Genomic DNA, 143,889 nt, shown 5'->3' with positions numbered 1-143,889 from the left:
CTGCGGAGCACCACCGGCACCACCACCACACTGCTACTGCTGCTCGCAACAGCCGGGGTCGGAATTCCCGCTCTGGCAGCAAATTAGGACCTAAAATCCGCCCGCATATGATGAAAACAAAACAGAACACACACACACAAGCACTGCAACCGCTAACTTAAAGCCAAACCACTACCACAGAACAGGGAGGATTTTAGAGAAGCAAAGGTCTAGCTTTGCCTGTAGTGCCAGAAAAAGCGTAGTGGCGGCGTCGTGAACTACCCAGTACGCCCGCTTGATGGCGCTGTAAACACGGCTTTGTAAACATGGCGGATGCTTTTTGCACAGGCCGCTTGAGCTCCTTAATAACATGGCTGCCCTCGCACGGCGGTCGCCGGCTCGCTGCTCCACGGCCGGACTCGACTCTCCTCCTCCCGCGCGCGAAAGGGGCGTCGAGTCCGGCCGTGGCTGCTCCTGCTGGCTCCTGGCTGGAACGCTGGTCGCGTGTTTACTTGCGCCGCGCTAGTGAAGTGATGTTACGCCAGGTGACCAGATGGCCTCGACTGGCACAGACCACAGTGAGCAGCAAGTGAGAACAAATCGTTTATTGACATCCGCAAGTTTACAGAGGCCAGGACATCATTTCATTTCGATCGCTGCAATTGTACGTCGCTTTCGTGACAACATTTTTTTTTTTTTTTTGCCATAACAACTCGTTCACTTGCGCTAAGATTTCGAACGAAGGGCACAAATGAAGTATTGACGGCGACAACGGTTTCCTTTGCACCGTCTTTCTAGCGGAGTGCATAACACTCACCTTCTGTTGGAAGAATCGAATATTCTGGCCTCGACAGCTGCCTTCCGATGCGGAATTTCCCACATTTGTCATTCCACAAGCACTCAATTCCCGTGTTTTGCCAGTCCTCTCAACAACTGATGGACGCAAAAGCACATAACAGCAATAACAGTCACGAAACCGGTGCTCCGCGCACATTGAAACGGTCGGCCGTTGCAGCGGTTTCAATTTGAATTGGCGGCTTTGTGGTTGCGAATTCAGAAACGAGGTGGTGCACCAGTCGGCTGTTCATAAAAAGTTGCGTACATTTTTGCTCAACGGATGTTTGATGCGGAACTTGTTAATAGTATTTTTAAATAACACATTGTAAGCGAACTGTGTGGGCTCTTTGAGTCACGGAATGAATGTTTTGTATTCTATACCAAAAGTAACATTTTGCCTGCGCCGTCTGGTGGGCTTGATGGTCGAAAACAGCGCTTTAGGTTGGTCCAGGTTGGTCACGTGGGGCGTCGATTTTTACGCCGCCTATAGGGAAGACAGGGAACGTCCAAGCTTGAGAGGCCTGCCACTACGGTTCACTTGGTAATGCACGGGTACCGAGCAGACGCACGGAAAGAACGGAGCACTTAACAGCCCAGCGCGGAAGTTTCGGCGGGCGCTTCATAGACGGCGCTGGCGTCCGGTCAGAAAAAGCAAATGGCGGCGCCCATCTCTAGCAAGGAAAATGGTGTATAGGTACTACACTCTTCCGTCACTTGTAATGTATTGTACGGATGTTATGGTATTGTCACGCTCTTGTACCTCGGTGAAGGACCTCAACGATGGAGCCAAGATTAGCAAAATTCTCCCCTACGGGCGCCCCGCTGCTAATCAAAAACCAAACAAATAGCTTTGGAGAGGAAGAGAGAACGAAGTGTACTGGCGCGTGCGCTGTGCCTCGGACTTTGGAGCTTCCTTAGCTGCCGGTGCTTTCTTGAACATATACCCATGAATCCATTTTATTCAAGCGAAGCTTGTACTGGCTGACTTGTGCCATCAGTTGTGGCGTACGCCGAAACGCCTTGCGGCAAAGCAAACTTTATCCACGTGCTAAAACTAGACACCATACTAAACGACGACGACGACGACGATGATGATGATGATGTACTTGAAGTGTTTGGTGCGTACTCACTCGGGGGGACTGGCCAGTGATAAAGTGCTGACTGTGCCCCTGTTGTGATTATAGAGTGAATTCACTCTCAGGGATTCCCCTACTCGGGCGCAGCTCTCGCTCGCCGTTCGCAGCCGCGCGAGCGCGCGCACACAAGTGTCACGCTATATCACGCCACAATGGAAGCCAATCAGCGGCGTCGTCGCTCGCATCACGCCACATCGCAGGTGCGGTGGCTCGCTCGCGTCGGGCAGTTCACCTTCTAGCGCGGCGTGGGTAGGCCGCGCATGGTTCGCTCCACGGAAGAGCGGCCAGCCATTGAAGAACGTAAGCATTCCCGATAATCGCAGAAGAATGATCTGCAATAACGTATACCAAACATTTGCGTTCGGGTAAAGCCTCAGCGAAATGAAAGGGTTTCGTTTTGGTCGAGCTATGGTTTTGCGTTTTCATTTCGGTCACTGCCTTTTCCGGTCATTGCGTTTCGATTTTGGTCGCTTTCGTTTTCACTGAGGTCAAGCTTCGCATGCAGCCCTGTTTCTGGAGGGAGACGGTTATAAATGGAAGGGTTTATTGTACTGTCTGTAAATACTTCCTCCGCTGCCACATCACAGTATGTTAAAAATTACTGTGTTGCGTTTATGCAACTCCATGCAAACAATGGGCTATAAGGGCTATAACATTCTGTAGCCATTGACAGCAATCAGGTTCCTACAAGCGAATATTATTCGTTTTTGGGCTTTCAACTCGATTGTATATTTATAACAATTGGATGCTTATCAAGAAAATAGCGTATATATGTGTTCGCATTCTCATTATAGAGTTTGGGCATGCAAGAACGGCGACTCGCAAAGCCGCTGTAACCACTAGAGACTTTGTTGGTGGTAGTTCTGTATTACCTTGCTCTCGGTTCTGACATTAGCACCACGTGAAAAGTCAGGAAGTGATGTTAAGGAAACGAGTACTTCTTGTATTTTACTGATTGATTGAAGGGTTTAACGCGCCAACCACGCAGGCGATGAGGCGCGCTGTAGTGGAGGGCTCCGGATTAGTTTTGACCACCTGGGGATCTTTAACGTGCGTCGAAATCTCATACAAACGGATATTTTTTCTTTTCGCCTCCACCAGAAAAGCGGCCGCCACGGACGGGAATCTAACCCGCATCCTCGTGCTCAGCAGCGTCTCTTTTATTTCCAGTTGCAAACAAATGAGGCATTTTTTCACTGCAAAAGAAATGCATAGAGGGATACATCTATGTGCCTGAAGGAAGCGAATGCAGCTATATTAGAAGTAATAAATACACTTACTGATTGGACATAGAAAAATAACACCCTTTCGTCTAACGACAACGATGGCTGAAACGCTCAGCTTTCTCGTGACGGATTTTTTTCACTTTCGTTGGGGCAATGATGATGATGATTTTGATAATTTATTTAACGGGCCCAGGAACAACCGAAAAGTCTTTATGTTGGCGCACGAAAAAAATATAACAATAAAATAAAATTACAGTATTCAGAAGAAAACTACAAATAAAAAGAGACAGAGTGAATAAAGAAATATTAGGACAACAAGGCAATAGAACATTAACACATAACGAGAAATAGCTGACAATGACGGAAAGTCACATTAATATACAACAATGTGCATATATACAACATATATATACAAAAAAGGATGGAACAAATTCTACACTGTGATGTTACGTTATAACGGTATAAAGCTCGGAGGAAACGATAACTGTGACGTATCAAAAGCATCGAGATCAAGAAAATAAGAATTAGAAAGACTATCAAGACTAATAATAATAATAATAATAATAATAATAATAATAATAATAATAATAATAATAATAATAATCAATCAATCATGTTTATTTACGTGCCCAGGAACAGCCAGAGGCCTGAGTGCTGGCGCACGGGTAGTTACATGAAAACAAAATACACAAAATACAAGAAACATATAGCAAGAAACAAACAAGCGACAAGACACACACAAATTGAAGTAGTGAAAAGGACAGAAATAAAGCGCAGGCGGAGTCTGGGTACAGGTAAAAAATAAAAAAAGAAGATGCCTATGTTGCTCTGCCTGTCGTAAAGACCACACGACAGGCAGAGTAACAAAGTTTGACAGTAATACAACAAAAACAACGGCAAGAGTGTAGAGACAAATGATAAGACGAACAAATGACAGTAAACAGTTTCAAAAATAGGGAGCTATGAGTTGGATAGACACAACCGCAGAGAAGCCAAATTCCCAAAAAAAAAAAAAGAACGACAGACACATCATAGATGTTTAACATACTGTATTCAACAGCGCTGTACGGTAAATTGTAAAGGATTTCTGAAAGATGTCAAGGCGTTCAAAGAAGCGGTTGTAACAATTCTGTATTCTGCGCACAGGAGAATGATTGGAGTTGCGCGCAGCGGTCAAGAACGGGCGATGCGACCTGGTGGCGTATTTCCAAACGCTTCGCTGCACAGAGCACCCACGTGACATGTCTGTTCTCGCGATGGAAAAGGGTAATCCAACGTGGTCATTGGCTGCGTGCAAGCCTAAAGAGACCTAAAACATACCGAATCACCATTATTAACAAAAACGAAGCGTAGATTTGAGTTTTAAAAAAAGTAATAGTTAGAAAAATATACGCAATTCAAAAAAAATAACCCTCGAGATACTGCTGCTAGGGCTCGAACCCAAGCCGTCAGCGCCAGCACTCAGTGCTCTACCTCAAGGCTACAGAGCCAGAACGGTGGGTTTGTTTTAGCAGGAGCCTAAAAGAATAGCGCGCGCAGTGACATCACCCATGTCACGTGCGTGCTCTGTGCAGCGAAGCGTTTGGAAACACGCGACCTGGTGGGCCTTTGTGGTACACTAAACTCTAAACAGTTAAGCAGGTCTGCGCAAGAAAGGTCACCATGAACAATTTTGTGAATAAATGTAAGGTCTGCACGCATACGTCTGCAGTTCAAGGAAGGGATGGAAGGGACTATGGGTAAGTCAGAATCAGGATGAAAACTGTGATTGTGATGACGGTGCTTAAATATGGATAAAAACTACTTCTGCACAAATTTTATTAATTCACTACTAGATTTGGAGATGCCGTTCCAGGCAACAGAAGCATATTCTAACTGTGGTATACATATTGCATTGTATAGCATTAAAAATGGATCTGGAGAAGAGAATTCCTTTGTAATCCGACACACATTTCCAAGACTTCGGAGCGCTCGCTGGGTGATGAGCCTAATATGAGGAGAAAAAGAGAGGGTACTGTCGAAAAGCACCCCTAGGTCCCTAATCTCCTCAACCCTTTGCAGAGGAGCTCCCTCAATACTGTAGGAAAACAGCAGACGGTGGGTTTTCCGGCTGTAGGTGACAACCTTTGTTTTGTCACCTACAACAACAACAACAATAATAATAATAATAATAATAATAATAATAATAATAGTAATAATATTAATAATAATAATAATAATAATAATAATCATCATCATCAATCATGTTTATTTATTGTGCCCAGGAACAGCCTTGAGGCCTTAGTACTGGCGCACAGAGGGAAACAAGTTCAAAAGATTGCAGGGTGCAGGGCAAAAGAAGACAAGACACGTTAAGATAAAGTGCAGCAGATAAAAAGGGGATAACAAGTAAAGCAGAACCTTGACAAGTATATGGTGCGACATGAGAAAAAAATAAAGAAGTAAAGCAACCTTTACACTGTATATTATGAACAACGTATATGTAGAAGACACTACAACACATTTGATAATATACACTGTACACACGATGAACACAAGCAACGTTAACATGACACGATTAAAATAACAAATAAACAGCCAAAAAATTAGACCGAAAATCTCTACAACGCAAACAGACATGTAAACTTGTAACATCAATCCTTAACATGAGCAAAATAATATTCCGTGGGTGGTATACTTTGCAGAGAGCACGACAACGTAAGAAGCAGGCAGCCTAACAAGCGTCAAACTAGCGTAAAAAGATGAATTGATTTCTACGGAACAGAGTAATATACAGTAAATATACGTTTCTATTAAGGGAAATATGTGCGAGTGTCTAAATGAGTGATAGTTCTGCTAATGTCTGAACTGAATTAATGGAGTGAGTCGTTAAAAATATCTGTCAGCAGAATAGAGGTTACATGTGCTCTGGACGCGGAAAGTATACGGAAAGGATGACATTTTATCGTTGTTTTTAGAGGAACTGTTAGATGTAGCTCAGAAAGAAGATCAGCACTGTTAATTTGCACTTGTATTAGCTTAAAGAGGAATAACAAGTCAGCTGTAACGCGCCCAGCCTTTAGATCGGGCGGCACTCCCCACTACAGTCAAACCCGGCTATAACGAACCCGGATAGAGCGAATTACGCTATATATCGAACAAAAATAATTCAGTTACGGAAATACATAGAAAACATATTCCTTATAACGAAGTCACATCCGATATATCGAACTCTGGGCGCCTAGAACGGCCGCCGAAATGCATGATCTCGGAGCGGCGATTGAGATGCTGACTGGCCGCGACCACGGAGCAAGAGCAGCGAGTCCGGACCAAGACAGCAGCATCGGTGAACTGTGGGAAGAGCTCGCCAGCGTTCCCGATGATGTCGCGAGTAAAATCCGTCCGACGCTTATAATGAAGCGCTTTAGGCAGTCGATGTGCTACGCCAATGCTTCTTAGATTTTTGAGGACGTGGGCTCGAACTGGCGCAAACAATGTCTCGTGTAGAGAATGCTATGCTAGGTGAAGCCGCCAAAACGAAAGTGAAAACAAAAATCGCCGCTTTTTTTTTTTTTTGCAACGTGGGCAGTTAAGGCGGAAAGTAGCTTTATTACTTGCAATAAATGGATTATTTTGCTATGGTAATGGCTACAGTACTGTGTTCGTTTCGGCATACGCGGATGGCGGAGTTGGTGAGGGGGGGGTTCGCGGATTGCGAACTCGTAACAATAGGCTCGTTATATGCGGGCTCGGCTATATCGAACTATTGGATATATCGAACTAATCGCGGTGCATATTGCAGTTCGCTATAAATGGGTTTGACTGACCGTGGTCCTGAGTCTAGATGGTGATGCTCGCGAGAGAAGCGACATGAACTTATTTTGGACTGTATCAATAGCCATGCTGTTAGATCTGCACGTGCCGTTCCAAACAACCGATGCATATTCCAGCAAGGGACGGCACACAGCGGAGTACAGTTTCAGGAAGGGTGTTGGACAGCGAAGCTCTTTAGACATCCTACACACTATGCCCGCGGCGGAATCTAACGTGCGGTGTAAATGTCAGCGGGCTGTCACAGAGCACACCAAGATCAGTCATAGTTGAAATGCGAGGCAAAGTAACATCATTAACAGATTATTGTAAAGGCAGGTAATCGGTTTTACGCGTGTAAGATAACACTTTGCTTTTCGCTGCGTTCACTATCAGTTTGTTCTCTTTGCACCAGTGACCAAATGCATCGAGATCTCTTTGCAAATTCTGGCAGTCGCTGATACACGAGACTAATAATAATAATAATAATAATAATAATAATAATAATAATAATAATAATAATAATAATAATAATAATAATGTTTATTTGCAGAAAGGTTGCCCCCTAGCTGGATGGCGCGCACGGCTAGACAGGCTTGTTAATTAAGAAACCGTTGGGTTCCGGCGGCCCAAAATTGGAACCTGGTACGTACTCCCGCTGACGATACGAGCGTTTTACCACTCGCCCATCGCCGTCCGTAGGGGTTCACAGAGGGGCTCACAGAGTTTTGGCGACGGGACGGTCGCCATCCTTGAGACCAAGAAAGCTTCGCTTTAAATCCAAACTGCCTCGACAGTGTCGGGATGGCGCAATCGGGTAGACATCAGTTTCATAACGCAAGGGACCCATGTTCAATTCAGACCACGGGAATTTTTTTTTTTTTTAACAAATTTTCACAGTCGGCCCCTGGCGGCGGCGGGACGAACCGCTCCTAGTGTGGCACCTCTTTACCGAGAGCGGAAAGGGAGTCGAGTCCGGCCGTGAGTGTGGATGGCGCGCTCGCGTCGTCTGCTCGTTCACGTTGCGCGCGGCGCAAGACGCGCGCTGCACGCGATAAATAACGAATATGTGCCCTTGTTTGGCACTAAGCAGTGGCATATAGTTACCTCTGCTTGCGGATTTTATCTGGAAACGCAATAATCAGCGGCTGCGGGATAATGCGCTAGTTTAGTTTCACGAAACATCGTCGCCGTTGTCACCGCTTGAGCGTGAAACGTGTTATAAACATTGTTTCGACACATTGCACTTTTCTTATTGATGAGTGCAGTCGCCTACCGTTTCGGGAACGTCAAAGGGCGCTTTTTGAAAGTGGAGTGGTGGTTATTTAAAGGATGAAAGTTTACACGAAACGGGTAAGAAGCGACAAGTCCCGTTCATACTCGTACATTTGCCACACCCTTGTAAAATTGCGCTGTGTCCTTTTAGAAAGAAATACAAACAAAAACGATTACACCGCATACGACCCGTGCGCTATTGCCCATACATTAACGGGGACGTATTTTACACACGCAAGCGCCTGTGCATCGAATTCTTCCCGCACCTTTTCGGAAATAAATACCATTTTTGGACAGTCGTTGCTTATACTGTGTTGCTGATTTTATTATTATTTAAAATACGTTTCTCTGGATTCCCAAGAGTATTTCAAGCGTATTTCTCGGTAAAATTAAGCAGTTGTGAGTTTGCCTCTGTCCTGTGGCATTTCGTGCACATGTGTCATTTTTGTATATCCAATTTTCAAATCACGACATTAATCACCTTGTCCAAAAATGCGTTTCACTCAGCATAACCAAATGTCTAATATGGTCAGGTCTTAACCCCTTAAGGTTGACCTAAGTTTAAAGAAGAAGTAAAAATCGTGTAATATAATACACATGTGTGGAAGGTGTGTGCCGCAACTCGCTGGATTTTTTTTATTTTCCCCACAATGCTGGCTTTAAATACCATTTTGAGTAAGGCGAGCCATAATTTATGGAAAATCTCGGGCAAAAAGCGTTTGGAACGTTAAAAGACACCCCCCCCCCCTCAGGCCCCCCCTCCTTCCCCAAAAAAACGACACAAAAAAAACGAAAAGCGCACAAAACTTTTACCCGTGCCTTTTTTAACCAATCATCAAGAATTAAATGCCAAGACAAAAGCGAGGTTGTTTATGACACAAAGTAGTTACCGCGGTAACTGCTTTGTGCAATAGCGCAACGGGTTCCCGCGGGAACCCGTTGCGCTATTTCTACCAAGAAATAAAGAGTAACTTATTACTACATCTGCAACAGGGCAACTTCATTTGCCATCTTTATGGATCGTAGGCAACATTACGCAAGAATTCAAACACATCTCGCTGTTCTATAGGCACCTGACAGATTTTAAAGGAGCGCGAATGGTCAACAGTGCAGCCGTAGTCGGTGCTCACAGTGCAGTCGGTGCTCACTGTGAGGTCCCAGAAGCTTGGTTTACACACTGTAAACCTGGTTGTCACTTTGCAATAATCTAGCTAAACTTGAGATGTTGATTGTACTGCGCGCGTTAGCAATTGAATTCGCAAGTTCCGTTGCGATGAAAGCCTTGGATAAGTGACCCGACACCGTAATTCATCAAACCTGCCTTCACAGTCGCTAAAATTTCATTTAACTAATGCTGAGCGCAAAAGACCCGTGTGAACGGTTACATTTATATATCTGCGCTGGTTCAGTAATTTTATGTTGCCCTTGGAACACACAAAAATATTGTAAGCTCTTAGAAAAAATGTCGGGGAAGTTACCTGGTGTTACCATTTCAGGGCATCCCACAAATGCAAGAATGTGTCATGCTACCAATAAAAGCAATTCAAACTGCTGTTGTAAACTAAATTCCAGAGGTCGAGGCTTCATGATTTGTTTCTATTGTTTTTATTGAAGGCTCAAAGCCATACTCCTGAAAGATCGAGCTTGCTACGAGCCACGGCGTACAAGTTCAATTGTCATTATTTCGGCCGTTCTGAGATCCGATGGGTCGCCGCTTTTCCGGCGTAGTAAGTAAAACTTATTGCCGCTGAATTCCATGCAATTCATTGAACGTTGAGAAACCGAACTATAACATACTACTCTTGTCTGCGCCTTTCATGCTCACATACGGCGCGAAAAAGGCGCGAAGCGGATAGAGAGAGAGAGAGAGACGTGCTTTTTATTGAGCCAAGTTAGGTGGGGTGGTGGTTCCTCATTTCAGGTAACCATGTGCCGTCCCGGCTCGATTGGCCCTCTCGACCAGCAGAAGTTGATCTTGAGGGAGGGAGCTGGATAGCAGTATCTCCCACTGCTCAGGGGTATGGGAAAGAAAAAGGGGTGGCAGGTCTGGGTTCTTGACGCACTCCATATTTTCAATGATGAGAGTGCCTGGTTGAGCACAGAATTTACATTGTGCGTCGAATTGTGTTGGAAATAACAGATGCATCCTGACTGGATGGGGAAACGTATTTGTCTGTATTAGTCTGAGTGTGGTTTCTTGGTTTCTTTAGAGCTCTGGGTGTGGTGCCGGGAACGTTCTTCTGCTGAGCCTGTAGTGTTGGGTAATTTCGGTGAAGGTTGTGAGTGGCGTGGGTTCCGGTGTCTCCTCCGTGGCCTGGTGGGCGAGATCTTGGGCCATGAGATTGGCGTGTTCGTTGCCTCTCATGAAGGAGTGGGCCGGTGTCCACACAATTGCGACCTTCCTGTCCGGCTTCTTGCTTTCCAGGATGCGTAGCGTCACGGGTGACACCCATCCCGACATGAAGCTGCGGCATCCCTCTTGTGAATCTGTGACAACGGTCGTGGTGTTGGTTTGTGTGAGGGCGAAAGCGATGGCAAGTTCTTCAGTTTCTTTGGCCGTGGCTCTTGGAATGGAGGCACTGGTCAAATGCTTGCACCCGTCCGTCACCACGGCCACCATGGCTCTTTTACCGTTGTAGTGGGCTGCGTCGGGACTCGGGAGTAAATCTGATTCAGCGTTTTGGCGCGTGCTTCTCTGCGACCTTGATGGTAGTTCGGGTGCATATTTCTGGGTATCGGGTGGACTATTATAGATTTACGCTACGATTCCGGGATCACCTGCGGCTGGGGCTGGTCTCGCGGAACCCACTGAAGTTTGGTCAGTACACTAGGGCCAGTTCGTGTACGAGCGAGCCATGCCCTTTGATTTGACAAGTGGCCCTCAATAAGTTCCGATACTGTATTGTGCAGCCCCATACGCAACAACTTGTCTGTGGATGCGCTCATGGGTAATCCAAGGGCTTGCTTTAGGGACTTGCGTATGAGCACGTCGATCTTATCCTGTTCCGTTTGACGCAGGATGACGTATGGAGTCACGTATACATATATGTTATCCGTGAGAGGATGAACGCTTGGATAAGCCTGACCATGTCGCACTCTTTCGTGCCTCTGTGTCGGTTAGGGACCCTGCGTACCATATGCGTGACCTGATCGATGGTCTTGGTGAGTTGCTCTACCAATGCAGTGTTCTTGCCGTCCGCCTGGATAAGCAGACCCAGAATCCTGATGGATTTTCTTGGCTTGATGTCGTGCCCATCGAGGGTGATTTGGATGTTGTCGACATCCTTATTTGTTCGGTGTCTCCTCACCACGAGACGATCAGACTTCTGTGGCGAGCACGACAGCCTACATCTATTTGCGTACGCATTCACAGTGTCGGCGGCGAGCTGGAGTGTGTCCTGCAACCCTCCCAGGGAGTCGGGGCCCGTCCACAGGGTCACGTCGTCCGCGTACAGGGCATGGCTTATAAGTTTGGTATTCTTCTCAGCTACTCTGTGAGATTCAGGAGCGCGATGTTGAAGAGTAATGGGGAAAGGACTGAGCCTTGGGGAGTCCCTCTACTCCCGAGAGTGATGGGATTAGATGTGACGCCCCCGATCTTGAGTATGGCTCTGCGGTTGGAAAGAAAATCAACGATGTAGTTGTAGGTCCTCTCCCCGCATCCTGTGTTGGCCAAGTTTCGAAGGATCGTCTCGTGTGCCACGTTATCGAAGGCTCCTTTCAAGTCAGGAGCGAGGATAGCCCTCAGGGAGTGACGCGTGGCAGGGACGAGAACCTCCTCCTTCAGTTGAATGAGCACGTCTTGTGTCACGGGATGTTTTCTGAAGCCAAACATTGTGTCCGGCATTTGTTGTGTTGTGTCAAGGTGGTTTTGCAGCCTTTTCAATATTATGCTTTCCATGACTTCGCCAATACAGGATGTAAGCGATATCGGTCGCAGGTTCTCAATGTGTGGCGATTTGCCCAGCTTCGGGATGAAGCGAACTTCAGCCATCTTCCATTGTTCCGGGAGTTTTCCTTTCATCCAGAAGGAGTTAAAATGTCTGAGTAGGATTTCCATGGTGGGGTCATCTAGGTTGGCAATAAGCTTGTTTGTAATTTGGTCTGGGCCCGGGGCACTGTTCCGCTTGCTGTCTGCTATTTCCTCTCGTAGCTCGTACAGTTGGATCTCCTTGTCTAGCTCGGGGTCAGGATTTCCTTTGTACGGAGGGGGAGAAAAGCCTCCATGTGTCTGGAGGTGCTTCTTCTCCAGCTCCTTCCGAAGTTCTGCGTTGGTTCCCGAATAGGCGTTGAGTGTGCGCACCAGGTCCCTGTTAGACGCTCCTTTACTTTTCAGAGGGTCGATTAAGTGCCTAATTAGTTGCCATGTTTTCTTTGTGGTCAATGTTCCTTGTAGGCCATCGCAAACTTGTAACCAATTCTCTTTGCATAGTGCTGCCGCATATTCTGCAGCCTGCTTGTTTATGAGGGATATACGCTTCCGGAGCGCTTTGTTGTGTCTTTGCCGCTTCCACCTTCTTGTGAGGCTGTGTCGCGCTTCCTATATGTGGAGGAGTTTTGGGTTCACATAAGGTATCCTATGAGAGGTAGCTACAGTCTGAGTGTGTGCTTGGGCATCTCTAAGAGCCGCCTGCGTCAGTTCTTCATAGGATAGTTCACAATCGAGGTTCTGTGAGACCCTGTCCTGGCGGAAACCATCCCAGTTCCAAGATTTTCCTGCGTATTAGTCCAGGTAATATCTAGAGGTCCCGCTAACAAAGTAAGTTCGGGACTAGTATCTCTGGATACGCTGGTGCCCGTTCGAGTAGGTGTGTCGGGGTCGTTGAGCAGCGTAAGATGATCTTGCTCGATAATTTCTACTATAGCTTTCCCCTATTAGGAGTTGTGTGTGTGCCCCCATAATTGGTGTGGGGCGTTAAAATCTCCCATGATTATGAGGGGTGAGCTTCTTGCTAATAATAGGGCTTCCTGGATAACTTCTCGTATTCCAGGTTGTGTCCGAGATGGCCGGCAATACATGAACAGATTGGATTTCTTCTTTGTTGACGGAGATAGAATTTCGACGAGCGGATGCGTGCAGTCTTTCTGTGGCGTGAGGTGTTGAGTCGCCGCAACGCAACCTTTGACGAGAATCACCGTAGACTTTCCTGTAGGACCGGCATACGTGATGTATCCTGGCAGGCGAGGGGTACTATTAGTTTCCTGAAAGGCAATTATTTCTGGTTGAGGGTCAAGGGAGGCGATGTATTGTTGAAGTTCGCCCTTCTTGTTTTTTATACCACGGCAGTTCCGTTGGAGAACCATTGTGGCTTTTGTTCTATTTGGTGTGGCCGTCATGGTGAATGGTTGGGTCCTTATTTTCTACTGGAGATTCTCGTAAGTATGGGGAAAGCCTGCGACTGCTGCGTGGGTTCGCGGTTTCGAGGCGGTCTATGCGGATGCTGTGACGCTCTCCTTCTTGCTTAAGGGCCTGCATCCTACTTCAATACTTGTACGTCTTAGTGTAATCTCTGTAGGCCCTGTCGTAGGGCATTATACTGCGCATCTATATTTTTCGTCAATGTCTCCATTACGGTTGTTATGACCGCCTGAAACCACTGGGGTTGGGCGACTTGAAAGGCATCTGGTGTCTGGACTTGATTCGCTGCGGGACGCTCGAGTGTCGTGGTTTGTGGATCATTCGTTGTTGGTGGTGGTGGGGGAGCTGTGTCCATTTGCGTTGATTGTACTGGGTCAGGGCGATTGGGTTTCTTGCGTTTGTCTGGAACGTTTCCCGTTTGGGAGTTCTCAATTTTTTCAAGTTTGGCTTGGAGTGCTGCTAGTTGTGCTCGGAGCTGTGTGCATTCTTGGCACAGAGTAGGTGATGGTTCGTGTGATGGGGGGTGGTTCGGGTTACCGGGAGCAGTGAGAGATACAACATGTGCCCAGCTCACCTGCTTGTTAGTGATCACGTCTGGCTTGAGCGCACTGTTCCGGGAGGTAGACTTTGACCTGGAGCCCGTGCTGCTGCGCCTCCACCGGGTAGGGGTACTAGAGCGGTCCCTGGGCCGTCCACGTTGCAGTGTAGAGCCCCTACTCGTGGCTTGCTCCTCCGCCTGGCGCCTGGCTTGCTCTCTCCGTCGAAGGATGTAAGGCTCACGGAAGCGCTTCGGGCAGCCCTGAGCCGCCATCAGGTGGGAGCCGCCGCAGAGGGTGCACAGAGGCTCACAGGTGTGGTTCTGTTTAGGTTCTCGGAGGCCGCACTGGTGGCACACGTTGAGGTTTGGCTGTGGGCATGCTGTGGATCGATGTCCGGTTTCGTGGCATAGGGTACACACGGGGACTGTCAGCGGATGCTCCGCTGAGCGGTATACCGCTCAGCGGAGCATTCACACTAGCAGCGCGACGCTGTCGCCACCCATATGTCGATCTTGCGGCGAATAGTTTGGACACTCTAAATAAATTAGCCCAGCTTCACTGGCTTAAAGTCCCGGACATTTATGTTAACAGCGAAGCTGCCTGGCGTTCCCTATTTGCAAGGCTAAGCTTCACCCGCCGCGGTGGCTCAGTGATGCTAAGGCGTTGTGCTGCTGAGCACGAGCACGCGGGTTCGATTCCCGGCCGCGGCGGCCGCTTTTCTGATGGAGGCGAAATGCAAAAACGCCCGTGTGTACTGCATTTCGGCGCACGTTAAAGTTAAAGATCCCCAAGTGGTCAAAATTAATCCGGAGCCCTCCTCTACGGCGCACCCCATCACCTGCGTTGCGTCGGTGCGTTAAACCCTACAATTAATCAAGGCTAAGCTTCGAAGAACTTCTTAAAGCCAGCAGATCGATTCCGGTTCGCGTCAATCCAGTTTTGCCGCGTTACAATGCTCGCACCACCTACTAGAACCTTTTGTTACTTTTGAACTTGGAACACTCTTACTACGGGGTGCTGCCAGCGCTGTTTGTATTTTGAGGTGAAACATTTTTGCAAGACATATTTTTGCTGTTTTCTATAACGAAAATCAAGCAGACATGTATTTTCAATTCAAGGAATAATGCAAATATCACTTATGTATTCATGTCTTACCTCAAATATGTCTAATGTAAAGTTCCGAGAGAACGCCCTCCCCCGAAACATGGGCCACCCCCTTCACGGCCGAAATGTTCAATTTACTAAAATACCCCAAAGACCGCACACCCCCTAAACCGATGGCTTTAGCGCCAATGAGTGAACAAAATAAACGCGAATCATCTATACATGTGTTGGCGCGCAAACTTATTTGTCCTTTCCGCGATTGACCCAAAAGTTTGCCAATCTCGGATTTTTTCTTGATATCTCCGCAGTTTTGGGTTGTTGGTGTGGCCACTTTTTTGTAGTTTTTAGTTCCTGGCTGGATAGTTCGCCCATCCTGTATTTTTCACCTGATATCACTGTACTTTAATGTGTTCTTTTTGTTTGCTAAACAATGTTGACAAGTATAAACATCGCCTCCAGATTTAATAGTTTAGAAATGCTTTGCCTATGTAAACGTTTGCTGCAAGCATCATTTGGACTTGCTGCACGTGTGGTTGGCGCTTGGTCTCCCCCTCGCTAGGCTATGCCCTCTCTACATAGCTGCGCCTGCGTGCTTCAGAAAGAAAAAAACAGCAGCCTTGCAAAATACGCAACACACAGCAAGAAAAAAATGACTGATACAAAGAGCAAGCAAGGCAAGCAAGGCCTCAGCACTCGAAGCAACCGCAGCAGCAGGTTAGAAAACTACAATATAACAAGTAGGCTCATGGCCCATAAAGCACAACAAAACTGACTGAAGCTGAAAAAAAGTAGGACAAAAAAAATCCGAATGTTATGCAAATATTGTAGGCCGCTATGTTGCGTTGAGCACCACCAGCCAAAATTCAAATCACTTGCTCAAAAGGAAAACAAGAAACTGGGCACAGCATTCAAGCAAAAATAGCGGCGGCTTAGCTTAGCTAACCTTGGATATGCAAAGCAAAAGCTTGGCTTAGTCTGGTTGAGTCTTGGTTTCGCTTGGTTAACCTTTGATGTAGCTGTATTGCCGACCACGCCTCAAAGCCATTCGGTCTCGTGCAACGCTCACAGAAGGAGGCCCAGCGGCGTTCGCCCGGGCGAACGCGGCGTTCATTCACGGCGAACGCGCCGTTCCTCTTCGCCGGGCGCGAGATGAGTCACGAAGCCCGAGACGACCTAGCGGCGCATGCATGGGAGACTGCGGGGGTGGTCGGCTGCCGATCAGCTGATTCGCCGCTACCGCGGCGGCGGCCGCCGCTAGTACGAGCAGAACGACTGAAAACGAGGCCTTGCGCGCAGCGTCGAACGCGAGCCCGGCGAATCACGCGATGCGCATAGAGGGGTGTGTCGCCGGAGGTGTGTCTCCGGTCAAAAGGTTAACTTGCGCATCCTCGAATCCGTGAAACCGCTGGACGAAAGTACTGAAGCGTTGCTTGAAAAAGCCGCCTAAACCCAAGAAACATGGTCACAACAAAAATTTTGCCGCGGTTGAACAGTTTGTCGAGCGAAAGCTCCGTTTTCGCGCCGAGAGCGCTGAGTGAACGCGCACACAATTTCACCGCAAGCTAAAACACCGACGCTGCTCAGCGCGGTCGGCGCTGTAGGCGTGAATGACCACTGAACTTGGATGACCTCCTTGTATCATTTTCTGATGTCGCTCTTCCTCTCATCTCCCTCTCCGTTGAACGAACGAGCGATTAACGCTTTCGCTGCACAACCGAGCTTGCCAGAGAGGAACGAAGTGGGTTTGTACTTGGAGTGATAGAGCTTGCGCTCTAAAAATAGCGAACAAGGGTTTTCGAAACAGGGTGTAGTCCGACATAAACGCGATATCTGCGGGAAGGTAATTATAATCATTGACATGTAGTCAAGAGTTCGACGAAAGTTCGTCTGGTCAGGTATCATGATGAGAACGAAATGCGGTCACTGACCAAGTCAAGGTGAAAAACACAGAGACGTTTCGGAACCCGTACGGGTTCCTTGATCACACTAAGCAGGCAAGAGCCGTAAGTCGCTTCTTATTCTAAAATGTGACGTAATGAACGGGTGTAGCTTGCCGGCAGATTGCCATCTGTCCTATTGATAGTGTCCTTGGTCTTTTGAATGAACACGGATTCCAAAAGTAATCTCATGGCTGGGTTCTTTTCCTTTGCTATTATAGCGGCGTTATCCCAGTCGATAGAATGACCGTGATCATCGGCATGCTCGGCCAGGGCATTCGACGCTTTCTTTTTGCTGCCCACGTCCCTTTGGTGTTCCTTTAATCTCCTTCTGAAGTTGCCAGTTTCGCCGATGTAACTGCAGCTACAGTCTGCAGTTACATCGACGAGAGTGGTTTGTGCCGTGGAGCGAGCCATCACACAGCTTCCTCACGAAGTAAGAGACGAGGCTCGCACCCGTGCAATCGGTGTTTTATCGAAGTGGAGGACGCGCGGCCCTCAATCCAGGTCCTCACCGTCTGAGAAAGAAGCCATCAAGGGCCTCCGGAATAATGCCTCCATTGCCATACTTCCTGCGGACAAGGGAAACGCCGTTGTGATACTCAACAGAAGTGAGTACGACCAGAAGATGATGGATTTGCTCTCGGACGGGGATACTTACGCAGCAACGAAGAAAGATCCCACGAGAGAGAGAGAGAGAGAGAGAAGGAACTTTATTTGAGCCCAAACTGGTAGAAGGAAGGGGGTGACAGGGAGGAAGTCACCTAGCCTTCCCCGTTAGATGGCGGCCATGAGCCCGTGGGCCCTAGCGGCATCTTCCGCCAGCTGGACGAGTAGTTGTTGTACGTCGGGGTGAGAGCTGAGCAAGGCGGCCTCCCATTGCTCCTGAGTCCTGATGTTTAATGCTCTATTAGGGGAACGAGGTTTCTGTGGGCATGCCCATATGATGTGTTGTAGGGTGGCTTTGTCTGCACACCACTTGCATCTGTCGGAATACGTGTCTGGGTAATATCGGTTGTAGAGAACAGGGTTGGGGAAGGTGTTCGACTGTATTCGTCTCCACGCAACCGACTGCCATCTGTTGAGGGAAGAGTGTGGTGCAGGGTACTTGAGGCGACTCAACCTGTAGTGGTGTGTGATCTCCCTGTACGTGGCCAGAATGTCTCTGCTCCCCGTGAACGTAGGCCCGATGTCTCCGTCGAGGTCAGCCTGGTTGCCGAAATCTCGGGCTGCCTCGTGAGCCAGTTCATTCCCCGGCAGGGACGAGTGCGCTGGTGTCCATACAAGGCGAACATGCCTGCATCTGTCGCCAATAAACGTAGAAAGAATTTTGGCCGCTGGCCGGGATATTCGTCCCGCCAGGAAGTTTCTTATTGCTGTCTTGGAATCAGACACAATAATTTTGGCTTCTGTGCTAGCTATTGCGAGCGCAATAGCCGCTTCTTCTGCCACCTCAGGGTGCGTCGTCATGATTGTGCCCGAGGTCACTGAGTTTCCTTGCTGGTCTACTACGGCTACGGCCGCAGCCGGTCGGTCGTGATAATCGGCAGCATCCACATAGAGGACATGTGGGTTCCCGCACAGCTGCCGGTGAAGTGCAGTAGCTCTGGCGGTTCTTCTGTCTTGATGATGATCCGGGTGCATATTTCGTGGTATGGGAGAACAATGGATGTATGATCGAGTGCTGTCATCCAGAGAGCATTTGATACCGTGTTGAGAAGCGAAGGGGATGCGCAGGGACCTTAGAATTGCGCGGCCAGTCTCGCTGCACGAGAGCCTGTGCAGCTGTGCCATCCTTTGTGCTTCTACTAGCTCTTCCAGGGTATTGTGCACCCCCATTGCTTGGAAGCGCTCCGTGGATGCCATGACGGGTATTCCTACAGCTTGCTTGTAGGCTTTCCGGATGATGCAAGATCCACGACAAGCCTTCAAGCGAAACTGCAGAAGCTGCTCTCAAAGATTTTTCAGTTCGTACCGCCGCAGCAGAAGCACCTTTACTATCGCCTCCTGTGTACCAATGGGTCTGCACCTGCAATTTACGGTTTACCGAAGGTACATAAGCCAGGCGTTCCGCTACGGCCCATCGTCGACTTCACAAGGTCGCCGCTGCACCGACTACACCAAGTGTTGGCCAAGCTCGCCGGAAAGACAGCAACTCACATTGCCAATTCTTCAGCTTTCGTGGAGAAAGTCCGCGACATTTCCCTGGATGAAGACGACGTATTGGTGTCCTTCGACGTCAAGTCGCTCTTCACTTCGGTTCCTGTCGACTTGGCCGTAGCGACATGCAAGGAGGTCCTGCTGGCGGACGAAACGCTCGCGGAACGCACACCTTTGGAGGTTGAACACGTGTGTGAGTTGCTGGAATTTTGTTTAAGCAACACATACTTCACCTACCACGAGCAGGTTTACCAGCAGATCCACGGAACTGCCATGGGAGCTTCCATATCCGTTACTACGGCAAATTTGGTCATGGAAGTCATTGAACAGAAGGCCCTCGCTGGTTTTGATCCCAAGCCCAAGATATTCGTCCGCTACGTGGACGACTGCTTCTGCATCATCAATAGGAACGATGCCCCACGGCTCCTGCTTCTTCTTAACTCGATAGAAGCCTCCATACAGTTCACTGCAGAATATGAGTGTGACAGCAGCCTTCCTTTCCTCGATGTCCAGCTGAGGCGTACCGGAACTAGTCTTTCGTTTGCTGTGCACAGGAAGGCGACGCATACCGGACATTACCTGAATTTTAATTCGCGCCACCCTGCCTGTCACAAGCAATCCGTCGTTTCTTCTCTTGTGACGCGGGCAACACGTATTTGCTCAAGTGACGACGAAAGGAAGAAAGAACTCGAAACCATACATCAAGAATTACTGACGAACGGGTACCCGGAGAAATTTATTAAGAATGCCGAAGACCGTGTTCTCAATCCCAGGCCATCCCAGGGCAAGTCATATCGAAGACGCGCCGGCATCCCATACGTTCCTGGGGTGCACGAGCGAAGCTTTAAGCCGTATCTTTTCAACGTATGACCTTCGCGTTGCGCACATGCCGTCCAACAAGCTGAGGAATCAGCTCGTGAACGTGAAAGATCGCTTGGACAGCAAGAGATACCCCGGTGTTGTCTACAAGATACCATGCGCAGACTGTAGCTGCAGTTACATCGGCGAAACTGGCAACTTCAGAAGGAGATTAAAGGAACACCAAAGGGACGTGGGCAGCAAAAAGAAAGCGTCGAATGCCCTGGCCGAGCATGCCGATGATCACGGTCATTCTATCGACTGGGATAACGCCGCTATAATAGCAAAGGAAAAGAACCCAGCCATGAGATTACTTTTGGAATCCGTGTTCATTCAAAAGACCAAGGACACTATCAATAGGACAGATGGCAATCTGCCGGCAAGCTACACCCGTTCATTACGTCACATTTTAGAATAAGAAGCGACTTACGGCTCTTGCCTGCTTAGTGTGATCAAGGAACCCGTACGGGTTCCGAAACGTCTCTGTGTTTTTCACCTTGACTTGGTCAGTGACCGCATTTCGTTCTCAATCATTGGACATGTGCGGAATAAAGGAATAAAAATGTTCGTAAGGCAGTGCGTTCACGCGACCACCACCTGGAAGTCCTTAGACAGCCACCTTCGGCCAAGAAGGTTCAGGATGACGCAAAGGCAACTTGGCAGCACAACTTCTGAGCTGTATACGCCACAGAGCGGGTGAGAAGACGCACGTCCATATAACATGACAGTAATTCACCTCTCGTACGTAGCCGACGCGTTCATCTTCTTACATCTAAATACTTTTGTAACACTTGGGCAGGCTTGGCTCCCGAGCTCCCGTAATTCAGTCCAATCGGCATGCAACCGAACAACCTTCCTGCATCCTTGTTCTTGTGATCTGTATGTTTTCGCCGTGTTCTGCATCGGGAAGGTCTTGGGCACTGTGTTCATCAGCCATCCATGTACTGTGCAGCTCAACACGTTTGGGCTATCATTTTTAGCAGGCCCGCATCATTGATTGATTGATTGATTGATTGATTGATTGATTGATTGATTGATTGATTGATTGATTGATTGATTGATTGATTGATTGATTGATTGATTGATTGATTGATTGATTGATTGATTGATTGATTGATTGATTGATTGATTGATTGATTGATTGATTGATTGATTGATTGATTGATTGATTGATTGATTGATTGATTGATTGATTGATTGATTGATTGATTGATTGATTGATTGATTGATTGATTGATTGATTGATTGATTGATTGATTGATTGATTGATTGATTGATTGATTGATTGATTGATTGATTGATTGATTGATTGATTGATTGATTGATTGATTGATTGATTGATTGATTGATTGATTGATTGATTGATTGATTGATTGATTGATTGATTGATTGATTGATTGATTGATTGATTGATTGATTGATTGATTGATTGATTGATTGATTGATTGATTGATTGATTGATTGATTGATTGATTGATTGATTGATTGATTGATTGATTGATTGATTGATTGATTGATTGATTGATTGATTGATTGATTGATTGATTGATTGATTGATTGATTGATTGATTGATTGATTGATTGATTGATTGATTGATTGATTGATTGATTGATTGATTGATTGATTGATTGATTGATTGATTGATTGACGTCCTATATCCGAAACTATATGCACATCAATGCAGGGCAATCGACAACAGCTATCCTGACGAGATCTGTGGACTGCACGGGTCTCACTCAATGCAAGACGCGAACATCAAGGATCAATGCTGGCATTGCACAAAAGAATCATGTACTCTTCCGCAGCGCCACCGCACTGCGCTAGCAAATTTGGCTTATATTGTTAGACTAGCAGTTGTACCGGCGATGCCCGTGTGTGTTCATATACGCAGCGGGTCTAACACGTATACTGAAGAACCCGTGAAAACGGGTTATTTCGCCTCTATAGGCGCCCCACTAGGTGGTGTTTGGGACAAACCCTCAAAATACTTTGTAGGCATGTAAGCGTTACATTTATGAGCACCAACCAGTTTGATGTCTGAATGGGCCAGCGAGATAATCAAACATCTCCGAAAGAACCATTTTAGCCTTTCTCACTCCGTTAAGGGTATAATTAAAAAAAAAAAAAGAGCAGTTGAGCTCCTACGCCATGATACCAATGTATACAAACAAAATTTCAAGTCTCCATAGGTCCAGCACATTGGGCTGGCTGGAAGTTGTTAGCACATCTTAGCCATTTTAGATTCGTTAGGGGTGTAATTTCAAAAATTCCGCTCTCCACTTGACAGGTTTGTTAAAAAATCCTGAAACTGTTTTTTCGAAATATATATATATATCGGAGTGGTACATTGAGTGGCTTCTTGAATGAAGACAGAAACAAAGGTAAGCAGTGAAGAACGCCAAAGAAGGCAAAGGGGAAAATGTGGTAGGTCATTTATTCTTTTTGAAACAGATATAGTTCTTGAAGTGTTTGAAAGATGGAAAGAAAGTGGAGAAGAACATGCCTGTAGGGTGTGATCCGAACCCACGACCTCCAAAATACCGGTCTGGTGCGTTAACCACTACGCTACCTGCGGCGCAGTGCTCCCGTCCACTTTGTTGGGTATTTTTGTTAGCAAGGTAATTGTTTTCTGTGCTTGGGGGTGGTAGCCAGCGCCACTCCGACCATTCGGGATGAAGGGTACCTTCTTTTTAACCGCCGGGCCGTGACTCGAGCGTCTACGACACGACGGGAGCGGTCGACTAGCGTTGAGCCATCTTAAAGGGACACTGAAGGCCAATAACAAGTTGGGCTCAGACAAGAGTTCAATTTCAACAATTCAACGATATTCAACAATTTCAACAATACAAGTTAAACAATATTAGTAATTTCTATTCTACTTCTAGTATCCTAATTTTAATTTTAATATTCTAATTCTAGTACTATTCCAATTAGCAATTGGAAAGTTCATTAATATTAGTAGAAATTAAGAAGAAGAAATGGGCATGGGCAGTGCATGCAATACGAAGGCAAGATAAGGCAAGATAACAGAGTGGATCCCTATAGAAGCAAGCGTTGCAGGGGGCGGCAGAAAGTTAGGTGGGTAGATGAGATCAAGAAGTTTGCGGGGATCAACTGGTCGCAGCTAGCACAGGACCAGGCTAATGGGAGATCTGTGGGAGAGGCCTTTGCCCTGCAGTGGGCGTAGACAGTCTGATTCTGATGATGATGATGATAACGACGACGACGACGACGATGACGACGATGACGACGATGATGATGATGATGATGACGATGACGACGAAGACGATGATGAACGTTCAATTGCCCCGAAGCCCTCTCAGCGTTTATTCGGCGGTGAAAGATGCTTTAATTGCCGACAAATTAGCAATAGAAAAAACGCATTTCATTCCTCGCGCCATTTCATGATGTTTCGCTAGACGCAAATGGTTGCCAGAAGAGAGTGAGACAGCGGTGTGGTCTATCAGGAAAACTAAAACCTACCGAGCCAATTATCGCGCCGCAGGAGCCACTACCGCCACTACTCGCGCACTCGGCGCATACGACAAAACAACTTGCCCGCACCACACTCCCGTTACCTGCCACTCTCTGTGCGTCAATCTTGGGGCCGCACGGGATTGATTGATTGATTGATTGATTGATTGATTGATTGATTGATTGATTGATTGATTGATTGATTGATTGATTGATTGATTGATTGATTGATTGGCTTTAATGAGAAAGAGGCAAGAAGCCCTGGTGGGGAAAAGGGAATAAGGGGTGGGGGTGGGGAGAGGGCTTACAGATTATTGAAAGGTGATAGTATTCAGTTCTTGTGTAGTGCTCTTGAGTTTAAAAAAAAACACACATTGAAGGGCAGTACAGTTAATGTGCACAAACTGGGCAACAGTTGCAGATCTTCCAGAGGATGCACTGAAGGAGGGAGCAGCGTTCACGTAGACTATTGAGTTTGGAAGAAAAAAAAACACACTGAAGGGCACTATAGTGCGAATGTGCACAAACTGGACAACAGTTGGAGTTCTTTCAAAGGGCACACTGAAGAAGGGATCGTCGCTCACGTATCAGACAACCTTATAGAGACCATTGTGTAGTGAAAACCGCACAATTCCTTCACGTGAGATGGTAATTAAACAACTTCTGCCGCGCGGCCTTTTAGTTTACCTAAAAAACGTCTAGCGGACAGCGCAACCGCCGCGAGAACGGCGACTTGCATTTGATTTGCATTATCGTTATGGTTAGTCGCGTTTTAGTCGATTCGATGGACTCGACTTAACAACGTGGCGCTATCTGTTAGTTTAACTTGTAACAGCGTCCAACGCAGGTTTTTTTTTCTGTAGCGATATGGTAACGCTTATTGCTCCATCTGTTGAATGTTTTGCGAAGCGAGTTGCCTAGTAGCCCACCTGCCAGAAGTGTGCCTAGAGCTTTAACGAGCGCCCAAACCACTACTGCCACTACTAGCAAACGCCTTGGCGCCAGTATGAAATGAAAAACATGCATAACATATAAATATCATTTTAAGTACGCACCTTAGTGGAAGCATAGCAACACACAACGCCCTGAATGAAAAGACCCGGTTTGACGCACACATTTTATTAAACTTCAAGACAATCAAGAAATGGTTTAGAACAAACACATGATCATGGCATGCGCGTTGAGGCCGAAGCGCGAAATTAACAGGCGATATATAGATTGGCTCCTGTTCGTCGTAAGGGTAGCACTTGCTTCTTGCGATTTACGGGGGCGAACAAGTCACTTCACTCCGGCGCAAGCCGATAAGGTTTTTTATTAAAAAAACTCTCGCACACTCTACATACCCGGTGCGGGGTTTAATCGTCGCTAGTGATAATTCCAACATAGTAAGCACAGTTCCATCCGCAGGAGCACGCAGTTGAATTTCATCGCGAAGCGAAAGCGACCACAACACACACGTCTGCCGCCGACCTCGATGCAAAACTTCGTTCGGGCAGACAGCGCAACGTGAGGGAGCAAAAAACTTGTTCTATCAGACGGAAATTACTGTCGATTTTTAATTAATGTCGGAAACATAAGGCCGACGCGCTTCTTGCTGCCATGATGTAAATAACAGACATGTGACTTCGCCAAACCTGGAATAACCATCACAAACGCCACCGGCGCCACGGCTTGGCAGCTTGCGAACGTTGGCACGGCTTGAATTATACCTGCACATTTATGATTGTTTACGACTCATGAAAGTGAACGTGTAGAGAAAGATTTTATGTGTTTGTTTGAAAGGTTGTGTGCGCGGTTCTCATTCTGTTGTTCGTCACGTGACTCTAGGCACATCCGCTCAGGCGCGCTGTTGACGTCATCTCTGCTGGGCGGCTGATAGCTTCATTTTTTTTATTATTTACGCGATCATTTGCAAGGTCTAGATGACCCAGAGACTGGTATATTCGTTTTCTGCGGATGCCAATCTATCTATTTAGACCAGATTAGGTTTTGTTTTCGGTGTCCCTTTAAGCTACCTATGGCACCAAGACTGCCAGAACAGAGACCCTCGCTTGCATGTAGCGAATCATAATGGGAAACGAGGGGCTCGTTGAATGGAGACAGAAATAAGGGTAGGCAGTCAAGAACACCAATTGCAAAGGGCAAAATGGGGTCGGTCATTTATTCTTCTTGAAACAGATATAGTTTTTGAAACGTTTGATAGAAAGAAAGTAGAGAAAAACATGCCCGCCGGGTGGGATAAGAAGCCCACGACCTCCAGAATACCGGTCTGATGCGTAACCACTACGCTACCGGCAAGGATTTGCTCCCCTCCATCGCTCCCGATATATATATATATAAATATTTATATATATATATATATATATATATATATATATATATATATATATATATATATATATAGTTCGGAAATGAGGGGGTCGTTGAGAAAATACCGAAAGATAGACTGCCCACCTATTTTTCGGTATAAATATATATATATATATATATATATATATATATGAGGAAAGCAAGTTCTCTTTGCTGAAACGTAGGCCACAATCGTGCTTTTACCTTGTTCGAAGTTTTTCTTCTCTTATATATATATATATATATATATATATATATATATATATATATATATATATATATATATATATATATATATATATATATATATATTGTAGTGGGGTTTATTTAGACAGCCAAGGAACCGAGGGGCTCAAGCGACGGAGGCCGAAGGAGCTCGAGCAGCCGAAGAAGCAGGGGCAGCCAGAGCTGAACTCGATCACGCTGCGCATGCTGCGCACCTGATGCGTGGGGATTGTCCGTGGGGATTGCCCTGCTTCAGCTTGAATTTCGGCCTGAGCTTTAATCCCTTGACCCGGACCTCTCTTCTTCGTTACAATATATATATATATACATATGTGTGTGTGTGTGTGTGTGCGTATGCAGTAATCCCTCGTTATAACGAACTCGCTTTACTCAAAATATCGCTTTATTCGAAATTTCTCCTGGTCCCAACCCAAACGCATGCATTTCAGGGGCCGCATTGCTCGAAGCGCACGAAGAGTTGAACCTGCTTAGAGCGAAGTGGCGAGCGGAGGCGTCGCCGAGAGGTGGGGAACCAGTGGCGAGTCGTGCGGTCAATATGGCGAGTTGACAAGCTGGTGTTTGCCCGGCGATTTTCTCGAGCCGGTCATGCTCGGTTTGCGCCATCTGATTTAAGACAAACGGTCGATATGCGTACTAGGGTGACTGAATTTTGTTCCTATAGACATTCGTCAATGGTGTCGACGTGACGGTGCGCGAACACTGACACACTCGGAAGCGTAGAATTAGAAGTGTCGTCGAGAGCGGGGCGGCCAAAAACTCGTTTTGGAAACTTCACGGCTGCACAACGCAGGAAAAAAATTGCCCGGTAATCATGCAAAGCCCCTATTGCAAAACCGGTAAGTTTTCATGATTGTGCTGTGTACCCACACTGAGCGGGTAATCGTTTTTTGAGCTCAACAAACACAACCTCAGATTCGAGCTGTGGAATTTGCGGCGCTTTCCAGCGCGAAACTCTCGTAGTGTTCCGTGACGCCCTCACCCCCCTATAAAAGTGGTACTGCCTTCTCTTCCTCATTCGCTCTGCAGTGTGCGAGGCGTTCGGACGCCAGTCACTGCTTGGTCAAATTGAAGCGGGGTTGCTTGCGCCCGGCAAGAACATGAAACAGCCAAAGCTCACTGCCTTTTTTGCACCTGAATAAAGTTTTGCGTCACCGAATACTTTTTTGCCTTGATTGCTTGCAGTTGTGGCGGAAATAAGGCTTAACTACTTTAGTTTTCTCGAGTGGTCGCTTATATCAAAATACCGCTTATATTTTTCGCCGTCCCGCTGACTTCCGTTATAACAAGGGATTACTGTATATATATATATATATATATATATATATATATATATATATATATATATATATATATATATATATATATATATATATATATAGCGAATCAGAAAATGGGAAATGAGGGGCTCCGTGAAATAACACAGAAAATAAGGGTTGGCAGTCAAGAAAACCTCGGAAAGCAAAGGGGAGGTTGTGGTGGGTCATAGAAAGAGATGAAGAATTTTTTGAGTCGAATAGAAAGTGGTGAAAAAATGCCCGCCGGGTGGGATCCGAACCCACGACCTCCAGAATACCGGTCTGGTGCGATAACCACTACGCTACCGGCGGGGCTCTTTCCCCAGCACTTTCTCCGGTATTTATGTTAAGTAATTTTTTTGTTTCCTGCACTTCGGGGTGGTAGCCAGCGCCACTCGGACTTCTCGGGGTGAAGGGGACCTTCTTTTTAACCCCCGGGCCGTGACTCGATTGTCTACGACATGTCGAGAGTGGTTGACCAGCGTTGAACCCTCTTAAGCTCCCTTTGGCACCAAGACTGCCAGAACAGAGGCCCTCGCTAAGCATGTAGCGAATCAGAAAATGGGAAATGAGGGGCTCCGTGAAATAACACAGAAAATAAGGGTTGGCAGTCAAGAAAACCTCGGAAAGCAAAGGGGAGGTTGTGGTGGGTCATAGAAAGAGATGAAGAATTTTTTGAGTCGAATAGAAAGTGGTGAAAAAATGCCCGCCGGGTGGGATCCGAACCCATGACCTCCAGAATACCGGTCTGGTGCGATAACCACTACGCTACCGGCGGGGCTCTTTCCCCAGCACTTTCTCCGGTATTTATGTTAAGTAATTTTTTTGTTTCCTGCACTTCGGGGTGGTAGCCAGCGCCACTCGGACTTCTCGGGGTGAAGGGGACCTTCTTTTTAACCCCCGGGCCGTGACTCGATTGTCTACGACATGTCGAGAGTGGTTGACCAGCGTTGAACCCTCTTAAGCTCCCTTTGGCACCAAGACTGCCAGAACAGAGGCCCTCGCTAAGCATGTAGCGAGGGCCTCTTCACCCCGAGAAGTCCGAGTGGCGCTGGCTACCACCCCGAAGTGCAGGAAACAAAAAAATTACTTAACATAAATACCGGAGAAAGTGCTGGGGAAAGAGCCCCGCCGGTAGCGTAGTGGTTATCGCACCAGACCGGTATTCTGGAGGTCGTGGGTTCGGATCCCACCCGGCGGGCATTTTTTCACCACTTTCTATTCGACTCAAAAAATTCTTCATCTCTTTCTATGACCCACCACAACCTCCCCTTTGCTTTCCGAGGTTTTCTTGACTGCCAACCCTTATTTTCTATATATATATATATATGTATATAAGGCTAGGCAGTCAAGAACGCCAATGGGAGAATGCGGTAGGTCATTTTATTATCCTTGAAACAGATACAGATTTTTGAAAGAATTGGGTGGAGTCCATACGGCAGGCATTCTCGGATAATGAATGGCAGCCTACCATTGTCCCTGAAGAAGAAAGTGTATGACAGCTGCATCTTACCGGTACTCACCTACGAGGCAGAAACTTAATTGGAGGCTCACTAAGAGGGTTCAACTTAAATTGAGGACGACTCAGCGAGCAATGGAACGGAAGATGATAGGTGTAACATTAAGGGACAAGAAGAGAGCGGAGTGGGTCAGAGAACAAACGCGTGTTAAGGACATATTAGTAGAAATTAAGAAGAAGAAATGGACGTGGGCAGGGCATGTAATGCGAAGGCAAGATAACCGTTGGTCATTAAGGGTAACAGAGTGGATCCCTAGAGAAGGCAAGCGTTGCAGGGGACGGCAGAAAGTTAGATGGGCAGATGAGATCAAGAAGTTTGCGGGGATAAATTGGTCGCAGTTAGCACAGGACCGGGGTAATTGGAGAATAATGGGAGAGGCCTTTGCCCTGCAGTGTGCGTAGATAGGCTGGTGATGATGATGATGACCTGAATGGGCCTGCGAGATATTAAGGAATTTCTGACACGCGCAAATTTTAGACCCTTCCCCTCACTTAAGTGGATAACTTGGATAACTTGGAAGGTGGATAACACTTAGTGGAGAACTCCGTTAGGAGTGTGATTGCGAAAATTCCCGCTAGCCTCTTGATGGTCTACTTAGGGCGAAATCATTAAATTTGTATTTGTGCACTTGTATGCGTAACATTTGTCAGCAAAAGCGAATGGAAATATCAACGGGCTGAACACATGAGGAATCTATAAAACACGCATTAGGTAAGTTGCGTGTAAGCTGGCCCTTTGCGTGTAAATAAGCTGACCCTTTGACAACATCATTGGATTTATGCGTGTACTGTATATGTATCTTTTCTTTGGTTTAAATGAAGACTACTACAACTTCAACTTCAAACAAATATATATACTCGCAATTTACCCTCAAATTCTGGTTTGTAAGAAACCAGGTGAAACGATTTTTTAGACATTTGTATGCGTGGGTTATTAGCAAAAACCACTTTGATATCTCAACGAGCCTGCGAGATATATGAGAATTTACAGAAAAAAAAACATAATAATACCCCCCCACCTGTCACTTCTCCCTCTCCTCAAATCCCAACACTTCCCCCCAGCAGCGGAAGGGCCTGTTGGCCAGCTCCCACCACGCTGACCAGATTTTTCTGGTGACCCGTGCTAGGGCTGCAGCCAAAATTAAGGCCCAACCGGGGTACCTAGACTAAAGCGAATCCACCTCACCGAGGGACGGCTTACTGACCACCATTTCTCGGTTAAATATTTATTTTCTCTCTCTTACCCCTTCTACTCGTTTACGAATGTTTCCAAAAATCTGTCCCTGGTGAGCCCGTATGGCATGAGAGGAATGGACTCCCGAAATATCAGTTCCTATAGACCCAGCAGTTTCGACTGGGAGTTGATGAAACGGCCGGTTGGTCGGTTACACGGTCGGTCGGTCGGTCGGTCGGTCGGTTACACATTACAGAGTCTTGAATAAGTGCACCGCTGATGGCATCAACAGTTTGATCCCGCTGGACATTCAAAGAGCGGGAAAAGTGGGCGTCGCCACTAAATAAATTTTCCGTGCATGGTTGATGGCGTCACAAGTTTATGAATGGTGAAAACAGGTTGGCGGAGCCTGAGTAGGAGCTTTTGTGTGCAAGAAAAAAATTAGGCAGAATCGATACGCCGGACGTCTATGAAATTCGAGTGCATCTTCTGTAAATAAGCACTACCGGTTATACTTAAATGGTACGGGTAGGCGGCTGCGCCTCTTTATTCACCGTAGACGACCACTAAGACTGCAGCCCCTTCATCACGTCCACGGCGGAGGAGAGCAGCACGGAGGGGCTTTAAAGGCCAACTGCACTCAAAATTTTTTTTTGTCCAAATAAGTAGTCTATGCTGTTAAAATCACCATGGCGAAATCCTTAGCTTCGTAATCACAAAGAGCGCTAGGTACCGCCGTTCAAAGTACTTCCGAGCAGACGACGTTTGCACCTGGCGGAGAGTCGCCGTAACAAGTTCCGAGCGGCCTGTGACGGAGGTTGGGGAACCTGTCCCGTGAAGCTCGCGCTTCTCCGGCGACTTTCACGGCGCTCAGCCGGTCGCAATGATGCGTTCGCCCGGGGTTTCTCTGCTACACCAGCGCGCTGTACCGGCGTCGCCATCAAATGTTGAAACTTTTTCCTCCATTTTTTCTCAATGCAAAAAAAAAAAAAATGATTAGAAGCCTAAACCTATTCAGGCGCTTGCGAACGTGTTGGAGTTAGCAAAACTCTTTTTACTTGAAAATAATATTTTTACTCAAAGAAAAAAATAGCGCGAAAGGAGCACTCGCCTTACATTTGTCATTCCTATTGCATTTACCACAGAAAAAAAAAGATATATTATAAATTATTGACCACTTGCACTTTCGCGTCCAATATTGGCCTCATTTGGGCTGGCCCAACGCCACCTCTATCCTTTAGACATTTCCAAAAGTTTTACGACCCAAATAGAGTTCTTGTACACGCGGCTATAAACATTTGTGCGACTTTTGTCTCGCTAGCTAAGTGAACCAAAATCAGCCTTTCTCGTAGTAACAAATACACCTGCACAAATATTGGCCATCGTATTTGGGAAGTGCGAAAACTAAACTGCTCCTCTCCTAAACAATAGATTATATTTTTGTTCGATTCCCAAGTGAAGTATTTACTTTGAGCGTTAGATTTAGTTTATTTGAAAGTAAAACGTTTTCAACAGTACCTGTCTCTGGTTAAAGTAGAAAACAGCGGTAGATAGGAAGTGTTTTCGTGTTTTAGTGCGTCATTTAGCTCTGGAGGCGGGCTTATAGTTTCAGATCCCTTTATAATTCGATTCTCGATGTGCACACAGGGGAAAAAATACTGGGCCGATATTCACGAAGCTGTTTGTATGTAATGTATAGTAGAAATAGTGATTTATGTCCGCCCGCGTGCGATTTGTTCCCTTCAGAGAGGGCGACGTGATAGCCGAGGGGTCGGCTATAATAAAAGCTGCTTTTCGATATCGTATACGAGCAAATAGCTTTGTAAATCAGGGTCCGTTTTTTACTTGCAATGCCAAAAATTGCCATTCCGGCAGCTATTATGATGGAAAAAATTACTGTCGGGTGGTCTACTTCATCTCGATTGATAGCAACGGGATGCCGGAATTGCGCCCAACTCCATTATCACGGGCAAACGTTAGTGGAAGTTCTTCTGTGGAAATAAAAAAGCGAAACGCGGCGCTATCACGCGCATTTGAAGGCGGCTCTGAGCGGCCGCCGGCTCTGGCGCGGTCGCTTCCGTTCCCTCACGTACGTCACGTCCGGCCGCCGCTATGGCCGCCTTTTCTATTCAGTTTCGGTTCCGAAAACGCGAATGTCGCGAGCCGTTTTCGTCGCGCGCGTTGATGTTTGAAGCGCAATATTTTGCATTTCGCACCCTTTTTATATGAACTGTTAGGTGACATTATTTTTACGTTGTCGAAAATTTGAGTGCAGTTGGCCTTTAACTAAGGCGAGATGCATGGGGCAGCTACTCGACACGTGCAGACGGGGCTGCTGGGGAAGCTGCACGACACCCTTGCCTCTCCAGCAACTCCTCTTCTGTAGGTGGTGGTTGCAGAGAGCTGCAGCTGTGCGGTTGTAGCAGACCGTTTTTATGAGGTCAGAACACCATGAAAACCGATGGAAGTAGTAGATAAATAATGGTGTCGCATTAAAACAGCAACGTAGGGAAATGTTAACTCAAAACAAATGTATGTGGTAACTTTTGTTGGGCGCATGTTTTGAAAAGAAAAATTGGCCGCGTATCAGCTCCTTTCGTTGCAAATGTCGTCAAAAGGCGATAGTCTTTGTAGACATTTGCCAAGGAAATGCCCCCCTTTGCTTTCCCGCTCACCTCTCATGCTGTTCCAGTACCGTCGCGCTCATCCCAAGGAAAACACATTAAAGGTTTCTGCCAGGGGATTTGAATTTACCGCGTTCCACTGCTACAGGCCAGGTTCCTCGATGCCAGCGCTGCAGTACGGCGGAGACGCGCGTGAATCGAGGCGGCCGACTTCAAGGTTTATAGAACCGCGTTGCCGGGCTCCACGTGCGTTCCAAGCAGAACGTGGAACCGAGCTAGTGGAACCTTTCGTTGCTGTTGCCGCGTGACTTCTCATATGCCGCCAGGAGGTGGCGCGGGCAACAGCAGGCGGCGGTTTTCTGCAGTAGATGCAGATTATCATTTGCTATCAAAAAACCATGCATCCATGAATTTTTTAAATAAAGGAACACTGTAAATATCCCTTTTGTATTAATTTTCGCTCCTATATTTGCGTAATGTCTTGTTCATGTTCAGCAAAGTTGACAAGTATAAACATGTAAACCGGGCTTAGACGCTCACATTTGGCTTATTGCGCAGTATACATTTTACTTTGGCCGGGTGGCTGAATCGAGTCACAGACAGACAGACAGATGGACGGACGGACGGACAGACAGACAGACAGACCAAATTTCTGGGTTTAAAGGGGCACTGACACAAAAATTTTGCATCTTGCTTTTTTTGTTGCGATAAGTAGCTAGTGACCTACTTATAACCTGTAGAAACCTCATTTGCTTCAGCGTGCGACGGTTGTTTAATTAGAGGCATTTTCAATGAGGCCAGTCTCAGTTTCGGTTTCAGCGAGTGCCGCGAAACGATGGATTCTGTGGATTTTGTGTGAACAAAGCTGACCACGTGACCGTCGGAGGGATATCACAGAGCAGAGCCGCTGTAGCACTGTCGAATCGGCATCGACGGCAGTTTCTGCGAATGCCCCCTCGTACTGATCTCGTGAGGCGCTTAATTAAAAAGCGACCGTGGATGTGACGCAGGCGCTGCGAGTGCAAATGCTACCGCGGCTAAAGAACGACGCGCGACGCTCGAGACGGTGGGTGGCAAGACGCGCGCTGGGAGCAGCCGGCCGGTCTGCCTACAGGTCCGCCTACAGATGTGTTCGGCTTAGCACTGCGGCGGATATTCGAGTGCCGCTCTCGTAAGCGGTGCAGATGACAATTTTTAATGCAACCCGCCATCGCATCATTAACTCCTTTCTCATGTAAGCCACCATGATCGGGACTTGGGGACAATTTCGTGCAGCGGTAACAAGCTATCACTCGAGCTACCTGCGCCGGCCTAGGCCCCTTCGCGGCCGTGGCCGCCGCCTGCACAGCGACCGTACGGCTAGCTCAGTGGGCTTTTCGTGCCTCCGGCGCGCTGTCGCATCCAATGGTAATAAACAGTAATAGAAACAGAGTGCCTGGAATCGCTGTAGAACTTTGGTCGCGGCCAGCTGCCCGATTAGCTGACGAAATCACGGCGCCTCTGCCGCCGACGATCGGGTCGTTCGTTCTCGAGAGCAGAAGCTCCGCCCTCCGGCCCTCCGATTGGAGCGGCGAGCCGGGCGAGCCGGCAAAAAACGCCGGCAGTGCGTAAGCGGCCAACACAAACTCGTGACGTGTTGGATGTTGTTTATTTACACAATATCCTCGGGATGTCGATTGCGCGTGGTCCTCTGCTGGCTGCTCGGTTGCGTTTCGCACACTTTAAAATTGATTTTAAATATGTTCTAGGCTGTATTCGCCGCTGATATTTTGCAGATGATGTATATGTGTTCCCACCAATCTATCTCCGAAGTTATCTCGCCTTCAAAATTTTGTGTCAGTGCCCCTTTAAGTAGCCCAAGAAAGACTATCATCTTTAAAAACGCAAACTACAGCCAGCCAGCGAGGCCTAACCGGCTGTCTCTTTACCGTGCACGGACGGTGAGCTTTGTTCCAGTTTCGCTGTTTCGGCATGTTTCACTGTGTTGTACAATTGTCAATATATTTGGCAGTTAACACGAAAGGTGTCGTCGACCTTCTTACCTCCAGTGCCCATATACGACAGACGGAGGCAAAATTCAGAAATTATTGGCGCAATCGACTGTGTTAACAAGTCTGCCGTCAGTTTTACCAGAGTCCTTCGATGCGTTAGCATTAGATTCGGACTATGGTTTTACTGATAATCACGCTGGCTCTCTCTGGCTCCACGCTGCCACCTCGGGTAACCCAAGGTTGCTGCCTCCAAACTGCCACGGAGTGCGAGGTCACTTCCTGCACCCGAGCTCAATGCTTTGGATACTGGGTCATTCCATGCCAAACGTTCCAGCCGTAGAGAGAGAAATAATTATTTATTGGAGAGTTTAGCTCCAACCCAAACAGGAGCTGGCTACTCCAGGCATTGGAGTATACAAAAGGTACAATACTTGCCCTAAGGAACCACAAGGGGTTAGATTAAGTACATTGAGACAGCAGCGGTCCTTACAGCAGTGGAATAAAGTTTAAAAAAACAAAAAACAAAAAAAACAAGAGAACTATACACATCTATATACAGACGACATCCACGACGTGACACAGATAGTTTCGCCAATATACATAACACCCTTGTGTGTTTCCACACCCATTTCAGAGCGTTTCAGAGGAAAGTGCACTTATTTAATAGTGTTCACACATCTTCGTCATTTGAAAAAAATCCCTTAAGGCAAGGAAGGCTTTCGTTTGGTTGCGTACATTGTCCCACGGACCCAACAGTTTCGGCAAGGATAGGGGTGTCCGAGATAGCAGGTTAAGCTTATCACTTAGTTTTTTTCCGATCGGTCGCATATAGAGGGCACTCAAGCAGGACATGATGTACATCTTCAGTTTGGTGTCCACAAGCACAGCAGGTGTCATCAGCGAATTGAATACGGTAAAGAAATTTCTTGGTGTAGGCCACGTCAAGGCGAAGGCGATGTATTAACGTGTCGACGGAACGACCCAGGTGAGACGCACACGGGTATGTAAGGTACGGGTCCACTTGGTATAACAGCGATGAACGATATTTATCGGTCAACCTGGTTTCCAAAGTAATGTGTGTCCTTAGTTTTTTCAAATAATTTTTAACCTCACCTCTGGTAAAAGGCACGGCGCTACACGTGGAATTTGAATGAGCGGTTGCTGCTAATCGGTCAGCTCATGCATTTCCTCTTATTCCAATGTGCCCGGGAATCCACTGAAATGTTATTTTCTGAGTTTTTCCTATTTCAGTTGCAATCACATCACAGATGTGTCTTGCCAAGATATTGTGATGACTGTAAGCCGCAATTGGATTTAGGGCTTGAAAAGCCGCTTTTGAATCTGTGAGAACTGCCCATTTAGTCGGTGAAGTCATTGTAGCGATAAATTTGACTGCAAGATATATTGCGTAAAGCTCTGCAGCCGTCGACGATGTAGGGTGCGAGAGCTTGACCCCCTGATCGATGTGAAGACTCGGTATTTTGAAAGCTGACGACGACGAGGTGGTTGTCGACGATCCATCGGTATATATGTATATATATGCACATAATCAGCATAACGGTCATGCATGTAATTGAGCGTCATCTGCCGTGCTGCCACTGTAGATATAGATTGTTTTTTGGGCATCCCGGGGATATCAGCATTGGTGTCAATGCAGGGAACAGTCCATGGAGGCGACCCAGTGCTGTGTTGCCATTGAGATACAGCGGGCGGGGCCATGACATCACCAAAGATGGCCTGATGAATCTTTGACGCTGAACGCTGTTGAAGACGGGAAACCAAAGGGTGCGAGTCATGCTGCGTAGTCAGGCGCAGGTAATGGCGGCGCACCTCCTGCACGCGCAAAGCATTTACGGGTGGCTCTCTTGCTTCCGCGAGAACCATGGTTCCCGACGTTGGCCTGGGCACCCCGAGGCAGAGACGGAGGCCTCTGGTAACCAATGCTTGCAGTCGCTGCTCTTGACGATTTGACAGGCCATGCAGAACAGGTATAGAATAGGAAACGGCCTGACGGACAAGTGCAGCATGCAGTCGAAGCATAGCATCGGACGAACAACCCCATCGGGTGCCTGTCAGGTAACGCAAAACGTGGACTACACGTGATGCCCTTTCCTGCAGATAATCCATATGTCGGCACCATGTGAGCGATGTGTCAGTGTATATCCCAAGAAACTTGTGACATTTTTCTCGAGGTATTTCCTGACCACCCATGGTGAGCCGTAATCCACGCAACTTCTTTCGCGTGAAAGCAAGCACGCCGGATTTCGTTGCAGAGACATCCATTCCTCGCGCCCGTAGAAACTTCTCAATGCTATCAATGCCAGCTTGGAGGTCAGCTTGAATCGACAAGTAACAAGCACCGCTGCACCAAATGCAAATGTCATCAGCGTAGATGCTTACGTGCAGCTACGGGGAAAGCAACGCTGGTAACTTCGCCATTACAACATTAAACAACAGCGGACTTGGCACGCTTCCCTGAGGAACCCCTTGTTCCACTGCATGCTGTTGGCTGTCTCCTTGACTGGTGCACATGTACACTCTTCTGTTCTTCAAGAAGTTCTCAATCCAACGAAGTATTTTGCCACGAATTCCCATTTCGACAAGGCCTTCAAGAATGTGGTAATGACTTGCGGTGTCGAAAGCTCGACTAATATCCAGAAAAGCAGCTATTGTCATGTTTCCTTGAGAGCGCTCTTGTTGAATGGACGTCACCAGGTCTAGGACACTGTCCATAGTGCACCGACGTGGCCGGAATCCTGACATGCATGATGGAAAAGACCCAGATGTTTCTAAAAACCAATTTAATCTATAAAAGATTAGCCTCTCATATAGCTTGGCTACGCAACTGGCCAAGCTGACAGGCCGAAACGAGTCGATCGCTCGTGGTGATTTTCCTGGCTTAAGGAGAGGTACAATCTTCGATAACTTCCAAGACTCGGGGATCTCCTCAGAATTCCATAATTCATTGAATAAATGTAGCAGATGGATGGTCATGCGGGTACCAAGATTGCAAAGGAGAGCGTAGGTGACATTGGCTGGTCCAGCGGCGGCATTGCGGCGACTCCTTCGCAGTGCTTCTTCGAGCTCAGTCAGCGAGAACGCGACATCAAGCTCTGCGTGACATGATGTCCTGTACTTCTGGAATAATGACCTAGCGGCATTGCGAGATGTGATAAACTCATCACAGGCCATTGCCTCTGAAGGCCTCGTAATCCATGCACAAAATTCATCTGCAACAGCTGTTTCGGACAATCCTCTGTATAGCGCTAATCCTTGAAAAGGCATTCTTGCTGCCACAGGTGATCGAAGAGCGCGAATCGTATCCCACACTTTGCTTGTTGACGTCATCGGACATAAAGTGGCACAGAATGACATCCACCTACGTTGGCCTAAAGACTGCAGTTCCTTACGCATTTTGATTAACGTTCTCTGTGCGGTGCGGTAATCTTCTAGCTTTCCTGAGCGGCGAAAACGCCGCTCAGCACGACGTCTAATTGCGCGCAGCCGTGCATATTCTCCGTTTACACCAGCACTGGCGTTTGGAACAGGAATCCACTTGGTAACCTTTGCCATAGTGGATTTCACCACTTGTACGAAGGTGTCAATATTGCCCGCGGCATCTTCGGAACAATCGTTATGAAAGCGGAAAGCCCCCCAGTTTGTAATGCATGCCATCCTTGGCTTCTGCGCCAGGCAAATTCGTTGGTGTTGAATTAGGACAGGAAGATGATCGCTGCCGTGAGTGTCAGCATCGACACACCATGACGCCTCTGATGCAATGTCTGAAGAGCATAACGTCAAATCAAGCACACTACTGTAACCTACTCCTCTAAGGTACGTTGGTGTGCCGTCATTCAAAACACATAAGTTGTTACGCTCAATAATTTACTCGAGTAATCGGCCCCGACTGCATATCCGCTGGGATCCCCATGATGGACTATGGGCGTTGAAATCACCGCATACAACAAATGGAGCTGACAGGTTTCTAAATAAAGTATTAAGCACTGATGAACTCACCGTGGTTTGTGGCTCTAGGTAGACACTAACGACAGTGAAAATGAAGGATGCCCACCGCACTTTCACTGCAACGTACTCCGGTGATGAAGAGGTCGATGAGGACACGAGGGAAGAGGGTAAGTCTTTGCGCACACAAAGCATGACACGGCTGAGTCCATTTGGTCTCTTAGCACGATACTGCACATAGTTAGCCAAGCGAAACTGGTCAGTTACTCGTGTTTCACACAAAGCTAGAACAGGAAAGTTATAATAGTGCACAAATTGACGAAATGCACTTGTCTTGTTGGCGAGTCCATTAGTATTCCATTGAAAAATGGGAGCACCACCGCGAGCTCCACGTTGTACTTTTCCCACTAACACGCGAATTATTCCTTTTTCCTGTACTGACGCTACAAATACCATTGCGGCGAAAGGTATTCTTCTAGCGCAAACCCGCTGGCTCGCGCCTCTTTCGTGCAGGCAGGTGCATGCCGTGCAGAGAAGCCGCTCTGTGGAACAACGGGGTGAAGTAGTGTCGCTGTACAAATTGAAAAATTTTTTTCTCTGCTAAAACAAAAACTGTTCTGATTAAACTTTCTTAAATAAACTGCGATCATTTGTACTAGTGAATGGCTTGTATTTCATATTTTTACTACGAGCACAACAATGCGCAATTTCAAGGTGAATATGGGCCAAAAAGGAGATTTTTCCAAGTTTGACAAACATTTTCTCGCACATTTCACCTTTTTTCAGTGTAAATATAGTTTTTACAAATTTTACACAATGCTGAGATACAGATGCAAATGCTTCATTGGCTGAGATAATGTGCTTGTATTTGCTAAAAATATTTGAAAATGCTCGACATCGTGTATTTTCTGAATGAATTAATCACAGCAAAGAAAAAGAAAAATATTTAAAAAATGCGGCCTAGAGCAGCCCAGGGCCTCAACATGATGTCCACAAAAAATGGTGACCATTGTAAGATAAGTTACTTTTTCATGATTTTTTTCCCAGACATAAGTTTGATTTAAACACAGGAGGTAAAAGGGCCGCTAGAAAAAGAACAATTTTTTTTTGAGAAAAACACTTTCAGGGAGCACTGTGGGCCATGCGAGGATGACCCACAATTTTTACTGAGCAAATCCGTGATGGTCGATTTTACGGCTGGGACATTTGGCATGGACCTACTGACCGCTGGGAGCGTATATGTGTCTCCTGCAGGTGCCCGGTCTCCGTGAACGTATACGCGTACCACGTGTAGCTCAGGCGCACAGCCCGCGTCCATCTTCGCCCGCAGCCTTGCCACCCCTGGATCTTAAAAACGTCCCACACGGAGTGCGTCGGTGTCACGAGCTACCCGTGGGCGCCCTCATCCACCCTAAGATTATATGAGCCGCGTTTCGAATGACGTGCTTGCAAGTGAGTCGGACCAGGAGTTTCTTACCTGCGGAGATCATTGTGGTGATTTAAACACCGAACATGGGCGTCTCCTGCTTCCAGGTCTCCATAATCATATATACGCACCACAGCTGGCTCAGGCGTACATCCGCAGCTCCAAAGTCTTGCTACCCCTAGACCTCAATTACGTACGTCACAGAGGCCGCGTGGAGTGCGTCAACAGCGTCTAAACCCGCCATAAAGTCACCTGGGGCACGTTTCGCCTGCTGCTGCTGTCGGTGAGTCGGGCTCGGACGCCTTCGCGCAGGGTACGCCGGTTCAGAGCTGGACACAGGCACCGTGCATGCTGCGCAGCTCCGCACCAGTGAGTGGGAAGCACTATGCTTCCTTTAAAGCAGGCAAAACTCAGCCCGTGCTTGGTAGCTGTTCGAGGGCCGGCGAAAGAACCAGTTATGGCCATGACAGCGTGACTCAGCATATATAGACCCCGAGTGGCTAGACTCCACCAGCCCTCCAGCGTTGCTGCCCCCGTGGTAATGGTTTATGAGATGGCCATCACCACTGCAGGCCTCGTCACCATCTCGTATCGCTTACCCCGTAGCTGAGCCGTCCGGAGGCGGAGCGCACCTGCAGGAGCGGACTGCGTCAGCAACGCCGGGTTGTGGAGCCATCACCCGTGTTTACTTCGCACCTTCCCCAGTATCTGACACATCGAAGTGCTCCCAGAGGATTGGTGGGCAGCCATCGCCAGCTACGCCCTGAAGGCTGTGAAAATGAGCCAGTAAGCCTGGTTCCTACGAGCCCATGGAGCAGGCCCGATCTGAGCGTTACAGTGGCTTCCGCTGTGTTCGGCGTGCACCAGATGCCTCGGAAGGCATCGTTTATTCCTGGAACCAAGTCCAACACGACGGGGACGCCCCCCACAGGCTACTCCTGGATTTCAAGTCAGTCTTTGACAGACTGCGTCCTCCGGCTATCTATAAGGCTAATGATGACCCCGGAGTTACAGGCCGGCCCAGGTCCTACGTTTGCGCTTTCCTCGAAGGCCGTATGCCCAGGTCGAGTCGGCGAAAACGTCAGCGAACCCAGGCACCGTGCGTTGGGATCGCGGTAGCGAAGGGGAGCTTGCTAAGCCCGCCCTTGATCAACTCAACGTATACGCTTCATCCTTATTCGACATGAGAATGTCTTGACAACCGCCTCACTATAATAATTTCAGCATCAGAATTAATGAACGCAGAATCATGGGAGGACGATCACGGCAGAACTGCGCAAGAAATAAACCCAGAGGGAAATAAAAATAAATAATAAAGGAAGCGAAGAAACAGAAAAAGAAAAGATAGAAAAGGGAGGGAGGGAGGGAGGACGAAATAAACGCAGACAGAAATCCATTGTCAACGAGCCAAGTGATGCTCCGTGCAGCATGAAAGAGAATACCCCGCCTTTTGTTTCGCGTCATCCGCAACTGACTGTATTACATACTCGATACTTGCTGGTGGTAACAGGAAGCCGCTCGACAAAGGGAAGCCGGACAATAATGAAACAAGACGACGTGAGATGGAAAGGCATCGCGCTCCCTGAACAGCGGTTATGCGATACCCTGTGGGCAGATCACTGCTACGCATACAAGCAGCCCGAGCTACAGCTCCTGACCGCCACTAGGGCTCAGGATTACCTGGCGCGCCTCCCTCACCTGAGGGACACTCGCTAGGACTGAGCCTCGTCACAAATAAAGTTACTCTCTCTCTCTCTCTCTCTCTCTCTCTCTCTCTCTCTCTCTCTCTCTCTCTCCTTTGCGCCTGCGGGAATGGTTGAAGTGTTGCGCTTGCGTTAGTTTTCACGCGTGATTTGCGCAAGTGTCATGGGCGGTTTCTGTATTCACCTTATACGCCTTTGCACTCATGACGGCTAGAAAGCCCAGACGGCACGCCCGTATACGAGAAGGCTCCGGTCTTGCGAATAATATTTCTACATTTGGCATGAAATGCCTTTGATTTCAACATTTTCGCGCGCACTTGTGCGCGTAAATATATTAACCGCAAATCCCAAAAAAAGATGAAACCCTGCAGCCGTCATTTCCACAGCGGAAGTCACGACTCCCCATCTTTTGGAGATACGACTGTAGAATTTTATTTAAAGGTCAAGGACGTAAGAATTATTATTATTCCGCTTTATTTAAAAGGGGTGACTTATATTGCAGCTTGGTCCGTAGATTTTTCCTCAACTGCAGACTCTTCCGTTGATACTAGATCACAGCGGCAAAAACAAGGATCTGCTCCGGATCGTGGAAGCTTGTGTTATTGGTGGTGGCGGTGGAGTTCGAGCCAGGACTTGAGGTGCGGCTCTGGCAGGCAGCGATGAAGACGGCTGTCCAACACAGACGTTCTTTCGCCCACGATTGAGGTCCTAACGTTGTCTGCAAGCGGAGTGATCCAGTTCTCCTGCAGGATTAGGATACGTGAGCGTGTCAGAGAAGAGGTAGTGTGGCGAATGAGTAGCTCGCGGACAGGACTATATGTGTGTCGAATGTTGGGGTAACCGCCACATGCCTGACAAAAAAGGTGCACGTGGAAGAGGGTCGCTTAACGGAGGTGGGTGGGTTGACGGTGTGTGAAGTCCGGAGAGGTTGTTTCTGGGGGCGTCTGTATATGCGATGGTTTTGCCCTCGTTCGTCGGGTTGTAATCTTCCGGCCAGGGAAACGGGTTTTTCAGGGAAGTGTCTCGAGCAAGGCCATGAATCCTTCCCTTTCCATCTTTGCCTATGATACATAACATAGGTTCTCTGCGGGCCAGGGTTCGGAGATTAGTGGTAAAAACGATGGACCATTCAATTAGCAGTTTTGCTGCATAGCACCTGCTGTGCAGCAGCCACGACCGTTTTGCTTCCCAATCTGGCCCGCGGACCGAAAAAAAAAAAAAAAACACGATCCCTACAGGCCGCATGCGGTTCGCGGGCACCGTGTTAATCGACGCTTCTCAACGTCAATTGACGTCAAGTCGATGCAATAATGTTAACGTTGTTGCATCGGCTTTCGAGGCTTGGCCCAGTCGTGGAGGTCTTTGTGGTAGCTGTATCCCGCGTGCCAAAGAGAGTCACCGTCCCCCTCGAAGGGCCCCGAAAAACTACGTTTCTAAAAACGCTCCGCATGACGTTTCGGCTCGATTCGAGCGCAGCAAAGCGCGCGGCACGGAGCCCGTTGCGCGTGATGACGATAATAAAAAGCGCTCGTATCGGATGAATTAAAAGAGGCCATTGGCGGCGGGGTAGCAGAGAGCGCTGTCAACGAGCAGCGAGGGGGAAGATTTCACACTTGTCCGTGGCCCCCGCGGCCAAATCGCGTGGCGCGGTTAATGCCCGTCATGCAACGCGGTGCCCGCCCATCCCAATGATAGGTTTCTGGAAGTCGGCTGGGGGTCATTTTACGGGTTTCGGCGACTTCAAAGGGGCATCGTAAAAAATAAACGCTCAGGGCGGCCGCTCTCCTGCGCGCCGCCGTCCAGCTGTCGCGTCTTCTTCCGCGCCCACGCACCGCACGTGGGCGGACCGACCGCGATCGTGCACGTGGCTGGCGCACAATGGATCTCGCGTCGGCCGCCGCCGCCTGCAGGCTCACTTGGGCGCCGCCACCGGCAGCCTCACCTGATAAGCGGCACCTCCTCGGGACATCCCCGGGCCAATCTGGAAACGCAAAACGGAAATCGATACGATTTTGATGTGACGTGACGCACGCAAAGGAGAAATAAGGAAGAGGCTCGTCTTCGGAAATGTCTGCGTAGCACGAAAGCAGCGACAACTGCGTCATCCAACTGCTCGGGATCGTCTCCTTTTGGGTTACGCGTATATGTTCAAGAAATGGCCTTTCTGCGCGCAGTCTGTCTTCTGTCTGGATGGCCTGGCGAATCGTTTCAGTTGCTGCTTGTGCGGCACGCAAATTCTTGTTTCTCGCAGTGAACAGCTGGGACAAATGTTCAAGAGTCTTTCTGGTTACGGCTATTTCGAGACAACGTTTGTCGTGACAGTCACGAACATGCTTTGCCTCTTACTTTTCCCGTCAGGCTTATCTTCGCATGCGCAGAAGACACATGAAGTTCGGTCACGAACTCGAGACCGACGGCTTCGAGTTTTACCATTCTTTGCCCGTTCAACTGCGTCACTCTGGGCGCTTACCGTTTTAACCGCAGAAACGTCGCAGCTGGGGCGACACAATGAACTGAATGATGGCAACCATGAAAAGATTGAAGCATCGCATGATATGGTCGTAGTAAGGAAGTATGGAAGGTACTATGGACTACTATACCACTCCGCTCCCCCCCCTCCCCCCCCCCTTTTTTTCGCCCACACTGCAGTGTCCGGGGTGGGGGGGGGCTAATGTCTCAGGAATGAAGCCTCAGGCTGCAGCTTCCATAGAAAAAAATAAAAAAACATTGAGGAGCCACACTGTCCTACAAGTGTTCTGCCTTTCCTTTTTCGTGCTACTTCTGTGCCGGCCGGTGGTGTCCACGTGATCGGCGGCTGGCTGTGCACCTGCTCGTGGCGTGGCCTTGGAGCTTTCGTGTTTCAGCCTGTTCACGTGTTCCTTTCCCGGAAGGCCGATGGGGAGGCGCCCTCTTTCACCTTGGCCGACACATAAGCGGTTGAGTCGCGTTCATTCTCATCTTGCTTTTCTAACACGAAAGTGTTTTACTCCAGGATTCACGGAGATTTAACTTACGTCATATCCGTCACGGAAGTGACGCCAGCACGACGAAGCAAGCGGCCTGTAAAGGGTGCACCCCTGCACACAGGGTCTTCTTGCGGGGAAGCAACCTTTAGTACAAGGAGTACGTTATATTTAGGGTTGTTCGTTTTCGGGTTTTACATTTTAACACGAAAGTGTTTTATGCCGGGATACACCAATATTTCGCTGACGCCATATCCGTCACGGAAATGATGCCACTACAGCTTTGCCGAAGCGACCCGCCAGCAGGACGTCGCTCGCCAAGCACACCCACAAGACAGCTGCCGACCCGCAAATCATGCTCAGCTGCAGATTTCGCTGCACATTTCACTTTCGTGTTCTACCAATTCCTATGACAGAGGAATCAACTCCAGTATTTTCCACTTTTATCGCTGTTCGGGTCTCGGCTCGCTTCCACCTCATTACCCGCAAATCATGCTCAGCTGGAGATTTCGCTGCACATCTAACTTTCGTGTTTTGCCGATTACTATGACAGAGGAATCAACCACAGTTTTTTCCCCTTTTATTGCAGTTCGGGTCTCGGCTCGCTCCACCTCGTTTCTGCACACGGACGCCATAAAATATCCCGACCAACCACACACTCACAGCGTTGGTGTGACAAACAGTGCCGGCAAACACTGCCGACACATTGGTTTACCAGTTCTTACTAGATTAACGTTTAAAATGCCGAGGACATGTTCCCCATTTTTCGCTCCGATTTACACGCATTTTTGAACGAGAAAAGTGCGTTTGAAAGTGTCGCTTCCCTGGCAGCATCCTCCCGGCCGATTTGCTGACGTCGACTATGGCGACACACTCAGAATATGTTTAACGTCTACAGCCAGTGCGTGAACGAACAAAGAGGGAAAATGTTGAGATAGACTGAAAACACGTTGGTGGAAATCGTCATTGCGGCAGTAGGTGCGGCCGCATCGAACGCCGCCGTTTTATCTGCCGCCCATTTCAGATGAAGTAGAGATGGACTAAGGCTCTAGCCTTCCGCTAAACAGTCACATTATGAATTACCTGGGTTAAACCGCAACATAGAGCCCCGATCAAGGTTTCTACAAACTCATTTCAGTGTCATTTTTAAAAGTCTTACCCTCTCCCTTCCACTGTTTATCAAAAACGCCTTTTTTTCTCGTCGGAATGAGCTCGTTCGTCACTGGTTTCATTCGCAAATTGTGAGTATTTTGAAACAATACAAAAATGCATGAAGACTTTAAATCATATTGGCTTAGGTGAAGCTGCTCACTTGCTGAAGTGGTGATTTTTTTTCATAAGTATATGGGTTGTCACTGGTTTCCCTCACAAATTTTGAGTATTTTGTTCCTTGTTGAAACAATACAAAAAATGGAGGAAGACATTAAAGCATGCATATTGCTATAGGCGAAGCTTCATCACTTGTTGCAGTGTTTTTTCCGTGGGGTACACATGTGTCGATGCGATCCGAGTTCACAATATACACACCGCTACCACGCTACCCTCCTCCAGTCACTCTCTGTAATCTAGCTGCAGGATCGCAGAGAGTAATCCGTTAGGGAATGTCTAAAGGCCAAGTATGGATATTACCCGTGCCACGAGAAGTATACGAAGATTCTCTCACACCACTGATAGGGCACGTACATGCTTTTCTCAACTTTTACCATGAACGCCCTTTTTCCCTCTCATTCTTGATTTCTGTTACAAGCATTCAATTATCGCGCCGACTTGATTTCGTGATTCCTTTTTTTTTTTTTTTGCACCAGATGACATTCACGTTGCGTGCATTGGCGTTAGCTTATTCCTTGTAAAACTGTCCCACTTTGCACACCTGGAATTCCAGCTTGCCGTGAGCTCAGCCTCCTTGGTTGTCTTCCCGCCCAACAAGCCACAGCACTCAATTTGTGGGGTTGTTTTATTAGACTGGCCGTTTCGGCGCCTGTGGCTGTTCTTGCTCCACTCAGTGCTTTCATGCATGCGTTGGACATGACAAGCGTGGTGCTAGGTGATGGGATTATTACTTTGCTCTAGTAACGCATCGATTCTTTCAATGAGTATCGAATGCTGGAACCCCAAATTTCCAAGTTCCCCTGCGGTACCTCCTTGATACCAAGCTACGAAGTGTCGAAAGATACGAATTACAGAAGGGTCGAGTTCTGGGCATGGGCATCGGCAGGGGGGTGCATAAGGGGCACCCCTGCACTCTCGCTCTCACCCCGCAATGCAGCGGATTTGCTTCCCTCTAGACAACATCCTGCCGACGCCGATGGTACTGGGCCACTGTGTTCAATCGCAGGAAGGAAAACCAGCGAACAAACATGTGGTACTTTTCTAACTGTATGTACTATGTATATTGGTGCGTTTTTTCCCTGCACAGTGATATTTTTCGGTATTTAAAGTTCAGCTAACAGACGTATACTATACATTAGTCATGCGTGACACTTTGTGATGGAACATGACGTTCGTACTCACAGTACGTATTCAGCGTAGTCAGAGTCCGTAGTTAAAAACTCCCCCCACCGTAGTTCCCGATGTCATTCTCCACTATGACGCTTTTACCTGTTCTTCTTTTTTTTTTCTACTCTTGTACTTGCTCTTTCCTGTCTCCTCTGTCTCTCTTCGACCTACAGAGCGAGAGAGAGAGAGAGAGAGAGAGAGAGAGAGAGAGAGAGAGAGAGAGAGAGAGAGAGACAGAGAGAGAGAGAGAGAGAGAGAGATTCTTTATTTCGCAAATGCCTACAGAGCGGAATGGTTTAGCAATATGTAGTATGGCTAGGGTACATGCAGAATAAATTATAGATAGATAGATAGATAGATAGATAGATAGATAGATAGATAGATAGATAGATAGATAGATAGATAGATATATAGATAGATAGAGAGAGAGAGAGAGAGAGAGAGAGAGAGAGAGAGAGAGAGAGAGAGAGAGAGAGAGAGAGAGAGAGAGAGTTTTTTATTTCGCAAATGCCTACAGATTCTAAGGAGTTATAGCAGGGGGTGCACTGGTGTCAAAAGCAAGTATTTATTAGTAGAGAACACTTGAGCATTTGAGAGCCGATTCCACTTATGTATAGATTTAACAAAAATTGGCAAAGATTCCACTTAATATGGTGTCTGCAGGTAACTATTCTAGTTTTATTACTTAAAATTAATATAAATGTTTTGATCTCGATTTTCTCCGAAGCGGTGAAAGCAGCTCCCAATCCAATTCTTTTGTCAGAGTAGAACAGCTTTTTCACTATCCGTACCAAAGACGCATCTGTAAGAGGGGAAACAATTTTCTGTTTTTTAGCGAGCATAGGCTGTTGCTGTGGGCAGCGCCAAAGGAATCCCCAGTCCGGGATGCTTTGGATTCGACTGGTTGTCCTCGCTGGAATCACCAGTTTGAGCTGTGTATCCGGATCCAGGCTGGTTAGGGAAGCCCTCCACAGTTTGAAGGGCTGTTTGGGAATTGGAGGCAAATCTCGGGTATGTTGGCTATGCATGCCCGGCTAGCCAGGCAGTGCGGGAGGAAGATATGTTGAAGGCGGGTGGCAGGGGGAAGGCGTTTGTCTGGAGTCGCCACCAAGTTTCCTCTAGGGAGAGACGCCACTGTGGTGATGGGAGGCCGCCGCCAGTTTGGCTTGTAAACTGTACAGTTTGTCCTGTAAATTGTTCGCCCCGTTAGTCCTTCTGAACTCGAGCAGTTACATGTTCCGCTCCCAGACTGCGCGCTGCGCGCGAAATTCAATCATTGGCAAATGTAAGCCGAAAGGCTCCCGTGCATTGTGCAGTCGCAGCTTAAAACGAGAGATATTCGTTGCGTTCGCTTCTGCCGTCGGATGTGCGGGCGCGCACCGGCTCGAGCCGCAGGCAGCCCCAGACCCGTCGCGACTCTGCCACCAGCGGCCCCACCTCGGCCGGAGCAGTGCGCCGGTCCAGCTCCCATTGGCTGCCGACGGCTTCCGCCTTGCGGCCGGCCGAGGGGAGGGGGGCCCGCTCCGAGCGGCTTCTTCATTCAGTGCGCGGAGGAAAAGCAAGAAAAGTGTAGTACAGCGGGCCAGTTCTTTGGGCAACCATGTCGTCTCGCTTGCCGGCACTGTTCCGGGCCTGGCTGTAATGCCACGGCTCTGCTCTCTGACGCGCTACCATGGGAAAGATGCAGAGCAAGCACGGTGAGTGGATTGAACCCCGCTTTTCTCCTCGTTTCCTTGGGGCCAACCGCTGGCGCTACCGCGCTCTTTTTGTCTGACTCCGCCGCTTTTCATCTGGCCGCCTGGCCGCGCTGTGATGGAACTCCACAGCCGCTTGCTTGCCCGAACTGTCGTGCCGTCCACGGTCACGACCGGGAAGGGTATCGAACGATCGGCATGCGCTTGTGCTCTGACGTAACGGTGGATGAATGTTGTTGTTTGAAGCGTCTCTAATCCGCTGGAGCCGACGGCGGGCTTTGCTGATGGGAATCCTGCAACGCGTGCGGATATTTGGCGTTGCAGTAGTGAGGCTTCGTAGCTTATCCAATCACTGGCTTAGGCAAAAAGGGACAGCGGTATAGCAGAGGCTGTTTAGAGGAAAAAATTTTGGTATACGGCTCACTGGCGTCGAGTCAAGGGACGCAGTGACGTGAGACCTCGTCTCCCGCTCAACCTCCCCTCAGGTCTCCCCTTGTATCGTAAAAATGTCACCGGGACAAGTGTAAGATCTGTGCACCTCTTGAACCTTTTGGCTTGCGCTGCTCCGTTAGGTTCAAAGAAAGCAATCTAACCGGATGTGCCATATACAGCCCCAGAGTCTAACCGGCACGGCCAATCGTAGCGACTACCCGTCGCGTAATTCTTTACGCGAGCCCTGCGGAACAGTGTTAGCGCAGTTGAATGAAAGATGAGCCGCTATGCCTCGGAGAAATGCCGCAGGCGCGAAATGTAGTGTGCAGCATTCATTCTTGGCGTAAAGAGCGGCAAGCCGTTGTTTAGGCGGAAGATCATTTAGCAGGACCTGATAGATTCCCGAACTGCGATTCCACTAAGTTGGCGCCATCCATCACCAACGGCGAAAGCAGAAGGGTCGTGGAGGGCGCCTTGGATTCCGAGCGCGTCGATACATCTTGTGTCGTCACCCTGGCAAGCGGCGTGCTTTTTCCAGTTGGCCCTGTTTGCTTGACGCAGGGAGCGGCCCTTCCAGCTCGGCTTCAATCGGAGCCCTCTCCACCCGCTCTGTTTCCCAATTACCCCTGCCACCTGTCTCGTTTTTCGCGTGTGTTTATTTGCGAGGGGGAGGGGGAAGCTTTTGTTTGTGTTCGAAGCTCCCGCTCCTTTTTGCACTCTGCCGCTGATTGAACAGAGCGGTGCTCATTCTGTCACCTTTTCGCCGGACAAGTGTCAACTAGGAAAGAGCCCTCAAAAGTTAACTCCACTGGGCGCAACTATATTTAATAATGTGGTGAACTAAAGCGTAAAAATGGAAGCCGGTGGGCTCATTCCTCGGAGGCCTTGTGTGGTAGCGGGTTGCTAAGCGAAAACTTGCCTATTAGATTCAGAGCGGAACAGTACGGATTAGGGCAATCGATTGCGGATTATTGGGAACTTGGTTTATAATGAGCTTTCACCACACAGAGCGTGAAGTGCACAATGATACCTCGCGCACGAGAAACTCGGGGGGTGGCGTATATAGTTACGCCATCGTATTAAAAATGCCTTACGGTCTTAAGGGGGGGGGGGGGGGAAGGTCGAAGAAAAATTGGGGGAGATATCAACTAGTCCGCTCACGTTCATCATGCATCAACACTTTACTGCTCCACAACTTCAAACGTGTACGAAGTCGCTAAATAACCTTTTGAAACAACCTGACTACAAACGTATGTGAAGTCGCTAAATAGCCTTTTCAAGTGTCCTGCAGTGAAAGCTTTCGCCTTTTAGAAACTTACAAACCTTCGAAGGCATGCAGCTAATTCCGTTTTCGTTAGACTGAACCAAGCCAGTTATAATGTCGTTACAGCGGACCTCACTGCAACATTGCCTGGGACACTAAAGAGCGTTTATCAAGGTTCATTGCAAAAGAATAGCAGCCACCAAACAAGAGAGAAAATTTAATATTTGTTTCGCTGTTACCGCAGTTACCGAACTGTTACAGCAGTTCGTTTCGCTGGCTCGCCTGTACTAAACCTTAGTGCGATCTCGTTACCAGAGGACAAGACCGGATAATCCTTTTTGTCGTCTCGACTACAGGTGCTGCGTTTAGTTTTGGCGTGACAAGCCACGACGTTAACAATACTTCTGGCAAAAAAAAAAAAAAAAAATCCTGGACCATCTCTACTAACGTGAAACCTGGGGAGGGGCGAAGCATTGTGTATAACTCTGTTCTTGGCGTTTTTGCCCACGGAGATGAGACCGTTGGGGGTAGAAGTATACAGCTTTTCTGTAAATGTCTCGTGTCTTTGAAGCACGAAGCGTTCTAGCGCGAGGAGTTGGAAAGCGAGTGTCCGGTGTTTTAGCACCGTGAACGTGATACGACGACGACGACAGCAGACACCGACAGCCCGAGCCCCTGAGGGGCTTCGCCCCTAAAAAAGCTGTCCCCGTAACTTGTGCTCAACTCACTTGGGCCTTTACATCAGGTTCTGAATTTATTAATAAGAGTGCCAGAACGTGTAGTTCTGGCTAGTGTAAACCAGTAGATGCTAGCCGGTGTGAAATGTGCGTATTCGTTAGTTGTTTGCGCGTTTCTTTCACTTCCTCTAAATCACTGACTGCGTTGTCAGCTCTTTGCTGTACAATGCTAATCTCGAAAAACATATTTGTATAAGCTGCGAGTGATTCATGGACATGCCGACTGCATAGTAATGTGGAAGGTAAAGAATGTACTGAAACGAAGCTACCGCTTTCCATTTTAAATTCTCGCCGTCGTTATCTTTGGGGTAGTAGACACCGAAGTTTCGTGGTGTCGTCAGTGCGTAATACATAGGCCAGGTGCCAACGTTTCGACAAGTTTTTGCCTTCGTGAGGGCGCCCTGACGAAGGCAAGTCTTGCCGAAACGTTGGCGCCGGGGGCTAACGCTGCCCCCTTGCCTAAAATATTGAGTTTTGTTTTCCCACCATCTTCCAAGCTTCATCATCTCTCTCTCTCTCTCTCTCTCTCTCTCTCTCTCTCTCTCTCTCTCTCTCTCTCTCTCTCTCTCTCTCTCTCTCTCAATATATATATATATATTGATTGATTGATTGATTGTAGCGTTTAACGCGCCGACGCAACGCAGGCGATGAGGCGCGCCGTAGTGGAGGGCTCCAGATTAATTTTGACCACCTGGGGATCTTTATCGTGCGCCGAAATCTCGTACACATGGGCGTTTTATATATATATATATATATATATATATATATATATATATATATATATATATATATATATATATATATATAATCCGGTGTAAAGCTGCAGCAGCTTTGAATACGTTTGGTTCATTTTCCCCTTTGTTCTTAAATTAAGTTACGAACCCTGAGGGGACGAGGGGAAAGAGACAAGGGGGAGACGAAATAGGTCGCTCTCCCTCCTTCTATTCGACACTCTGTACTAGCATTGCCAATCCTGCTTTTGTTCTGCGACATTTCCCGACTACCTTAAGTTCCGCCGTCATTTATTCAGCTATCTCTTCTTCCTCTCAAACCTATCCTTTGTTCTCAAATCTCCCCATCAGCTGTGTTCCCAGTTGTTTTGTTCATCGCGAGCTGAATGATGAGGCTGGGTCACTTATTTTTACTTCATATCCGCTTTTCCCTCTGCACGCGTGCACGCAGGGTCCGAGCGTCGGACCGTGTCTGTCTCTTATCAGCGCTAATGCCGCTTGAGACACACAAAAAAATTTGACATAGGTGATGTGCGCCAGAGGTTTGGTATCCTCGGGAGTTCGAGGTTGTCGAACACACTTTGCGGCGTTTTGGACGACTGAAGGCCACTTTAACTTGATTGCTAACGAGGTTTAACGCGCCGAAGCTTCACACGCGATGAGGCGCGCCGTAGTGGAGAGCTCCGGATTAATTTTGACCACATGGGGATATTTAACGTGCGCCGAAATCTCGAACACACGGGCGTTTTGGCTTTTCGCCTCACCAGAAAAGCGTCAGCCGCGGCCGGGAATCGAAAGGCATGCACTTCAACTTGATCATGAATAGTGGTGGATGGATGTTTGCTGTACGTTGCATAGAGGGTGCCTAGAAGTTTTCCCCGATTCTACAGCTATGTTTTAGAGATTACCTACAGTCATGCGCTGTTGAACATCACTCCCAATCAAGTTTTGTACGCCGTCACCGCGGTGAGCGTAACATATTAATACCAGAATTATTCACTGCGGTGACACATTTGCACCTTATAAATTATCTGGAATGTTCAGCTCTATCTACCCGGCGCTATTTCACTTAGATGGAGTATTTTCGTTTCACAACAGACCGTTTTGTCGCCATAAATATTTTGGCAAACTTTTCGGTTGTAAATTGGGCCCGAGTTTTATAAACGTCATTCGGCAGCGATAAATAAGGCGATATCGGGCTTTACCCTAAAACCAAATACCTAAAGCCACTAGGTATATCACTTTTCTCTTTGTTTCCTCTACTCCTTCCTTCCTCAGAAACAGCGCAATTCGGACGCTTGTTTATAAACAGCTTGTGACCTATTTGTGGTTGAATAGGTGCTTCACGAACTGCGGCTAAAGACAACCCGCTTTGTGGCGTTCGGAAGTAACATGTAATAGTAATAAACCTAACACGGCCGGCTACTTCGCTCCCAATATTTATGCATATGGGAAGATAATTTTATTGTTTCCCTGGTGATAAGTTGGGTGAATGTTCGTCGTTAGAACGTCCGGAAAAGCCTTGATACCGTGACATTACTGAGAACAGGTGCAGCCTTTGGCCTAGTGATTAGATAGCTGTAGCGGCAAGGCCACCGGCGTATATCACCTCTGGGGGTTGGGTGTCCAAGCACGCGCGCACGCGCGTGTGCGCGTACACGTGTGCACAATACCTTGTGTGGAAGAAGTATTCGCTCGCCCCAGCTCTCCAAATAATGTGCATGCATTGTTCGAGAGAGGTCCAGAAACCTTGGTGCTTGCTGTCGAGATGGGCCCCCTCCACCAGCATATGGACGGCTAGGGCAGAGCTGGTCAGCAGCTCCACCATATGCTGTGGTCTACTTAAGGAGGGGAGGGTAGCTGATGGGGGGGCATGCAACTGGAAAAAGAACTTTTGAAATGGTTGAAAGGAACAAAGCGGAGAAAAACGTGCGCCCCGGCTGGGACCCTGATTCACAATAACCTTCGGATGAAGGTCCCTCCGACAACTTTAGGGGGTGAAGTGCCCCGTCACCCCGAGTTGTAGGAGGGGCCTTGAGTACCACCTCTGAGTGTTACGCTTTTGGTTAGCATGTGTAGTGTTTTCACCTGCTAGCTGCAGTCGCCTAGAAGTTGGCAGAGGCCTTTGTTCTATAACAGAAATTGTGTAGTGGACAGTCCGGTTCGTGCAGTGTAAGCTTACCAGCACTAGTTCAGATGGTGGTTGGCGGGGGGGGGGTTCGCTATTGGAAACGCCCAGTGTAGTGTACGTGGCGACTCCTTGAGAGAACGAGATGGAGGGAGCAAATTTTTGTGGACTCTGTTGCAGATCCCTGTGTTACTACCGTCTTCGTAGATCCAAAACAGAACATTATTGCACAATACGAATCCAGCAATTATAAGTGGTATTTTTACTTTTTGTTTTCAGAAATTCGCTTGCTTAGCGCCATTGAGTTCAGTGCGAATACTAGCATACCTGCCAGATTATCCGAATTGCCCGGGAGACTCGGAATTCTCATGATTTTGTACGATTGTACTGCCGAGACAAAAATCTCCCGGAAAAGCACCCGTGTTTGGCAAAATCTTCCTCCTAGTCTCTCCACATTGTGCCGGAGCTACCTCACAATCTAATCCTACACGAATTGGCATAGTTATAATTAAAGAGCTTAAAAAGCGTAGCGAGCCATGCGCAGACTTTGAACCGGCCCGCATATGCATAAGAAGGCGTCTACGCAGCTGCTTGGGGGTGGCGCTGGAGTCCGACTATTTTACCGCAGCTTCTCTCCACACTCTTTTCCCTGATTTTGCTGCAGGCAGCACTAGCAGCAATAGGCTTCCTCCGGGTGTAGGAAAAAATGGTCCCGGAAAAAATGGTCCCGGAAAAAATGGTCCCGGAAGAAATGGTCCCGGAAAAAATGGTCCCAAATCCAAGGTAGGAAAAAATGGTCCCGGAAAAATTGGTCCCGAAGCCAAGGCAGGAAAAAGTAGTCTTGTTCGAGTAACTCCGGTTAATCGCACCAAGAACGTTTGTTTTACCGAAACTCAGGTTGAGTTGCTTTCATGGCCTCTCTCATATTTATTTTCTAATTTGCCGTTACGCTAGCTTAATCCACAGATGTTTCGCATTGATGACGTCTCAACCACATATAGCATGCATAAATCTCAGCACATCTCTGTTTTGAACCCACACGTTGTGAGGAGGGTAAACTGCTTCTACACAACCTCGGCAGGTGAAGGTACCGACACGAAAAACAGGATCCTGGTGATGTGTAGTGAAAGGAACGAGCGTCAGAGGGGGCTGCCCAGGGGACTAATCAGGCGTGGACGGGGGCTTTCGTACGAACTTTCGTAAAGTTTGTACGAAAGTTCAAGGCATATCAACAGAAAATTTCGCCTTCACATTCTCAGAGTTGTAAGCACCCCCTGCAATTTTTTACGTTTTTTTCCTTAACTTTTCCTTACACTCTTAGTTGCTATTTGTTTCTCTTGAATGCTTTTTTTCTTTTGTTTATTCATGCTTTGGAGTTAAAGATTGTATATTTTAATTGTATTTACTATTACATTTTGGTGGCCGGACATTTCGGTGCACGGACATTTCGGTGCACGCACTTTTCAGCGCACGGACGTTTCAGCGCACGGACGTTTCGGTGCACAATGTCTCGGTGCGATCATTTCGGTGCACGGGATGTCCCAGACATTAACTTAAAGCTTTAGCTTTAATATTTTAATTTCGATATGACTTTACGTTCGAGAGTTGGGTTTGGGCCGCACTGCGCAGAAACGAAGGCTAAACCAAGGCGGAGCATCAGCGCGTAAATCCCTATTTCAATTTACACCTATTCTGATAAAACCTCGCAGCGTAGAGCTTTAATGACCTTCCAGACACTGAGATAGCTGTGTCCGACTAAGCTTCTAAACCGGCGGTTCCAGTCCTCGCAGTTGTTTGTGCGGTTTTAATCCAATTACTTGCACTAAATTTTTAATCGATGCTCAGCCCTACCATCCATCCATCTATCCATCCATCTGTACATACATCGCCCACCCATCCATCCAGATTTTAGCCTCCACAGGAGTTAATTTCTGTCCCTTGTAGGAATATTAAAGCATTACATCTCTTTTTCAACCCTTTAACTAAAACGCAAACGCACAAAAGCAAAGCCGCAAAAAAGTTCAGATCTGACTAACTCGAAGAGAAACACGTCGACTGGAGCATGGGACCATTTTTTCCTAGATGGTCACTGGGACCATTTTTTCCGGGACCATTTTTTCCAGGACCATTTTCTCCGGGACCATTTTTTCCGGGACCATTTTTTCCGTTTCCGGCTCTCCACCGTCATCCCGGGAGTTTTCTGTGCTTTGTTGACTTCGGCGAGTCCCGTGCATGGCGTACACATGGTGTTGAGCTAAGAGCGTAAAAAATACCTGCGAGTATTGTTGAAACGTTATACCGCAGAGTTCGGATGCATTTTGGCGTCTAGCATCGGATGCATTTGGCGTCTGGCAAAGGGAAGCGTTATTCGTTCTGCACTGAATGCAATTGTGGTGTCATCTCACTCAGCGGGAGAACCGACGTGGGTATACGCACGCTGCATCAAAGAAGCACGTCAACAACCTGCACTGCAAAGAGGGCAACATCGCCTTCAACAATTTTTCGGTGGAGAAGACAGCGGCTTCATCCCAGAATGCCTGCTCGCAGATTTCTAGCTGAAGCACATCCCGCAGAGCGCCTCTGAATGCTTCTCTCCCTCACGCTCCCGGTCAGATCTCCCTAATGCCACCCCGGCGAACCTGGCAGGTATGGAATAGGTTTCAGTGGCAAGAATTCTACGATGCGCGTTACACAACTTCATATCATGCTTCGTGCTTCTTTGGTTACTTCGTAGAGACATCGGCGTGGGGCACTTTTCGCCCCTCATGTGTGCTTTATAACCGAGACTAAAGGGTTCAAAATGTTAGTAGCGCCCTTCCCGACCTCGAAAATAGAGAGAATAATTGGTGCTGCAAAAGCGAATGATCGCGAAGCTGCGTGAGCAGTGCGTCACTGGGCTTTATTTGGAAGCGCTCCGTCGCCAGGGCAGCGACACGTACTACTTTGTGTTCCCTGCTGGGGTCACCCGACACAGCGCCACCCGGGCGTCCAATTGTCTGCCAGCCGGCGTGTGCGAGCATACCAGTCGCACATCGGACTCCGCTTGCTGGCTACCTCTCCTCCCAGCGAGTCAGCGACCTTGGTGGCGCCTTTTCGCCGTTTTGTGGCCGCGGCGCGAAAGAAGCAGCGCCGGCGCGTGCTGCGTGTGTAGCGGCAGTGTTTTCGCTGCCGCCGCTGGCGTGACGTCCGCTCCCATGGATGCCGGGTTCGGGTGACCGCATTCTGGCGGCGGCGCAAAGCGGGGCCCCAAAGCACGCCGCCGCCGGCGCGGCTCCCGTTTCGCGACACAAGGCGGCCGACCCGCGGCCGAGGCAGCGGCGGCAACATGAGAGCGAGCCGCCGTTCGCGCCCTGCCGGCGGCGGCCCCTTTGTTTCGCGCCGCCACGAAGCGGGGAGGGAGCCACGTGCGGCCGCTCGCACGTTAGTCACTCGCGACGTTGCCTGCAACATCGCAGGTGTGGGGTCACGTAACAAAGCGCGCTGATTCCGTGCATGCGAGATGCGCGCTTCCCTCCAGAGACACTCGCTTTTGCGTTAGAGGGTGGCGCTTTTGCTGACCACTGCGACATTTACTGCATGCACGCTTGTGCGAGTGGCTGACTATTTATTGTTTGTTTGCGTCGGACGCGGACGTCTACTGGAAGAAACAATAGAAATCCCGTTTTCCGCATTCTTGTGGCAAGGTAGTGCAACAGGAATGCGTCGCGCTGAGCTCCGCGACTATTTGTGGGGCTAATATAACAAGCCACCATTCAAAATCACCCTCCCGTGCCAAAAATCACTGCTGAGGCCCTGCTTACATTTTAATCAAAGACGATACCAGATGTACAAGCTTGTTTGCGCCGTGACATTACGCAATGCTAGAACAATATTTCGCGCGTTAGCTCCCCTCATGTGCCATCGCACAACGCTGCTGCGCGACATTTCTGTCGCCGAAGAAACCATCGGGGCGGAGATTGCCGCCATGATGGGATTCTAACAGCGTCAGGCAGCCCATCGTGCAGCGCCGAGCCGATTTTCGTAGCAACCGCCTCTTATTTTCATAACAACCGTACCACCGACCGTGAATTGCAGCGCCACGCCGTCTGCCACAGCCATCGTATCTGCTGCCATAGCAACCATCACACATCTTTGCGGATTTTCACGAGCTGCAAAGCGAAGTCCCGCAACTCTTTCTCTAAGAGAGTCCACCCACTGGTTCGCAACAGCGGAGTTGAATCCGCAATTTGGCATTTCCTGGTTTACTCTTTCGAGGCCACAGGATTGCGTGACCAACAGGCTCTGCTTTATAGGCCAGGCTTGCATGTCGCCAGCCTACGGAGTGCCCTGAAATCCTTCTTTTTTTTTTTTTGCGTTCAGAAGCAGTTACCCCAACAGAAGTGCGTAGCCCCCCCCCCCCCCCCTCCCCCCTTCCCTATTCTTTTTGCAAATGTTGCTGTACAACTACGAAATCATTTGAAGCCTGGATGTTTTACAAACTTTCGGTCTTTAATCTGTTGTACTCGCACTACCCAACCGCATTTAATAAGATATAACGGAACTTGTTGCAGCTGATATAAAATCGCCCCTGAAGAGCAGAAACTGTGGCGTAGTTGATCAACTAAAGAGAAACAGAAATAAATCTTTCTCAAGGGCCATTGGTTTGCTGGCTGGCTGGCAGGCAGGCAGGCAGGCCTATACATAAGAGAGAAAAAGGGAGAGGAATCGAGAGAAACAAGCAAGGGAAACATGCGTTCTTGCACTCCAACTGCGTCTCGTCCATGATGGCAAAAAAAAAAGCCGCCAGGACCCAAAATCTTGTGGCTCACTACATCTGGGCAAATCTCTCTCTCTCTCTCTCTCTCTCTCTCTCTCTCTCTCTCTCTCTCTCTCTCTCTCTCTCTCTCTCTCTCTCTCTCTCTCTCTCTCTCTCTGGTGTTAAAAACAATTAAACTAAATAAGTAACCAGGTGGTATATGTAACAATGTTGCGTGGCTGATTAAATCAAAGTGAGCAAGAAATTTTGATTTGCTAATTGTACTGAGAGTCAACGGTTGGGGTTCGAGACCCGCTGAGTCGGAATTTCCCAGCCTTTCTTTCTTTTTTTTTTTTTTTTGTACACAGCAAATAATGTGACAGAACTGCATCTACACAACTAATTCACAGTTTTGCTGCCTAACTCTTCCGAAGCATGCGGGACGGGACGGAGCAAGAGAAAACAGGCGACCTGCCGATGGTATGCGTATTGCGCGTACTATTCTGGTTGATCATGCCTAGATCTACATTGGTTGGGGTGCTTTAATTTGTTTTGTTGATGGAGAAGCACTATATGGCCCAGTGAGCGATACTGCGGTTGAGTGGTGCAGCGAGAGGGGGGAAGCGTGAACCGCTGGCCTCACTCAGCGGCACAGCAGTCACCAGCAAGCCAGTGCTGCGGCCGCTCCTGCTCCTTGGCGGTGCCAACAATACGGGAGTTCGGCGCCACGTCATCCCCAGCGCGTGTACCATTGGACATTATTGCTTCAGAATTCACAATTCACAAGAAGTGCTTATGTGTTATCGGAGTTTTCTTTTTTAACAACATTGCTTTCATCGTATGTTAGTAGGCTTTCCGTACTACACACCATCCAAAAAAGAACCAGGTGGACGCATTCCCAAGTTTAATTATGTGCACATGCGGGCTATCGTGTTTTTTTTTTTTTTTTTTTTCTCAGCATTTTTTTGCATATTTTGTCTCGTGACAGGTGACTGTATCGTTGTGAACGCGCACTTCAACCCCGTCTGCCAGTTGGATGACGACCTGCCTCGACAAAAACCGCAGGCCCAGACATTCGCATGCTCGGTAAGTTCCTTCGACGCAGTGCTACACGTATCTTTCTGCGGTGACCGCCGCCGCGGCTGGATTTTTTTGTGGCCGCCAAGCAAACAAATCCGCCACAAGCCGGACTCCGGGATAAACATTGGACTGGTGGACAGGCTAGCGCCGAACAGCTCGGCAAAATAAGCTGCGGTGCACCTTCGCGCCTCGCCCTGGCATGCAGCCCGTGTGGAGTACCGGTCGGAGGGAGGCGTTGGGGGTCATACAGCTGTTGCGCAACAGCTGGAGGGGAGCCTCGGCACGCGCGGAATGAACCCCTCGGCGGTCACGCCCACGAGTTGCGTTATTTTGCAGAGGCGGTGAGAGCGATGGCATGCGCCCGACCTACGCGCCAATGTTGCATTTCGCGCACTGCCGAACGACGTGTCCCCACGGCGCAGGAGAGCTTGCTTCCACCGTGACCGTCACGAAGCAATCTGAACGCGCAAGCAACGCGTGTTTCAGCGTTTGCCTGACGGCTGCGGCGGGAGCCTTGAAAAGCTGTCCCATCTGTATGTACCACTTGGTCGAGTGAAACGTTTCTAAGGCTTAACCAAGCGAAGGGCATAAGTTTTAGTTGATCTCACTTTCGTATAACCGAAAGGGCTTTTCTTTGTTGGTCACAGGGCAGCTCGTACTGACGCTGTACATTAAAGGTGTTGCAGTGTGACGGTAGGTAGGCTAGCTGGATATATCACTCGCGCAGACAGCATTGCAAAGTCTGTGCTACACGCAGTAAAGTAAGCGTGGTCTTCATTCCGATAGATTTTTAACGTCATGTAGCAGCAACTCTCATAAGCAGTGTGAGTCCCCATTATGACTCGGATTACCTTGTGATTTGGTAAAACAGGTTGGCCTTCTGTCCCGGTCAACCTAACAGAAAAAAAAGAGAAGGTCCTCCGCCGTTGACACGAAAACCAACGAAAAATTCAGTGCCCTTCCTGTCACTATGTGAAGAAGGATGACCAGCGGAGCCGGGCACTGTTTTCACGTGGTTCTTCGTGTTTTACCGCGGTTTCAGCAGAGTTCACTTTGTGGAACTGGGTGAGATTTTATGAGGCATGTTCACAGGATTCCCCAAGCACCGCCTTGCATGAGGTTGGTCACTGTGATACGCCGATATGGGGGCACTGATCATCATCACGTCGAAGTTTGCAAAGATCAGGTCGACGTAAGTGCCTCTGCAGGTCGTGGGTGGGTTCCAGTCCCCCGAAAAGCGCCGTAGACCACATCGGCTAGAAGGAACTGAACCAATTACGATTCCTTACGATGTCCACGTTGAAAACACGTTTATTTATTAAATTGACCCTGCAACACTTTTTTCAGCTTTATTTAAAATCTTAAATGCTTGCAGAACGTAGTCACCCAATACACCCAGTACTTGGATTAGGGGGTCGCAAATTACCTCAGCCAAAAATTACTGTTCTATGCCCGTCAGATAACTTCGAAACTCGTTCAAAAAATTTTAACGCGAAGGTGTTTTATTCCGGGATACAAGAATATTTTAGTTATGTCATATCCGTCACGTTGTTGACGCCAGTACAACGAAACAAGGGGCCTGTAAAGCGTGCACCCCTGCACACAGCGTCTTCTTTCGGGGAAGCAACCTTTAGTACTAAAGAGTACGTTATACTTAGGGTTGTTCATTTTCGGGTTTTATTTTTTAACACGAAAGTGTTTTATACCGGGATACACCAAGATTTCACTGACGTCACATCCGTCACGGAAATGACGCCAGTACTACTTTGCCGAAGCGGCCCGCGAGCAGGACGTCGCTAGCCAAGCACACCCTCACGACAGCCGCCGACCGGCAAATCATGCTCAGCTGCAGATTTCGCTGCACATGTCACTTTCGTGTTTTACCGATTCCTGTGACAGAGGAAGCAACCACAGTTTTTTTTTTCCCTCTCTTTTCTGGTCTTGACGTTCTTCAACCGCCCAAATTACGGCACTAAGGCCATGTAGCGGCAGTTGGCCGGCTTTCCTTCAGTTGCAGCAATGAACGCTTTTCAATAGCAACTTTAAAAATAAAGCCACTAAAACAAAGCACAAACGGAAGGCTGATCGACTGCGACGAGCAAATCACGCAGTGCCGCTCCGTGCTGGCGATAACTATAGCTTTCCCAGTGCTTCCAGACGCGAAGGAAAGAGTGAAGGCGTTTATCGAAAGTGTTGCAAGGTCCCTTTAACCATTTGCGCGCTGCCGTTCCTGCCGTTCTCTGGCTAGGGGCCCTATTCTCGACTGCACAAATTGCCGGCAATTCAGGCAATTTTCCGGAAGTCTTTTCTGATTGGCTTTCAATTTTGGTCACGTGCTTCCGGTTGACAAAGCGGTTGTGTGTGCTGTCGTCATTTTGACGTTTCATGTCGTCTACGGACACCAGCTCTAAAGTTTGCCTTATTTCTCGTTACTAAAGGCGCATAATTCTTGGCCGGCAATGAAAAACCAGTCTAAATTCAGCGGACATGACAACTTAAGCCTGTCTTTGCTATTCAACAACAATACTGCTTGTAATACACACCCCCTCTGTGATTGGCTGAGAAGGCGTGACGTATTTCAAACAGTTGGCGGGAACAATTACGTCGTGCATTGGCAACTTCAGCCTGCGTAAAAGTGACGTAATGCTACGTAACCGCTTGAAATAGGCGGCTGTTTTTGTCGCAAAATACAAGCAAAATAGGGCACAATATTGCCCCGGCTTACGGCGCCGCGAAACGTGCGGCAATTTGCAGCAGGCGCAGTTTCGCATGCGCGCTTTTTAAAGCATGTTCCCTACCGAAACAAATTATACGTTCAGCTGCTTCCAAGTCAGCGATCATGGAACATACAAATAACATGCAGTATTTTGCTTTTACGTTTGGCAATGAAAAAAAAATTATTTGTTTGCCGTAACCGCAACATAAGGGGGCAGTGCAAGCCTCTCCATGACAAAGAGAACCCAATGCATGGCATTTGTCCATATTTGTCCTAGTAAGCTGTTGGGTCACATGATCGAACTCAAGAGAAAAATAACAATGAAAAGTGACTAGTTAGTTCATTACAGCGCTGATTGCAGTCGAGCTTGACGAATGAGTGAATCGGCGACATCGGTGCGCTCCGCGGTTATCAGGCGTGGCGCTTCGCTGCTCTTATGTGTCATAGAAGCGATGGTCGCGGCCGTCTTTTTCTGTGATCACGCCATAAACTTGTAACATAGCAGCAGACGATGGCGTGGCGACGGTGGTGGCAGGGAAGGTGATAACGCAACAAAGCTTGCATTGAAGCGGAGAGCCCAGCTATGTTAATACAAGCGATTGAAAGAAATAAATAGACACGGTAAAAAAATTGTGTGATGTTCTTTAGCTCGACATCCGCCTTTCGCTCGCTTTTGGATCAACGTTACTCGATCGCCTTGTTGTGTTGACGCCAAATTTGACCTCCAGAAATGTGTTTTTCTTGTCAGCCTTAGCTACCGTCTTAATTTTTATAGTACATGCCAAGTGTTTTTATATCTTTCTTGCACAATATTTGATACCTTGGTAGCGATCTTTATGAGTGACTCGTCAAATTACACTGCATGTCGTCATAGCTATAGGTGCAGCACGTCACTGATTGCTTACGTCGTGCTTACGCAAAAAAACATGGGCGAAATGCCGGCAATTTGTGCAGTCGAGAATAGGGCCCTAGTTCTAGCTAGCTGTCGCTCGCATCGTGCAAAGTGCATGGACGCGCGCCAGCGAAAGGACCCTCTCCACCCCAGGCGCGCGCTGAGACTGTGGCGCCCTCGATTGGTGGGTTCGGGAATCTGCCCCTGCGTGACACCGGCTGTCGGACGACAAGGCTAGGCATAGAACAGCTCCGCTGTTAATATTTGTCGCCCCCTCGTTCTGCGTAAGGAATCGACTGCAAAAGTAGAATAAAAAATCCGGCCTTCCTTTATCGGAGAAACTCCTCAAGCACGGTACATGCGAAGAGGAACTGCCTTCCGTCTGTAACAGCGCGATAGCAAAGGAGAACCCATTGCGCTGCCGCGATTACGACGCACGTTGTCGATACCGACCATTGATTACAAGGCCGCATCGCAGGAAAGCAAGTATGATGTTGTCAGGCGGCGAGCGAGGAACCACGGATAAACGCGCCGCACGTGCTGCCTGGATGAAATGAGCGAGCCAGCCAGTCTGGATTCGAATTAATTCATATATTTTGAAAGTTTTGTTACAGCATTTCTGCACTACACGCACGCACACACACAAAAAAAACGGGAATAGTAGTGTTCGCAGAGCATTTCACGCGTGATAATAAGGTTGGACGCGGGGAAGGCGCACAGTGCGGCGAAGTGGCACCTTCTCTGTGGTGTTTTGCGCTTATCTATTGTTAATTCGGGCAGCTATCGGTGTTATATTAGCTAATAAAAGAATTCCGGATATCGCAGGTGTTTCTCCACTGGTGTGTTCACGCTCTACGAGTTCTCAATGCCCATGAGCCTGGGGCAAGCAAAATATCTTTGCAATATTGTCGTGCTCATGTGGTTCATAGAAGGGGCAGTGGCCAATCGTTACTTTCACCGATGATGGATACGCGCGGATAAAGTTACGTAAGCTGTAATCCGCATGCTAAATCAGGCGGCCTGGCGTGTCTGGCCACCTCCGTTTCCCGCCATGCCGCCTGATCGGGCGGACGGGCCTTTTGAAGTTGTCACTCGCTAGCCATGTCTGGAAAGCGTGTTCTGCACCGTCGTTTGTGTTCCCTTTGCAACGTTTGGCGTCGTGGTCCATAACGGCGGGACGCGCGCCAAAGCGAAACCCGTGTGCGGTTGGCGGCCGGCGGAGGCCGTCGCGTGCAGCCTGGCCGTTGGCTGCCTCCGGCAGCGCATACGGCACGCTTCTGCAGCGGCGGCGCGCAAAAGCCCGCCGGGGCCTTATCTTAATTTCCAGCATGGCGGCGCCGCTGTATCGTGCGCGGCGGTGGAGATCAAAGGAGCGCGGCCACTCGAGCGGTTCCGGCGGCTTCCCTATGGACGCCCGCAGGTCGCCGCCGTCGCTCGAGGCCGCTAATTAATTGGACGCCGGACATTGCGGCCATCTTGCGTGGCCCTTCGGCGGCGGCTGCAGCCTGTGAGCGCGGCAGGTGGCGTCGCACACCGCCGCCGCCGCCGCGGCGGCTTTGCGAAAGTCTCTTCCTTTCTCTTTTCGCTTTATCTCGCTCTCAGGGTACGCTAAGAGGAAACAGACGCTCGCTGCCCGGGAAGCCTCAAACATTGCATTGAGCTGCAGTGACCTTCGCAGCGAGTGCCAGCGAAGAGGCTTCGTTCGCTGCGTGCACTGATGTATAATACGCTTGTTGCCGTGACAGGCTTCTGTTTTGCATGGGCAGCCACATCGTATGAAATGGGCCGATGTCTCTTCTCATTGGCGTGCTTCAGCACACCCAAAAACTCGGGTTAGCTTGATAGATCAACAATTTCGCAGTGACAGCATTTCTGTAAGGAGAATTCCAAGGTTCCTGAACGGAAGTCTGCATGCGCGGTGCGTAAGTTTACACACTGGTCATAACAAAGTAAAATTGCACAGAAGTTCGAGGTAACCCAACACTAGCGCACAGGCTCCGTAAAGGAACAAACACCCGAGACTCTTCACGACGTTTTTTTTTATTGCGAAAGTTTGCCACACGGCATAAGGACCTATATACAAGTGCACTCACGACAAGTTTTTGCTACTGAGTTTTGTTGTTAATGCTCTGCATCAGAATATTAGGTTGTGGGTCTGCAGTGTTCTATCCAGTTTATAGCTTCGTATACTGATACCTCGCGTAAACGTGTCTACGTGAGACATGTCTGAGAGCGCTTAGTACAAGTGTTTACCATGTCGGCCCCGTAGTATTCATATTCACTTCGTGGACACGAAGCGCGCCAATTTCATTGCACTGCGCGCCTCTGCGTGCAAGCTGCAATTTGGAGCAATAAGCACGGGTCGCCACAAGAGCGTACGCGTGTGCTGATGCAAGTCGTGGCTGCTTTACTGGCCCGTGTGTTTTCGCACAATTCGGTCGCATTAAAAGAAAACTCCCTCGTGCCGATGCCTAAAACGCCCAAATGGTGGACGCGTTTCGCTTGCCGTGCGGGGCGCTCCGCTGGCGGCGCGCCTGATGCGTGAGGGCCCGAACGCCACAGGGGCCTCCTCTTGCCTCGGGGCCCCGCGGCCGAGACTTTCGGCGGTGCGCGACTTCGCCCAAATCGGCCGGTCCACGAACGCGGTTCGCGGCGCGTTGACCCCGCGGCGGCGTCCCGGCGGGAGAGAGGCCGGCGCGCGGCGTGCATCAAAAGCGCCGTGCAGCGCCGATAATTCGCGGAGTGTGACAAACGCTCAAAGGGAGCCGCCAGGAAGATCCCCGGCGGCCCTCGCGCCACCGAGCGCGCCCGATAGCGCGATACCCCTTCTGCGCCCCCCCCCCCCTTCCCCCCTCCCACGCCCCGCCGTGGGGGGGGGGACCCGGGTAAACAACGCCCCTTATCGAGGATCGCTCTCTTTCCGAGCGCTTCATAACCGCCTATCTCGCGCGAGTCAACAGCGAAAATCTGTTGCGCCGATACGCCCTGCGTGCTCTTCATTTCGAGCTGTCCCCTCCATCAGCAGCTACCGACTGCTGCACATGGACCCCTCGGCTGAAGCGCTCCCTATCTTTAATTCCTTAACCGCTCGGGCAGTGCAGATCCTCCGAGAATTAGAGCGCTTCTGCGGGTTGGACGTTGGTCGTTCATGGACGTGGAATATCTGGGGTGATTCGTTTGTGGTTCGTGTGCCTTTTTCGCGCCGTAGCCAAATGCGGCGGAAAATAAAAACCTCTCTTTGTCACTAGTTTACGATGATCACAAATAGTTTCATAACAGCTGATACTAATCACACCAAAATATTCCCATGGTCCATCGTTACCAATTAATAAACGCTCTCTATATATTTTTTTTCCATCTGCTTTCGGGTCATCTGTCGTCTGCAGTCCCAGATTACCCAGCTTTCCGAATTCAGGCTCACGATTCTTTGATCACGTTTGTTGGTTCGTTCTCGTTTACATTATTATTCTGTGCGTGCGTGCTTGTGTTTGTGACCTGCCGTTATCATATCATTTACTGCGGACGAGACAGGCTTCCTTTCGTCTGCAGTGGACGATCTCGTTACGGCGCGTATCAATCACAGGCACGGACGTACACAATAATATCAGAACGAGAACAAACCATTAAGGAGTCGCAGGTCTGATTTCGAAAGGCTGGGTAACCTGGCACAGCAAGACGACAGACGATCCGAAAACAGATTAGAAAAAGTTTATTGGTTTTGGCAACGATGAACCCTGGGGATATTTTATGATTCGCATGAACTCCTGTGTATATTTGTGACCATGATGAACTATCGACGAAACATGTTTTTTGATCTTCTGCCGCCTCATTTGGCTCCTTCTTACCGTAAATCGCCATCGCTCGTTTCGTTCTGCATACCTCAGGTGGCGCCGCCGTTCCAAGTTGGGCATGAACGTTCAATTTGGCCCCCATTTACCCGTAGTCGAAAATCGTTTTTATTTATTTTCTGAATAAGCAGGTAAGCGCTGTCCTGGTCCTTGGTGTCGAATGAAATGAACCACAAAATGCGACCTTCGTGTAAAGTTTGGGCTCGAAAGGAGCAGCGGCGTACTCAGTAAAAAAATTTAAAGACGCTTATTTATCGGCGTAACACCCTGTATTCAGAAACTTCTTTCACCGCTGCGTGGTGTATCCCTGGTGCTTCATGTCCGGGGTAGCGTGTTACCTCCATTTCTGCTGAGTTCCGTTGCGTTGATTTCAAACACCTTCTGCTTCATTATGGGTGTCGCACCGAAAAAAATACCGGGTTGTGTTTGGGGTCGGGTGGCTTCATTTCGTTCCGGTTCCGCTTCGCTGAAGCAATAAACATAACGCTCCGCGAGCGCTGAACCGGTTCTCAAAGTATACGTGCTAGCAAAAAATGAAATTGTACGGTTTAACCAGCTGGTTTAAAGTCCCAGGCAGGGCGTGTAAGGGAGACGGCAGAGGAGTAGCGCCGACCACAGACTTCGGTGTCTGCCATCGAGCTACCGCTTACGTCCACAGCACGATAATGCTGCCTGCATTCCAATCAACTACAAAGCTTCAACAATCAACTACAAAGCTTCCCCATAAACACACGCATGCACGCGCACACACGGACAGACAGACAGACAGACAGACAGACAGACAGACAGACAGACAGACAGACGTACAGAAGGACGGATGGACGTACAGAAGGACGGACGGACGGATGGACGGCCGGACGGTTGGGCGGACGAACGGAGGCCGCATTGCATGGTGCCGTCAAGCTATAAGAGGTCACACAAAACGTGAATAGTCGGAAAAATCGACTACACAACATTCGTTTATTACACGAGGTGTCGCACCCTGAAGTCAACTGATCAAGCTTGGGAAGGCGGAAAATTTGGGGTTATGATTTTTTCTGGCGTACTTTGTTGTCTGTGAGAGTGTTTTACAAAATCAGTGTAGATAGATTGTAATTATAGCTAAAGACGCAAGGCAAACAGATTACGGACTAAGGATACAGCATCGCGGCTCTATTGATGGCGGACAGTGTGCAAATGTGCATTCGAACCGTGTATGGCTCGCGTTGCCTTCTACAAAACAAGCACTTGATCTGTTTTGTTTGGAATGAATTTCCAAATTATTATCCAGCACAAAAAACGACAAGAGCGAGAAGAAACACAAACGTGCAGGACGGGCGCTTGCCTTATTGCTAGAACTCGTAGAGCTCACAAGCATTCCTGAGTTCCTTTTGTTTGTTTGTTTAACGGCGCACACCAAAAAACCTCAGATAGGCTCTCATCTTGCACTGCCCGGAACGCCTTCTGAATAATTGCTGTTCTTTTGCTGTTTCAAATTTACCTCGAAGCAAGCCTTTTAAGCACTTGCCTTTCGGTTTGACCGAATCCGCTTGGAACCAATAAACCACTATTCGCACAAGCCATCTCTCGAGTACACCCACTTGTCCGCCGAAATTCTGGGGGTTTTGCGTACGCCGAAGCTACTAAACGCGCCGTGTATAGTGGGTGGCTCCTGGGGATCTTTAAAGTGCGCCGATACCTCGACACACTGGCGTTTTCGTCCTTCGCCTCCACTCAGTCACCGTCGCTCAATTTACTGATTGCGTTCTTTTTTCTGCTAGAAAACGCTCTAAATGAACTACACCTGTACTTAAACGAATCGGCGTTCGTTGGATATGCAGCGTTCTTCCCAAAGAATGGAAAGATACAATAATGACACCCATACCTAAACCGGGGAAACCACCCAATCGCCTTGAGAATTTCCGCCCAATATCACTAACGTCATGCTGTGTCAAACTCGCGGAGATGATGATGATTCTAGAGCGCCTTACGTGGGTGATAAACATCAAGGCAGTGCTGCACCAAGACGTAACAGGATTTAGGCGCCACGTGTCGACTCAAGGCTGCATGCTCCGCCTCAAGAACGATATTTACGACTCCCCCAGCAGCGCACAACTAAGGACAATTGTAGCGCTCGATATCTACAAAGCATTCGACAACGCAAGTCATAAAGCCATCTTAGAAAAGCTCCAAAGCATCTTATGCGGTGAGCGATTATATAATTACATACGGAACTTTTTTTAAGCGACCGAACCACGGAGGTCCTTGTAGACGGCCGCTTGGTAGGCCCTTTCAAACCAAGTAAAGGAGTACCGAAAGGCTCTATTCTTTCCCCCAACTCTTTTTAACATAGTCATTAAAGACCTGCCCGCCAAACTAGACCTCATAGCCGACGTTCACTTCAACATGTGTGCTGATGATCTGGCTTTGTGGTGCTGTCAGGGTTCCCCCGGGCACCAGGAGCACCAACTACAGGAAGCGATTGATGTCGTCACCGCATACATGAAAGACGTTGGTCTCAGCTGCTCCCCCTCTAAGACCGAATACATCGTCGTGGAGGATGGTCCGGCCGGCCTTGTCTGACCATAGTCGCAATTGGATCAAGTTAACACTAGACGATACCACCATAGCAAAGAAAGAAGAAATTCGAGTGCTCGGCTTCAATAAGACAAAGCGGACACTTGGGTTAAAAAAATCACGACTCAGATCAATCAGATCACGCACATGATGAAACGGATTTCAAGGAAGCGACATGGGGTAAAAGAACATGAACTACTACGAATTTTCGAGGCGTTCATCATTCCCCGCATCATGTAAGCAGCCCCTTACATGCGGCTAACACACAATCAAATAGACAAATTAGAAACGCAACTGCGCAAACCTATTCGTGTTGCCCTGGGACTCCCAAATTACACCCCACTCCATGAGATTCGACGAAGGGGAGTTCACACTCCAATATCACTCCGCATAGACATCCACAAAGAAGCGCAAGAGTCTCGGCTGCGTGCCTCTAGACAGGGACGAGCTATACTCCGTTCCCTATGGGCACAAATTAAGGAACCAGAAGGCTACATACATTACAGAACGCCCTCCCTGGGGACACCTGCCGAGGCTGACTGTACATCCTATCCCCCGCCACATGAGTGTGGAAAACGACCACGAGCGCAGAGCCCAAAGAGCGCGTGCCACCCGCCATTTAGTGGCGCAGAAGATAGGCCAGGGTTTAACTGAGGGTTACACTCCGGTCTACACCGATGCCGCCGTATCAGACGATGGTATAGTTGCTACCGCCGCGTACTACGGGAACAGACAAAGTACTCGTCGCTTCCTGGGAATTCTTGATCCCGGTCGTGCCGAAGCGTTAGCCATAGCAGATGCCATCACGAACTTCACCGGCCGACGGAAACTGCTTATACTGACTGACTGACAGCCAGGATGCGATCCGCCTCTTCTGCCGCAACAAAATAGCCACGCACATTCGCAACATTCTCGAAGTGCATCTAACCTCCCAACCAGAGCTTTCGGTTGAACTCCGCTGGATCCCAGGTCATCAAGGAATACCAGGAAATGTGGCGGCTCACCAACTCGCGCGCGAAACTCTCTTCCGCGAGTCTGAGCCTCCGATTGCGCTCCCGGAGGAATACGACCGCCACACCAACCGCGTCGAAGAAAGGAAAGCCAGGCACCAAAAGTTGGTAGAGCTTCGCACCGATCAAGACACACACTGCGTTCCCCCCATCTCTTGGCCGCGATCGAAGACAAGTTGCATCCGCCGAGCTCAAGCAGGTGTCCTACGCACCCCACATATCATGCACTACACAGACAATAAACTTGGCCACCCTAGCTGCCCACGCTGCGGTCACGGGTACCCTAACAACCAGCACTACGGGTCTAGGTTTTTTCGGTACAGGGCGGTTTGGTACAGGGCGTTTCGGTACGGTCTTTTCGGTACACGGACGTTTCGGGACACGGGCGTTTCGGGACACGGGCGTTTCGGGACACGGGCGTTTCGGTGCAGGACATTTCGGTACAGGACATTTCGGTACAGGGCGGTTCGGTACAGGTCGTTTCGGTACGAAAACGAATTCGAGCGACCGTTTGAGGCAGCAAAATTCGCGCGCGTTGTTAATGGGAGTTGCAAGCACGCAAATCGAACGTGTTTATTACAACTGTTGTTGCTCGTATTTCTGCGTTATTTAAGGCCAGTAAAAATTTATATGCGGCCTTGCCAAAAAATGCCTATCTATTTGCGTAACAGTAGCCAGAAAAAAGTATAGCTCATTCATTACTTCGTTTCTTTAAGGACAGTATCACCATGTATTTTCTCTCGTTTATTTATAAAAAAAATTGTGGCAGTAACTATTTTTTCCAGTTTCCAGAAACTACACTAACAGCTGCGTAATTAAGCACCACCGCAGGGGCTAAGGGAAGCGGTTTCTTTCTAACGTAATGACGATGAAGATCATGCAATATTTTGGCATTTCGCATTTGTGGCCGTTGCTTTCTCCTGATAACGCAATGCACATACCGAGTAATTATCGACTCATTCCGAAAGGCACCTGTTATACCTTGTCGCACGCTTCCGTCCCGGCGTTATCGTCGCTAGCAGCTACTATGCTGGGTTTACTGTGTTTGTAATTTGGAAGTTGAAAAGGCTCTGGTATAATATTCAAAGCTATCTGCAATGTTTTCTGCAACCTAAATCAATATATTTTTGCCAAGACTGTTCGCTTGTGATTTTCAACGTTCTGCGCTTGTGATTTTCAACGTTCTGCCGGAAATTATACTTGCCATAATTTGGTGGGGTTTTATTCCTATCAGAGATAAATGGCACCTGAATATCCCCGCCATCAGTATTTTTTAACGACGATAGTCTGTATTGGGCTCACGAAACGCGGAAATTTCGGTCTCTCTGTATGTCTGTCTGTCTGTCCGTCCCCCGATTCAGCCGCCCAGCCAAAGTTAATACAGAGGTTGAATTAACGATACGATTATAGGTAGCATTTTACGGACGTGTTGTTGATTAACGTGTTGATTTGCTCGCTTCATACATTCGCGGGTTTTTCAAACGTATTGGGGCCGTAAAGGCAGCTGCGGATCTGTCAGTCCGCTCTGCGTACAACCCCCCCCCCCCCCCCCTTCCTGGAACTAGCGCCGCGTCTCGGGCCCGGGTTCGTTTTTTTCTCGCTTCGTCCCCAGGGGATGCGCTGGTCTTTTCGGTGCAGGACGTATCGGTTCAAGCTCAGGTATTAATCGCTGCCACTTTCCCTGACGATCTATATAGTACTCATAGATCTACTCGTACCCAAATACTCGAACTGATAATTATATCGATTCAAGCAAGTTAAATGCTGTATACAAACACTTCATATTTGACACACGTGTATGTCCTCCCGTGCTTCCTTTGCTCGTCAATTTTTTTTAAATTCCGAGTGCCACGCAAACCAGTGGCGAACTTTTCAATCAAAGCCTGTGTGCATTAGCAGGCCCCGCAGAGCAACGCAGCTGTGGCTTTGATTAACCTGGCTGACGCGCAATACTCGGACGGATATAAAGGTTTATTGACGCTTCGGAAGCTACTCCCACTTGAGCCTGCGCGGTTAGTTTATTTACAGTGACGGTATTATTTAGGTTATGTAAATTATCTAAAATGTGAGTGGGCCGTTACTGCTGACCGTCACTCAACATAGACCTGTACTGGTGCATCGCGCTCAAAGATTTACCCACATTTCAATGAACTTTACACGATGAACGGTTTACTGCGTTAGCTCAGCCACATTACTGTGCTCGCCACCTGAAATGCTTCGATATCTGCAGTTCCGATCAGCGAAGGGGCACTAATCAAGATTTTAGACATCGATAATTTTGCACCTTGCAGCTTAGAAACTTTTGCTTTTTGCCGAAAATAGGCAAAACTTAGCTATGAACCTTTTTCCTGTACTGGTCCTCCTAGCGGTCGCCACGGCGAACCAAAACTGGCAGTAACGCACGCCCCCCAAAATTTCTGGCTTTCGGGGAACCCGTGAACGAAGTATCCTTGCCCTGCAGTTGTCGTAGGGACTGTTGTTGTCGTAGGGACCGTTGTCGTAGGGACCGTTGTCGTAGGGACTGCACAAAGTGGTAACAAAATAGTTGATCTCACTGATTTTCGAAAAAAAAAAAAACAGGTGATAATAAGTCGTCAAAAACAAGTGAAAAACAATGATAATGTCTCTGATTTGTTATATAAAATACTGGTGATAATAAGTTGCTAAAAACAAAATAATGAACAATTACGTCGTCTAAATGCTATAAATATTCCAGCTAGTATTTAAAAACAGACTTTTTTTCTGGCAAGCCCGTATAACCATTTCCTTGCCTAAAATAACGCAGAATTGCAAACAAGAACATCTGTAATAAATAGGTACGAATTGTGTGCTTGCAACCACCCCGTCGACTACGCCCGTAGCCTGAAGCGCTATTCGTCTTTGTACCGAAACACCCGTGTCCCGAAAGGTCCGTGTCCCGAAACGCCCGTGTCCCGAAACGACCGGGTCCCGAAAGGTCCGTGCACCGAAAAGACCGTACCGAAACGCCCTGTACCGAAACGTCCGGTACCGAAAAGACCGTAGCCGCCAGAATTACATGTGGGACTGCTTAGAGATTATACATACAAGGAACATATACACAGACTCCCTTTCACCTTGTCCTGGCACTTGGGCGGGGTGGCTTGACCCCCCAGAGGATCCCCAAAAACAGCTCAAAGTCGCTCTCCGCAAGCGCACGAAAAGCGCCGGCCGGTACCCACCCTCAGTCCGACACTTGACCACCTCCTCATTAAGACTGACAGAAAATTTGCAACTGTGCGGGACATGTATGCTCTCTGCTTGAAGGTGCTGTGCCTGGATTCTCCACCAAGAACTGGTGCGTTCGAAGCCCCCGATTCGAGACCATCTACTGAGATTAGGAACGGCTAGTCGCAGCACGTCTTCCGTCAAGAGTTCGTGCCTTTGTTCAAAATTCTGTGTCACCTCAGCTTCGCTGGTCATCCACCTTCGTTCGCAAAGTGGAATAACTTATTTTTTAAATCAGTTGTATTGTTAAAAAAATTCCCTATGGCATCTGCAGAAATTCTACCAACCAGTTCGATTATTTCGTCGCCTGGGATAATTTCTTCGCAGCCACCGACAGTCGGAGTCAATATTTCCTTACAAATAAGCTTAACTCAATGCTCAGCCACTGCATTAAGGCTCTGGTCGCCTGCACGTATTCTGAGACAGCTCTCGCTGATGTGGCCGTGCGTGCGTTGAATAACACCTGCATTGCATCGTGTCTTTCGCTGTAACAATGCGGAATCCTACAATAGGTAATGCAGTTACAGATTGAAGGTGGTAAATTTGCAGTATGAGGAGGAGACCCCCCCCCCCCCCCCCCGTTTTCTTGGAAACGAAAATGGGGACTTTGTTGACAACAGCTCACCCTCTCCATAACGAGAGTAGCGGCAGAATAGCGGGTTGCGGTGAATGTGCGCCTCCTAACGCAAAGAAGCGCTAAAGCGGACAAAGCAACAACAACAAAAAAAGCGCCCTGGACGGTCGCTGGGCAAACGGGACCGCGCCTGTCTTGTCTGCTTTTCTGCATTTTTCATCTACTGACTTAAGCGCTGCCTCTTCTTAGACGAAATACTACGCTTCCTTCAAAAAGAGAAAGACTGCACTCCATATGCAGTTTGCTGTGCCGTATCTATTCCATATTTAGCTTCGTTACAAAACACGCACCTATCTGCTCTGCTTGAAAACCCCGGGGCTCTCTGCATTCGCAGTGATGGCGCATGATTGTGTGACAGGTGAGGCGCAGGAATGGGCGTCCAGACCAAAATCGCCGTTTTCGTTTTGCCTTTGTTCCATATGGTTGAGGGCAGTGTTGCGGAGTTACCAATCCGGAATTGGAATCATTCCGGATTCATTCCATTTTTTTTAGGGGCCGGAATGGAATGGGAATGGAATGAGGACAATGGCTGGGGGAATGGAATGGGAATGGAATTAAGCGCATTTTTCCCGGAATGGAATGGGAATGGAATAGTGATTTTTAGACGACGACGTCAACATCCCTGGCGCTGTCCTGATACTAATTAATCAGTGGCGACGATTGCGTCGGTATATGAAAACGAGAACGAATACCCGGCATCTCGAGTAACTTAATCCCCGCAGCCTGTGGCAGCGCTGGTGCAACTGAACTTCGAGCAGCGCAAGTGCGTTTGGCCGCCGGGCCGGTGGCGATGTTAGGTCCGCTCTTAGTGCTGTGGCAAGCTTTTTGAGGCAGAGCTTTCTCTGTACAACTGTCTGTGGCGCCGATGGCAGACCGGTGTGTCAGTTGCAGGCGCCATGTGCCCAGGCCAGCCAGCGGGGAATACCATCGAGAAGCAGGAGGGAAGAAATACGAACGGCGCGCATTCGAAGCCGCGGTGTTTCTCACAGCAAGTAGATGCTGCGAAACGTTGGAACTACCAATATAAAGTATTCACGCATGAAACATGAAACATGAAAAAAGGAGTCTGCTTGGCGTTCTCCTCCCACCTTCCGTGCCCGGCGCGCAATGAATAGCGTTGTAGCTTGTAAGCCCACCTGGTAGGCATCTCTCGGGAATGCGGCGCCAACCTGTGGACCTTTTGTCCGTCTGCTGCAGCGGGGCCCCTGGGCTCCAGCAAATCAAAACCAAGGCAGTAAAAATAAAATTGTGGGCGTGGGCCCTGCGTGCCCGGCACCCGCCATAGGCATAAGAAGCGAGCTTCGGATGTGTTACTGAGATTTCGACCTCCACACTGTGCTACGGTAGTGGGCAGCTGTGATATACGCTTGCATAAGATATTAAATACGACAATGCGGAAGACACAGCTGCCAAAGGACATTTGTTTCTAACAGTTGCGGCTCCAGCAGCGCCCTTGTTTGCAAGTGCTTTGACAGCTCTCTGCAGTGAGACACCGTGCTTTGCTTCGATCCGAAAGTACGGCCTTCTCCTCCAGTGGTTCCAAACTGGTTCGTGGTTTGATTGCTGTGTTTCTGTGCATGGGGCCTTTGCGCCCGGAGTACAAACGTACCTGATTACTGAAGCCTTAGCCGTCGGCGTGAAAGTTGGAGCACCGCCACTATTCAGGTATACGGAGGCCTCATTTCAAAATTTTGATCAGGTCCTCGTGCATAGTGGTGGCGCGTTCACGGAAACAAACTGCCTGATCATACTCCTTTATTTTGCCAGGGCTCTCGTCACAATGTGGTTCTGTCACTTTAAATTAAGGGCTCATAAATAATGCCCTGTATTGAACGGACTGGGCTGAGGTGTAGTGCCAGGGCAATAACCAAGCGAAATGGAGGTCAACGTGGAAGCAGTGCTGACTTTCCTACTGTGAATGCAAAACTGTTAACGGTGTTCTTTGACGCTGCCTTCCAGTCTCTCGCGTTGGTACAGTAGCATTATTGCTCAATGCTCTAAATTCACTTGAAATCATTCAAGTAAGCATTTAGAATGCGTGTACACGTGAGAAAGCTCCGCGCGACATTCCTGTGAGTTATCCACAGTATACTAATTACGCTGGTATGATGGTACGCAAAGCAGATAGCACGACAGAACGCGACAGACTGTGCAACGAAACTGTCATCAACGTAATAGCTGCTTCACCTCGCGTCGCGCAGAAACAAACCGTTAAAACCAGCTAACATGCAAACACCAAAATGAGTAGCGGGATCCACCTACTTATTACGTAAAAACTGGCAATGTGACACTGCCCCCTTTTAGAGCGAAAGCTTTCTTAGTGAGACCAATGGCATTCTGTCAAAAAAAATTACATTTCCACATATACCGGTTGCTCTACCGAAAAGCTCTGCTGATATCTCTGGACGCACGGTGCGGGCGTGAAACCGGGGACCGCTAAAAAAAGTCTTCCTATCTCTCTCTCTAAAACCGGGCTTTCATTGTGTCAGAAAGGTTACTTGAAAATAGCGAAAAAAGAACAGTTCTAAATAAGACTTCACACGCGTCGACCGTGAAGACAAAGTGCAATACGTAGTATATCTTTATCTCATAAAACACGTAACCGTGTACATTTCGATCGTTCGTAGATGCGTTACTTGTGCGCGAGAAATCGTCGCATGGGTTCGTTGTTGGCTTGCGATTTGGGAGTTTCAATGCTTGGCGATTGGTTGGATACACTTTCAGCGAAATTTGAACAAACTTGCAGCTTTCGCTCTTTTCTCTACTTTCGTTAGGAAGGGGTGGTAAATGTTCGCATTAGAATTGTAGTTGTTCTGCACGAGATATGCAACCAAGCTGCTACCATGTCCCAAATCGGTGACAAGTGGCACATTTTGCATACTTTTGCAGTTTTCAACGCGTAGGATAACGTCAGATTCATGTTGCGCTCCTCGATAGCTCGATATAGCGCCTAAGGCAGTTTTTACATTGAGGAATTAAAGGAATGGAATGGACCTGACCACCCATTCCAGGAATGGGAATGGGCTAAATTCTGTAATTCCGAGGAATTGAAATGAATGGAATCACGACAAGTTCTAATTCCTCGGAATGGAATTGGAATGGAATGGGGATGCCCATTCCGCAACACTGGTTGAGGGCTGAAATTCGTGTTCGGTAGTTCTTGTATATTGTCTTGAAACCACGCGCACGGTCTTTCCCTTCCTACCCCTCCCCATGGACGAAACACGCTTCTCGAACATTTACGCTTTCCAGGTGTGCAACCCTTTTTTAGTGCGAATAAAACTGAAGGGTTGACGCTTTCGGGGGGCAGGCCCTCTCCAGTGCAGAGCGCAGCAAGCCTGCAGTCTGGTCGATCCTCCTTTATAGTCTGAGCGAGGCCTGCGCCTGGAAAGGGCAAGGCCGATGTTTGATGCCGCCTGCAGTGCAGGGTGGGATATTTCTCTTCCGCAGCCTCTTCCACACTGCACGAGCGATTGAGGCGACGTACGCTTGCAGTGTTGGTGCGCATCCCCTTCCTAATGTTGCGACCTATAATAGGACACTTATTTTCTCGCCGTTGATCACAAGGGAAAAATGCGTGAGCAATTACGAAGTTTATGGTGCGTGAAAGAGGAAGGCACTAAGTGTCATTGACTAGTGCGCATTATCAACAGCGCATGATTGAGCTGTATCGTCGAGTACCAGTAACCGTCATTTCTTTTTTGTGTTTTGTTTGGATTGGGCGTGCTCAAACAATAACGGTTCTGGTTCGGGTTCAGTTCCAATAAAAATTACACGCGTACGCTTAAGAACTCCTGACGATTTAGATTGATTGATTGATAAATCTTTATTTGCGAGCCTGAGGCGCAGATGTTAGGGCGCCCGCCTGGTGGAGGGCTTCCTTAGTCCAGGATACCCTGGCTGCGGCTGGCTGTCCGGGCCCTCGTCACCCGGTCTTGCTGGATCCTGAGGTCCGGGCTAGCCAGGCAAGCCATCCACTGCTCATAGGATGGGGTGGGGTTGGGAGGGAGGTGCGGGGTTCTTTGACACTCCCATACCTGATGATATAGGGTGCCAGGAGAAGGACAGAAATTACAGGTGGCGGGGTATTGAGTTGGGTAAATGGCGTGAAGAAGGGTGCTGTGGGGATATGTATTTGTCTGCAGTCTTCTCAGGGTGGTGGCTTCATCTCTGGATAGTCTTGGGTGCGGTTCCGGGTATTTTCTTCGGTCGAGACGGTAGTGGGCTAAAATTTCGGCGTAATTCGTGAGCGGGTCCATTTTGGGGGCAAAAAGCGAAGTTGTTCCCTCTTCGGTAATGGCCCGGTGTATATGCGTGCGGGCAGCGGCATGTGCCGCCTCATGACGATTTAGAGAATGCGGATTCATTAGTGTCCGATTGCCGAACGGTACGCCGGTATTGTGGGCGCCGCCACAGTGTTGTGGCCCACTGGTAACTGGTGGGGCGCTGGGTGAGGCAGCAGCATGGGCGTGTGCTGAAATCACGTGACCTCTCAGTATCACCACCCTTTTTTCTTTCTCCGTTGCGTCTTTTATTCTCTTCGTTACTATAACTGATAACCTTGGCCAATCGCTCTTCTTAGGCGTATAACTGGCCCTAACGTTAGGTCGCCGTAAAGTTGAGCCTTACGACGTGCCGAGCAACGTAAAACTCATTATACGCCAAGCTGCGGGTGTCTGCTGACTATACGTTACAGCCCAAAAAGTAACGTTAGGCGTAACGTCAAGCCGGTACATACCGCGTTCGCATCGCCATAGGACTGCAGGTTTCAATGGTTGCTGTATTGTGGCGCCACTGTTGTGTGCCAAGTAAAGGTTATTTTGAGCTTGCAGTGGAGAGCAGCTATAAAATTAAAACGCTAAATTAAGAGTAGTACAGCGTGGATGAACTAGCTTATTTGGTGAGATATCAATAATCACCCCGATACGAAGGGGTTGCCACAATCAATCAATCCGCAAAAAAGGACATTTAGCGGAAACTCACCTAATTGTTATTCTATAACTAGCATGCTGAAATGACTCATATGGGTACAATGCATTCACTGTAGTCCACCTTTTTAGTCAGCCACAGCCAACGAGCCGTTGTGTCGTAGGGGATGCGTGCTCGCCTCGCCTAATGGGGGCCTTCGGTTCATCCAGATCCAAATTTGCAAAATCTACTTTTTGATCAATTACTTTAATTTTATGTCTTTGTGTCGTCGGCCATATTGTGTACCATCTTTCGGTCCCGACGCCGGGTTTTGGCCTGCGGAGTCAACTAACGCTTTCCTACAGATGCCGGTTCAAGTGCCGCTTCGGTTCCCGTTCGACATCTTGATTTCGTGCCTCCGTCAACCATTGTTCTCATCTATATAGCAATCGAGAAATGAATATCTACCTTGCAACGTTACCACTGTCTGAACGTCCAGCACTGCTTATTGTCAGGCACATGAACTTGTAATTTTTGGGAGACATTTCGAAAAAAAAAAAACCCTATAAAATTTCTATAAAAATATGGCGATGCTGACTCATTTCCCTCCTTTTCAGCGCCGCTGTTTCACTTACCGCGCAGGCTCTTATTTGGACCCTTTGCGTTTTCCTTCAACTCCGTCGCCCTTCCCCCGAACCGTCCTTCGGGTCTAGTTTCCCTTTCTTGGCCCGCGCTCCGTTTTTCTGTACCTCACAACGCGACCTTTAAACATAGAGACGTAGGGCTTTCGCCATAAATGACCAAACCAATCGAGGTATTAGGAAGGCCTATCACATCCACAGGGAAGCAGACGTGTGTAAGCTTGCCGTCAATCACTTTTACAGATAAGTAGTTAAACTTGCTAAATGTTTGCGCGGTTAACTGTTGCGGGTAAAAGCCCAGTTTAGTATCAGTGATAGCAGAGTCCGTCAATGCTTCGAAGGAATCTGGTAATGTCTAGACCAAAGATGTGCCTGAGAGATGTTGGTTAAGTTGCGATTAGGTCAGGTGCACAGACTTAAAGGAGCCATGAAGAGAAAACAAAAGTTTGTTTTATTCGAAAGATTAGGTGTTTCATAGTACCCCAAGCGCTTTCCCGGAAGCAAATGATGCTTTATTCACTGAGAAATAAGGCATTTTAAGCCAAAATTTTAAATCTCCCGCTAAAATTGAACATTCCGTGACGTGTACAATGGTGTCACACGGGCCGGTCCATGAAACAGATACTTAGTATGTCGACTCCATATAGCACCCACACGCGGGAGTCGACCGAGACGGCGGCCATTTTAAAAATGCTAGTAAAACCTAGTGCACCCGCAGCCCTAGTCATGGAATCGCCTGATCCGGAGAACAAAACTCTCGCCGAGGAGCTCGGGCTTGCATTTAACAACCTCACACCACTTGAACGCTCAACGCTTCTAAGTGCACGAGCGGCAAGAGTTGTGGGATACGCGGTGGACGGGAAAGCGACCATTCCGCGATAGCCACAACAGACGAACGCCCTGCCGTCGGCACCGCTGCCTCGTCAGCGCCGTCGCCACGGACGAATACAGACTGGTACGTATGTGCCGTATTTTTATTACGGTTAATAATAGTTCAACTTCAGTAGCAGTATCGCTTATGCCAGTTGGCCGGTGTCGTGTATGGAAAGCCGTTCGCGCGAGCTCTCTGCTTCGACCAGAAAGATACGAGCGTCAATGCGCGGTGTTTACGGCATTTTTCCTCCAAGGTCAGAGCGCCTCGAACCCGAAAATTCGTCTGCGCGACGGCGAGATGTCGAGCTCGGCCAGGCGGTTGTTTCGTACGCATTGGCGCACACGCTTGCGTGTTCGTTCGGAACTTCAACCGTTTACTCCACCGTTCTTTGTCATAAAAAGAATGTGCAGTATGTTTCACGGGCATTTAGCTCGCTATGCAAACTGTAAGCCCTGCCTAACATGCGTTTGATTTTGCCGGCCTCCGCCAATCGCAGAGCTTAGCCCATGTGACGGCATAGGTTCTGTTGCGGGAAATGAGCTGGTGGGTCGCATGACCATTTCCTTTTTTCCTAATTATGCAGCTTATTTGAGCGAAGTTTGCGTTATAAGTGGTGTCGTTATGGTTCTAACGAGGCAATCTTTCGAATGAACCAAACTTGTGTTTTCTCTTCATGGCTCCTTTAACTTCCTTTTAATGATGAAATTTCTAAAATTCATGAAAGTTGTTTTGGACATCCGTATGAGCAATCTTTAGATGCCAATACGGATCAGATAACTTTACTACCCTGAGATTGTGAAAATTGCTGTGGGGCGTTTAATCTAGGGGTTATTAGTTTTAGCTCGCTCGTTCATGGTAAAATCATTAAAACTGCTTATATTTGTTTATTGACATTTGCACAAGTATCATCTTTCAGTAAATAATTCGACAACTTTATTGGCCTGATATATATTGCGGTAGTTTCGAAAACACGTTATGGTAGATGTTAGTCTTAAATCTTCTGCAGGGGTGAAAATTTTAAAAATCCAGAAGTTTTTGGGGTTTGTATGAATAATCGTGGACGTAAAAATCACTGCGATGGCTTTATGGGCCCGCGGTAACATTTCCGATTATTTCTTTTTTGCCCTTTACAAGTTCGCCGATACATATGAGTGTCTGTGCGTTCTCAATGTCCCTGTTATCCTTTTAACTGCGTGCGCTTAACGATACGTTGTAATGTCGTAATCGTGGAAAAATGCGTATAAGCGTGTGCCTTGTATGGAATACGCCGACTGTCTTCGTTTTCTTATTATTTCTCTTTTTTTGTTTTCTTTTTTCTTTTTTATGTTTTCTGTTCTATGTTGTACTCCACTGTTCAACAGCCTCATATTAAGGTTAGCAGCGTTGTAAATAAATGAATCAAATAAATGTGACAACTCAACAGTCAGTTTTGAGACCCCAACCTCCACCATACGTGTTACACCGCTTATGGTCAGGAAATCCAAAGAGTCAAGGTATCCAAATATTTAAAAAAAATAATAATAGTCACGTGACAGCCTTGTCCAAAAGATTGAACGAGTGTGAAGAGGTCCAATATGAATGAAGAGGTCCAAAGAGCGGGGGAAGATCGAACGAGTCAAAACGTCCATTTGTGTCAAAGGCCCGAAAAGTCAAAATATCCAACGAGCCGAAAAATTTGTCTAAGGGTGCCTCGAGTCCAAAGGTCCCGCGGCAACGAGCCTAGAGATCCAACGCCGCAGCTCGAGGTATATACTTCAAAGCACGAAAGATATTAGGAGCGGTGGCTAGATGCGCACGTTATCAACGACGTCATTTCATTGCACTTTTCTTATTAAGTCCCCATTCTTAGGAAAACCGTCGTTGCTGTTATTGTTGTCCTGTTAAGAAGATGACCGCCGCTGTGAAAAGTAAATAAATCAAAGGCCAATGTGTGATCCGATGGGATTCGAACCGGGGTTTACGCAGTAGCAGCCCTGTGAGCTACCATTGTATCTCCTCGCGCTGCCAGCGGTATAACAAAAAGTTGTCGTTACTTTCTTCGTTGCACATTCCCACTTAGAGGATTGACCAGCAATCGGGAGCTTTGAGGGGCAAATGTACCCGCTTCACTAAATTCGCAAAACTATTAATTGGAACTGTAAAATTTGTAGAATAGTACGTGCCCCGTGACAGCTGAACGTGACGCCACGGGATTAGAACAAAAAAAAGGAAGCTCGCTGAAGTAATTTCCGCCAAAAGACAGAGAAACGAAAGCAAAGAGAGAGACGGAAATGTGACGTAGGAGTAAAGGAGTTGTTAAACAAATAAGTATTACAAGGCTTTCGCCTTCACAGCTCGTAAGCATACTTAAGTGTCCAGATGATTTTTTTTGTATTTTTATTAATGTAATTACTTTTCTAAATGAAAAAGCTGCGCTCTTAGCGGTGCTGACGAAGCCGTGGCTATATAGATGATACACGCTTTACAAAAGGCGCCAATTCGTCTAACTTGTTTTGATTCTTGTTCTTCCTCTTGTCTTAAATTCCGACAACTTAGACATTGTTGCTTCATTATTGTCAGTATTACTATGATAATGATGCATTCGAATCCCAGTCCGTACTTGTTTTGTTTACCTTACTTAAATTGCCAAAATCACCGACCCCTCTTCCTTTCCACGGGACCGTTCATGCGTTAATTTTTAGCGTGAGGACAACGAAAGGACCAAAATGTCGCATAAAGTGCTAAGAGGCACGGAATTACGCTTTAACGGGAAAGCGAAGTGGTAACTGAGCTAAAAGAGTCTTGACCCTTGTCCCGACGGGAGGCCCTGCAGAAAGGCTGGTTGAATCTTTTGACTTGCCTTAGCTGCATCAGAGGTGAGCACCCCTCCCTTCCTACTCCTCCACTCTAAAAAACGCGCCTTGAATCTCTGGACTCGCCTTAGCGGCGTTATCCAACGAGTCTGGGGGGGAGGGAAGGGGGGGGGGGCTTGGATGTCATGGCCGCGCCAAGAGGTCCAGAATGGGCAGGAAAGCTCAACGAGTCAAAGACAACTAACAAGTCAAAAGGTCCGCAGCGAGCAGGGCCGTAACCAGAATTTTTTTGGAGGGTTTATGGGATGTAGGAAGGTAGGTTTGGCCGAAAGGAACACGAGCACTCCCGTACGCGCTGCCAGGAAAAAAATTCAGGGTGGGGAGGAGGGGGGGGGGGGGGTGCCCCCCCACCTTGTTTGACTGCCAGCGAGTGAACAGATTCAACGGGTCAAAATAAACATTTTCGGGTCTCGGATCAGTTGACTCCGAATTGTGTTCGACCTGGAATGTTATCTCCGGCGAAGATCTCTTCAATCGTGATGTTAAATAAAAAATGAAGACAAGAAACGACTTTGCTTTATTCAAAAGACAGCAATGGCGGCATAACAAACAGGTCAAGTTTACCCAAACTACATCGAATTGTCAAGCTTGATAATTAGGAACAACGAACATAAGGTGGCGGCCCCTGGAGGCGTTTCCTGCACTCGCAGATTTATGTCACCGGCCGGAGGATTTCATCCGCCGGTCTGTACCGATCGACTGGTGCTGTTAAAGGAGACAAAATTGGCGAGGATGTAGAGCGGTCTCTGTGCAGCTCCTGTAACAGAGCGATACGAAAACGCTGCTGGCTGTAGTCTTGAGAGTCCGCTATCGAAATTGCGAAGAATATCGAGAACGTGGGGCGCCCGTTTTCTCATTGGCAGAGAGAGAGAAAACATTTTAATGAACTCGAAAGTGGGAGTGGAATCCTAGTTCGGGTATCATAGCCGTCTTCGCCCGTGTTCAGTTCGGCTCTAGTTGTCCCATTGTAGTATATTTAAGCATGGGCTTGATGTTGACCCCCGATGCGTGCACGGAACCCATATATAACCTTGGTATTGCACTGGTGAAATGCTGTATTAAGGTTAGTAGATAACCTTGGTATTGCACTGGTGAAATGCTGTATTAAGGTTAGTAGATTAAACGGTGACGGCCCGATTTCCGCTTCCTGCCGGACTGAATATATTATCATGCAGTCCCCGTATTGACTGCATATGTTTTGTGTATACTTCAAGTATATTTTAAGTCTTTTGGTACGTCATAGGACTATTCAGGAAGCAGCTATTTTGAAGTACGACCTTAAACACCGAGAAAAACTGTGCTGAGTTCTGAACTGCCTAATATTTCGAATAATGCAAAGTTGTATGGGTTGTATGTATTAGTGCTCGGACCCTTTAATATAAATAGAACGCTTATTCTAATCACAACTAATTTACTAAGTCCGCCCATTTGTATGAAAGCTCCGCGTGTTTCTTGAAAAAACGCTGTTGAAGAACGAAAAGGCTGAGGTTCAATTCCCGTACGAAGGACTACGGATTGATACGCCAGTTTGGTTAACGTGCGCTTAAAATGCGTACACACGGATCTTTCTAGTTGCCTGCTTCTTATAAGCTTCTTCCCGGCAGCGACAAGTGGCGGTATTCGTAGCTTGCGTTCCTTTAACACGAAAGTGGTTTATTCCCGGATACACCAAGACTTAACCCACGTCATATCCGTCACGGAAGTGTCGCCAGTACAACGAAGCAATTGGCCTGTAAAGGGTGCACCCCTGCACACATGGTCTCCTTGCGGGGAAGCAACCTTTAGTACTAAAAAGTACGTTGTGCTTAGGGTTGTTCGTTTTCGGGCTTTATATTTTAACACAAAAGTGTTTTATGCCGGGATGCGCCAAGATTTCACTGACGTCACATCCGTCACGGAAATGACACCAGTACACCTTTGCCGAAGCGACCCGCCAGCAGGACGTCGCTCGCCAAGCACACCCACAAGACAGCCGCCGACCCGCAAATCATGCTCAGCTGCAGATTTCGCTGCACATTTCACATTCGTGTTTTACTGATTCCTACGACAGAGAAATCAACCACAGTTTTTCAAAGGCTTTCGTTTTGAGCAGCTGACTTTAGTGCGTGCGCAGAGCGCGTTACTCGGGCACGCTTCTACCGCTCCCTCTACCGCTCCCTCTTAAAGCGAAAGCTTTCTAGTGGGACAGACGGGGTCCTGTAAAAAAAGACTAATGCATTTCCCCATAGATCGGTTGTTCGACCGAAAAGCTCTGATAAGGTCGCTGGGCACACGACGCGTGCGTGAAACCGGGCTTCCATTGTGTCACAACGGTTACCTGAAAATCGCGAAAAAGGAACGGTTGCAGATAAGACAATACGCGCATCGATCATGACGGAGTACAATATTGTACAGTCAAAAGTCGATCTAACGCAACCCGATCTTACGAATCTCCCCGTCCAACGAACAAATTCGGATTCCCCCGCAGGTGCCTATACGGCCCACTGCTTTTATGACCGAACTAACGATATATATAGCTTCAGTGACATTCGCGATTTAACAAAGTATTTCGAGAAACACACATTTTAAAAAGGAGCGGGCCGCCAGAACGCCAGGAAGTGTATTTCTCCAATTCATGAAAAAAAGGCACTAGTTTCGTTTTCACGGAGCCGCCGCTTCTTTTTGCCCCCCCCCCCTTATTTTCTAAAAAAAATTTACACCATCTTCCCGCGAGGGGAACCATGGGGTAGATGCGACGCATCGGGGGTTTCCGTTGCGTTTCCGTTATGTTAGCGTGTCCATTGCTGTTGTGTGTCCATATTTTACGCAGCATGTTCACCCCCGGTGCGTCGCATCTACCCCATGGTTCCCCTCGCGGGAAGATGGTGTAAATTTTTATCGGGTTGGCCGGTGCTTGTTACGGTTGCGCCGACCATCGCGATAGCAGGCCTGTTAGTCTCCATTCAAATCATCGGTGGTCATCGGAGGATGTCATCGGCGGAGCGGCAGCGGAACGACTGAGCGGAGCGGCGCAGTTACCGCGTTTATATGCAGCGGAATGAGAGAGAGAAGCGCATAGCAGCGCATGCGCATGTGTTAACCGAGCGCAAGCTGCACGCTAACCCGCACCCACGCACAGCTGGCACGGCGACGGAGCGAGCGCCGGCGAGCGCTAACACGCAGATGGCGCTGCGGTGAGAGCGGCGCTTGCGCGTAGCTGGCGCGGCGAGGGGAATGGGGGAGGGATGCGGACTACGCCGGACGACGCCGGAGGGACAAGGCGAGTGAAAGAGATGCGTCGCATCTAATAAAGTTTTTCTACTACTACTACTACTCGCGGTTTCTCCCAGCGCCTGCTCATTCGCTGGTATTTTTGTTCTGAGATCTCTCGAAGGAAACGAGTACACGTTGACCGCGCTTGCGTGCTAAGAAACGTCTGTCCGCTCAATGCTAACGAAGCGCACGCAGGCGAAAATCACAGGCTTTTTAGTCAGGACATAAATTCGTTTCCTCCAGAGCCCCAGCGTTTTATTATTATTATTTATTATTATTACTGTGAAGCAGTATATGTCTAACCCCCCCCCCTAATTTTTAATCCGGTGAAGCCGATTTGCTCAGTGCCGCTCCGGGGCTCCTCCTCGCCACCGCCGACCGCTTTTTCGCAGCTCCTATCCCCTCTCACCACCGATGCCTCTTTAACAGGTTGCGCAATCGGCTTACAACGGCGGTAGCGCCGTTATCAGATTATCGCGGAGAATCAACAGAACCGCGAATGCCGGGCGTAAAAAAACTCACTGAAAGCCGCCGCTGCCTGACATGTATCCCCGTCGCTGTTACCGCTAAATTCCACCTCGCCGAGTAGCTGCGAATCCCTCTAGGTTTAAGAACAACTTGCCCCGTTGGAACGCCGTCGTGAGCACATAATTCTTCTTCAGCCTTTCCGAGTGACATTTTCGCCGATGTATTTCACGCCTAAGTGTGTGCCCATCACCCGATTCTGGTTTATGCGTGCACGGGATGGGGGTGGAAGGACGCGTGCACGAACAGCTGGGCTTTCTGCCGCTACCGATAACATGTCCGTTACGCTGGTGGCATATTTAAACGTGAAAGTCTCATGGCTCAATGCTCCTTGTCAGCTGTCCTCCTTAATGGAGCTGTTTGGGTCTGGATTGTTGTGTTGCACAGACAGTGAGATGCCTACAATGGGGGAGGGAAACGGACATCGACATGTTTGCCCGCTAGAATAGAGCTCGAGGCCTTCCAGGTTCTAACTCGCTATGGGACGGACGCATGTCTTTCGCTTTAAGCAATCGTCGGCCCAAACAGAAGCACGAATGGGCGCGAAAACAACGGAAAGCCGCTGCCGCCTCCATCGCCGCCTCAAGTTTCACCTCGTCGAGTAGCTGCGAATCCCTCCTGAATCAACCGCAACTTGCTCGCTCGGTACCACGACGTAACTTAATCCGGAGCCCTCCACTACGGCGCGCCTCATCGCCTGCGTATCGGCGCGTTTTAACGCGCCGATACGCAGTAAATCGTAAATAAATCATCAATAAATCGAAACCTGAAAGTAAGCCAATATTACTTGTACAGCTTGAAGGGCTTTTAGAGCGCCATTTTCGACGGGGTCTGTTACGCACGCGCACATAACCGGTTGCCAGTTTTGCGTGCACGGATTGGGAGTGGAGGGAGGGGTTGGCGTGCAGGTGCAGCTGTAGGTTTCATTCCCTTACTAATGACACGTTCGTTGTGCTGGCGGGAGGTTTAAAGGTGCTCGTCAACCAGCCTAACGAGACCTCTCCGGTGTCCCCAGTGAACGAGCGGATTGGGTTTGGTGTGTTACACAAACGGTAAGATGCCTACAACGCGCGAGTGTAACAGACAGCTCCATGTTTGTCCGCTAGAGTAAATTTAGCTCGGGTCCTTCCAAGTTTCATTAAGCTACTTGGCTAGGAAGTATGCTCAATCCTAAATTACAAACAAACATGTTTTGTTTTGTGCGCTCCGTGGACGGCGTCAAGTTTCGCAGGTCATCCTTCTTCACAGAGTGGAAGGGCACTGATTTTTAGCCTTTTTTTACGAACCGGCTCCAAAATCACGTGGCCTCTTGACATGCGGCGTTATTTTTATTTTTTCGAAAAAGGAACAAATACCTGGCAATGGAGGTCGCTTATTTCGATTACCCTTTTACAGCGAAGCTGCATACGCCTCGGTTTCCACATATCGTCTGTGTGGGCAAATCGGTGTAGAACGGAAATTATTCGCACCCAAGTGCTAGTGTTTTGTGTTTCCTTCTTGGAGGGCTCCTAGAGTGACATTTTGACCCGTGTCTTTCACGTCTAAGCACGCGTACATCACCGGTTGCCCGTTTATGCGAGCACGGTGATGGGGTTTTAGATGGAGGGGGGGGGGGGGGGGGTGCTCGCGTAGCCAGGCGTCACACGCTCATTGACACGCCCGTTGTGCTGGTGGGAAATTTCAACGCCAGATGCTACCTGACTGCTGTCCTCCGTGGTCGAACGGTTTGGGTTGGATGTGTTACACAGGCAGTAAGATGCCTACGACGCGGGAAGGAAACGGACAACCCATGTTTTCTCGCTAGAATTAGACTCTAGTCCTTCCAAGTTTCATTCAGGTAATTGGCTAGGAAGTATTCTCAATCGCGCATTACGAACAAACGTGTTTATTTCCGATGCACTCCTTGGGCAGCGCCGCGTTTCGCGGGTCATTGTTCTTCACAGAGTGGAACGGCGCTGATTTTTAAAGCAAAGCTTTCTACCTCTACCAGCGGGAAAACAAAATGTAGAGACCCCATACAGACATCTGGCCGCTAAACAAACACTACCTTTTGCGCACTGCTTGCCATGAATGGGACTTTCGTTTTCTTAGTTGGTGAATACCAATTCAGTTGTGTTTTAACAGGTATTACAAAAGGCGAAAGGAGCAACTGGTTCTGATAAATAGCGATTATAAAAGTTCCCTCAGCTTTCACGCAATTCTCAAACTTACTAAACTAACTAGTTTAAATCGATATGAATGGGAATCACTAAGCTCACATGCCGAATTGTTTCGGTGTCCGCGCTTGTGTCGCGCGGTGGTGTAGCCCCAAGCTAACGCATCAGGATGGCTAGGTTCCGCTGTCTCACACTTAAGAAGACGCTCCTCTCCGTTTTCTTTCTTCCGCCGCTCTGGCCCGGCCGTGGCCGACGCTGCTACGTTCGGGACGCCGTCCCCACGAATTCCAGGTAACGGCTGGCAGAATCTCTGGTTTCACTCTTTGTCGAGCCACGTGTGCGAATTCCAGTGACGTCGCATGGGCAATTGTTGTGGGTGTCGTTTAAAGCTTTGCTTTCCTCCCACCTTCACAGCGTGGATTGGAGCCAATTTTTTTGTTTTCCTGTGGCAACACGCTTATCAAAAGATATATTGGCGCGTGTCATGCCTCAAGTTACTCCGCGCCGTATATTGCAGGCGAGTAGACCAATTTAGACCACCTGGGAATTTTGAACCTACGTCGAAATCTCGATACATGGAAGTTTTCGTTCTTCGCCTACACCAGAAAAACGGCTTGTGGTCAGCAAATAACGGCTCAGCCACCGGGCAACTCTTGAGGGCCACACGTGTCAAGCATTTACACTTTCAAGCAAACTATGAAACGCAACAAGTATGCCACATTTCGGGTGTGGGCCTTCCCCGCTGCCCAGAGTTGGGTCAGCTTTGCATTCTGCTTGCGCTACCAGGAGTAGCATACCATTCCAACATTGGTGCGTATACCTTTCCTCGTGTAACGACGAAGACAGTGTTGATAGTATTGTGGCTGATATGAAGGGGAAAGTGCGTGAGAACTTACGAAGTTGGTGGTACGTGAAAGCGAAAAGCCCCGAACGGCGGGCGGTCGAACCGTTTCATCGTAAACCGGTAACCGTTATTTCTTCTTTCGGTTTAGTTCCGGTTCGGGTTCAGCGTGCTCAAAAAGTAACTGTTCGGGTTCGGGTTCAGTTCCAGCTCCGGCAAAAGTACCGGTTCGGTTGCGGTTCGACACGCTGCTTTATTTAATTGACTTTCAAGAATGGTGAGAGAGAGTTTGGGCGGAAAAGGCATTACACATATGCAACAGGGTTTCGAGAACAGCGTACTATACATGAAAAGAAGCTGACCACTCTTGGAACCATAAGCAACACTTTTCAAATTCTTCCGTTGGATAACTTTCTTGAGCACGCCTGAAGGCACTCACGAAGTAAGCAAGCTCTTAATTGACTTGCCGTGAATTTCCATAGCGCTTCACAAGAAGGCTGCTCATATCTTCTTCTTCACCTTAATGAAGCGGCTCGTACCCACCGGGGGGAAGGGGAGGAGGTGCGGGGGGGGGGGGGGGGGGGGCGATATTTGACGGGGTTTGTAAGCGGCGGCTATTTAGTTAAGTACCAAATGGTAAATGTGGCAGCAAAAAAAAATATAACCAGAGTTACGCCGTATAGAGACGCGGGAGACGAGACGAAATGATTGTTTCACATCTCTGTTTCATTTCGTTCACTTCTTCTTCCGTTCACTTTGTCGTCGACGTCTGGCGACAGCGCTTTCGCCGATCTCCTAATTGCTGTCTGAATTCATGATAAGCCAGCTCCGAAAAGAAAAAAAAAAAACGCCTCACATCAGGGGAGTTGGGGGTACCATTGTTCACAGGCGCCTTGTCATCCATAATACGGTTTAGGCGAAAAGCAAAAACGCCCGTGTGTACGAGATTTCGGCGCACGTTAAAGATCCCCAGGTGGCCAAAATTAATCCGGAGCCCCCACTACGGCGCGCCTCATCGCCTGCGTTGCGTCGGCGCGTTAAACCCTACAATCAATCAATCAATCAATCAATCAATCAATCAATCAATCAATCAATCAATCAATCAATCAATCAATCAATCAATCAATCAATCATAATGCGGTTTAGATGCCTTTTTGTGTGTGGTTTCCTTAAACGAATTCTGAGCTCTATGCTGCATGCCTGATTAGTCTGACACATGCGCTCGGCGTCTTAGGCCTTGGCGTTTTTGCCCACGGAGATCGTTTTTGCTCACGGCGATGAAACCTTTGGGGATGGAGGTATACAGCCTTGCTGTAAAACTGTGCAAAATTATGTGCACAGGCGCCAGTAGCCAGCTACTCGCTTCGTTTGCTCCGGCAACGCTATCGCCTGCCTTGGCGTGCAATTCCTGAAGCTGCTCGCTGCCCGGTTTCAGTTGGTAGGAAATTCTATCGCCCTTGTAAAGTACGACTGGGGATCGATAAGAGGCCAAGCGCCAGCTATAGGCAGTGAATATGGCAAGCTGGCAGGAGAAGGAGAGTTAAAGAAGCGGCAGTTTTTTTTTTTTTTCCTCCAAGCTTGCTCTGTAGAATGGGCTGTTTGCGTGTATACTGGGTACAATACAGGCGTTATCGAGTTCAGTAGCCTTCTTGAGTGCGTTGGACTGGAGTGAGTTCTGAATTTGTGCAGGCGGTTTTCAAACGTCTCCCGAAAAACAAAGGATAAAACAAAGAAAGAAAACAACCCAGTGCACTGTCAGGGTCGAAAGTTTCAGCAATGCGGCACCGCGACTGGAGTACTTCTATACCTCATCGTATTGTTTCACTGGGGCTGCGGGCTACATTGCTTCTTTACTAAACGTACGTGGCTTAATTTCATCACGGAGAGAGGTTCGGCTGCTTCCTGTAATGAATGCAAGCTTTGCGATTTACCAGTTCTCAACACGCTCCGCTGAGACAATTGTATACCTGCGTATACCTGCGTGCAGACCAGGCCGTTTCATGAAATACTGGACCAACAACGCGTCGCGCGTCGTAGGGCGAAGAAATGGTCAGCGCCGTTTAAAAGCGAGGCAAAAAAGAGTCAGCACAAATCTAGGACTATGGGAGCGCGCGTAGCTGAACACTGTGTTGTCGCTTGTCTGGCCCAAGGTGAAATTATGTACTCCCACAGAGCGTTGAACCAGCATTTCACAGTATAAAGGGGTAACCACATGCAGCGAATTTGGTGAGCGACGCGAAAAACGTAATCAATGGGTGCAATAAACAGGTAGTCTGGGCGACAGCGACGAGCGAAAGAAATATACGCTGCCCCCGGGGGCGACGACAGCGACGAGCCGTCGCTCGCGTCTGGCCGGCAGTGCCCACGGCGGGTAAGAATGCAAGTTTTTCGCTTGTCGCTGTCGCCCACGCTACCCGTCCACTGCACCCATTGAGTTACGTTTTTCGCGTCGCTCATCAAAATCGCCGCATGTGGTCACCACTTAATTGTGGGTTTACAAATGAATTGACATGCGTTCTAATTGTTACACATATTTTTGTTCAATATTGATGAAATTTTTGCGAGCGCATCACTTCGGTTTGGCTACCGGCTTGTCAACTTCCCGATTCTAAAATTTATTACTGTATGCCCATCTCGGTGGATAGGTTACGCAGCGATGGATCGCCCCATTTCGAGCTTGTTATTGTGTCAAAGGGCTCGACAAACTACTTCGAGTCATGGTTTTCCGCGGCTTAGGGCAGGTTTTTTTTTTTAATTTTCATTCTGTTGTTAGCCATTTCTTCGCGTTGTCTGCTCGTTGGGGTTGTAGTGAAACGAAGTATACTCGCGTGTGCCTTGACAAGCTCGAAATGTGCTAATGTATCCGCTGCGTAATAAGAACACCGCTGAGAATACTCATTCGCCTGAAGATGTATGTATAAGTAGATTGCAATGGCGAGTTTTACGCTGCTATGAAACGCATTTCTTTTTTGTGTACGACCGCTACCGGCGCAACGGGACGTGTCGAACTGCTCTGTTGTAATCTAAAAATAAAACCAAGCCTGGGGCTTAGTGCAAATACGTTTCGAAGCCGAGAAACGGACGGGCGGAATGGCACGCATTTTGCGCTCAGTGCGACGGCGGCGGGAGTAGGCAAAATAAGTCCAGGCGGAGGGGCCACTTGTCCCTGCCGGCTGACCAGGGAGGCCGCCGCGTTTAATGGAGAGCACTATCGCGGCCGCCGCCGCCACCAGCAGTGAAGGCCTTGGCGTGCTCATTTGCGCCTCCCGCGAAGCCCGAGAGCGATTAGCGACGCGGCACGTCGCTTGCGGCCGGCTGCGTCCCCGTCGACAACAATGCTCGGGCGGCGAGCCGGCGTTGTTGGACGGCCCCCGCTGGCGGCATCTCAGCCGAGGGAGATCAAAGGCGCCGCCGACATGTGCCCGCCAAGATCGGCGCAGCCCTCTCGGCGGCCTCGACCAAAGCGCTCGCCGCCGCCGCCGCCGCCTCTCAGCCGGCGCTCCCTGCTTCGATGGCCGCAGACCGGGGCCCAGCACCCGGCGACCCTCGGACACCCATTAAAGCCGCCGCGGCTGCTGCGTTCTTTCCCCTGCTCAGTCCACAGTGGCGGCGGCGGTCGATTAGATCCGCGCAAACCCCGTTCCCGAGAGGACTGGCCGATTCGTTTCTTGCAGACCCAAGAAATGCCGCCGGAGGAAAAAAAAAGAAAGAAGGGCTGCTGGATGGCGGCCGAGATGCTTATCCGGGCACTGCTGGTGGCGGCTGTTCATGCAGTTCGTGGAGGTTACTCTTCGCGCTTCTGAAATACGCTGTGACACGAGCTGTGTCCGCCCAAAGCCGCAGGCAAAACGTGGCGTTTGGATCGCGGCTGCAGGATCTGAGGGGTGACATTATGCCTTAGTTTTTCCGTCGCCCACCGTCCAGATGGCAGGCACGCAACGTTGGGATTGTGCCTTTCTCGGCTCCTTAATTCCACCGTATTACCAGCGCTTCGAGTTAATAACACCGCTGCAATGTTCTGAAGCCGGAGCGTCCAATCAACGTAGAACGCGTGGCTATCCAAGATGCTGGAATAGTTTTACCTGTTTTGGTACATTACACGAGCAGCACGTTGACTGGCAGCCGTTGTTTTCAAGTCTTTTGCATTGCGGTGGTTGTATCTGAAATTTAACGAATGCCTTAAGGTGATGGGCAGCAAAACGTTGCATACTTTCGTTGAAGTTGCTTCGTCAAAATGCTTTCAGACAGGACATTCTTGAAACAACCCTCAAGATGAGTCTTTTATGTAAGCCTGCTGGAAGACTCCCTTCTGTTAGCCTCATTTTCGCTCTAACGACGGGTCTTTCACACATCACGTGCTGATACGACAAATGGGGTTTGACACACATCGTTGTGGTGGTATGTCTTGTTTCCTACCCGTCTAATCCATCGATACACACTCGCTGCGTCTTTCGGAGCATAGAGGCATCCTCTCGCATCCCACTAATCGGGAGTATCATCTGGTGGCGTCCAGCTCGCGCCTACGTGTTTCGCAGGGCTGATTTGATGCCCCATTGGGCCATCTGGGTGCAGTCCTGCAGCTGTTCTGGAGCAGCATGGGAGTGTTTTGTCGAATGCGCTGCATGTTCATTCAACATTCCTTGTTCTTTTCGGTGTAACTTTTTTGCGCAATGCAACAGAAGAATTAAACGGTAAACACGGGATAAATGAGTACGCCGGTTTGAGAATTAGAGAAAAGAAAAAAAAAATCGTGACACTAAACGGCATTCAGAATTTTCGTGGCACCCTGTAAGTGTGCTAAAGGCGGAAGGGAAGGGGCCGTAAAAATTTTCACAACCGTTATTTCTTGCGCGGCTGATCGACACGCTTGTGGAGTTTTCTAGTTGTATTGGCTTGCACGGATGTCGCAAGTTCTTTTTGTATTAAAGGAGCAGGGTTGCGCCAGGGCCTGGTAGCGCGCAGCAAGCATTCACGGTCATTTTATGCGCTAGTCTTGGGGAAGCCCCTTCGCGCAGGCCCCCTGCTCGCACGCGGCCCGTTGCGAAGCGGCGAAGGAGGCAGCGGCTGCGCCCGGTCTGTGCCGACCCACCCTTCAGTGGGAATGGGCCGCCCCAGCGCCTGCCGCGCATGCGCGTTGCGCCAGCTGCGCCTGTGGCGCTCCTGCCCGCTGCTCGGCGAATGTCCGCGCGCTCTCGACGAGCTTCCATCCCGCACGACATCGAGCGATGATCGACGCTGGATCGACTCCTTGAGGCTGCGCTGATTGCGTTATTCGCCAGGCGCTGCACGTGACCATTGTTGACATGGCGACCATCCTCAGGAAGATGCCTCGCTTCACCGTGAAGTTTTGTTCGGCCTTTTCCAAAGCTGAGAGGTCCATGTCTGAATGTCCGCTGGTGAGCACATCGCCTCATTTCTCTCTCCTCTCTCACTACCGTTTTATGCGTTACACACATTGTTTAGTCAGTGAAAAGTCGATGAGCGCGTTTGCCACTGGTGCGAAATTCCGATTTGTGGGTTTGCACACTTTGAGCACCAGAGATGCGTCACTTGCAAACGATGTGAGCGATCTTGCGGCTTCGCTGGTTCATGAGGAAAAATTGTTATATGTCGCATGGCACATCGGCTACAACCGCGTTTTGCAGCCAAGGTAATTGAAATGAAAAAAAAAAAAAAAAGACGGTATGAACCTACTGTACTAAAATATCTCCAACGAAAATTCGCCACCTAACTTCAATCCCAGTCTTTCAGGATCTTCACCCCGCTGAATGCCGCTCCTAGCTTATGTGACGTTAAACTAGGAGCTGCATTTTTTGCGTCGTGGGAGTCTGGAGGAATCCTTACCTCCTGTGATTGCCCCTTTTTCGTGACGTGCGTAACCCCCCTCCCTCCCGAGGGAACGCTGCTCCGAGAAGTATCAAGAAGCAAGGCGAGTATGGATACAAAACGATCTTGGTAACAGCGTGGTTTCTCGAAACGGTGATACCCACCCATTCAGTCGTTAACCGCGCAGCCTGTTCTATCGCGGCCAAGTGGCATATATTTTCCGAATGTATAGAACGTAAACGAAAGGGTCGCTTTTGCAAACGACGTATTATCTCGTGAAAGTGCCGTCAGAAATTTTCCTTGGGAGCGGTGGAGGGCACGTTATTCAGGAGTTTCCATAACGCTCGTATATGCGCATGCACGTTATCATACGAGCGGCGCAACAAGAATGTCTGGTGAATATTGCATACGGTGAACCAAAGTTGGAAGAGCGAAGCTAAAAGAATGGTCAGCGGGTGTCAAGGTGAAGAGAGCTAAATGCATTTCGGTGTTTCACTACTTTTTCTGTTATCACATGTTGTTGGCTACCTATGCTTCGCGTAGTATCATACTACATTTCAGTGACTTGAAGTCGTCGCCGTGTAGTTTAGTTAGTAGCTTCCACAGCCGCAAGACGGAACCTTTTGCCAGAAGGCGTTGTGTGGCAACGAGCGTCTATGGCATTTGGTTCAGTTCTTATGGCGGCTGTTTCTCGAGTGAAATATTTTTTCTTGGTCAAGAAGTTCGTTTTATTATCACTTTTTTGTTGTTACATGACGTGATTCGTTCAGTTCATCTCTAGTAGCATTTTCCAGGGCGTTTTTTTTTTTTGTTTTATTTAATGGGATTCAACGCGCCGAAACTACTCCGGTTATGAGGCGCGCCGTAATGGAGGGCTCCGGATTAATTTTGAAAACCTGGGGATCTTTAACGTGCGCCGAAACCTCGGGAGTTTTTGCTTTTCGCCTCCATCAGAAAAGCGGCGCCACCGTGGCCGGGAATCGAACCCGCGTCCTCGGGCTTAGCAGCACAACGCCTTAGCCACTGAGCCACCGCGCAGGTGTTTTCCAGGGCGGGAGAAGTGCGCTCCGATTCCCGTGAGAGCTACTCGCTTGTCAGCGCAGAGCGCGCGCTGCCCAGTCGTGGTCCGTATCGGCTTTCGATTACTGCAGTTCGAGCTGGAGAAACGAAAAGTATAAAATTTCATCACCGGCTGTGTATGCTGCAAGACCGCGGTAATACGATCGTCGTCGGTGTAGATCTTGAAATAGTCACGTGGTGGCGCTCCCGGCATGACCAATTTGCTCCTTCGATAGTCCGAAAGCGAATAGGTGGGAGTTGTACTTTTAAGTTTTGTTTTTGCCGTGCAACAATGTCTATATCGTAGTTCGTCGAAATACCGCTCTTTACAACGTCCCCCCCCCCCCCCTCCCCCCACGCCCCCGGCGCGGTCCTTCCAGTTCCACGTGTGTTACGCAACCCGCGCAACTGGAAGCTGATATGGTTAGAAAAGATTGTCGCTTCCATTCGTGGCGTGTTTACTTCTGGTTTCCGTAGCATGTAGTAATCGCAATGTCCAATTAAGGCGTCAAAAGGCGGAGGGGGGGTAACAAAATGCCAGCTAACGTTGCAATAAAAAAAAAGAAAAAAAAAAACCCAAGGCCTTTCCCACATCTTGTAAATATGCCGGGTCATTTCTGGATGAAATTCGGCGTCAGGATTGGAGAAACGTATCGATGCCGATATCCAGGATGACTATAATCTGGACGCTGATTCTGACATACAAAATATTTGTTCCACGGTGATTTTTTTGCACTCTACCTGACGCCGTAAAAGACAATATTAACGCGTTTTCGAGCAGTTTCTGACCCCCTTGGCTACGCCAGCAAGGCGCGCACTCACGCATTCGCTTTAAACAACAACAAAAAAAAAAAAACAATGAAAAATAAATGAACGAAGACACTCATGAGCGGGCCGGGCCGCAATCAAAAGGTTTGGGGGCCGCATGCTGCTCGCGGGCCGCTTGTTTGAGACGCGCGCTCTGCTTCCATACATACGTGTTAAGCATGGAGGCGTTAAGTAAACTTGCGCTTCACAAGTCAGGACGGAGTTCCTGCAAGGCGCAACGTGGTAAAGAGCCATTGTGGGTCTTTTGCTAGTTTAAACTTGTTAACATGCAACCAAGCTTACACTAATTACTCCCAGCACAAGCCACGATCAACTTGCTCTTTGCGGTCGTTGATTCGGAGCCAAACTGGGGCGTCAGAATCACACTTGACGGCACTTGCGTGTTTGAGCGTAATGACGTTAATACGCTACACTTCGCAAAAAAGCTGCCGCTTAGTTGCAGGATGAATGAGCCCTCTTGCTCCTTGAAGCGGGCAGGAGCTTGATTGCACCAAAAATGTGGAAGTGAAAGCGGGGAAAGGCATAATCGTCTGGGGCCTGCGTCGTTCCCGCCTGGTGGGCCCTGGTATCGAGCAGCGCCAGTGTTCGCACCCACGAGTGGTTCGGTTCAAAAGCCGTGGTACAGCAGCGTCGCCTGCAGGCTTGCAGGGCACGTGCGAGGCTTCTCTGCCGGAAGGCGCGTACTCGTGCAGCGTGACGCGTCGCGTTGTGTGCTCCGGCTGCAGAGCGTTCATTTCCTCGCACGATAAGCGTTAAAGGAGTACCGACACTTCGCCTCGCCAGTGCTCGCTTATTGAGGCGACGCAGCGAAGCGGGCCCAACTTTCACTGGCGGTATGGTACGGTGCTGTGTAGCCGGGGGAAGGGGAGGGGGTACCCGCCCTGCGAGAGCTCACATCGTTTCGATCCCACCTTCTGCTCTTCCCTAATCGGCTCCACTGTCGTCCTCCTAGTCGGCCTCTCCCACTTCACCATTCCTTTCATCTTCTTGCGTTTCTCCTCGGCATTTATCTGTTAGATTACACCCGCTCAACCGAGCGTAGACAGGGGTAATTAGTTCCAGTTGTGGAGATTCCCCCAGTTGCGCGTTCTGCCGGCAACACACGTCTCGTTGATGCGCGGCGACGACGACCGTGCGGTTTCTTTTCTCGGGGCAGCAGACAAATGACATCTTCGGGAACTGGCCCTCTGACGCTTTCACTGGCCTCAGGAGAAAAAGAGAGGTGGTGGTGGTCGGAAAGGCAGAGCACGTGATAATTACGTCCACTATTTGTGTGCTTTTAGATGCGACTGCATCTCATTCACTCGCCTTGTCCCTCCATACGGCGTTGTTGTCCGTCCACACCCCTCCCCCTACACTATAAAAAAAAATAATACACTATAAAAAAAATCCCACGACCCTGTGGGCGGAACGCGAGGTACATGGTTCTCTTCCCACTGCGCCACAAAACCGAGACAGAATCAAATGCCACGAACGCGCCTTATATCCTTGACTCATTCAAACTACGTCAAGATGCTACTGATACAACGCATGATGGGGCAGTGATTAACACTTGCAATAAAAGAAAAGAAGCTCCCACTTACAGCAATAATGATGGAGTAAAGGTCGTTGCGACAGCGAAGCCTCAAGCATACCACTTAGAGAGATTGACCAAGATTGGCCAATAAAACATAATAATAATCATAAAACATAATAATCATACGCGTTCCCGACACGTTTCACGTGATTTCAGAATCAATCCAACGGAAACACCAAGTGAACCCCACGATGCGTCGCATCTACACAGGGTTCCCCTCGCGGGGAGGTGGGCGCAATTTTGGTAGGTCCACGTTGCATCACTTTTTGGCGCGTCCTGTTACGCCGCACTATGAAAAGTTTGAAGCAGAATAATTTTCTGTTTTTTTTTCTACCGTAAAAACTGTTTACATAAAGCATAACATTCGGCTTTAGTTACGAAAAAAATTTCAAAATAAATGTCATTGCTTTTTTTTTCTTGTTAAACATGGAACTGTTATGTCTGTTTTTAATAAATGCACGCTTGTTTCTCGTATCTTTCGCAAAAGAAATTCGTATTTAGTCTAACGCTTGGCAATCTGACGCGAGCGAGGAGCTGCAGAAACTATATTTTCAGGTTATACTGAGCGCCAGATTGAACTCGAGGTACTCAAAGCTTTATGCATTCACAAAGCTTTGATTTATGATGTGGTCATTTTCTTTCGCATTAAGTTTCAGAGTACACACGACTACCATACTACACAATGGAATCGATAACATGGGCGGTAAAGTCCGACGGGTCTGGTCGAATCGGCCTTCAAAAAAAAAAAAAAAAAAAAAACTGAATGTTGCTTGTTAAAGCGCAATTTTTAGGAGTGAATGGGACATACTTTCTTTCCGGAGTTTTAGGAGTTTCAGAACTAATTTATTGCTGTCCTTCCCTTACGAAAACGGCGAACCGAACCTAAGGTGTGGGCAAGCGTATAGCGTTTTGTTCCTGGCGTTACGGCGCCAAGTAAAAATTAATCCAAAAGAAATAGTTTCCTCGGCGATTATCGCTGTCCGCCATATTGTTGAACTGAAAATAAACCAGCCTAGTTTTGCCGATTGCAATATTCGTTTTTTTTTTTGTGCAGTCTAAACGTAACCTAGGTGATCGGTTTCATGGACACTTGCATTATACATTTCGTATATAGGTACCTAATCTGGAGTCGCGCTCGATCTATTTGTCCTTGCTGAAGCCGCTTTGTCCATTCACCGCCAAGGTAAGGCACTTTGAAGCACGCGTGAGGAAGCCACGTTCTCGCCTCGCGTGCGGGAAGCACCATTGGATTTCATGCTGTAAATGTCAAGTGGGTGCGTGGAGAAGCAAAGTATGGGCCGTGGTGGCGTTCGCCTCACGAAGGCTTTTGCGGTAATCCGGGTGTAGTTTAGTAAAACGCCATGACAGTTCGCAGTTGCGCGTACAGTTTCGGTACATCTGGGAGGGCCTTTTATCGCCACAAAAAGTTATGAACGCGCAACGTTTGGAGGTGTTTTTATAGCGACATGCTCTCTCCCACCCATTTACACCTGTCTCATTTCTCCTTAATTTTTTTTAAATGGTTAGGAAGTTTAAGAAAACCTCTGCGCGCTCCTTTTCTGTGCCCTCACGAGTTTTCCAGCTCAATGGGTCGTTGGCGATCCAGCTGTGGTAGGAGACATTCGCGAGATGGTTCGGCCCGTGTAAAAGGGATTGGCCCATAAATCTGTCCGTGCCCGCATAAAACGAGTGACACGCGTTCAGTGTCGTACTTGACGCCCCGTGTTGTTCGACGGCTATGCCGTTCGCTCGTCCATCCCGTTGCTGAGCGAAAAGACATTTTGCCCGTGCAGCGTTTTGATGTCTGTTCCAATTCACCATGCCGCTTTCGGAGGTCACCGGCCAAATGCGCCGTCGTGCTGGTCAATGGATCACGCGTTCGCCCCCGACTCGGAGGCCGCAACAGTGCGAAGAGGTCTGGTCCAGTTTCTGCCGCCACGGCACAGCTCGGAGCAGTCGCTGGGAGCGCATTTTTCCCGAGCTTCGCCCGGAAGGCATCGCGGCGGCGCGCGTGTCGAGGCGGCCGCCGCCTTCATCAGGGGCGCCGCCGGCGGCGGCCAGGATGAAAGGGCCCCTCTCTGGCTGCTGCGCCGCCGCCGCCGAGGCTCGCCCTTTTGCGCCCCCCTCTCCTCCTGTGCGTGAAAAGTGCTCCCTCCTGGCCGAGCGCGCGGGGTAGGGCCCCCGGTGCTTGCTTTGTGCATTTTCCTGCTGTAATACACAGGGAAGGCCTTAATTTCGCCTCTGCCCTGTAATTTCGGACGGGCCCTGCATGACGAGCGCGACGACTGCGCCGTTGATGAGGTCGCTGATGCGGCTCACGACCGCCACCACGCCGACGGCTCCTTTGTGCTGCTCGGCCGGCGCGTTCGGCTTCCGCCATGTCCCTATTTCTAGCGCTGCCGACGTTGTGCGGCCGTGCCGCCACGGCTTTCCCCAGGCTGCCCCCGGACGATCCCTTCGAAAATCTACCCCGCGCGCCTGCAATACTTTGGCGCTCGTGCGCAAGCCTCGCGCGGCCGAGCTAAGCCGCTTCGTCCGCCGCTTGGCCACTTTCGCTGTCGACCCCGACTCGCAGGTGGCGCGGTCACAAAAGTGCCGCGCTGGGTCCCAGGGCCTATGCCCAGGGCCACCGTGACCGCGCTGATTTGCTGGGCACCTCACTTCCGGCACGCACGCAGCTCATCCGCCCCGGTCCGCGCGTGCTAGCTGTCCGCGTGCAAACAACGCCGGGTGGTTGTCACTCTTAACCGTGCGTTGTCCACAAGCTGACGTCGGGCGCGCATGCCGTTCTCGTATATCGTGCAGTACTGCCTGGAACAAGCCAGCCCCCGCACAAACCGCTTCCATTCTGGAGTTGCGGGCCGGGGCTCCCCGAAGGGGCTCGTACGCCGCCTTGTTCCGCGACGCAGCCGGGGACAGCGGGCGGCCGCCGGTGACCGCAAGGCGCACTTGATGCGCCCACCGATGAATGCGACGGCGGCCGCGTCGTGTGGGGTCCGTCGTCGTAAACATTTTCCATGAACGCTGGGCGGTCCTCTTTTTTTTTTTTTTTTTTTTTTTCCTTTGTCCCCCGCGGGTAAGAACCAAAGTCAAAGGTCGCGCCAAAAGGGGCTTTGGCCGACGGCTTGGCGCCCTTGCCGTCCCTATTAGGATTTCCTCCTGGAAAGGAACGCTCGGGAAGGTGCGCCGCTCTTTTTTAGAATAGACTTTTCTACCCGCTGCGATGGTAATAGTTTTGCGTATGAATGCATCTTACGTACTGTACAGAACTAACAATATTTGGTCAAGCATTTCGTAAAAGTCTGGCCCACGGAGGTCTGGCCTACGCCGTGGCAGTGCCGCGTTCTGGCAAAGAGAAACATTCCGGAAATAAACTTCCCAGTTATGGCAAAATTTAACGAGGTAGTGTGCCTTGATGCATTTTAGAAAAGGTTCCATATGGATCAATTGCAGTGAACAAAATATGATAAACAAGCACTCCACTCTACTACAAAACACTGCCCTACGTTGACATCGACAAAGCCGGAGGATGGCGAGACAAGATGCACGCAGGCAAAAGCGCAACTACAAGAATTGAACACAGATAAGGTTTTGTGTGTTGGGTTTGAGTGTTTTCTTTGTATGTTTGTTTCCAACGTTTTCCGGTAGGGTCAGAAAATGTTGGAAACAATCAGAAGTCAGTTGATAGAACTTTGTGCTTTCATATGGGTGCATTTTGTTTTCCCGTTTTTCGTCTTCGTCAATGTCAACTTAGTTCAGTGCTTTATAAATAGCAATGTACCAATTCTAGCCCAGAAGCAAGCTCTCATTGACTCCACTCTAATTTCAATGCAGTCTGAAACAGTATATAAAATAAATCGTATATTAAGGAATTTCACCAAATGCAAAATTGTTTAACATCAGAACTGAGCTTTTTATTTAACAATAACTCTGGAAGATAACTGATATATCAACATCGCCAATGAGCAGTCTAAAATATACCTCGCCAAAGCTGACATGTTTAAATGTCTCTACATTTCAAATGCGGTCATTAGGGGTGGGCGATTGATCGATTAACCTTCCGATTACTCAATTAATGCTTTAGTCACAATTAAATTTTTTGACCGGTTGATCAGTTGAAGTCATGTGAGCAAGAGTGTTGTGTTGAAATTGTGCACAAACGTGTCGAGGATCATATACATGTTAAAATAACCCGCCTGACGTTATTGCAAAACATGATTTAAATATGCTTAGAGATGATAGTGATTAATACCAGCAGTTTATAGTCAAGACAGACAAGAAAATGGCGACTATTAATACAAATTTACACGGTATAAAAATCGGCAAGCGGGCATTTGCGCCGTTTGCCCATTGTATAAACTATCTATGGCATAAGTAAACTACAGTTTATAGGTGTTCCCTGCAATTACAGTGAGTGCATATGATCCTAATTCAATAAACAGTGTGCATGATGGACGCAGTGAAAAGCGTCTCGCCCGCATCAGTGCCATAATGATGACCTGCTTACCTCATTTGAAATGTCTGTGATGAGGCCAACGAGCATATTGATATTTTTTATTGTTATACGATTATGAATATTAGTAAATTATTATGTTTGGTTTTTTTTTCTAAACCAACGTAACTGGTTAATAGATCAATTAACCAATTAAAGCCAGCCTATTAATCGAATTAAAATTTTTAACTGATGCCTAGCCGTAATAAATATCAATACGAGGGAGAGAAAAATTGTGATTTGTGTGCGGCCATCTCAAAAGAACTATATTTGATCCTCGATAGAACTTAATAAAATCGATGGGCAACTGTGGGGAGGGAGGGGCGGGAATCGAGTTTGTTTGTTAATTTGGGCAGTTCGAGAGTTCAACTGTATTACACTTAAAAGGTGTGCGCTAGCCAAGACACTTGTTTCTTTGCTTGCGTGTATTTACCTATCCATTCTTTTTGTTGCGCCTTGAAAAACATGCCACATATTGTCTCTGTCTGTCTTCCTCATCTTTTCTCCCATTCCTTCTAAATTTTTAAGTGCAATGTATGCCGGTAAAAACAACCTTGATTTTAAATAAGTCGACATTAGTGTGTCTGCCTTTGTTGAATCACCTCCCACACTGAGAGGAAAAAGCTTAAAAGCTTTTTCCAGCGAGGGCTGCCTTCCCTTTCTCCTTCCATTCCTTGCTGTCGACTTGCATACTACTCCTCCACTCCATGTTGGGGCAAAGGCTGCTTTTGCAACAGCTTTTCAATGCACAGGTTATGTTTGTGTTAATTGCAGACTTGCCTCACAGTATGCTTAAAGCTGTAGGTAAGGTGGATATGCAACAGTTATCAAGTTGGGAATGTGATTCTCTAACCTGTCATCCGTGGTTTCTTGAGCATCCACCAAGACCTGTTTACTTCTATATTGGTGGGCATTGTAACTATCAAACAAGTTAGCACACTCAACTTGGGAGTGTGTATGTTTGCTTAAAGTAGAGCACAAATCTTGCCAAGATTAGTTTTAACAACAGAGCTGTTTAGGCTTGAGTTCCAGCAGTGCCTAGCGTCGCTCAAAAATCGACGCAGCAAAGCTGAGAGTAGGAAACTGCTAGGCCAAGAAGTATGTGGAGAAGTGGCAAGGAGCCGCTGAGCAGGTGTGGGGAGTAGCGTCGCGGCAAAGATGGTCTGGTGGGGAGGCACGCGTCGGGTATTGGCTGTGCTTAGTGATGACGTCAGTTCTGACGTGCAGGTGCTCTCCTAGTTGAGAGAGGCAGTGTGCGCCAAGTTAAAGGTATATAGAAAAACCAAGTTAAGCTAGTCAGACCACCAGCTCCACTGTTTCCTCAGTCTTCACATATCAGTTGTGAAAGTGGTTGGATTTTATGTGTTTGTTTGCCATTCCAAGGCATTTTTATGGCTACCAATATTAAGTTTATGAGCATAAAGTGTTGTCTTTTTTATCAGGATGTCAGTAACGAAGCAAAAACCGGGGACGAAAAACGAAAAAAAAAAAACGACTAGTTTTGGCCGGAACGAAAACATAACAATATTTATGTTTCGTTCAGGAGTTAAACTGAAAAAAATTTGATTGGTTTGAGTAGCAATTTCAGGTATTTAGGATTCATTTCAATTGCCATGCAGCCAGGTGGGCAATTGCCGTCAATTCACTGGCATAAAATCGTCTTTCGTCTCGCAGCGCCCTCTCTCCAGCAGGCATGCTGCCTGCTTCTATACTCTCTCCGTCTGTGTTGACAGGCACAGTGCTTAGCTCCCCACCTGATTGCCGCGTGCATCTGGCTGTGATGCAGACGTCGCGGCCTTATTTATTTGTTTATTCATTTTATTAAAATACCCACATTAGTCCTGCGGCATTGTTGTAGGGAGTGTGATACATGAATAAAGACGAATATTCTAAAACACGACATAGCAATAAAGAACAGCACATACAATCTTTGGCGTGAACACCAGCACACGCGACAAGCAGAGAAAACAGCCGATTACTGCCGCACACTCAATACAAACAGCTACAAGACATGTTTCACTTGTTTACAAGTGTTGCCAGAGCATAGTGGAAAACATTTCATAAGGAGCGGAAGCAACAGTGTCGGGCAGGGAATTCCTATCTATATTAGTTTTTAGAAAAATACACTTCCCGTGCAGATGTGCGCCTTTGATATTCCCCAATTATCTTGCTGTTATCCCTTTGTCTGTATGCATACAGGGGGTGGGCTGAAGGTACTGATGTTGGCCCATTGCTACCTTCCCTCACACAATGTTTTAAGATTAAACACAGCAGTTTTAGAGTGTACGATGAGACAGGTCGTTTTAAACTCTTAACGATAGCATCACAGCTATACGAGATAGTGACAAAGCGCACAGTTGCATTTTAAACTGCCTCACAAATTTATTCCTGAGAATTTTAATGTTCGGGTTCTAGACCAAGGTGGCGTTCTCAAGAACTAAGCGTGTGAGAGGAGCACGCTGGTTTTCTGGAAGGTTGGAGTGTTCGCACCTGAGAATTGTACCTATATATATATATATATATATATATATATATATATATATATATATATATATATATATATATATATATATATATATATATATATATATATATATATATATATATATATATATATATATATATATATTACTTCACCCCAATCGGGTGCCCCAAAACAAATAGTGGTCAAGGATTTTTCATCTGCGACACCATCACAATCAAACCTGGGTGCCAGGTTGAGGATTGCCGGAATGTAGTTTGTAGGGACCAGTGTAAAAAGTTGGAGCATCATTTGCAGCTGCACCATGAAAAGGGATACGACGAGGAGTGCTCAAGTGTCCTCGGATTTTTTGTGTGCAATTGAGCTGCACAAATTTTTACAAAAAATTTTACAAAAATATATCACTTCATCTTTTTTAACATAGTTTCATAATTCTCAATGTTTTTTAACATAATTTCACAAATCTCAATTTTTATTGTGTGCAAACTAAGTGTTATGAACCCTTACAAGCCATTATTATTTTTTTTTGTTCTGGAGCTGAACCAGAACGGAACTTTTATTTATGGAACGAAGCAGAAACTGGAACGAAAAACATCTTGTTCCGACACCCTGCTTTTTATTATGTTTAACGGCATCCTTTTTTTATTTATCTGCATTTGCTGGAACTGCTTCTTTAACCAGGCCCATGCGCAATAACTTGTCACAAGAGGCATGTGATGGTTAAGCGTACTACAGTGCTGGTAATTGCCACAGATGGCAGCGTTAAGTACTAAAGTGGTAGATGCTGCAAACAGTACATTGCAAAGCCCTGCATGTTAGCTGTGTGCGTACGTTGATGCAGCTCACCGTAATAAAAAGGTAATGGTGTCGTGTATGGCTCTTCAGTGTTGTGATGAACCATTGGCTTTTGCTGCAGGAGCTGTCCTTGTCACTTTGTGATGATGAGAGCTGCAAACGGAGTGAGCAGTTTGAGGAGGAGGAAAAGTGCACCCATCATGGTGAGTCCAAGAAAGTAATCTTTGGCAGCTTTTCATCTTGCAGAGGCATTCACTGTACTGGAGGTTTCATGCAGCATAGGGGTTAAAATACTCTCTCCCCCCCTCCCCCTCCATTTCTTTATTGCTCACATTTATTTCGTTACAGGCAGTTTTTGCACTGCAGTTGCATTTATGATTTCTTTGTTGTTGCATTTTATGCTTTGTTTTATGTGGAACATCTTACGACAGCTGTTTAGTGGTCTTAACAGCTGCCGTAAGCCTGTTAAGAACAGGGCCTGCATCAGTAATCAATTAAACGATGGGAGCCAAGCATGCAAGCCACTACTGAGCATTTATAGCTGCCAGGTGTGTTCTGAGGCACCGAAGTGTTAACAGTTTAAATAAATGAAAGCAGTATTCTGCAACTGCATGCTACTGGGCTGCAAACAAGCCAATCGGTTAATAAAAATATTGTAAGCTATCTTTGCAAATGACCTTCTAAAACTTTTTTTGACCACCTGTTCGTTTAAGCTCAACTTTACGCAAAGGTCACTCTTGATGATCTATTTCGTGTGACACCAAGACTGGTGACTGCACTTACTTGGTAATTTAGAAATTGAATCGGAGTGTTTTGCATATATGGGAGCCTTCACCACCTTGACAGAAGAATGAGAGCCTTTGGATGGCAGTGCCACTTGTCTTGTCCAAAATGAAATTTTTTGCTAAACGCAAAGCATGCTATTGAATAAGATAGGTTGCACTGCCTTTGACTGTGCTCATTGTTTCATCATGATGGCTAGAGTGAAAATTTCTAAATTGCCAAGTAAGTCCGGTGCGTGCTGAACAGGATCATCCAATGCGATGTGCATGCAACTTCTCGAGCACAAATAAATGTGCAGTTGAACAAAAGAAAATTAAAAGGTTTAAAGAGGCTTATTGATTGCCCCAGGCATATTGGTTGTGCATGCAATACATATTAGTTGGATCAATAAACATAAATGTGTTAGTCAATGTTTGCCTTGTGCAAGTAGTCTCAAACGTGCATCGATGATTTCGGTTGAATGAGTTTTGGCTGGCCAATATTTTTGAGCAACAATTAAACGTCAAGATACTCTTGACTGAAAATTTGTCCCAATATATCATCTGCTTTCTCCCATGAGTTAATATGCATGCTGGGACCAGCTGCTCAGCAACCAGCCTGTCTGATCTGGGACTAGCAGAACTGGTATTTGCTAGCTAATTAGCTTGATTGGCAAACCAGGAGCTGCATGGTAATACCTGCTGGCACCCAAGCTGGTACTGAGGGAGCGGGTATCGTCAGCTGCTGCTTCCTGTTATGATTAAAGCATGAGACAGCAGTTGTGCTCAATATTGAGATGGGCTAAAGTATTCATTTCAGCAAACAAGATTTAGGTGGCACATTGCTCTTCTTTTCTACAGTTTTTCTACACTTTGACTTATTTCTGTGCAATACAGCCCACCTTTATTGCAACGTGACGTTCAGCTTCCATTCACTTACAGCAGCTTGCTTCAGTCAGTTGCAGCTAGGGTTCACCCTTTCTTGTTTGTATATTTGAAAACTTGAGTGCAAATTTTTTACTTTCAATTTCAAATGCATATTTTCAGTTTTCACCAGTGTATGTATATATATAGCTAAATACATACTTGTTAGTTTTTGGTGAATATGTATTGCCGTTAACGTAAAATAACAGGGGCATAAAAAAGGCACCATTTATTCACCAAACTGGAAGAAACTGGAGCAACTCGTTTTACAGCCATTTTCTTGACCCCGTTCTGGCTGCCAGACGGTTACAAAAATGGCGCGCTCGCATCGTTTGTTAAAAAACTGTGATTACTGATTGTCTATGGAATGAAACTTGGTGAGTTGTCTTTACAGTAAAATGTGGTATGTAATTTGTTTTGAAATACAGTTGAACCTGGTTATAAGAGACATGGATGTAAGAGACAAATGGGTATGAGACACTATTCACCCGCATGGTTGGCTCCCCTATCTTTCCCATTAAATTGACCTCTTTTATAACAGACATCGGATGTAGAAACCGTTGGTTATAAGGGACAAGTCATCCTTGAACTTTAATCAATAATCTCGCTTGTAACAGACATTTTAACTTCAGGTGCAGTGCCACCAGTCACGAATTGCAGTTGCTTCCATTGTGGAAACACAGGTGGACGACAGACGCCTGCAGTCGCTATTTATTATAACTTCAGCAAACACACAGTGGTTCAGTCAGCTATGAAATGACGATGAGTAGCCCTGCCAATGGAAATGCAACTTACAGAAGTGGTTGAAGCTTGCTGCCATCCATTGGAGCGCGACCGCACATGCGGGCTTTCCCACTCGTGTAGCTCCCAGTCAAGAAGCATCGCAGATGTTGAGTCCTGCAAGCGTAATGAATAGCCAGAGCACAGAGTGGAAGAAGCTGTGCACTCTGGCTATTCATCAGGCTTGTGAACTCAACATCTACGATTCATCTTCCACAAACAGTGAAAGGAAAGAAAGCTTGTAGAATCGGTTGTAAAAAACAGTGTAATGTATACAGTCATGAAACAGTGTAAATACAGTTGTGAAGCAGATTCAGAACTGTTTCATAAATTCTTTGGGCCAAACATAAATTAGAATGAATCTTTTGCAACATGCTGTAGCATTCTTTTGAGCTTATTTTAGTCATACGGTGCCTACATTGAACTAGGACTGATTAGTAAGTGAAAACATGGTTTCCTGCTTATAAGAGACATCTCATATAAGAGAAATAAACTGCTCCCCGGTACGGGTCTCTTATAAAGGGGTTCAACTGTACATGCCACCAGTCAGAGCCGTTTTCTGAGACCATATTTTTGCTGCAGAAGCACTCGCTGGTTCCTATCATCCATCATGGCTCCAGAATGCCAGACCACATGCTTGGCTATACTGGCCTTCACTGATGGGAAAACTATGCTCTAGACTTGTTGCGCACTAACATCATGCAACATTGTAGATTATGGCTGTTATGATGTATTTCAGAGGGCAGTACGGGAAGCACTGAAAAGGTGACCACACCATCGCTCACTGAAGATGATGAGCGACCGGAGAAAGCGGAGGAGGAGAAGAGTGAGAAGGAGGAAAGAGGGGAGGGCCTCAACGGCACGGTTAGTTCTGCCGCTCTCACCTGCATGTCCTTAACACTTGCACCCACCAAGGTGAAAAGGTATTACACTGAAAAATATGTTCAGTGTTTCCTTCAGTTTAAATCACCTTCAAGGTGACTGATGGTTCCTTGATAGTTGTTCTGTATCACTGGGGCCCTGCAACTTCCAGTGCAAGTCACCTGTTAAGTAGATACCAGCCACAGAGCTGTCGTGCATTTAGTTTTTCAGGACTCAGACTCAAACTTGGTGAACAATATTGAGCTGAGAAAATTTATTTGGAAAATAAGTGAAATTTTGTATGTATTTATAAACATCGCATATCTTTTTTTCTTGTCCTGTTTAAAGTGGTACATTTTCGTGCTTAGGGCATCACATTACCTGAAACCGGCCCTGTTTGGCGTTATGACAAAAAAAAAGGAAGGGGGGGAAGCTGGGGGTGTGCTTCTTGTATCTCTATTTTGTGGCTGGGTATTTTTTTCTTTCAATTGTTTAATCTACCAATGCCCATCCAGGTCGAGATCCTTTTCACAATCAATTAAATTTTTTATATTTTTGTCAAAGGTTCTTGAGAAAGCAAAAACTTTCTGGGCTAAAAGCTGTTGCACACAGCTTCACGGTGCCAATAAAGCCAGTAATGCTCTGTTGGGGAACACAGCTGAAGCACTTTCATCGGCTGGTCCAGTTCAGTGCTGCAAGTTAGGGAGACAACCTATCTGGGGCATGTATAATTTTCATGTCTAGGCGGGCTGGAATGGGGCAAAATTTCTTGCGGGTAGGGTAGCCCCTCTGGGCAACGTCCCTGCACTCGCGTGATTCACTCCTCACAGTCAATCTTGCTGAATAAGTCTTTCAGCTTCAGAATACTGCCCAACCAGCCAGAAGATCCCGGTGAATACAAGAGAAATGTAGGGACTAGAAACGGTAACAAAAGTACCTGAATTGCAAGCTGGGCTAGTTGGTTGCAGACCTTCATGATGTAGACCTTCAGGCATGATGCAGACCTTCAAACAGTGCAATGGAAGAGCACAATAAAAGAGATAAAAGCTATCAGTCTGCTACTCTCATGAAATACATAAGCAAAGGCACCAATCATTCTTGTGCTAACACAAAACAGTAGAGTATTGTTTAGGGACACTGAGGTGTAGAAGTGAGTTGGCCTGTAATGGTTGTGCATACATGCACACTCGCGCATACATTCATGCATACACACACGTATCAGCTTGCAATCATGTAAATATGGTACTGATTGCAGTGCCAAGTTCGGGGTGCGCCTAATATGCGCGGAAATAGAAAAATCCCATTTTTCTTGACCAAACTGGGGGTTCTCCTATTATGCGAGTGCACCTATTATGCGAATAAATACAGTATTAAGCAAAATGGTTTTTCCGAGGAGCGCCTTTTTTTATGGGTGAATGCTTGCTAAAAGTGCGACATGTAGTGTGCGCAGCAGTAGGTAGAAAAACAAGTTATATCGTTTTCTTTTCTTTTTTTTTTTTTTTTCTTTTTTTGCAGGAAGAGCCTTGCAACAGGTCCCACCATGGAGAAGAAAGACAAGAGTTTTCATTCACTCTTTATGACTTCAACGGTCATGGCAAAGTGACAAAAGATGTGAGTTAAGGTTTCATTTTTGTATTCTCATAGTTTTTCCTTTAAGCACTGGGCAGAAACATTTGACTGCTGCCACAGCAGAAGATCGTAGCATAAGCTCGTGGTATTAAAGTTTCCGTGCTAGTTTGGTGAAACATAGTTACGCTGTGGCAGTTTCAGTGTTAAATGGGGCGCTTTAGCATAAACTTACTGTAAACCTTCCGTAGTCTGCAAAAGCTCGGATTGGAGACCATCAAGAGCGCCACCAGAGGGATTGTGAGTGGTTTGTCCTAGCTGCACACACGATCTCTGCCTTGATGGGAATTTATTTATTAATAGCGTGATATTTCTCTCGCATTTGGGAACATTGCAAGGCGCACCTCGCCCAAGTTCTGATTTGTGGAGCCTGTTACACTGAGAATGTGTGCATTAAATTTATCTGACAGAATCGCCCTCCCTCTCGTATCTCAGTGCCATGTAAAAACCCGCTCTCCTCCTCTTGCCCAATGACATCACGCACTTCCCTCCTTGAATATTCCCCATGTGCATACTGCTTTATAAACACCCATCGTATGCACGTCTGCAAAGTTGCAATATTACTGCTCGTGTTGCGATCAAGCTTGTGGGTTGCAGTGAGACTTGTGCCAAGTTATAATGGCATGATAGCGACTAACCGAGGCTTTCCTTCATTTTCTTTTCTTGCAGGACATTGCAAGTCTTGTGAGGTCAATTTACGATGCCCTGGGAAAAAAGAGCCTGCCGAAGTCCGGCAGTCGCACCATCAAGGTGCGGCTTGCGATTGGGCCAGATGAGGACAGCTGCCCGGTGCGGACACGGCCCCTCTCTGAATCCTCAGCACGCAGCAGTGCGCCCACAGCCTGCACGCTACTCACAGACGACCGACCCCCCAGCCACAGCAGGGCGCCAGAGAGCCTCTCGGTTCCTGTCCACCGCAAGTTCCCACCACAGGTGAGTGTCCCTGCTCCAGTGCCCGCCTGCTCTTGCGGCCCTTCCCGCCAACCGAGATAAGGGCACCTTGGCACTGCTTCCTCTTGCAAAAGGACGCTCTGGAGCATGGTGGCTCACAGCGTCGGCTTTATAGAAGTGCTAGCTTCAAAGGTCATGCTTTGGTGGCAATGGCACTCCCATCCTCTTTCGAACCTGCACCTGCCCAACTTTGTCATGCTTGTTTGAACTGGTGGGGTGGCCCCTTGCCTATTTTAGCTACCAGCAGCATGAACTATGCTAACTGAGCAGTAGGAGCTATTTATACTAATGCATTTGCTGTGTCTCTTTAATTTTGTGGTGGTGCATGTCATGTGGTGTGGAAAGGCAGAGCGCTGTTTTTTTTTTTTTTTTTCTTAACACAGGCAAGGCTTTCTTTAAGCAGACTTCACTGGCAGGAGTGAAATTTTGTGGATTTAAACAGAGCAAAGCACTTAAAAGTTTTGCTGACAGCTGAAAGTGCAATACGAACCTCTATTTTCGTAAAAATAAGCGATAAAGAATCACGAAATGTAACAAATTTGTTTACCATTCTGCCATTTAACTTGCAACACTTTTCGTTAGTGGGAGCGCGCCACTTTTTGATAAGAAAAACTTCTGCTTTACGATGTGTAGTGCAGACTTCTGTTTTGTCACTTATTGCTACTGCAAAAAACACACTGCTAGGTGTTATTCAGTACACAGCTTAAGTTCACTTGATAAATTTGTAGACCTTGCAATTAAGTACAATTGTTTTCTGAGGCATAAGCTATGGCACGTTTGCAGTGGCATACGTAGGGCAGAGGGGCAAAGGGACTGTTCCCCTGCACAAGTTTGATACTCTGGGTGCTAGGGAACGAATACCGTATTTACTCGCATAATCCTCGCACTTTTTTTTTCCGGAAAAGTCAATGCTAAGTTAGGGGTGCGAGAATTATGCGGGGAAAAAAAAATCCGGTGCACAGTGTTGCCAATCTGCCTTTTGCCAATCCCGCTAAATGTAGCGGTCGTTTTTTGTATATGTAAGCTCAGTGTTGCCAACAGCAGCTATTTCTTTTTATTTTATTGTTTACAATGTAAACAGTCTTTCGTCGATCAGCGATCATGAAATTGCCGCCTTTGCTTTCTGGCGCGCGCCCTATCTCGTAGTCGTCAAGTGCGTGCCCTACCCCTGCAGTAACGCCAGTAACGCGCATTGAAGTCAGTGACGCCGTGTTCGATCGCGTACTCTATCGCTTTCAATTTGAAAGCGGCACCAAGCACAAAACAAAGAGATCAAAAAGTTCTCAAAATGGCAGCGAGCTATCCACCGTTGACGCGAGTGATGGGACCACGACGACGAGACGACAGCGGGCTGCGCGAACGCCGTCTAGTTGCGCGCACGCGAAACCGGCTCAAGGACAGTGTGAGCAGCGTGTTAGGGCGCCTGTTTAACAGGCGCCCTAACACGCTGCTAGGGTTGTTAGGGCGCCTGGATGGCCTTGGATACACAGCGCTCTCCGTCGAACGGAGAGGCGGCGGGGGAGGGCGCGCATTGGAGAGCGCGTGCACCATGCGGGTTTCGCGAGCAGGCAACTTTCGCCGCTGCAAAGTTGGGGGTGCGAGGATTATGCGAGGAACCAAAAAATCCAAGTTTTGGTGGCTCACATTAGGGGTGCGAGGATTACGCGAGTGCGAGGATTACGCGAGTAAATACGGTAACACCACTGATTCTGCCTATTGTCAGATAACGGCTGCCGATAATTGTTTTAACACTGCAAATGACGCACCATTGAAGATACGTGGCTTTGTTATATCACCACAAGCATGAGCCATTTTACAATGCGTGGAAGAAAAACGCATGAATAAACCAAGCCAAAAGTTATGTAGGACATGCCTACTGCATTCTGAAGCTTCTTTAAAAATTTTGAATTGGCACTTTTCCTTTCTTTTTTTGTCCTAATCCTTTCTTCCTCTTTTTAGATGCGACGCATCTCTTTAACTCGCCTTGTCCCTCAGGCGTCTTCCGTTGTCCGTAGTCCGCATCCCTCCCCCATTCTCCTCGCCGCGCCAGCTGCGCGCTAACGCCGCTCTCACCGCAGCGCCATCTGCGTGTTAGTGCTCGCTCCCGTCGCCGTGCCAGCTATGCGTCAGCGCGCGTTAGTGCCCGGTTAAACATCTAACACATGCGCATGCGCTGCTCTCTCTCATTGCCCTCACCGTTAACGCGCGGTACATATAAACGCGGTAACTGCGCTGCTCCGCTCAGTCGTTCCGCCGCTCCGATGACATCCGATGACCACTGATGATTTGAATGGAGACTAACAGGCCTGCTATCGCGATGGTCGGCGCAACCGTACGTAATATAATGGAAACAACAACAAATTGACACGCTAAATGGAAACAACATTACGGAAGTGCAACGGAAACCCCACGATGCGTCGCATGTACCCATGGTTCCTCTCGCGGGAAGATGGTGTATATTTTTTGAGGAAGAAAGGATTAGGAATGAAGTCCTGTCTATGCACTGCATTTTTATGCGCTAGATACTGAAGGTAGTCTGTAAATTCTGTTAATGTCATGTACTATTTGCATACTGAATAAAGAATATGATGCATCTGAATAGAGTGACTGTAGTTAAATTAGTATGTGCAGGCTCAATCATTCATTTCCGCCCCCCTTCTTTTGCAGGCAGAAAATGTGACTTCGCCAGGAAATAGGTGCAAACATTCGTCGGGTGGTGTGCCACCGTCACCATTAGGCAGTCGCTCACGCCGGGCGAAGCCTCGTGTTCACCAGCGGCATGAGCTGCTGCAGTGGTTGAAGGAGAGTACAGAAAAGGCTTGCCACCAGTCAGCGGTTGCAGAAGACAACAGGTGATTGACTACAGCTCGTTGGGCAATGTTCTGAAAAGCCTCAGGGACGAAATGCAACACTTTAGTGGAATTGCACCTCATAGTGACTTGAACCGCTGTGAAGTTGAGCACCAGAACTAGCCTCTTTTCAACAGTGCATGTTTGGAACACTTACTTTAGGAGCAAAGATCTAGTTCAGAGGTTGCACTTTTTTTTTCTTTCTTTTTTTTTTTTTTTTTTGCCTTTTGTTTTTCCCAGCTAAGGCCTTGTGGTCTGCTCCTGCCGACACAGGACTGATCAGCCCAGCAAGTAATTGTGCAGGCGGAAAAATAGCAGATTAATGAGTAGGTTTGTGAGGGATGTGTATCAAATTTTTTCTGCCTTGGCACCAGAATGGCTTCATTTCAGGTTTGTCCTATGTTCGAGTTATCTCGGATTGTGTTCGTTCAGGCTGGGCGAAAGGGCAGTCCCAGTGGCCGCCAGGTTCTGAAGGGTTGCCATGCGTGCAGGCGGCAGCAGGCCCGCCGGGCGGAGGTGCCCCGGCCGCCTGAGGCGGTGCCGTGCCCGCTGCTGGAGCCCGAGTGTGCTGGGGGCAGCCCCCAGTGCTTGCGGCGCCGGCGCTCCAAGTCGCACGAGGAGGAGCCCCCAGCCGGCTGCCGCGGCTGGCACCACCACTACCGTCACCGGGAGCGGGACCTTGAGCGGCAGCGCGCCATGCGCCAGGTGGCCAGCTGGATTGAGCGCGAGCAACTTGCGGGGCCCCCACCACCCCCCGCACAGCGCCACGAGCACCACCACCTGCACGAGCACGTGCACCACCACTACCACCACTATGTCGACTGACCGCCAGGTGGCACGAGTGTCCCCTGTCAGGGGGGAGCCTGTTCTGCTGTGGACTCCACTGCCTGTTGTTCCTTGGAGGGTGTGGACCAGGCTCTTCTGTGACACGCTCGTCGAGGGCTCTGCATCATTGTGGGTCTGTGTTGTGAGACTGCTTCGGTGTGCTGCACAACGAGAAAAAGGCGCATAACGTGCCAATTGTGTTTTCCCGGGCCTCGAGAGTGAGACCTTGTTTCCATGGTGAGAGAGAGTGAGGTGACCGTGAACAATTTACAAATGATACCCGCTCCTTGATACTTTATTTACACACGCACAAAACAAATGCCCAGAATGGGCTTACTTGCAGTTGTAAGTGTATAGGGTGTCTACGTTTAGGAGGGCTGTAATGTTCAGTGCTTATTGCTTTTTTTTTTTTTTTTTAATCCCCCAACCCCCCATTTGTGGCTTTTGAGTGTGCTCAATGTATTTGGTTGTGTGTAATTAGTTCTTTGCCATGATGATGTTAATGGCAACAAGAAACGACATATGCGGGGCAAGCACTGTTGTGGTGTTGATTTAAGTTCCAGCAGTCATTACTGTCAAGATTTTCTGCTTCTCCCATTACGTCTTCTCTCATAGCTGTAAGGCACAGCCTTACAGCTTTCTAAATTTGTCAATTTTGCAAAGTCTTTAAAATACTGGAATCGTGGAGATTGCTGCCAGCATTACTTGGGGCAAAGAAAACGGCTCGTCTCCATCCTGGAGGAGGAAGAGGAGAGGGATTAAGATGCCACTGCTGATGGTGCATTATTGACGAGCAGGATGGAACATCACTGCCTCCTACACCAAAGAATGTCATTCCTTTCTTACCCTGTGTCATGCATCCAGTATTGCATAGCCATTTTGCCCAGAAGAATGTATAATCGTGCAAACTGGTTTTTGTAATGGGTACATGGCGATTTTATTTGCAAACTAAAAATGAATTGACTACTAAAGGGTAACCTGTCTGATTAAAAAACCAGTGTGTGGTTGCCTAATGGTTGCGAAAGGGTTGCTTGAGCTTTCATATAAATGTGCATAACTGACTTCTGCATCAGCCAGCATAATTTTTGTCATAAGCAGCCTTGAACATGGCTGTATACAAGTGTAATTTTTGGCTATTGTCTGGATCACATTGAATTGTATTTAGACTCATTGTGTGCAGCACACATGAGGGATCAAATTCTGGTACTCTGCAGCTTTAATGGTTATCACAATGAAGCTTGCAGATGACATTAAGAAAAAACAGAAGAGCAGAAAAGCAGCTATAGTCACATACTAACACAGCGTTGAATTTTGCTTACACATGTTTTTTGAGCTTGTAAGCACATAAAATGCCAAGTAATGGGCCTTGTAAAAATTTAAATGCCGCTGCTAGGAGCAGTAGTAGTTCATGCCTCAGATATTGCCAAACCACTGCCAATAGCATATCTGGTGTGCCTCTTAGCCAATGAAAAACAAAAAAAAGCTAAGTACTTTTTGTCATGGGGCTAGAATACTTCAAGGGTTCTAGTGCTACCAGGGTGGTGGGAAGGTGTATTTGTAGTAGTTTGGAGAGAGCACCTAGGGAGACACACTGATTTTTGATTATATTTGTCGGTCTTGGGCATTATGACAGTTCTCTATTGAAAACTAGTCTTGTTTGGTAATGGTAGCATGAGTACATTTGCTTTCTGCAATATCTGTTCTGAAAGAGGTTCATGGTATTTGAGGATCTATGTGCATTTCTATCAAAGAATCTTGACGGAAGTGTGAGAGCAGATTCCTGAGCTGGCAGTACTTCGCATTATATTTCAGAATATATAATATGCACTTGCAGCCAGGGTCCTGACTAGGATTCTGTCTATTGAGTTGACCTATAGTGTTGTGGAAACAATGACAGTGTATGTTGGAGGCATTTAGCCAGATTAGAGCTGTTTTAAAATGTATTTATTGCTCCGTGCAAAGAATTGGCCTCAATTTCTTAAAGGGGAAGGAATTCTAGTTGCTGCAGGTGAGAAAACAAGTACACTTGACGCTCCAACTAGCGTAATGTTATTGGGATTTCTTACTTTGCATGAAAGCAAGAACAGCTAAATGAAGGAATGCAGTGTGTGTTGTACTAGGTGGGTTAGGTAATCTGATCATTTACCCTTTTGCATCTTTACGGGTTGATTGCTGAACACTTCATTGTGTCCAAGATGTCTTTTTTTTACCCCCACAGCATTCCTTTGTATAGGTAGCAAACATTGAGGGACCATTTTCTTTGTACACTGCTTGGTGGGTGTAGAAACTTGCGAATGTATGCGTGGTTGAACCAGAATCATTGTAGTGTAGTGCACAGAAATTAATATTGCTTACATGTTCATAAAATGTTTTGTACGTCTTCTGCCTCTTCAGCTGCTTCATCGAACCATTGCTCAGTACGTTCGTGCTGCAGGGTGGCCTGCAGCCGTCTATGCAGGATTAAATTATATTTTTACATGTGAAATGCCATCACTGATGTATGCAGGATAAATCAAACATGGAATTTGTGTATAAGCTGCCAAATGTGCATTGGCTGTTTTGTTTTTGTGTATAGGTGCTGCAGACTTTACATCTAGAGAATGAAATAATTTATTGTTTGCTGCTGTACAAAATTGAGAGTGCTCGTTCATGTGCTGGTGTCATTAGTTTTTTTTATATACATATAAAAGGTATAAAAAGGCAACATCTGTGCTCTGTATACGAGTTGTGGCATGGGGTAAGGCAGGTGTGCTGAGGGGGTGTCCTAGGATATTGTGATGGACAGCTGTACTCACTCACTATCCTACTTAACTAGTATGAAGATTGCTACTACACCTGTTTATGGGGAGGGGGGGGGGGGCATAAATTGTCAGCTTTGTTGTAGAAGAGGTAATATCTGTATGCGTGAGCAAATGTGAATTTTGCTGCCGAGTAACTCGTTTCCAGAGGTAGCCAAGGGGACTGCTGTATAGTTCTACTATGTTCCAGCTGCTGAAATAGACATTCCTTTGTCAGCCGAGGCAAATTGTGCCTCCACACCCTTGCTGTGCCAATATTGGCGACGCTTCTGCATAGAGCAGGTTTTTAAATGAGGTAGCCAAGATGCATCAGCCAATGAATTTACTTCGCAAGGTGAAACATATTTGTGGGTGGGAGTAACTGGCAAATTTTTGCCTTTATTTGTACTGCTGAGTGCACTCTACATGCCAGCTCTATCCTGTAAATTGATGGCAATAAAGGCAAACACTTTTTTTTTCTTAAATCAGTCTCTTTTTTGCCATGTGTAATCAATCGCCTTTTATGCCTAATACTCAGTTGTTGACAACTTTCGTAGCTTGTACATAGAATGCTCAAAGAGTCTCAGGGATCATAAAAAAACAGTGGGTAAGCATTGAAGTGTTGCACTTGTTGTGTATAAACATTTGGCCTCCTTGCCATTATATGCATAATGCCATTATTGTAATGCCATGCTGTCAAAGTGTGTTGATGATACGAAATACTATGTTATTCTGCCATAATTTCAACCTGTGGAGTATGTGTAAGTTATTTTGTACATAGACGTGTGTACCTTGCACGAAATGTAATTTCAGTGCTGCATTCAGAGCAGTGGTCACACCGAATAGCCTGGTAAGGGCTAATATGCTCTTTGCAATTGTACAATGCCATAACTGCTCTATTGTACTGAGTGTTCTAAATAAATGTTACAACTTCCAATTGCAATGAGTTGATGTTGCAACTGCTGAAATTCCCATTTCGTATTGTGGGAGGTGCCAAGCGATCGACTAAGCACATCTATGGCTGCGGTAATCAGTGATTTTTTGTATTGGGGAGAAAAATTCCCATTTCGATTTCATAAATTCCCTATTTTTAGCACATTCTCCCCGGACGTATCTCAAGAATTTCCTGCAAATTTCCCTGCATTTTCTTTTTGCATCTGATAGATCTCTACATGGATTCCTGTTCAGTTTTGGGCGTGAGCCAGCGCCACTTATGTCTACTTTACTAGCCTTCCAGTCGCAGACACCGTTCGGAGAATCAGTGTTTCAGCGTGAACTAAATTCCACTACATTTGCCACTCAGCAGCATTCGACTATGCATTTCACGTTTTGTACCAAACAGTATGCTTACTTTGCATGCTGAAGCTCTAAGGGAAAATTGCTGGTATAAAAAAAAAAGAGAAATTATTGGGTAACTTGAGGTAATTTTAGCTCAGCATTGGGATTGCTGGCGCCATCTCTTGTTGACAGCACGTGGACCTAGGTGTACCCAAAATACTTTTTTGTATATTGCGCAGGAATACATGCGAACAGGCTTCAGCCCTTCAGCCGCCACCGCTTCACGCTTTACTAGCTCTTTTTCATGGAGTATTCTTTCCTCTATACCCACCATATTCTCCTATTGTATGAACGGGATTGGAAGTGGTCTTGGATGCTTTTGGCTTGCGGGGACACGACTGCGGATATTTGAACATAAATCCAACAAAGGGCTAAGGGAACTGAAAAGAAAAAGTAATAAATTATGCGAGGCTCAGTTTGCTGACAGCTTTTTTTTCCTTTTTACTCCATGACTCCTACAGTTCCCTGCATCGATTAAAGATTCCTTCTTTCCCTTTTTGCCAAAATTACTGCTGAAAATTCCCCGAAAAAGGGAAAATTCCCCACATGGAACATAAGTGGCGGTAATACGTTTGAGGTTTCCAGTATTTTTTTATGCAATTTCGAAAGATTTTGAGAACGTGGACTACTTAAAAAAAATGAAAATCTCGACAAAGTGGGCTGAACTTCTGCAAGTGTTGGAAAGCTTGTGCAGGCCTTCCCAAGAAACCACGGACGTCCTTCGGACGTACGAAATACAGCCGAACATCCAATGCCCAGCTTGGACGGCCACTGTAAGTCCATGTTTCGGACGTACAGCGGACATCCAGACACGGATGTACAAGTCCGAATGACATCCGCCAATGGACGTACAATGTTACTACGAAGTATCAAATACTAGATTAAATTGAATATAAAAACAAAAACGAAAAAGCTACTTTGATTTTCAGTTAAAAAGATTTTGTGCGTCAACACCCTGATTGTATATTGCAAGCTTCGCCTGCATACTTATAAAATTCAGACTGATTTTTTTACTTTTTTGAAGCAGATCACCATTTCCAACGGTTATCTGTTTGGAGAAGGATATATAAGAATGGAGAACTGCTAACGAATCATGTGAAGCAAGTTCACCGTGTTCATGTATGCCTGTCTGCCCGGTAGTGTGTTGGCCTCATGTACTGCAGTATTCATTGTAGGACCTTCTTGTTATGCGATTCTGGAAATTTTTACTGAACATCCAAAATACATGCGATTTCGGACCTCCGACTGGACGTACGGAAGTGTTAAATCCGGACGTCCCACGGACGTACATGGTACGTTTATCGGCACTAATACGGACGTCATACGGGTGTCCGCTAGAGCCAGAATGGACGTACGGTGGCCGGCCGACGGACGTCCGGTGGTTGCTTGTACACACTGGATAGGTCTCTGGTCGAGTGGCGTTCTTATTTGGCGTTTAGATTAAATGGACACCAAAGGGTTGTGGGCATAATGGGCCTAGCTACGGGATAACAAACGACCCCGGCTAGCTTCGTTAGAGACGTCTCGTGCCAAAGTGGGCTCGTTGGTTCCCTGCGGGCTAAGTGGGGTTCAGGGTGTTCCCCCTTAGCCCGGAAATGACCCATCCAAAATGCCCCAGAGAGGTTCGCGGCGTCCACAAGGGAGACGCCGCGATGGGTTCGACTCACCGACACAGGCGACGACAGGCTCCAAAGGGCCAGGACGAACCATGGGGTTTATTGGCCGAGTCGTACAGTGCATAATAACGCCAAGACCGGGTTAAGAACTACACTGTACCGACACGCGTCCTACGGCGTCGCCCAAACAGGCGACCATAACCGAGGTTGCACGCGGGCCGCTCGCAAGGTGACCAGAGGCCTACCCTGCGCGTCCGATCAGGGCCAAACAGCGCCCGACCGGCGGCGCGGCGGGGAGGAGACGAGCCAGCCGGGGACAAGAAGCGCCCCGGTATCCGACTCCCATCTCCTCCATTCCCCTATCTCCCCTATCCATGGGACCAGAGCCAGAGCAAGACCCAGAGCAAAAGCAAGAGAGAGCGCGAAGCGCACGCGCCGCGCTTATACGCCTCGAGCGCGGCCTGTAGGGGCGCCACTGAAATCCCCCTAGCGGCCCGTTTCGAAAGCAGGCGCGGGAGTCCGCGCCCCGCTCCCCAGTGCCGCCGCTGCTTTTGCGGCACGTTCACGAATGAGATTTACCGTTTGTGGGCGTTTGAAATTCATGTTTGTGTGGAGCAGTCACTCTGTTCGCAAATGGGGTGTGTTTACGAGAGTGTAAATGTTTCCGACGCCATCTTAGTGTGGTACTTTCGGTCTGTATAAGCGCCAGGTGTGTGTCACAGCCAGCGTCGCGGAACCGGCGTATGATGGAGCCGATTGTAGTTACACTGACCTGAATTTACTAGCCGTGTCTCCGTAACCACCGGTTCCTCATATGTTCATGCTACGGCTATACACTACGATTTAAATCGGTTTTTTGCGCTTACATAATCAGCGGAGCACTCATACCTGACAGCACACCAGTTACGTTTGCCAATATTATACCTCAGATATTGTTCACCACCATTTACAAGCCAGTTTGTGTTAATTTCGGGAATATTCAACAAAAGTACGATGGACAATGCATAATTATACTCGGAGATCAGCACACGACAGAGTCGTCTTGTGGTGAGGTGCGCGCCCGCAGACCTTCATCTGCTACATATATCCTCTGCGAGCAGCGCGCAGACGGGCTTACAATATAATCCGCGTCCGCGACTAAATGCTTCTTCGAAATATCGTCATATGGCACAGGGAGCCTGCAGAATAAACCAGAAACTGAAATCAGAGGGCCTTATCACATACCACACTCTTCCAACGACACATTTCGTCGCTTGTTGAAAAGCCTACTCGGTATACTTCCAAAAATTCGTCCACCGTACGATCAGCTCTTCGTTGAAGTAGACAAACAAAAGGAAAGTGAACGCGAGATTTATGTGTGGGTTTACTAAAACGTTCATTGCTTGATTCCGCTCCGCATTTGTACACGGCGTCCCCCCCACCGATTTCTCGCGAAATAGCAGTGCGTTTCTCGTATAGTTGGTCCAGTGAAACCGTCTTTAGCATGCCAGAAGCTGCACTGTTTTTTTTTTTCATTTCCGTTAGAGCTATTATGTTTCTAAATTTCGCATTGGCACAGCATTTATTTTTCTGTGGTTTCATTTCCTTGGTTCTTGCTATATGGGGTGTGTGGGCACATATTTAACGACGCACAGGCTTGGAATATACTTTACATTTTCGCATGGTTTATACTCTTATAAAAGGCATACGTTATTGTCCGGGATTAGGTAATCACATCCCCGAAACATATTTTTCTGCGGCGTATATATGCGAAACGAAGCCGCATTCGTTGTCCACGCTGCAAAATGAAGCCAACCTCTCATTGTGCCATTATCCGGTATAAACGAGGCGTCAGTAGAATTCATTTGTGCCTGATGTTTTGGAGGTGACATGGGTGATATGTTGCTGCCGTCGCCGACGCCCGGAAGAGCGGCGACGAAGCGCGCAGAACCGCGTCCCCGGGTAGCTCTTGCAGGCGATCGCGTACTCTACGAAGACGCAGCTGCTTTTTAAGTGACCTAAACGTACTCTTTGCCTATAGTCGTCACCATAACAAGTTTTTTTAGGGCACGGAAAGGCGAAAAGAAGCGAAATAGAACCAAAACACTGCACGAGCCCCTATCAGTCACGCAGCGCAAATCCCGTCAACGCCGCGGAGAAGCGGCGGAAGGCGGCGCAGCGATCGCGAAGCTCGAGGCGTATAAGGAGCGGGGGAGAGGAGGCAGGTTCCCGGGCGAGGAGGAGCGACAGCGGCGGCAGGACAGTCGGTGCCCGCCGGCGCGTCGGCCCGCGAGGTGACGTCACGTGCGCGAGAAGCGCGCTCGTTCGAACATCGCGCTCGCGGGAGGGGGAAAGGGGATCAAGCGGATCCCCACAGGGTGGAGGCAAGTTGGCCTGTATTGGTAGATTATGGTGCTGAGAGTCTAAATACACCATTTTTGCGACCAGCAGTTGTTTAATGGGGCAGAAAATGCCATAAATGTAAAAACAGGCGACAACACCCCATACGCTTTTGGGTACTACGGTTTGTGACGTGAACGGCGAGAGCTCATTGGAGGAGCATCCATAACTGTTTTCCTAAAAAAACAGTTCCCAAATGGTTGAGCACGCGAAATGTCAATCAAAATTTTCGATGAGCTGATGTGATTTAAACAACACAGATCTAGCCTTTACATTGCGAGACAGGCTGCTTCCCTCAAGCTTCAGAGTTGGCCATCATGCTTTGTTTTGTTTTGGAAAAGCATTGGTGCTCAATCAGCGAAGCCAATAGCCTACCACGGTGAATGCCCGAGCTCCTGCAAGCAATATCCACGGCAGGAAGTGGCAAAATGGAGCAAGATGCACCCGCCTCAAGCTTCTAATTCGCTCTCCGCGCGCTGAGGTTGCTATCGGATGGTATACTGTTCCCGCACCCTTTTCGAACATTATCGCCTGTGAAATTTACCCAAGCAACCACGGATGTCAGAAATACAGCCAAACGTCCAAGGCCCAATTTGGACGGCCACTGTACGTCCATGTTTGGACGTACATTTTCGTATGTACAGTGCCAGAAACGGATGTACTAGTCCGAATGACATCCGTCAACGAACGTGAAAAGTTACTACGAAGCACCAAATAATGGCGTAAATTGAATATAAAAGCAAAAACGAAGAAGCTGCTGTGCTTTTTAATTGAAAAGATTTCGTACATCAGCACCCTGGCTTGTAGGGTGCAAGTTTCATCTGCATATTTCTAATATTAAGCCTAATTTTTAAAATTTTTTGAAGCACTTCACCAACTCCAGCGATGATCTCTTTGGGGAAGGATATATAAGAGTTGAGAACCTCTAACGAAACATGTAAAGCATGTTCGCTGTGTTCATGTATGCCGTCAGTACCAGTACTGCCCCGACGCCCAAGGTTACGGACTCCCGTCTCGTCAGTACCGTCAGCCAGGTCGCCGATCTGCAGAGTTCCCCATCTCTCCTGGAGCGGCTCGAAGCGTGCACCAAGCAAAGTCAGCCTTCTTCGGCAGACTCAGGTGATGTGGGAGGCACTGACGAGCCTCGTTGTTACCGACCCTCGCCTCGCCAACCCGATCAACCAGGTGCACGACTTGCTTCCCCCCCGACCCTCTCCACCGGATCGCCTAGATGCGTCCAAGCGGGCGTTGCCGTCGTCGTCAGCGGACACCGCCGTCCGACGATAGTGAGTTTTGAGGATGGGAGGGTTAACGTGGTTTGTGCATTTATCACCTTATGCTGGTGCGTTTTCTTACTTTGAATGTCCAGGGCTTTCGGGACTTGGACAAACAGAGGGAGGTGATGCACTATGCTCGGGCGCAACACGTTGACCTCTTTTTGCAGGAGTGCAATTTTCGTACTCCACGCGACGTTCTTTCGTTTCGCGAGCGCTTTTGTGTCCAAGCTTTTTTCACCCTGTCTGACAGGATGGCTTCGGGCGTAGGCGTTGTATTTCTGCGTGAGAGCTTGCGCCGCAAGGCTCATTGTACTTATGGGATCGGAGGGCGCGTGCTTGCAGTTGATTTTTTCTTGCTTGCTCGTCGCGTCCGAGCTGTTGTAGTGTACGCACCCGCGCAACACTCTGACTCTTCCTCTTTTTTCGCATCCCTCGACGCATTCATGCTCGAACCTTACCCAACGTTTTTGGTGGGTGAATTAATTGTGTAACCGACCCTCAGCGTGATGTACGGGGACGTGGGCAAGGTAGACGCAATCATCGCAAGCGGCGAGCCGTGCGCAGACCTTGGGCAGGCCCGTCTCGGACCCCTCTGTACTCCGGCACATTAGAGCGGGCTCTCTTGACGAGGGTGGGCTAGCTACTGTTCCAGAGGTTACACTCGCTGACGGGTCGGCGAGCACGAGGGCTGAAGATATAGCCGAGGTCTTCGTGGGACATTTCGCCACATTTTGCTCGACCGAGAACGCGTCGTGGGATGCAGAGGAATTTGAGGACAAGGTTTTGTGGGGTGCTGCCGTGTGTGCCAGATCACCTTGTCGATTCGCTGTGTGCTCCCGTGGATGCTGACGAGCTCGGCGAGTGTGTTAAAAAATTGAATGGTGCGTCGGCGCCTGGGCATGACGGGATTCCTGCTGGGTTTTACAAGAGGTTTTTCCCGGCCATTCAGGGTGCGCTTCTTGACATGGTGAACGGCTTTTTTCTCCATGGAGTAAGGCCAGAATCCTTCCGTGAAGGTCGCGTAATCTTGATCGAGAAGCCAGGCGGGGATCCTACGCAGCCCCAGGCGTATCGACCGATCACACTCCTCAACACGGACTACAAGATCGTAGCATCCATTTTGGCTAGACGCACCAGTGCCGTTTTACCCGATATTATCAGCCAAGCGCAAACGTGCAGCGTGCCAGGTCGCACGATTTTCTCGTCCCTGGCATTGACGCGTGATTTATTCAGCTATGCGACGAAGATTGGCACCTCTGGCTGCTTCATCTCCCTAGATCAAGCGAAAGCCTTCGACAGAGTGGAACATCGATACCTGGCAGGCGTTTTGCGCCAATACGGCTTTCCGGCCGACTTTGTAACAATGCTTGAGCTGCTGTACTCGAACGTGAGTGTCAGACTCCTTGTCAACGGACTATTAAGTAGTCCGTTCTCCGTCACCCGTGGGATAAGGCAGGGATGCCCCTTGTCGCCTCTGCTTTTTGTCATTTGTCTAGACCCGCTGCTCCGCCGTATCGATGCAAATACCGCCATCCGCGGCTTCCCGTTGCCAGGCATAGGCCAAGTCAAGGTGTCTGCGTATGCGGACGATGTTTCCCTGTTCATTCGGGACGAGGACAGCTACCAAGTATACGGTGAGCTGTCTGGAGCTCGACTGAATAGGGGCAAAAGTATGGCGGTGCGCTTCGGCACATTTGCATCTAGCCTGGCGGGCGACGTAAAATGGGTTACGGGTGTTCGAGTACTTGGTGTGGTTTTCCATTCCTCGGGTGAAGTGGCGCGTAGTACGTGGAAGCGCCTCCTCGAGATAGCGGAGCAGCGTCTTGCGGTTGCGTCAAAGTTCAGACTTTCCCTCGCAGAGCGCAGCTACATAATTAAGTCGTCCGTCTCGGCGGCGCTTTTTTATGTAGCACACGTAGCTAAACCGCCACGCCATTTCACCCGTCAGCTCGCCACGAAGTTTGGGTGGTTCTTTTGGGCGGGCAAGACGGAAACAGTGTCGCGTGCGCTGTTGAGACTGCCCAAGTCAATGGGTGGTTTCAGTCTGCCTTGCTTGCAAACTATGTGTAGCATGCTGGCCGTACGCGCAGTGTTCGACCACGGCCGGACTGGAGGAGCGGCGAACGCGCACGAGGAGCGGCGAACGCGCACTTTCATGAAAGTGCGCGCCCGCCGCTCCTCCAGCCCGGCTGTGGTTCGACCTAGTGGACTCAACTGAGTACCCAGGGAGGGCGCTGCTGCAGTACTTTCTGGGAACTCACCGCTCAATGTTTTATGACAAACGCATTGCCGGTCCCTCTGCTGAGCAGTCACCGCCATTTTATGCCTATGTTGTCAAAACACTGAGAAACGTCCAGTCAACCTTGCCAAGCCTAAATTTTAGGGAAAGCACAGCAAGCGAATTGTGCGAAAAATTGGCAATAAACCAATTAGATAATCAGCAGATAGCAAGATCACGCGGTGTCCGTTGGCATCAGCTGACTTCGACGGAGCTTCCTTCTGATGTTAGGGATTTAGGATGGTTGCGTGGCTGGCAAGTTCTTCCGACGTGTGACCGTCTGGCGAGATTCGGCATTGTGCGTTCCTCACGGTGCCCGCACTGCGGGCACACTGAAACATTGGAACATGCCTTGTTTCAGTGTCGTGTAGCGGCAACGTTTTGGACTGTGCTAAGCAGGTTGTTTGGTGTTACACTTAGAATGAGCACACGTTCAAATGACACGTTGGTGAACTTCCTTATGTGTGCTGGTGCATTTGTATTATGGCGAAATCGTGGTGCCGCGTGTCCTCGCGCCCGACCGCAACGGGCGATGTTTCCATTGCTGTGGCGTGTGCGGTCAATGCTTATGAATCACTTAGACAATGAGTTGGCAGTTCTAGGTGAAGAAGCCTTCCTGTTACGCTGGTCCACGCGTTTCATAGCGGTCAGGAATAACATTCTGAGCATCACTATTGTGCCGTACTGACTTTCAACGAGTTTCTGAACTGTTTCTTTGAACACGTGAACTTTTTGTGCATTGATTTCAGAGTAGCTTAATTGTTTCATCACCATAGAGAATTGTTGTGCAAAGTGTAGGCTGCCCGGAGTACTTGGAAACTGATTGTTTTTTGTGTTTTTCGGGCAGCGCTGTTACCACTAGTCGCTGCGTGCTGATATGTGGTTTTATAATAAATTCTCTTCTCACACCGTCAGCCCGGTAGTGCGTGTTAGCCTTGCGCTGTGTACTATTCGTTGTATACGCACATTAGCTTCCTCTTATGTGATCTTATGTGATTCGGGAACTTTTTACTGAACATCCAAAATACAGCCGATTTCGGACGTCCGACTGGACGTACGGAAGTGTTAAAACCGGACGTTCCACGGACTTACAAGGTACGTCCATCGACCCTGAAACGGACGTCATACGGACGTCCGCTAGAGCCGGAATGGACGTAGAGTGGACGGCCGACGGACGTCCGGTGGTTGGTTTAGGGTACTTATATTGCAAAGGGTTATCTGAACGATCCGAACAATTGTGCTTTTCTGTTAGCTGCGAGCCACGTACTGTTGATAAATAATCCATAAATTGTGCGTGCGTAGCTCTACCCTGCTCCGCCTGGCCACGAAAACTACTAGAGACGGGTGCGGAAGCGAATGTGCATTTCACGCCAGGTTGGCGCGCCGCGTGAGTGAAGAGAATTGAGAGTTTTAGCAGTCCGTCTGTTGCGTCCTGTACGTAGTTACCGGGTTGACCGGGACGCGACTGCGCCTGCGCGCGTGGAAGGGCGAGGAGGAAGGGAGAGGAGGCGCCCTCCACCGTGGCGAATGCGCGGACATGGCGAAGGCCGGCCCGCGGAACTAATCCCCCTATGGTGACGAAAACCCAAGTGCCCAGACGGGTCCCGGTCAACATGTATACGTAACTACGTACACGACAGAACGGACGGACTGCTAAAGCCCTCTAATACGAGATGGACGTGATCGCCAGAAGAAGAGAGGTGAAGGTTCCCACTTGAGCGACGCATAGCCGGGCAGTCACGCTTGCGCGATATTTGAAACGCAGTGTCTAGAGTTACGTCTGACGGAACCCAAAATCGAAAACTAGAGTTACGTCCGACGGAACTTTAAGCCAATTTCTAAAGTTACGTCCGACGGAACACAGAACGCAGTGTCTAGAGTTACGTCCGACGGAACCCAAAATTGAAAACTAGAGTTACGTCTGACGGAACTTTAAGCCAGTTTCTAGAGTTACGTCCGACGGAACCCAGAATTGAAAACTAGGGTTACGTCCGACGTAACTTTAATTAAGCCAGTTTCTAGAGTTACGTCCGACGTAACCCAAAATTGAAAACTAAAGTTACGTCCGACGGAACTGTAAGCCAGTTTCTAGAGTTACGTCCGACGTAACCCAAAATTGAAAACTAAAGTTACGTCCGACGGAACTATAAGCCAGTTTCTAGAGTAACGTCCGACGGAACCCAAAATTGAAAACTAGAGCTACGTCCGACGTAACTTTAAGCCAGTTTATAGAGTTACGTCCAACGGAAGTTTAGGCCAATGTTTTGAGTTACGTCCGGCGAACGTAAAGCATTAAAAAATTACAGCTAACGGCATCAAATACCATGACGCTCCATGGGTGTAGCCCGAAACAACCCATTCCCGTTTGAACCCGCCCCGCTTGAACCCATTCCCGTACCGCCCTTCCCGTTTGGCCCGTCCCGTGTACGCCCGTTCCCAAAACGCCCTTCCCGTTTGGCCGCTTTCTGTTTCAACCCGTTCGCAAAACACCCTTCCCGTTTCAACCCGCTCCCAAAACGCCCGCTTCGAATAGCTCAGATAAGTTTCTGAGCTCGCAGTTCACTTCCCAGTGAACGCAAGCACGTCTTGTAGAATTCTCAAACTTATCTTGTGTAGCCGTCCAAGACATCTTGATCTGCACATTAGGACAGCTACCACACTTCTATACGACATCTGGGCAAGACCTCCAAGATGTCTACGCAACACCTGAAGATTTTTATAGACATTGCCAAGACTGGAGATAGCCATCCTGTAGCTCGGCTAACGCGACGCTATGCCTGAGCTACAAGTCTTGCAAGATATTCTAGATGATATCTCAGAGACTGCTAAAAATTCCAACAAGACGTTTACAGGACGAATACTAAACACCTCATAGCTATCTGGATTGAAAGCAACAAAACGTTTATTCTCCGTTTTGACGACATTCTCAAAAATTTTGAATAGCAATCTACGAGAAGACTTCTAAGCATGCCAGATAGAGACATAATGTCTTGTGAAGATGTTTTCTAGTAATTGTGGAGACATAAAGGAAAACCTCTCACAGCAGTTTACGCCAGCGGCATTGTAGCCATCTTGCTATCATCTTATTAAGATGTCATCAAGACGACTCTTATAGCTCTCTTCCTGTTTTACGCCCAGGGGTATATAGAAATGTGGTTATCAGAATAAGAGTGCACATATATAACTTATTTCATCTAAAACAACTTTGATATTGTATAGATGGGACAGCATAACCACATTTTACTGCATTTCGTGTGGCCTGACAAATCTGACTGAGCTAAAGCGTCTAGACACACCTTAAATGCAGCAATAAGCACACTGAGCAACTTTTGCAAGACTAGCAATTTTATTATTCAAAATACACATGACAAGTCAAAATAGAATAAAAGGTGGCCAAAAGATGTGGGAGTAAAAAAAAACGATATGCATAAAAGGCAAAAATTAGAAACAACCCGTTCTATTTGGCTGCCATAGCAATTAAAACATGCTTATAAAAAATGACTAGATACTGAATGCCTTTCAGCCTTTCAATGTTATAGCAAAAAAAAGTCAACTGCAAGAACTAAAAAGAATGATCATAAAAAATAAGTTAGGGATCACCGAAAATATATCAAAACATGTAGAGAGAGAGAGGAATTTTATTGAAATGAAATAAACACAGAAAGGTCGGCCTGACGGTAGTATATCTGGCCAGCTATTCTGTGTGTGGGAAGGGAAAGTGGAGGAAAGAGTGTGGATAGAGGACGAGAGAGATGAAGATGGCGGAGAAATAAATGAAGGGCTATGTATAGAAGATGCCTATACCGATACGGTGTATGCGTTAAAGTTAAGCCGGACGGGCCTCAACTACAATATCTCTGAGAGGCCGCTGCTGCGCAGAAATGTCAGCACAGCTTTGAGAGGCCGCTGCTGCGCAGAAATGTCAGCACAGCTTTAAATGCACTGTAGGAACGCTTCGCGTCTGGCCAAGGTCCCAGCAGCGCTTCCTCCGACACCACACGACAGTCCAAACGGGCCAATGTTCGCACTAATTGTTCTCGAGGTTGCGCATAGCGTGGACAGTGGCAGAGAACATGCGAAATAGTCTCTGGTACATGGCATGTCTCACAGTCGGGGTCACTCGTAAAGCCAATGAGGTGCTTGTAGCGACGGGTAAAGGCTACGCCAAGCCGTAGTCGGTGAAACAGCGTGGCGTAGTTTCGCTGAATACCAGGAGGTAACCGAAACTTGCAGTCGGGGTCCAGGCGGTGAAAACCTATTCAAAGTGGCCGAGTCTTGATGATGTTTGAAGTGCTGGAAATCCAGGTAGGCTGATCCAATGACGGAGAGTTAACCTTCCTGCGATGAGGTAAACACACTAATCTGAGTATACACAGACACGCACCCAAATGAAACACCCGATGGACACATTTTTGTGTAAGGAGACTTTTTTAGACCACAAGGCAGGGCAAAGGTAAATGCTTAAGGTAGCTACTATTTTACAGGTAACCAGTGAACTCTTGCTGAAAAAATTTTTAATGAACCATTCTTTTGATACATGGAAGGCCATGGGTAGGGGAAGTCAACAGCGACTGATGATAGGGGAAGGGGGCTAGTGGGTATACATTTAAGATGCTTCAGAGTGCCACTTATGCAAGATGCCAATAATATGCCCAATATGACAACGTCAGGTTAATAATCCAAATTAGTTGCAGGAAATAGTAAAACGTTGCTTGACAACTATTTTAGGCAATATAAAGCAGCATAAAATCATTTCATCAATTTCCACAATATTAAAGCAAATTTAGAAGAGGGGCAACACAAACACAGGGGGTGTGGAATATTGGCTGCATTCTCTTCCAGGCTACTACCCACAATAGAACATCTTTTTTGTGGTGGACATTTGGCAAAATTGTGCATCTTGCAATGACAAAATATTAGGCTTGTGCGAATAGTGTTATTTTAGTTCGAAGCGAATTCGAAGCAAATAGTCCTGGGTTCGAATATTTTCGAAGTGAATTCGAATAGTCGCGCAGAAAACCGGGCTAGTTGGTACAGATTCATCTTCGCAGCGCACAAGTGACAGGACAAAGGGGAGGAAAGGCAGGATACATCTTCAGCGCTTGTCCAGTGTTTTCCTCCTCTTTGTCCTGTCATTTGTGCGCTGCGAAGATGAATTCGAATAGTTGTCAGGTGTCCGAAGAACAAAACAACAGTTGAAGTTGTTCTATGCAAAAGTTTTTATTTGTGAGGTTAGAACATACAAAGGCATCACAGAGAATCCTGTGATAACATGATAAAAAATCGCGCCAATCCACCCCGTGAATGTGGTTGGAAAGCAAAGCTGTAAACGGCACCCATAACGATTACTCATGCGACGTCACTTAAATTCACTCACATCGCTCTACAAATAGCAAAACCAGAGAGAAGTGAAATGCACTTAACCACACCATTTATTACTTCAAAGAGACATTCTTGTTAAGGTTAAATCAATGCATGAAGCATGAACGGTGTTTGGTTGAGTTGTATTGGTGTAGCACAAGAGTGGAAACTTTTTTTATAAAATTAAAGTAAGCTCCAACCCGGTGTTAGACGATCTGTCTTCTCCGTCTCTGCGCCGCGGACGGAGGCGACGAGATTTGCGGCAGAGAAGGAGCAGGGGGAAGAAATACTTCTGTTCAGATTTCTGAACGGCCCAGAGTGCAGCCCTGGGGAGTGATTCCTTCTTCCGTGGGGCCCATATGCAGTCCGCGCGCCTGTGTTCTGTCCACCCACTGAAGCTGGGTAGGTAAAGAGGGCCTGGAGAGCAGCATCTCCCATTGCTCTGGTTGGGTAGTTGACGGAAAGAGAGGAGGGTGCTCAAGGCTAAAGCCGCACACCCCGATTACGGGGCGGAGTGTTCCTACTTCTGAGCAAAATTTACATTCAGCGTCGTAGCGATTCGGATGCGTTAAGTGAAGACGCGTTGGCTGTGGGAAGGAGCCCGGATTGTATAAGCCGTAGGGTAGTTTGTTGTTCTCTGGAAAGGTCAGGGTAAGGCGAAGGTACGGTCTGTCTCAGAATGCGATAATGCTGGGTTATCTCCCTGAACGTGACAAGCGGGTGACTGACCTCGTGCAGCTCCATAGCATGGGAGGTAAAAGCACAGGCTTATTGGGTGGGCGTATTTGTTGTCCTCCATTGAAGTGTGAGGGGGGTGTCCAGATGAGCTGAATGAAACCGTTTGAGGAGTGGTTTTTTAGCACGTGCAGTGCAGGTCAGGACACCCAACCCTACTGGTAATTCCAGTAGGTTTGCTGGGAATCAATGACTACCCTCCGAACCCCTGGTTGAGCGAGAGCCAAGGTGATGGCTGCCTCTTCTGCTGGCGTCATTTCTTGTGTCCTAAGAGAGGTACACGCAAGGAGGTTGGTTCTGAAGGTAGCCACGATAATGGCGTATCGCTGCCCTCGATGTTTGGAGGCGTCTGTGTAGATAACTGCATGATTCCCATCGAGGGTGGTGTTTAGCGCTTGAGCCCGTGCTTTTCGGTGACCCTCGTCATGTGAGGGGTTCATATTTCTAAGCAAAGGGAGCATCTTTAGTTTTACTTGCCAAGAGTCTGGGAGTACGTCAAGCGGAGTGACATTCTGGGCTGCCCAGCCAATCTGGTGAAGCATGCGGTTACCCATCGCAGTTCTGAGTCGGACCTTATGGTTAGAAAGATGGCCTTATATCAGCTCTTCCACGGTGTTGTGGAGCCCCGTGCTAAGCAGCCTCTGTGTGGACGCACTCATAAGAAGACCAATGGCCTGCTCGACCGCCTTTCTAATCATTATATAATGCGTCTCTATGTCTTCCTTGTCTAGAAGAAGACAGGGGGTTGACGTAAGTAACTCTCGAGAGGACAAAAGCTTCAATTAATCGAAAGGTACCGGATTCCTTTAGGCCTCGCTTCTTGGTGGCAACTCGCCTGATCATGTGTATGATTTGATTAATGCTGTTTTTGAGGCGCTGCAAGGAGACGTCACTCCTGATGTTAGCCTCGAGATGTAGGCCCGGCTAGGATCTTGATGCTGGGGCTTGGAGTGATGGCCTGGCCATCAAGGATTATTTGAGTGTATTCCTTGGTTTGGCGTGAGGGCGGATGACAAGGAGCTGTGATTGTTTACGTGAACACTGGATGCCACAGGCTTTAGCACATTGGCGTAGTAGAAGTGAGATGTCATGCATTGGTGTGAGCTTCCTTTAATTTTTGTAACTCTTAGCACATGAGTAAGGTGCGCACAGGGCCGCTAGATGGGCGTGACTGGTCGCGTGACGCTTTCACGTGGCATTCAGCGAGAACGCAGGGGGTAAACCCGTAGATGTGCTTGGTTAGTACACCACCTGTCTTCCCAGTCTTCGTGTGGGCTCGTAGCTAAATCGGTAAGACAACGGGCTCTCGCTTTGCTAGTCTATTAGTTCCAGGTTCGATTCCCGGCGTTGCCAGTGAATTTTTTTATTAAAGCAAAGCTTTTTACCTCTACCCCCCAAGGGTTCTTTCGCGACCGTTGGTGTCACCAGAAAACTCCAGCTAACAAATAAAAAAATTCACTGGCAACGCCGGGAATCGAACCTGGAACTAATAGACTAGCAAAGCGAGAGCCCGTTGTCTTACCGATTTAGCTACGAGCCCACACGAAGACTGGGAAGACAGGTGGTGTACTAACCAAGCACATCTACGGGTTTACCCCCTGCGTTCTCGCTGAATGCCACGTGAAAGCGTCACGCGACCAGTCACGCCCATCTAGCGGCCCTGTGCGCACCTTACTCATGTGCTAAGAGTTACAAAAATTAAAGGAAGCTCACACCAATGCATGACATCTCACTTCTACTACGCCAATGTGCTAAAGCCTGTGGCATCCAGTGTTCACGTAAACAATCACAGCTCCTTGTCATCCGCCCTCACGCCAAACCAAGGAATACACTCAAATAATCCTTGATGGCCAGGCCATCACTCCAAGCCCCAGCATCAAGATCCTAGCCGGGCCTACATCTCGAGGCTAACATCAGGAGTGACGTCTCCTTGCAGCGCCTCAAAAACAGCATTAATCAAATCATACACATGATCAGGCGAGTTGCCACCAAGAAGCGAGGCCTAAAGGAATCCGGTACCTTTCGATTAATTGAAGCTTTTGTCCTCTCGAGAGTTACTTACGTCAACCCCCTGTCTTCTTCTAGACAAGGAAGACATAGAGACGCATTATATAATGATTAGAAAGGCGGTCGAGCAGGCCATTGGTCTTCTTATGAGTGCGTCCACACAGAGGCTGCTTAGCACGGGGCTCCACAACACCGTGGAAGAGCTGATATAAGGCCATCTTTCTAACCATAAGGTCCGACTCAGAACTGCGATGGGTAACCGCATGCTTCACCAGATTGGCTGGGCAGCCCAGAATGTCACTCCGCTTGACGTACTCCCAGACTCTTGGCAAGTAAAACTAAAGATGCTCCCTTTGCTTAGAAATATGAACCCCTCACATGACGAGGGTCACCGAAAAGCACGGGCTCAAGCGCTAAACACCACCCTCGATGGGAATCATGCAGTTATCTACACAGACGCCTCCAAACATCGAGGGCAGCGATACGCCATTATCGTGGCTACCTTCAGAACCAACCTCCTTGCGTGTACCTCTCTTAGGACACAAGAAATGACGCCAGCAGAAGAGGCAGCCATCACCTTGGCTCTCGCTCAACCAGGGGTTCGGAGGGTAGTCATTGATTCCCAGCAAACCTACTGGAATTACCAGTAGGGTTGGGTGTCCTGACCTGCACTGCACGTGCTAAAAAACCACTCCTCAAACGGTTTCATTCAGCTCATCTGGACACCCCCCTCACACTTCAATGGAGGACAACAAATACGCCCACCCAATAAGCCTGTGCTTTTACCTCCCATGCTATGGAGCTGCACGAGGTCAGTCACCCGCTTGTCACGTTCAGGGAGATAACCCAGCATTATCGCATTCTGAGACAGACCGTACCTTCGCCTTACCCTGACCTTTCCAGAGAACAACAAACTACCCTACGGCTTATACAATCCGGGCTCCTTCCCACAGCCAACGCGTCTTCACTTAACGCATCCGAATCGCTACGACGCTGAATGTAAATTTTGCTCAGAAGTAGGAACACTCCGCCCCGTAATCGGGGTGTGCGGCTTTAGCCTTGAGCACCCTCCTCTCTTTCCGTCAACTACCCAACCAGAGCAATGGGAGATGCTGCTCTCCAGGCCCTCTTTACCTACCCAGCTTCAGTGGGTGGACAGAACACAGGCGCGCGGACTGCATATGGGCCCCACGGAAGAAGGAATCACTCCCCAGGGCTGCACTCTGGGCCGTTCAGAAATCTGAACAGAAGTATTTCTTCCCCCTGCTCCTTCTCTGCCGCAAATCTCGTCGCCTCCGTCCGCGGCGCAGAGACGGAGAAGACAGATCGTCTAACACCGGGTTGGAGCTTACTTTAATTTTATAAAAAAAGTTTCCACTCTTGTGCTACACCAATACAACTCAACCAAACACCGTTCATGCTTCATGCATTGATTTAACCTTAACAAGAATGTCTCTTTGAAGTAATAAATGGTGTGGTTAAGTGCATTTCACTTCTCTCTGGTTTTGCTATTTGTAGAGCGATGTGAGTGAATTTAAGTGACGTCGCATGAGTAATCGTTATGGGTGCCGTTTACAGCTTTGCTTTCCAACCACATTCACGGGGTGGATTGGCGCGATTTTTTTGTTAGCTGGAGTTTTCTGGTGACACCAACGGTCGCGAAAGAACCCTTGGGGGGTAGAGGTAAAAAGCTTTGCTTTAAAAAAACTTTGCTATAAAATGTGTCGACATTATACCAACGCTGCCTATTTGAAGATGAAACAAGGGTACATATAGACGTTCAGTTTGTTTTAAGGAATAAAGAGTTTTCCCGCCTGAAAGTGGACCAGCTTGAGAAAGCAGCTTGTCTCGATTAAAACGAACAGCGACTGCTTTCGTACGGGTACGCCGTTGCAGCGCAGCGCGTAAGGTGAAATATACTTTGCAAAATGTTTGTGGGGGCGTGTGTGTAGAGAAGGGGAAGCACTCTGCACTACCTCTGCACCAGGCCAGAATTTTTACGCAATATGCATACGTGTCGAACAATTTCAGAGCTTGCCTATTGGCCACTATTGCAAAACGCATCTAACATGCTCAAAATAGGGCAAAATTATTTCATAGAGCACCGCCCAGGCCTAAGCGACGCGCAGGCGGAGATTTGGAAGAATAATTGTGCGGTAAGTCGCCAAGCTTTACGCCAATTCACTCCGTACGCGTGCGAGCGAGTACATGTGATAGCAATCACTTACCCCCTACCTACATGCATATCGATTATAGGCTACTGTTTCGCGATTACAGTGCTTTGGGGACGTAATGATTTGGAGTAGATGCACCTAGCACTGAAGGTATCAGCCAAAAGATTGCGTGCAAATGCCTCCTACGTGCAAATCACCGAGATTCTAACTGCGCCAGCGCTGCGCTCCTCTCACGACAAAAGCAAACGTGCAGCGAACTTTCGCAAAGGCGTAGCGACGACTTGAGCAATACGTAGCGGTGCGCGTAGTTTGTCAAAGCACGCATCCTGGGATCCAAAGCAAGCGCAATGCCTGAGAGCCTGAGACGCCACAGCAGGACTGCTTTCAAATGGGCGCCGCCATTTTGGCTACCGCTTCAGTGGAAGTGACGTCGGTGACATCACGATGCTGGGGCGCTATTTAGGGGGGGGGGGGGGGGTCGGCCTGGTCCCTTACGGGATATGGTTTGGGAATACGCTGCCGGGCGCTTACGGAAGGGGGTGTGGTTTGACCTCTAGCGCGCAAGGGCAAAACTGGTCACCCCGCTAATACTGCTCGAGGTAGCGTTGAGTAAAAACCAAAACCAAAACGCTTAGACGAGCCACGGCATGAGGAAATAAGCGCTTTGTACGACAGATAGTGTCGCCTTGTCGCTGAAACTGACCAAGATCAAGCAGCCGCAACCTTCACTCCCACATGTTCAGCCACACAAGCGTAGATGGCGTCTGTTATTTGTGTGTCAGGGCAATTTAAAACCATCTTGGCTAACCTTCGGTAACTGGAAAGCAGAAATTGTAAACGCAGCAACTCCCTTCTAAAACGCTCATTCGGCGTCAAAGTAACGCTATCGCGTCCAACATGTCACTGCAACTTTTTCTGATGCAAAAATAACTGTCGGACGGTCTTCTTCATCCTGATCGATAGCAACGTGGTGTTGCAATTGCGCCTAACTTCATTAGCTTGGGCAGACGTTAGTGGGACTTCTTCTGTGGAAATAACATTGGGACACGCGGCGTTATCACGCGCATTTGGAGGCTGCTGTGAGCGGCCTCTGATTCTGATGCGCATGCTTCCGTTCCATCACCTATGTGACGCCCGGCCGCCGGTAATGGCCGCGTTTTTCAGTTTAGGTTCCCAAAACACCAATCTTCACGAGCTGTTTGCGTCGCGCGCATTCACGCTTGAAACGCAGTATATTTGCATGTCGCACTCTTTTTATTAGCCCTGTTGGATGGCCTTATTTTTACGCCGTCGAAAATTTGAGTGCAGTTCGCCTTTAGGGCAAAGCTTCAGTAAAACAAGCAGCGGGACTGCATGCTTTGTTAGGCAAGCGGATGTTGAATTAGCAGCAACGATGTTGTTTTAGCCCACTCCCTCCTCTGCTTCGTTTCAAGTGGATTGTCTTCGTTGTACGCAATCCCAGTAGGCTACTTCTTCACTAAACGTCCAACGGGTAGTCAGCTTCCCGAGCTAGTACTCTTTGTGATGAAAAAAGGAAAAAACCTGTGGTTGCCGCATAGTGCAACTTGTCACCGACCACCACCGAGTCAAAATGAAGATGCTGGACCAGGGCACTCTAGCGTTTGAAGTAGAACCCCCGTGCGACTGTAACAAACCTGTACTCCTAAGTTTCGACTCCTGCGATGTGCTGAAGAATGAACGCACGCTCATGACGTAGGACCTAAGGGGAAAATTTAGGTATCTTACCTAAAGTATGTGTATGACCTGCAGGAGAACCTGACGGTGAAACCGGTCCGTTATCTACACCGAAAGCCCGTCCATACGAATAATATCGAAAAGATAACGTGAGAAGGACCATTCAAGATCTGCCTCCGGCAGTGACCGCTGCCTTGTAACACCTAAAAGAACAAGCCAGGCTTACATGCAGCCCATTGTTCGCAACTGCAGGCCACACCATCACATTCATGAGGAACTTCTATCAGGGGTTCATACTTCTGGACATGAGCAATACAACCCGGCACCTGCGCCAAAAGTTCCCCGATGTCCGGCACTACGGCGATGCTGACTATGACAGGCTTGAGTGGCTGGAGGTTACCATGTCTATGTACTTGGAAGATGTTAAAAGAAGTTGCAGCGATCCAAGCGAGTTCCTCACGAAGGAGACGTATGAGGAATTTTCTATCATCACCTACTCTAGTGTTTCCTGCATAAGGTACCTTCTGAAAACCGATAGCTTCCTGTTCGTGCATATACCGAATAGAGAAACGGAGCGAGAGCCCGTCGTCTTACCAATTGAGCTACGAGCACACGCAGATACAGGGGAGACAGACGGTGTATTCACCGAGCACAGCTGTGGGTTTACCCCCTGCGTTCTCGCTGAATGCCACGTGATAGCGTCACGCGACCTCTCGCGCCTCTGTGCGCTCCGTCCACGGCACGTGTGGCGGCCGTGTGCACCAGTGGTTTGTCCAGGTAGACCTCGAAAAGTTTGGACTCGTGTGCAATACCGATACCAAACAACCGACTACCATACGTGGAATGTGCTTTGAGTTAACTTTCACGAATAATATAACTGCGCTGAAAACGCAAAGTCTGAGTGCGTATCACACTGGTCATCAGTCCGTTCTGAACATTGTGCTGAAGTGAAATAATAAATAACGTGTTACAGGTACAGTGTAACGTGTGAATAACGCAACCGGGCCGTAGGCACCCGTGGTAGAAGGTGTATAAAGCGTCGCTTTCGAAACGCCCTCCACAGGGTGAATTGGCCCGCACTTTTTTGGAACGCAGTGCATAACGCAGAAAAGTCTTGCGAAAAGAAATATGCTCGGTTGTGGAATGCAGGCACAGAATTGTTTACAAAATCCCGCTGTCTTGTCAGGACGTTGCATTGACGATCGCCTGCGTGACTACGAGAACTTTCTCAAAGGGTCATGCTAGCAGTCAGCTTGCTGTGCATTGGAAAAAAAAAAGAAGAAAGGGCACGCGTGACCCACGAGGCTTTCTGTATCGCACAATGCTGCGACGAGTGTATTCGTATGCCCAGTGTCTCGCGTGAACGGAAAAGGGATCGCATATCTTTCGAATTGATACGGGTTTCCTACCATCATTGTGTGCTTTAAGAATTCGTACAGCACCGTCGCCTTCTTCTATTTGTTATTTATTGTTGCGTAGATTTGACTCTTTCGTACAAAGGTTGCGCCCTAATGCAATAAAAAAGATGTGGTTGATAGTCAGTGCACATGTTTGTCTCCTCCTTTCTCGTGTCCCGTCTTCGGGCTGTTGTAATCGCTTAGTTCGTTTTTTTTATTTTGCCACCCTCTGATTGGCTAGGTAGCGCACAAAATAGGCGTCGCTGAAGGAACGACGGGCATTGTGTTGCTGGAACTACGTGCGTCGCCTCCCTTCTTGGGCAAGCCGGCGGTCGTCCAGGCAGCTGGTGGCAGCGGTGGCGACGGAAGGGAGCGTATACGTCGGCGTTGGTCTTGGCGTCGGATTTGGTGAGAGCATGGTTTTATTATTATTAGAGTACCCTCAGGGCCTTTACGGCGTTACAGAGGGGGTGGGAACACTGCATGAAAACAGGTAACAGTGTAGAAGTACAGGCAGTATGTAAACACAAGCATATTTCCGGAAACCAGGTTACTGCATTACATGTACAGAAAGTGCATTCTTGAATGATGCCGGATCTTCAATGGACACAATGTGGTGGGGAAGGTGGTTCCATAGACATTTTGGGGAGAAATGAATCTGAGAATGCGTTGGTGCGGCCAGATGGAACGTTGTTGCCTTGAACGGATGGTCGATGCGGGATGATATGTACGTGGGCCGTGAGAAAAGGTCGCGTCTTATAGATGGGTTATGGAAATAGATTTTGTGAAACAGAGAGAGTCGTGAAATTTTTCTGCGATGGTGCAAGCTTGGTAGAACCAGGTTATTTTTCATTAGTGAAACACTGGAGGTACGGGAGTAGTCGGAAAGTATAAATCGAGCTGAGCGGTTTTGTACAGATTCCAGAAGAGAAATTAGGTTTTGTTGTGCAGGGTCCCAGATTGCCGAGGCATACTCTAGTTTAAGGCGAATTAGTGTCCGATAAAGTGTTAACCTGAGGGGGGATGGATCATGAGAGAAATTACG

General features: G+C 48.1%; 1 protein-coding gene across 2 annotated transcripts; it reads left to right on the top strand.

The window, feature by feature from the left end:
• Positions 1 to 48,931: 48,931 nt before the first annotated feature.
• Positions 48,932 to 121,525, top strand: LOC144155069 (uncharacterized). 2 transcript variants are annotated; one of them, XM_077686304.1, is made up of 8 exons: positions 48,932 to 49,120; positions 60,133 to 60,230; positions 108,355 to 108,436; positions 111,438 to 111,562; positions 113,075 to 113,170; positions 113,855 to 114,118; positions 116,804 to 116,988; positions 117,477 to 121,525. In XM_077686304.1, exons 1-8 carry the CDS (start codon positions 49,096 to 49,098, stop codon positions 117,808 to 117,810), a joined length of 1,209 nt encoding a protein of 402 aa, XP_077542430.1. In that variant the 5' UTR covers positions 48,932 to 49,095; the 3' UTR covers positions 117,811 to 121,525. The 2 variants fall into 2 exon arrangements, with proteins under 2 accessions (XP_077542430.1, XP_077542431.1); XM_077686305.1 differs by lacking the exons at positions 48,932 to 49,120; positions 60,133 to 60,230 and adding an exon at positions 96,311 to 96,571.
• Positions 121,526 to 143,889: the final 22,364 nt, after the last annotated feature.

This window comes from Haemaphysalis longicornis, unplaced genomic scaffold, assembly GCF_048455015.1.
Source record: "Haemaphysalis longicornis isolate Haplotype H1 unplaced genomic scaffold, Haemaphysalis longicornis Haplotype H1 scaffold_1, whole genome shotgun sequence".
Taxonomy (NCBI): Eukaryota; Metazoa; Arthropoda; class Arachnida; order Ixodida; family Ixodidae; genus Haemaphysalis; species Haemaphysalis longicornis.
This window is presented reverse-complemented; position numbering and strand designations above follow the sequence as displayed.

Coding starts and splice junctions, on each gene's coding strand:
- LOC144155069 (XM_077686304.1), top strand. CDS start 49,096: ATGGGAAAGATGCAGAGCAAGCACG. Junction 111,563..113,074: donor GGGAGGGCCTCAACGGCACG/GTTAGTTCTGCC, acceptor CTTTTTTTGCAG/GAAGAGCCTTGCAACAGGTC. Junction 116,989..117,476: donor GCGGTTGCAGAAGACAACAG/GTGATTGACTAC, acceptor CCATGCGTGCAG/GCGGCAGCAGGCCCGCCGGG.